General features: G+C 43.2%; 4 protein-coding genes across 15 annotated transcripts; 1 reads left to right on the forward strand and 3 right to left on the reverse strand.

Moving 5' to 3' along the window:
* Window positions 1-1,850: 1,850 nt before the first annotated feature.
* On the reverse strand, window positions 1,851-36,792 carry LOC119225347 (ATP-binding cassette sub-family C member 12-like). 7 transcript variants are annotated; one of them, XM_037483151.2, is made up of 33 exons: window positions 36,711-36,792; window positions 35,347-35,438; window positions 28,887-28,937; window positions 28,424-28,617; window positions 28,141-28,287; window positions 27,740-27,887; window positions 27,421-27,657; window positions 26,914-27,087; window positions 26,493-26,640; window positions 26,121-26,269; window positions 25,885-25,992; window positions 25,313-25,522; window positions 25,166-25,237; window positions 23,076-23,200; window positions 22,158-22,230; window positions 21,627-21,830; window positions 21,237-21,371; window positions 20,894-20,987; window positions 18,518-18,565; window positions 17,650-17,742; window positions 17,455-17,558; window positions 16,177-16,359; window positions 10,393-10,619; window positions 10,061-10,198; window positions 9,535-9,724; window positions 9,356-9,445; window positions 9,034-9,223; window positions 7,641-7,800; window positions 7,464-7,542; window positions 6,916-7,029; window positions 6,200-6,487; window positions 2,917-3,081; window positions 1,851-2,841 (listed from the first exon to the last, which is right to left on the reverse strand). In XM_037483151.2, exons 1-33 carry the CDS (start codon window positions 36,781-36,783, stop codon window positions 2,749-2,751), a joined length of 4,596 nt encoding a protein of 1,531 aa, XP_037339048.2. In that variant the 5' UTR covers window positions 36,784-36,792; the 3' UTR covers window positions 1,851-2,748. The 7 variants fall into 7 exon arrangements, with proteins under 7 accessions (XP_037339048.2, XP_037339064.2, XP_037339056.2 ...); XM_037483167.2 differs by having other exon boundaries at window positions 35,347-35,451; window positions 36,711-36,732; XM_037483159.2 differs by having other exon boundaries at window positions 1,853-2,841; window positions 35,347-35,434; window positions 36,711-36,772.
* A 2,396-nt stretch (window positions 36,793-39,188) lies between these two features.
* On the forward strand, window positions 39,189-72,729 carry zgc:165481 (uncharacterized protein LOC100073327 homolog). 3 transcript variants are annotated; one of them, XM_037483839.2, is made up of 3 exons: window positions 39,189-39,259; window positions 50,544-50,773; window positions 69,487-71,857. In XM_037483839.2, the coding sequence occupies exons 2-3, from the start codon at window positions 50,710-50,712 to the stop codon at window positions 70,224-70,226; spliced, it is 804 nt and encodes a 267-aa protein (XP_037339736.1). In that variant the 5' UTR covers window positions 39,189-39,259; window positions 50,544-50,709; the 3' UTR covers window positions 70,227-71,857. The 3 variants fall into 3 exon arrangements, with proteins under 3 accessions (XP_037339736.1, XP_062417677.1, XP_062417676.1); XM_062561693.1 differs by lacking the exon at window positions 39,189-39,259 and adding an exon at window positions 48,891-49,979 and having other exon boundaries at window positions 50,541-50,773; window positions 69,487-72,729; XM_062561692.1 differs by lacking the exon at window positions 39,189-39,259 and adding an exon at window positions 48,891-49,979 and having other exon boundaries at window positions 69,487-72,729.
* Window positions 39,248-88,574, reverse strand: cep89 (centrosomal protein 89). 3 transcript variants are annotated; one of them, XR_009956015.1, is made up of 19 exons: window positions 87,903-88,574; window positions 87,341-87,447; window positions 86,743-86,889; window positions 86,058-86,247; window positions 84,250-84,301; window positions 83,505-83,609; window positions 83,007-83,237; window positions 82,286-82,428; window positions 81,251-81,301; window positions 80,358-80,441; window positions 79,845-79,948; window positions 79,523-79,638; window positions 78,977-79,157; window positions 78,265-78,432; window positions 76,808-76,949; window positions 74,717-74,806; window positions 50,494-50,642; window positions 44,874-44,988; window positions 43,270-43,346 (listed from the first exon to the last, which is right to left on the reverse strand). XR_009956015.1 is itself a non-coding variant. In XM_037483428.2 (18 exons), exons 1-18 carry the CDS (start codon window positions 87,942-87,944, stop codon window positions 43,073-43,075), a joined length of 2,376 nt encoding a protein of 791 aa, XP_037339325.1. In that variant the 5' UTR covers window positions 87,945-88,574; the 3' UTR covers window positions 39,248-43,072. The 3 variants fall into 3 exon arrangements, 2 of the variants coding, with proteins under 2 accessions (XP_037339325.1, XP_062417675.1); XM_037483428.2 differs by lacking the exon at window positions 44,874-44,988 and having other exon boundaries at window positions 39,248-43,346; XM_062561691.1 differs by having other exon boundaries at window positions 43,235-44,988.
* Window positions 88,575-88,730: 156 nt separating this feature from the next.
* On the reverse strand, window positions 88,731-113,719 carry rhpn2 (rhophilin, Rho GTPase binding protein 2). 2 transcript variants are annotated; one of them, XM_037483603.2, is made up of 15 exons: window positions 113,432-113,719; window positions 107,856-107,971; window positions 104,199-104,327; window positions 100,287-100,362; window positions 99,371-99,448; window positions 99,140-99,264; window positions 98,306-98,472; window positions 96,623-96,810; window positions 96,316-96,472; window positions 95,268-95,387; window positions 94,928-95,122; window positions 94,507-94,553; window positions 93,369-93,515; window positions 91,365-91,520; window positions 88,731-90,988 (listed from the first exon to the last, which is right to left on the reverse strand). In XM_037483603.2, exons 1-15 carry the CDS (start codon window positions 113,495-113,497, stop codon window positions 90,728-90,730), a joined length of 2,028 nt encoding a protein of 675 aa, XP_037339500.2. In that variant the 5' UTR covers window positions 113,498-113,719; the 3' UTR covers window positions 88,731-90,727. The 2 variants fall into 2 exon arrangements, with proteins under 2 accessions (XP_037339500.2, XP_037339491.2); XM_037483594.2 differs by having other exon boundaries at window positions 94,477-94,553; window positions 113,432-113,705.
* Window positions 113,720-126,778: the final 13,059 nt, after the last annotated feature.

The raw sequence follows: 126,778 nt of genomic DNA on the forward strand, positions 1-126,778 counted from the left end.
TACTGGAGGTCCTGCTATGTTTCCACAGGTCTTCCTGTCTGCCTTTGGGCATCTCTCTTCCTTTGTGGCACCCGGTCCTCCGTTCCTGACGTCGGACCAGGCGTATAACAGAGCCGCAGCAAGTGAATGGTTATTGCCAGGAAGAAATCTGTTAAGAGAAGAAAAGACTGGAAACCTTCTCCCAGGATTGAGCATTACACCACGGATGTCATGTGTACAGCATAACCATTTACTTATAGGAAAATAAAAAATGTTTATCACAATACTGGAACTTAATCTAAGTACAATCACACAATATAGAAAGAATATGTGGAAAAACTTCTCTCACACCTTCATTTATCAGATGATCCAGAACGTCTCTCGGTTACGTATGTAACGCCATACCCCAAGTGAATGGTTATTGCCATTCACTTGGGGTATGGCGGCTGCAGAAGCCCTCCTGTCGGGGACCTTACCCTCGCCTTGAGCACAGGTGCTCTCGTCGAGTGTGCGTTTTTGAAAACTTCACAGCACGGTCACCCGCTCATATGGTGAGTGGGTATAAATGTTCCCACAGCGTCTTTACGCAGCTCGAGTTCCCTGATAGGGAACGTCTCTCGGTTACGTATGTAACCTTCGTTCCCTGAAGGGAACGAGACGCTGCGTAAAGCGTTCTGCCATACTCCCGGCCTGCCCGTGGCACTCGATTCGGCCTTTCAGAGATGAATGGTCCTGCCCTTTGGGTCCCTTTGTAGCGCCCTGGTCCGGCGTCCCCGCTATGAAGTACCAGCTCGCCATTGGTTGAATTTCACACGTGCTTCATGACGCGGTCACGCAGAGGCGTTCCCACAGCGTCTTTACGCAGCGTCTCGTTCCCTTCAGGGAACGAAGGTTACATACGGACAGACGTTCTGGATCATCTGATAAATGAAGGTGTGAGAGAAGTTTTTCCACATATTCTTTCTATATTGTGTGATTGTACTTAGATTAAGTTCCAGTATTGTGATAAACATTTTTTTATTTTCCTATAAGTAAATGGTTATGCTGTACACATGACATCCGTGGTGTAATGCTCAATCCTGGGAGAAGGTTTCCAGTCTTTTCTTCTCTTAACAGATTTCTTCCTATTTTCCCCCATTTTGTAGGGTTTTTGTAGGGAGTTTTTGTTCTGTGACAGGCCAAGTTTTGTGAGCGATGTCTGGATGTACATGTTTATGATATTTGATGTGGTAAAAATCAGATGGTAAATGTTTTAGAGTAGGCATCCTAAAGTGATGCATGGTGTGTGATTATTATGTAATCAAAAGACTGGAATGTAATGGCAAAAATATATGTAACTCTTCTAAAATGCTTCATTTGTATAACCAGTTCATTAATTGCAAGTGCTGAGATGGAAAGGCCATGGTATAAGAGCTGAAGTGTTCCACACTGATAAATGTCCTCAGCGTCCTAGCTGTAGAGACTAAACAAAGTAGGTAATATGTGTATAACCAGATTTGTTTTCAAGTGTTAGGAGGGCGAGTCCATGATCAAAGAATTGATGTGTCTTACATGGATTAGATGTCCCCAGTATCCTGGCTGTAGATACTCAACAAAGTAGTCAAGGTTTCTGTTGACGCCACCAATAACTGAACTTAGCTATAAGAACTGCCTCATTCTGTTAGGGGGCAAGGAGGTTCATGACAGTCTGCAGAGCACGTAGCTGTTGTGACCTTTCTTCCCTTGCAAGGAAATAAACAGAGAGAGACATATTTGACTCAGAGCCTTTTGTTTCTTACTCTACGATTGTCTGTGCAAAATCTTCCACCACAGAATGCAATGGATGTACAGTATGTACAATGCGTTTAATTCATCCGACAAATGATTCAGATACACATTATCGCTTACCCTAAGAGAATAGTGGGTGTCAGGTCAGTTTGCCTAGATAAAGAGATACCAGATAATGCAAAGCAAGCAGCCTTGTATAAGCAATGACACAAAAACACTTATTGGACAGAAAGAAAACATTTTAATTAACTATTAAGTGTTGTGCCGGTAGCCACCGTGTTCATACATTAGACCAAAAAAAACATAAACATAAAAAACACCTTTTATATTAGTAGAGCAGATTGAAAAATTCCCACTTTGACAGAAAAGTCAAAGAAAAAATAAATAACATATTATGCAATATATTTTAAGTATACATTCAAATCTGCTCCTGTAAAAAATATTTTTTTTAAATGTCAATGCATTTGTTTCAGCAGAGTAAAGATAGATATATGTTGTCACGATTTGGTGTCCTGCCTTTTCCTGTCTTCCCCTGTGATTGTCTGCTGTGTCTGATTGTTTCCACCTTTGTCCAATCAGCTGCGCCTCCCTTATGTATTTAAGCCCTGTGAGTCTCTTGTTGCTTCATTACATGTTACACGTTGCATGTTCCAGGTTGTCATAGTATATGTTGTTGTTTAATCAAGTCCCTGCCTCGTCTTTCTTTTTTTCCTCCCCCTTCTCGTCTTTCTTTTGTGGAGTGATTTTGAGTTTGCTTTGGATTCTGAGTTTAGTTTTTTTAATCTTGACTATTAAAGTCTTTTTTTGTGCTCAACTCCGCACCTGAGTCCTCCTTCCTTGCCCTCGCACCCCCACGGCGTGAAACATGTCATAAAATGTGCCTTCTCAGTCACACCGGATAGAATCAAACTAGTCCGGATTACACTGACAGGATTATTAAGATTTGGTTGTATAGTTAAACATCATTTAGTTTTTTGGAGTGGTGCCACAGGGTTTCTTGGTTCAGGTGTTCACAGTGTTAGCAGCAGCGAGGAGTGAGGTGAACCTAGAGTCTGGTCTTTGCCTCAAAACTTCTGGTTTGTCAAACTCTGCCACCTGTCAGAACAATAGCTTACGGTTAGTTTCGTTTCAGCAGAACATAAGCTTCATCTTTCTGTGTTCCTTGGTTACCTTGCCATTTTCCATGACCAGGATACGATCGGAATGGATCACTGTGTTGATACGATGAGCGATGGTGAGCATGGTGCAGTCCTGAAAGGCTTTATTGATGGTCTTCTGGATGCAGGCGTCAGTCTGTGCATCAATGGATGCTGTCGCCTCATCCAAAATAATGATCTGTTGGACCACAGTTTCAAAGTTGGAAGCAGAAGGACCCCAACACACGCACAAATGAGGACGGCTGAAACGATTACATTGATTACACAATTATATTACAGTCCATATACAGCATGAGGTCTAGCCGGTGACGACAGCAAGACTGGACTATTGCCACATCTGTCTTATTTGTCACTCCCTCAGACGGAGATCCTTGCTTCAACCGGAAGTATTTCTGGTCTACCACATCATCAGAAGAAAAAGATTAAATTAAAATATTGTTTTCCTTATTTACAATCTGGTTAAAGTATATGTTAGTATGACTGAACAGCAAAACCACCACTAACCATTCGTTTAATGGTCTGTTATTTCCCTCAATAACCTTTTAATAATATTATAGTTAAATTCAGAGAGTCAGTCTCTTGTTGCCTTTTCAAATCAGTCAGATAAGGCTGACGACTACAAAATGTCTAGTGTGATAGGAAAGACAAACTATACATTCAGAATGCAGTTTGTTAAAAAGGTTAAAGAGGTAACACGGCTGCTTTGGAAGACAAACTCCACCAGAAAGTTCTGCAGCTTTTAAAGCCTCCTGGCAGCTGATCTGGCTGTGATCAGCTGATCGGTATTTAAAAACATGACACATGGCAGTAGTAATCCTGGGGCTGTTCAGTGGCCGTAAAAAAGGAAAGTGTGTAACGTCTCTCGGTTACGTATGTAACCTTCGTTCCCTGAAGGGAGAGAGACGCTGCGTAAAGACGCTGTGAGAACGCCCCTGCGTGACCGCGTCATGAAGCACGTGTGAAATCTAACCAATGGCGAGCTGGTACGTCATAGGCGGGGACGCCGGACCAGGGCGCTATAAAGGGACCCGAAGGGCAGGACCATTCATCTCTGAAAGGCCGAATCGAGTGCCACGGGCAGGCCGGGAGTATGGCAAAACGTTTACGCAGCGTCTCGTTCCCTTCAGGGAACGAAAGTTACATACGTAACCGAGAGACGTTCCCTCTCAGGGAACTCGAGCTGCGTAAAGACGCTGTGGGAACCCTATACCCACTCATCATATGAGCAAGTGACCGTGGTGTGAAGTTTTAAGACGCACACTCAGACGAGAGCACCTGTGCTCCAGGTGTAGCGTTACGGTCAAGGTGGTAAAACCTCACGAACGTGTGGGGAGAGGACCAGCCTGCCACCATGCAAACGTCATGAAGCGACACTCTTCCCGACCTCAGGGCTTTAGAAGCCGCCATACACCTAGTAGAATGGGCCCGGACAGCCAAAAGTGCGGGCTGGCCGGCCGATTCATAAACAAGTGTGATGGCCTCAACCACCCACTTGCTCATCCTCTGCTTAGTCACTGGGCCACCAGTATTGGGGGGCCCGAAGCATACGAACAGCTGTTCGGAGAGCCTACACAGGGCGGTCCTGCGAACGTACAAGTCTAGGGCTCTGACTGGGCAGAGGAGGTTAAGCTTCGCCTGGTCCGACGTCAGAAACGGGGGAGGACAGTAAGCCTGCAGCACAATAGGCCCGACCGAAGCAGACGGGACCTTAGGAATGTAGCCGGGGGAAGGAAGTAGGAACGCCTTCACCATACCGGGTTGCAAATTCCAAGCACGATGGGTGCACCGAGAGGGCTTGCATATCTCCAACTCTTTTGAGGGAAGAAATAGCGAGCAGGATGAGGGTCTTAAGAGCCACATACTTCACTGCAACCTCCGCCATGGGCTCGTAGGGAGCACCGGAGAGACCCTCGAGTACGATGGCCAAGTCCCAGGACGGGACCCTGGTGCTGGCTGCTGGCCTCAGTCTCAGAGTGCCACGAAGGAAGCGGGATACTAACGGGTGTCTCCCCAGAGAGCGCCCGTCTAGAGGGGCATGGGATGCCGACAGGGCCGCCACATATACTTTGATGGTGCACCAGGCAGGTTAACTGGGTCTAGCTGTCGCTGCCCCCACTAAGTGGCAAAGAGCTTCCATCTACCGGCATACGCCTTCCTCGTGGCGGGGGCTCTAGAGTGAAGGATGGTCTCCACGACCTGGGTCGAGAGACGGGCTCCTAGGAGGCGGGTCCCCTCGAGGGCTACGCCGGCAGTCTCCATGGCTCGAGGCGAGGGTAAAAGATGGCCCTCAACGCCTGAGACCGCAGGTCCACCCTGATGGGGGTCTCCCACAGAGGACCTGCGAGGAGCGACGAAAGGTCTGTGAACCATAATAGAACCCCTGGGAGCAGCGCAACCAGGGAACAACACAGAGGACGAATTGGCGTCTCTCTGGAGGTAAACAGGTCCAACTCGGCCGTGCCGAGGTGTTTCCAAAGGAGTTCCACCACACCGGGATGGAGTCTCTAGTCCCTGGGCCTCGGCCCCTGATTCAACAGAGTGCCTGCCCCCTGGGCCAGGGCCCGCAGGCAACGCCGAGTGATCTTGATCAGACGGCGCTGGTTTCCCTTCGGGGAGAACCTCCTGGCCCCGAGCCACCACTGAACAGTGGGTGGCTGGCATAGCTTGACTGCAAGAAGGGTTGAAACTACTCGGGCGGGAGACGGATGTGCCCGCGTCATGGTCGAAATGCCCAAATAACGCCCAGGAAGGTGGTCCACTGCACTGGGGACAGCACGCTTTTCCTGGCGTTGCGTCTCATCCCCAGACGGGTAATGCACTGTTCGTATGGCGCTAAAATCGACCCGTCGCTTGTGAAGCTCAAAATGCGGATGCCCTAGAGACACTCTGGCGCCAGGGCAGCATTCGCGCATTAGGTAAACATCTGGGGTGAGAGGGCTAGGCCGAGTGGAAGAACCAAGTGGTGGTAAGCTTCGTCCCCAAAAGCGAACTCCCGGTAGTGTGGAACGATGAGGTAATGGCTGTGATAGCCTGACTCTCTGTCTGGGGGAAGGGCTCGTACTGAGGCTTCCAACCACAGCCGGGTCTCTTCTCGCTCCGACATACAAGCCTGCTGGAGGTCTACCCGGGTGGGTAGTCGCCTAGCCTCAGCTAGAGAAGAGTACAAAGCCGAACGTGGGTTGTACACTCGAGCTTCCCCCAGGACGCCGACACTTCAGTGTGGACGTCCGGGAAGAATGGCAAGCACCGGCGCGGAGGAACTATGCGGGAAGGCAAAAACTGTTCTTGCAGCTTACCTGTTGTAGTAGGCTGCTGCCTATCCGCCGGCCAGCTGATGTGAAGTCTGTCAGCGGCACAGGTAAGAACCTCCAGCAGTTCCTGGGCGGCAGCGGGGGAATGAAGCGCCTCGACGTCAGCCTCCGCTGCCTCCGCGTGGAGGCACCACGTCCACCTCCTCTTAGCTGGAAGACCGCGAGAGCGGCGTCTCGTCCGGGGTGGAGGAAGCCGGAAACGAGCGCCTGGGTCCCGCGGTGAAGAGCCGGGGATAAGGCCTCAGCCGTCCCGGAATCCTCCGCGAGATCCACCTGCGATCCCCACGAAGACATCCGGCGCTCAGCCTCCACTCGAGCCGGACCGGAGCCGCGGGGAGCGACGGGAGCGTCACGACAGGCTCTCGCAGTCTCCGCAGCTAGCCCCCACGAGGGCTAACTGAGCGTGCTCCACGCCCAAGCAGACGACGCATAGGGCGTGCGAGTCTCTGCCCGTGATGAAACGGGTGCAAGGGGGGGGCACACTGCACATACCGCTCAGCCATTTCTAAGTGGAAAAACTTTACACGCACTAGATGAAGGCACAGAGATGAATAGTCCTGCCCTTCGGGTCCCTTTATAGCGCCCTGGTCCGGCGTCCCCGCCTATGACGTAACAGCTCGCTGTGGGGCATTCCCACAGCATCTTTACGCAGCTCGAGTTCCCTGAGAGGGAAATAAGAATGCGCAGATTTATATACGAACCTTGGAGTTGCGAAGTAGCGCTCTAGCCATACATATGAGTTGTCTCTCTCCTACAGAGAAGTTCTCTCCATTCTCCGTTACTGCTGCTAAGAGATTTCCTTCCAGTCTGGAGATCTGAGGAAACCAACGAATACTCAAAAAACTTTTATAAAAGCCCAAATTTTAAAAGAAAATTAGACAGAACCAGCTCAAACTACTACTATTTAAACAATAATAATAAATACAATAAACAATATTAAACAATAAACAATAAATACGGTGTATTTCTCACTACTTTTACACACCAACATGAAGCGCCTAATACTTCTGATAATTTATGTCTGAATAACTGACCATACACTAAAACTGTTGATGTACTTTGGTTCACATTTTTCTTTTTCTTTTCTGACATTCAGTTTGGAGTTCAGGAGATTGTCTTGACCAGGACCAAACCCCTAAATGCATTGAAGCAACTGCCATGAGATTGATTAGATAATTGCATTAATGAACAGGTGTTCTTAATAATCCTTTAGGTAAGTACGTTGTTTCATATTTTTCAGTGAGCGTACCAAGTCCTTCATGTAGGTCTTCTCCAGCGCTATCCAGATGGCCTCATCATTGAAGTTATTAAAGGGGTCCAAGTTGTACCTGCAGGAAAGGACATGCAGGGATTGACCCCCTGCGGTGAGAGCAGTGTGTAGTCGAGTGTAAATCGACAGCTGGAGTTAAGAGTTAGCTTAGGATACCTTACTGTGCCTATGAATAGCATAGGGTCCTGGGGGATGATGGATAACTTGCTGCGCAGATCCTGCAGACCAATGGTTGTTATGTCAATGCCGTCAATCAGAATGGTTCCTGCTGCCGGCTCCACCAGCCTGAAAAGAGCAACGCCTAGAGAGGACTTCCCTACAGAGAGGAAGAAATCACAATAGTTAGGTTTATATGTTCCCCTCAGCCCTTTTACAGGAATGTCTTGACTGCATGATGTCAACACTCTAATCCAAGTAATTGAGTCACATACCAATCCAAAGAGGCTGTCAAATCACAGGAATATAACATTTGCATTGTAGTTATATACATTATGCAATTTTGGGTGTTCATGAAAGATTCAACGCAGACATGGTATGTAAGTGATTGTTTCCCTCAAAATTAAATTAATAGTTTTAATACGTCTGTAATCAGTGTTGTGCCTGAACGCGTTCATTGAACGATAGTTCATGAACTTGTTCATATTTTGGGCGAACGTGAACTGAACGTACTGTATTAATGCCCGATGAACGTTACTGTGAACTCTTTTATTCTGGTGTCTATGAACGGCACGTTCTTTCATGTTAAAGTTGTTCAATGGGGTGCGAGATTTCTATAGAAAACACACCGTAAACGCGCCTTAATAATTAGCGAAAAAAACACCCAATCTGGCAACACCAGCCACCAGTGTCGCACCGCGCATGCGTCATCAAAAAAAAAGAAATGCATGGAGGCGACAGCTGCGTGTAGCAAAGAGACGGCGTATAATAATTTAAATGAGTTTTATGAAGTTACTGACGAGGTCGGTGAGGATGGGAGGAATCTGACCTTTCTTTGCAAACATTTGCACCTTAATGATAACTGTCGTGTTTTTATTCCTTATTTAAAAAAGACCATTCAAGCAGCATGTGTTGAGAATTACTGTAGGGGTGAATGCTGCAGCTGCTGCTAGTGTGGAGTGAATGGACAGCAACATTAAAGCAACAAAGGGGAAATGCTGTCCCCTCAATGCTAATGTAAACCCTGGTTGGATAAGGATTCAAAATTGGATATGAAGATTAAATCTGATGCATAGCTTTAGTGTTAAATCTGATAAAATAATTGCTGTCTGTGGTTCTAAATGGGCTGTGGCAATAATTTTGAAAAATAATAACTTGCAGCAACATATGGAAAAAAAGAACTGAACTAGTTGGAACTGTGAACTTAGTTCAAATATTTTGAAGTTTGAACTAAACTAGTTGATTTTAAAATGTGTGAACTGAACTTTGAACCAGTTAATGTAGAAAGTGAACTTTCCCAACACTGTCTGTAATCTTGACCTTTTTCACCAAACTCAACCTGCATGGAAAAAAAGTTATGAGTAAAAGCTCCACGAATCAGTCAGGGTCTTACCAGAGCCAGTCCTTCCCACAATACCCAGCTTCTCCCCACCTCGGATGGCGAAATCGAGTCCTTTCAGGACAATAGGTGCATTTTCTCGGTACCTCATCTCATAGTCTCTGAAGGTGATGGTTCCGCTCGTCGGCCAATCCGCTGGGACTTTGGCCTCTTCTATATGCCTTGGGCCCTCAGACTTACAACCCTGTACACAATAAGCAACACCTACGTTTAGGAACGGGAAAGGAGACGTTTCAACTTCAAAAGAGAAGGTTTCACTTTTTGTGTAATGGACACTTTCAAGAAGACAAGGAGGGATGATTAGTTAATATCTGACCGTGATGTATTCCTGCAGCCGCTCTACACAGTTGAATCTCGCCTCCACCTCTGTTGCTTGCCTCACTGTATACTGAAGCAGGCCTGTCAGCTGGACCACACGTCAACGTCGTTAGCACATTTGGAGATAATTCCAATATATTTACAAAGGATACACCATCTTTTCTTTTCCAAAGTTACCTGGATGGTGTATGACAAGGCCAAGCCTTTCAAAGACGGGCTGATGCTCTCATTACTGCTGATCACTACAAACAGAGCCACCACCAAGGTCATGCATGCAGACATGGAGTCCAGGCAGAAGGAGAGCCAACGTGTTGCACAGTGAAACATTAAATAGTGGTTGGAGTTTATGTCACTCAGTGACATGAACCTGAAACGTGATAAACGGGTTTGTGAACAAACATGCTCACCCAATTGATCCAAAACCAGCATTTAAGACAAACTCGGTTTGGACACATTGAGTTGAAATATGAAACTGCTGCTATGAGCGAATCATGAGAACCTTTTGTCTTATGTACCTTACACTTGACGGGTGTAGTACTGGGTAATAAAGGGAATGCAAAGTCAAATGTGGTGCAATTTGTTCAGATGGAGACCCCATTACAACCAAATATGTGATCCAGGCCATACACTTTGGAAACAGAAATATAAGGAGGCACACAGTTGATTAAAAGTTAGGTCATGTTGAGGAACGTTGCTAACATACCGTTTTATTTCACTGTCTCTTATGTTGTAGGCGTGGATGGTGCTGAGGCCCTCCAGGGTGGCAGTGGAGAGAGAGACGCAGGGAGAACGACTGACGTTCTCCATCCTCTTCATCTTACGGATGCTCCTCTGGGAGAAGCTGTAGATAAATCACAACCGACACGTCTAATATACTTTACAAAACTGTACTGCATCTGCTTTGAAGATTTGTGACAACTTTAGCGAAAATCCAAATGACTGTAAAAAAAAAAAAAACGAAAAAACACTTGCGCACAAGTACAGCAAAATAGAATAGAATCAATAGTATCATGTCTAAAAAAGGTGTAGACTCACAAGAGAATGAGAGTGAACACAGCTCCAATGACAGCCACAGCTGCAATCATCGGGGGGAAGACTCCCGAGATGGTGGCAACAGTGAACAACACCATGAAAGAATACTGCAAGAAAGGATCCATGTAGAGGGGAAGCAAAGAGTCCACCTCATCTTGATCTTTGGAGAAGCGATTGATAATGCGGCCTGTTGGTGTTGTGTCGAAGAACCTCATGGGACTGGCAAAAATCTGAAAGAATAAAACATATTTACATAATTATAGTCAGTAGGTCATTTGAAGGGGACGATGGGAGATGGCATTTCCCGTTGTAAAAAACATGACAAAGATGCGTAGTTAACTTGTGATCCTTCCTCTCCGTCCCATAGCAGAGATAGGACAGGTCCACAGGGTTCAATGTGGCCATTAGTTGATCCAAAGGTTTTGTTGTTGTCAGAGCATGAACCCGTGGCTCCGGCCACAGCGACCAAAAATATTAGCATCTAAACTTGCAGTTGATAATCTTGTGTGCCATCTGTGCGTTGAAGAAGTAGATGGCCGTTAGACCAGTCCTGTGTTTGTCTGTCTGCACGTGAGCTCATAATTTGTTTCATTTATGTTTTCTTTTGTTTTCCGATCTGGCTGTGGTACCGTGTAAAGCTTCGGCAGCTTGTACTGGACTGAGAGCATAGTGCCTATTTATTGGTTTTTTACTAAATTCATAATTAGAGCCTAGCCTCCTCTGCAATCTGTAGCCTGGCCCTCTTCATCCTGCTGCAGCCTGGGCCAATTCAACCTGCGACAGCCTGGGCCTCTTCAACGGTGTAGGTGTCACACCTGTATGTCAAGTTGAGTTTTTGTCCTGTCTCCACGGTTGCTTTTTGACTTCCTGTTTCATTTTGTAAATTAACTCTCCTCTCGTTTGAGGTTCCTTGCCTTTCCTCACGTATCATTTCCGCAATTGGAACAGCAGCTGACTTGATGACGTCACCATGTCAGCTGTTCTTGCTAATACGTTATAATTTAGTTTTTGACTTAAGTATTTTACTATTAACAAGGTTTTTTTTAAAATTAGAAATGGTATATATAATATTGAGCACCAGATATATATAATAATAATAAGTCATACAATAATTAGCTTTATCAATGTAGGAGGAGGAGGTTGGATACAGTAACGAAAAATTAACAGTCAATATTTTAATGCGCACACACCTACCATTTGTCTTGTTACTCAAACATCAAGAGGCTGATAATCAGTGTAGTGGTCCTCGTACAGCAAGCTGCTGACCACACATCAAAGATCTTACAGAGAACTATACAATTATTCATATGTGGATTTTTTTATTTTTATAATTCAGAGCTTCAGAGTTTCTTTGAAGCTGAAGTTCTGCTGCCGGTTTAGAGTCTCGAGGACGGTCTCCTCAAGGCCTTTAATTGAAACATTGTTAATTTTAATGCACAATGATGAACAATAAACAAGCTGCACTCTGCAGGCTGACCACCCGATGCTGGAGTGTCTGAAGGGCCTGTTAACTACACCTCACATCTCCCACATTGTTACGAAGGCTGAATGTTGACAAACCGACCACAGAAAAGTTGCTTTAACAACTAACTTCAGTTATAAAATTGCATTACGTTACTTAAATATAGTAGTATTTATAAACTTCGACATAAAGTTGTGTTTTTTTCCCTCTATCTTTGTTGCCTGTTGCTGAGGTGAAATGCATTCTGGGATATTTGGCTCTCACAAGAACAGACGAGTCTGCTCCGATGCATCCCCGGTAAAATGGGCGGGGCGAGTCACATCTTGGTATTATGACCGTTCTCGGCCAGATGCGGACTTAAGAATTGGAACAGTACTCGGGCTGCGACTGATGACGTTTCACGAGTCCACGAGAACAAAAGTCCACACAAGAACACATATTGAGAAAGGGCCATTGTCTCCCCTGATTCCTGATTGTGTCCACCTGTTCCCACACTTCCCTCATGCATACTTATAGTCTGCGTCTCCCCTTGTCCTGTGCCAGTGTGTCATGTCAGTTCGTCCCGCCTCAAGAGTCAATCCCAGGCCACAGTGGAGTCTGTCCCGAACTCTCGCGGGCCTTCCGAATTACTACGGAGTCCTTTTGTTTGTGTTTTTTTTGTTTGATTTAGTATTCCCTTATTCCTTGCTAAGAGAGATTTTAATTTTTCCATTTTGATTTTTTTGAACAGTTCAGCTCTTTGTTTATTCAGAGCAATTTTGGTTACCCCATTATTGAGTATTGCCCAGCACTACTAATCAAGTCGGAGTGTTTTCCCGCCCATCCCTCTTTGGAGGAGTTTTTTGTTTGTAGGGTTTCTCCTGTGAATTTTTGTTAGAGAATAAAGAACTGTCTGCTGAACCTTCACTCTGCGAGTCTTCCTCCTCAGCTCCTCAAACATGGGAGACATGACAGTAGGTACCTTGGACTTTAGTTTATCAACTAGGGACATCTCATCCTTCTGGTTTACAAAGACGTTTGGTCTTCCTTCTTGGTGTGTCACAACGTTTATTACTTTGTACTCTTACATGCTATTGCAGCAGTTTAACGGCCAATGACCAAACGGTCAATGAAAGATATGCAACATTTATGCTCTGTCCTCAGATGTGTGTTAATCATTCTCATGTAGTTCATATCTGGAAACGTTCACCCAAACCCAGGGCCAGCTATCCCTGGTCCCACCATCTCTAAACTATTGTTCAATGATTTTTGTGATCGTAAATCACTGGGTTTTCTACATGTCAATATCTGTAGTTTGTTGCCAAAACATGACTATTTAAAATCTCGGCTGCACACTGCAAACCCTGATGTTCTGGCTGTCTCTTAAACATGGCTTAAGATGGGTGTTTTGGATCTTGAAATCCAAATACCGGGCTACAATGTCTTCCGTCACGATAGATCCATAAAAAGCTATATTTGTTAAAGATCACTTGCAATGTTCTCTTATGCTGTCCCCATATCAGTCCCCAAGCAATTTGAACTGTTAACACTGAAACTGTCAACAAATTTCACTCTGTCTGCTGCTGTTTGCTATAGACCACCCTCTGCTCCAGCATGCACATTAAGAGCTTTCGGTGAACTGTTGGCCCCTCACATTTCTTCTTAGTTTGTCCTTCTGGGTGACCTAAACTGGAATATGATCAACCCCCCCTGATTTAGTTACTCAGCAATTTGATGCTTTAAACTTCTTTCAAATTGTATGTTTTTGTTTTTTTTCTGTTTTATTTTGTAGTTTTATGTCTCTTGTGTTCCTGGGGTAGCTTCACTTACTGTCTTCCCTGGTGATTGTCTGCGTGTCCATGATTGTTTCCACCTGTGTCCAATCACCTGCACCTCCCTTGTGTATTAAAGCGCTGTGTCTTGTGTCCCTTGTTGCGTCATTGTTTGCCTGTGTGCATGTTATGCGTCGATGGTGAATGTCCCCGACGGTGTTTTGTTGCCGTCTTTTTTAAGTTATTAAAGGATGCCTTACAGTGTCTCGAACTCTGCGTCTGAGTCCTGCCTGCACCAAGCGTATGACATTATCCCTTCAGTTGAAGATGCCTGGTCTTATTTGAAAAACACCTTTGCTAAAATCAATCATTTCAAAGAAGAAATCTCAGCCAGTGGCTCTGACGCCAAGAAATCTTGTAAAACATCATCTATGGAAAACAAAGTTGCTTCTCCGCATCTACCCACCTCTTTGATTTTTGATGACATTGTTGTTACTGATAAGCCACACATTTCAACCAACTTTTCGTGAAATCATCCAATTTCTTTGGTGCAGCTGCCCTTGAATAAGATTTATCTAACAATCCTACTTCTTCACCCAGCGTTAACCACTTCTTCCTTCAGCCTGTTAAGGTTTCAGAAGTCCTGGATACACTCATTCATTTAGATTCAAACAGGTCAGCTGTATCTGATGGCCTGTGTTTTTAAAATCAGGCACTGATATTATTGCTTCCCCTATTATAACCCCGTTTAACCTGTGATTTAATTTGTCTGTTTCCTCCCTTGCCTGGAAATCGGCTACGATTCTCCCCCTCTTTAAAGGAGGCTCTGGCTCTGACCCGTACAGCTACAGGCGGATTTTCGTCTTGCCCGGTCGGGCCAAATTCATAGTGAAACTGGTACATAAACAACTACCTCACTTCATCGACTCAAATCCTATCTTGTCTGACCTGAAATCGGGGTTTAGGAAAGGCCACGGATGTACCACTGCTACACTGAAGGTCCTTGATGACGTCATCACTGCCATGGACAATAGACTTGTGTAGCTGCCTTTATAGACCTAGCCAAGGCTTTTGACTGAGTCAACCATAACATTCTCCTGCAAAGACTTACCAGCATCGGCTTGTCCATTGGATGCACCTGGTTTTCTAGCTACCTGGCTGGTCGTGTCCAGCGGGTTAAGACGGAAAACATGTCTGAATCTCTTAACATCTCAAAAGGTGTGCCTCAAGGCTCCATTTTAGGCCCTATTCTGTTCTCTATTTATATTAATGATGTAGCCAAAGCTGCTGGACATTCCTCTATTCATCTGTATGCTGATGACAACATCATATATTCAGCTGGCCCCTCACTCCACTCTGCTGTGTCCATTCTTCAACAGAGCTTTACTTCCATCCAACTGTCTTTCCACAACCTCCACCTGGTCCTCAACTAAACAAAAAACAAATGTATGCTGTTTGACCAGAAAAACCTCATCATCCCCAGCCCTCCCAAGATCTACAGTGCTGATGGATCAGAGCTGAAGTTCGTCCGCTCCTACAAACACCTTGGCTTCTGGTTGGACTCATCTCTCTCATTTAATATACACATCAAAATCCTTCTGGCTAAAGCCAAAGCCAGATTGGGTTTTCTGTATCAAAACAAGGCCTCCTTCACGTACTCTGGCAAAATTACCCTTGTGAAAATGACCATCCTTCCTCTATTCGACTATAGCGAAATAATTGGCTGCTTGTGGTCTACAAATTAATTTTGGTAATGTCCGGCCGCTACCTCTGAAATATTCTGCATATTATATTTGCGATATTGCTGATTTAAGATCCAGTGACTTCATTGGCTCATCATTCCAAAAGTCTGTACTGTGTTTGGTCATAACTCCTTTCATTTTGCCACTGCAAATGATTGGAACTCAGTACAAAACACACTCAAACTAACACCCCTCACCTCTCTCAACAAATTCAAACATAAGCTGCAACGAACCATAGTTGACTGCTGTACTTGATGACCAGCCCTCACTTCTCGCTTCCATTTTTTACAAAGTACTTCCAGTAATCTGCCTTTTTTGTACATGGTTTTTATCAATTTAACTATGTTGTTTTTAACCATATGTTTGTCATACTGTATTATGTCTGTGCTGTCTGTGTCACTTGAGTGGAATGTGCCTGCCTCTTGGCCAGGCCATCCTTGTAAATGAGAATTGGATCTCAATGGAACTTACCTGGTTAAAAAAAGGTAAAAAAGTAGATGGATTTGTAATAGTTACTTTTTCTCTTGGCCCCATCTTTGCATTACCTGGTACGAGTGTTTTCCTTTATTTTGACCGGTCATTATTTGATGCTGTATTTTGTGTTTCTCACCTAAGTGACCCTTTTCTGAAAGGTAAAAAAAGTGTTTCCGAATCTTGTCCTGCTCGCTGGATCCTGCCTTTGAGTTGGATCTTTCCCGGATGTTCATTCGTAACAGTAAACTATATGGAAAAATCTTAACATATTTCTTTTCAGCCATTGTGTATTCCATCAGGTAAAATGCTTATTTTTGGTGGTATAGATGGCTGGGGCAGTTCACCCAGTCAACAGTACCTTTTTGAACATGGTGTCATGGAGTTTGCAGGACGCATTCAGGGTCACCCAAGTGTAGGAGAAACCTTTGATGATGGCAAGTCCCACAATGACAGCCAACATCACGCCATAAATAATTTGGTAGAATGACAGGTCTGGGTTTTCTGAGATGTCGCCTTGGTTTGATGAGGTCTTATTGGGTGACTAAAAGAGAAAATATACAATGTTAGTGTAGATATTTTCTCACTTGGGAACAGATTCAAACACAGAAAGAAGGTGAATGGTAATTTTAATAACGCAAAAAAATAATAATCCAGAAACACAGCAGGACCATAGCAAGAATCATAGCACAGGGTCCACCCTACATTTTGACCAATGGATTTCCATTACTTTTCCAAAAAAAATTAGCATGAACAAAAATTGTGAATTCTCTGTGTATAGATGAAAGTGTGAAAATGTAGTATTTAAACTAATAAAAATTCCAAAGCATTTTGTTTCCCTACCATTAAATTAAGCCCCAAGAAAGTCTGTTTTTCTAATGTTTACAATTATCCACTAGAGATGAGTATCGTTTGGGTTTTTCCAGATACTAGTGCTAATATGACACTTTTAAAAACATACCGCACAGTACCTAAACAGTGCCTGAACAATACTTTTTTTTAAACTTAAAATTATGGAAAATATATAAACTCTTAACAGTTTACAGTATACACAGTCACTGTAAGAGCCGGAAGTGTATTTATTACTTCATTGGAATTTTGGGGAAATTAATTTATGCTCTTTGTGCAGGAACTAAAGATATGTAACATATACTGAAAGCATTTGTGTTGGATTGACGCTCCTTGTCTCAATGTATTTAAGTCAAGAAAATTAAGTGAGGTGTCTGCAGCTCAATGACACCGCTACACCCTCCATTTACAACTTGGAACCACCGCCCGACCAGCAGACGGGCAGCCTGCATTGGAAAATGGTGTGTCTCCCATGCTTGAAATATCTCATGTTTAGCCTCCACATTACTTACATTCTGCTCGTCCTGGGTCTTTATTTGTTGTAACTCATGACATGCACTTTACCATATGTAGCCAACCACGGTTAAATCAACACTTTACTGGCAATGTGGATGATTCCATAAGCTAACGCTACTGTTTTTATGTCTACCGAACTTTTCAGTTCAAGGTGCGTTCCAACAACTGTGGTGCAAATTATTTGCGCTGCGAGTATGAGAGCGTTCTGCTCCTATTGTAAGCAGATATGTGTGGAGGGCGGGCAAACTTAGAAGGAAGGAGATTTAGTTCTTACCCCGTCACCCTGCCCCAGCCAGAAGCTCAGCCACCAATTGGTCAAAGCCGTGGATCCAATCATCAGGACGATGCTCAGGAGAGTGAGGAAGCTTACTACATAGCCTGTAGCAGCACGGTCATGTAAGACATCATGTGTGAATTGGTATTATTGCATACAAGTCAATGCATGTGTTTGTGTTGCACACTTTCACACCTCCAGCTGCCTTGCAGTATTGCAGGTAGATTCTCCAGGAGACGGCGCCTTCTGTGGTAACCTCCTTACTGACCAGCTGATCACCAACCGGAGCTTAAGAGAAGAGATCATTGTTGAAATAACGGAGAATGTGGACATATTCTGCGCCTATTTGTTGGCTCACGAATGGGGAGGAAAACGTGAAAATGTAGGACAGATCTTGAGAGAAAAGACGTTCAACATTCTAGCCAGTACTTCTGGTCACTAAATGGACCCTGTGCCTCCTGTGCTGCCAGATTGGATGGAATCAAATACATCTGACATACTTTCAGAAATTAGATATGTATGAGGGGCCGTTTAGGACTTAATTACTGAGACACTCTCACACACACTACTGAGACACTCAACACTCTCACACACATGATGATGGCGCATTGCGCTGTTCACAATCTGCGCTCTTTGCTTCCGCCTTCCGGTGTAACTGAGATGCCTTCCGGTGTAACTGAGATTCTCTCACATTGTATAGTGAGATGCTCTCACATTGTATAGTGAGATTCTCTCACGTTGTATAATGAGATGCTCTCACGCACACTAGTGAGATGGCATGAGTGTCTCAATAGTGTGTGTGAGAGTGTTTCAGTAGTGTGCGTGAGAGTGTCTCAATATAGTGTGTGAGAGTGTCTCAGTAGTGTGTGTGAGAGTGTCTCAATAGTGTGTGTGAGAGTGTCTCAATAGTGTGTGAGAGTGTCTCAGTAGTGTGTGTGAGAGTGTCTCAGTAGTGTGTGTGAGAGTGTCTCAGTAGTTAAGTCCTAAACGGCCCCTCATAGATATGCTACATCCGAACATACAACGACATAAGAGTCATGATTAAAAGGTTTTGCAAACTCACCTCTTGGTCCAGTTGTCAGTATATCATTTTCGCCCACAGTATCAAATGCTGGAAGAGATCAAAGATGTAGGGAGATCAATAAAAAATTAAAAGTCATCTCTATGGTAAAGTAAGTAAATCTGTGTCATCGGGTTTTGAAAGAAAAAGGATTTCTATCACTGAATATTTACGCATTGAAATTATGTATCTGAATGTTTTTCAACGTTAAAATTAGAGCTGCAACTAACGATTATTTTAATAATCGATTCATCTGTCGATTATTTGTTCGATTAATCGATGAATCGGATAAAAAAATAAAAAATGTAAAAACATTAATTTCCAACCCTTTATTGAAAAATAGAACTGACTGTGCACTTCCTAAATATCTTTTGCACTAACAGATTGCTCCTTGAACATCCCTAAGTAAGCAAATAAAATGGACTAACACAAAAAACATACACACATCGCATGATGTATACTTTACAGCAGCCAAATTAAATATATTAGGCACAAAATCATGAATCATTGCCGTGGTGCTCCCGTGCCAGGCCATGTTGCTTTTGCATATCTTACAATGAGACATGTCAACCCTCCCGAATTTCAAAGCCCCTCCCGAAAATATCCCGGACCGACCTTTCTCCTGATTTCCACCCGGACATCAATATTGCTGCACCACCCGTCACTGGGCGCGCTGTTTCAGACCGAACAATAATAAAGGTTACACCTTGAAGTCGAGCGCAGCGATTAGAACGTAAAACTACTGGCGCTGCAAAGAGAACCGCAGCAGCACCCCCCCCCCCCCCCCGTTGCCCGCTAGGACCCGCACCCCCCATTTCAGTGTGAAATATTTAGGTCGCATTGGCTTCTCTTCCTCCGCATGTTTCAGAACAGTAGTACGGGTCTCTCCGATGTTCTGCTGCTCGAGCGCTCAACTTTTTTTCCCCAGCTCTGCACGGCGCGCGCAACTTTCTTTTAAAACTCAAATAGTCGCGCGACACAACGAATCGATAATCAAATTCGTTGCCAACGCTTTTAATAATCGATTCTAATCGATTTCATCGATTCGTTGTTGCAGCCCTAGTTAAAATACTGCAAAAAATTAAACCGCAAATAATTAAAGCGCAAATAATTCAACTGCCAAAAATTCAACCGCAAATAATTCAACCACAACATCCGGGACCTCAAGGAAGAGCAATCGATTCTAGATTCAAGATCAGGAGCGTGCGTCAAGCAAAAGGAGCGAGCACCCAATACAACTTCGGCTTGTTGGCAGCATGGTGACCGGATTGTAACCATGTCAAATAATAACGGGGCTTTAACTCTTCTTTATGCCATCAGTGTGGTTTGTGTCTGTAAGATTCCGTTATAGACAGCTGACATTTGTACATTAACAGACTGTATTGGACATGAACTAAGCGGATGTTAAACAAGAGCTGGAACTGGTTTTTGAACTACTGGTTTGGCTACACGTGCGTGTTTGTTTTCCCCCGACAGCGGCAGATGTGGTCTGTCTCCGTCACTTGTTTCGTCACACATTTGCAAACATATTGCTGAAAATGTTCAAAATGCATCCCATATCCATTGCAGCGATTACGATTGTATAATTGTCACTACGTCACTGCCACGTATAAAGAAATACATAAAAGAACATTTATTAAAAGCACGCCACAACCTGTTCGAACCATGTCGAGCAAAATAACATTATGTCATAGGGCGGCTGCGCTACGCTGTCAGCCAACCGAGCTTGTAGGATGGTCTGCTGATTTGTATACTTGTAATAAAGTTGTATATCGTCAGTGGCAAGAAAATGTTTTGGTTCAGGGTGAACATTATATGTATTTCTCCATACGTGGCAACACCGATGGCATAAAGGAGAGTTAAAGCACCATTATTATTGGACATGGCTACAATCCGGTCACCATGCTGCCGACAAGCCGAAGTTATATTGGGTGCTCGCTCCTTTTGCTTGACGCACGCTCCTGATCTTGAATCTAGAATCGATTGCTCTTCCTTGAGGTCCCGGATGTTATTATTTGCGGTTGAACTATTTGTGGTTGAATTTTTGGCGATTCAATTATTTATTTTTTGCAGTATTTTAACGTTGAAAAACATTCAGATACATAATTTCAATGCGTAAATATTCAGTGATAGAAATTCAATCACCTTTTTCTTTCAAAACCCGATGACACAGATTTACTTCCATACATCTCTATGCTTTAGACAAGACACAGCCAAAAAACACAATGACCGTATGTTAGGACAGTTGAGATTGTGGATTTGTTTGCCACGTCTTCTTCTGGTTTTTAATAAAAATAAACTATGAGGTGATGTCTAGAACGATCCGATAAGATCCATTTAAAATTGTTAAACAAATACATGTTTTCCTGGTTGCCATACCGTAGTTCACTAACCCACTGTTGGCCTGGTCAGTTGGTTCTATGTCCATCACCCGGGCAGCGCCTTGGGGAGACCCTTCCACCTCACTGGGAGTCTGAATAAAAAATAGATAAAGCTGAAAATACTGCTATCTTGACAAGTAGAAAACTGACTTTCAAACTAAAGCGGAGGATGAATTGTAAACTTTGAACAGTAGGTTTCTGCTTCTTATAAACCTTTAACACATTTATAGCTTACGTGTGATCAGTGAGCTGTAAAAAAACAAGGGAGAGGTTTTGCAGCCAATAAAACTTATATCGAAGACATCCCACTACATCAGAGGTCTGAATATTTTGTTTTTTACCTCAGTCTCTCCCATTTGGTAGCTGCTCAGGAGCTTAGCATAGGCTTTATTGGCTCTCATTAGGGTGTGGTGGTTCCCAGCCTCAAGCACTGCGCCATCATCCAAAAGCATAATGTTGTCACAGTATTCCAGGTACTGAGAGACACACAAGGCAGGACAACCATGTCAATGCTCTCAGCACAGGGAGCATAGTTCTCTCCAACACAGTCTAAACAACACATCCCTAACCCTAACCCAAGATATTTGACCTTCTTATGCTGCTGTTTACAATAACATCTACAATTTAGGGGTAAAAAAAGCAAATATCAATTAGAACTGTAACTCTAAAACTGAGCTATTTAGGACTCACTATCTACTAGACTCTATTAACTAGAGAATGAAACCGTCTACCTGGAGCTGGTGTGTAACCAGTATGATGGATTTTCCCTGGAGCTCCTGCTTAATGCATTTCTCAAAGATGTGTTTCCCCACATGGGCATCGACCGCAGAGAGTGGATCATCAAGGAGGAAGATGTCATTATTGGAATAGACCGCTCTGGCCAGACTGATCCTCTGCTTCTGCCCCCCTGACAAATTCAGTCCCCGCTCTCCAATCTGCCAACAAAGCAGCAGAAAGCTGATAAGACCACTGACAACATGGGATATGAAATCTTTCTCTTTTCCCTCTCAGTAAGTTACAATACTACACTTCGAGCTACAAAAACAGCTTGACACGTTTCTCAATTTTGGAAAGGTCAAATTGAAACAGACGTGGGTTTTCAATTCACTTTTAATCGTTTAGTTTTGAACACACCGTTTGTTTACATACTTGGAAAGTACTTTGCACAGTAGATAACAACTTTTTCGTATTATTTAATTGTATCACTGGACATCCAATTTTATTTTCAGTTTCATGAATTGCCTACAGCAGAAAGCCCTTACCTCAGTTTGATCACCATGAGGGAGGATAGTCAGATCAGCTTTGAGGCCGCAGACATCCACAACTCTGTTGTATCTGTAGTCAGAAACCGAGTAAGAGTTAAGAGATGTCAAGAGATTGTATGTGGAAATGCACTTATTGTAAGTCGCTTTGGATAAAAGCGTCAGCTAAATGACATGTCATGTAATGTAATGTAAAGAGACAGTCAGACATAGTGTATTCAAAAAGGCATGTTGAAGATTTAAATATTTCATTCCTCTTATTTGTGAAATAAACAGCTTTTGGGAAAAACAAAAGAGCAGCACAATCAAGGGGAGTGTACAATACATGCCTCAACATTTTTAACTTTTATATCAGTGTGCCTGCACACTTGATCTGCATAAGGAAAGCAAGGTTTCAAAATATTCTTAATGTATTAGTCTGCATATGAACATAAGCAACACTGAAGAAACTTCACAAACTTGATCCCAATCAGCTATTTTTAGTAATAATAATAAAAGTAATTCAATAATATAAAAGTAATTAAACTAAAGAGAAATGCAAAATTCAAAAGTGTTTGTTGCGTCAGTGAAGTCTGCTCGGCTGAAGGCCGGCACGCAGCTTAATACTTTGCACAGCTCAGCAGACTCACTGCTTGTCACTGAGTGGTTTCCTAAACATGACGTCCAGCGTCATGTCCTACATCGCCAGATAAGTGCTGACAGAGATAAGAGTAACTTTCTTCATTCTTTTATGGCCAACATTAGATAGCCGCCCAAGGAAAAACCCTTGAAGCATTGTTAAGATCTGTGTAACTGCAACAACGAGGAACACTGGTAAAACATTAACATCACAAACGCGATCCGTTTAAAGAGACCTTTTCTTTCAATATTCAAAAAGTCTGTTTACTTATAATGTTTGTGGTGTAAGTGATTATATACTTTGATTCGTCAAGAGGTTTTCCCATTGTGACGTTCTCTAGAACAGTCCCATGAAATATCCAGGCCTGCTGGGAAACGTAGGCAAAAGTCCCATCCGCTGTGACTGAGCCATGCAGACGGTGCATCTAAAACATAAAAATGAGAAAACAACTATGTAAAAAGCTGCATGTTACATGGCATCTGTAAGATCTTAGGGCTATTGCACGATTGCAAGATATGGGATTAAGCCGGGATATTCAAGTTATCCTGGATGAATTTAGCTTTGACCTGGTTGCACGAAAGCAGGTTGCATTAAACCCAGCCAAGTAACCACTGCGATTTATTCTTTAAGATACCCTGCTCCAGGGCATACCCATTTTTGAACCACAGTTTGGATGAATAGTCACTGATTTTGAGATGCGCTACAGACGTGAGAGGGTGTTTTGGGACAGATCAGAAGAGATACTCATCAGCCATGCTGCACCCTCCCACACGGTCTGTATGGCACTGCGCTTTTTTTGTTACAAATTTCAACAAGATTGCAGGTAACATGAATTATAGATTACAAAAAAGTTTAGAAAAAATATTTGAGCAGGTCTTGTAAGTAATTTCTACATACCATTTACAAATTTACCAGCCCGCAAAATATTCATATTCATATTTTATCTTGACGCCAAGATCTTTTCTGTCCAGTCATGTTTGTTCTGATAATTAGAATTAGACACAGCTTAGAGATTTGTACATATGGTTGTAAAACATTCTTAGGTTGTAATAAAGGTTAGAAATTAGGCCAAGTCTTTAGGGTAAAGAACATAAATTCCCTCTGCTCACTTTTAAGGCAAAGTAGGCTAAATAAAACATTTTATTTATATAGTAATTTACATGGTAGGCTACTCACTTTACAGAAAAAACAGCACATAAACAGCGCTCAAAACACAAAACCATCATATTAAAAGCAATTAAAACATCAACAACAACTTTCCTAGTAAGTAGATCTTTGCAATTGGTCCGGGATTGTCTGCCTGGCTTTTTCTCTGTTCATGGTTCATACACATTTTGACCGATGAATATCCATGACTTTTCCATGACATTTTGTAAAATCTTGTTGTATATAGGAAAAAGTGAACAAATGTAGTATTTAAATTCACAATGAGAATTCCACACTGTATAAATAAATAAATAAATAAATGTTATATATATATATATCTGTATATATACACAATACCCTAAAAGGTGTTTCATCGTAACACTACAGGAAAAATGTGTTTTTCTGTAAAATTGTTGAAAATTCCTGTAAATTTATGGTTCTCGCACTTTTTTTGAATTAAGTTGTTGCTGCCAGACAGTTGACAGTTATTTTACATGTTTTGAATGTCATTTCAAAAAACAGTAAAATACTCTAGAATAATTAAAGTATTTCTTCCGTAAAAAAAAGGGGAAAAAAATGAATTTGTCATTATTAGCATAATACTTAAATTTGCAGTTGGACTGTTAATTTACAGATAATATCTTCATTTTTACTGAGTTTTGCACATAGTAGTAAGTAGTAGTAAAAAAACAGAAAATTACTGTAAAAATTGGGATTAGGGTTAGGGTTAGTTAGTAATTATCCATAAAAATCCTAATCTTTTAAATATTACATTTACATATTAAATCTATATATAAAATTCCATGACTTTTCCAGGTTTCCACGACCGTACGAAACCTGTTTGTTTAACAACGTTTTTCCTTTTTTTGCATGTTAGATGCTTCACCTCCTGTTTTCATAGCTGCTGCTGTGAGTGAAAACTATGCCGCTCCATTTCTTCATCAGTAAATATGTGATCAATATTGTAGTCTATTTAAGAAAGCTGTGAACGCGCACTTATCCCAGCTATGTTCACTTGGATTGACTTAGCTCCACCTTCTTATCCCGGCAAACGTGTAACCCGACTAAGCCCTGATAGCGACTCACACAAAGTCAAGCTGCGCTTTTTCAGTTGTCCTGGATTTCTTTACTCTTTTGTGTAATAGCCCCCTGGTTTAACCAAAGGGATATAGGGAGTATTAATCTTATGCAACGGTTGTCAAAAATAATTGTAAAAAAGACTAAAGATAAAAGGAGGACCGACCTGTTCCAAAATGCCGGAAATCAGTGATGTCTTTCCACTCCCAACGTTACCACAGATGCCAAGCAGCTTGCCCTTCAGGAAATAAGAACGTTGGGGTTTAACTCTTTCTATAATGCTTCATTGATCCCCACCAGAGGTAAAACACACCTTGGGTAGTGTGAAGGAAATGTTTCTCAAGGTTGGCAGAGTATCTGTCCTCCCATCCTGGGACGTCTCCCCATCATCTGTGATGGTTGGGGAGTCTGGCAGGTTGACGGGTTTATTCCAGGAAAGTGTAGCATTTTCCATCACAACGGCTGAGTCAGTGCCACTGCGCCGGATCAGGTAGGGCTCTGGATTCTGGATCAGCATTATTTTCTGAAATGCATTGCATTGATAAGCAATACGCTCTTTTGTTTTATAAAATAATTTAAGGGGTAATCGTTTCCAAAAAGCTAAAAACTGGCAATCAAGTTGTAGTGATTTCCAAAAATGGAAAAACAAGTGGGAAGTATTAAATATTAGTTTACACAGCAGGTTGTCATTTATTTTAAAACTTTGTAAAAGATATCATGTTAGGCTGCAGATCATGAACTTTGGTGGGGAGGCCATATTTACAGATCATAATGTATCACCATTACAAGGCACCAGTTGGAAGTTCTAAAGGTTGAAAGACATGTTGGATCTTAGTGACGTCACTGCCAAAACAGTGGTGCCGGACAAAAACAGTAAATGTTTACCCTCAGTCGGCTTATTGCAACATTAGCATCGGCCACATGCCTCACAGACAACGGCATCAGAGCCAGGGAGAACCTCATGGAGTTGAAGATGGCGACGGTGGTGAAGGCCTGTTCATATAGAAGAATGACAGTCACACTATAGAACCCTGGTGTTGTTTTTCAGTACATCTCAATCAAGCATGTAGATTATGCATTGGGCATGATGACAAGGTGTGCTGCACTGCTGCAGTACTCACATCAGCCATGTTGAGCTTGAAGCCCAACGAAGTGTGTACAATGAAGGTGACAACGGTGGCGATGATGGGGATGATGCTCGTGAGACTGGAATTGGCGTTTTGGATAAAAAGGAGAGTCTGCAGTTTTTTCTTCTCATTTTTCCGGAAGCCTATAAGCCAGACAGCATCACATGTTTGTGAATTAGCTAACTCTGAAGGAGCACGCTCTAATGGAGGTAAGGGCACTAGATTCCTGTTTTGACTCTGCTGTTAAATTGCTGTGAAAAAAGGTGCACACACACAGTTTCCCTTGAAATTTGCTACACAACTTTATATATACAAAAAAGGACTGTATAACTGATGAACTGATAATTAAGTTTTCTAACTCTGTACCTGCGATCTTCTCTTCAAAGGAATCTTCCCAGGCGTACATCTTGATGAGTTTTATGCTTTTAAGAATTTCATTCATTGTCTGAACACGGCTGCTTTCAATCAATACCTTTTCGTCCCTGAATTTGTTTGTGAGCCTGCCAATAAACATCTGAAAGCAGAATAAAATTATAAGTTTTGTGTCAATTAGAAACGAGCTGCAAAACAGCAACTACAGATACCTCAGTGGTGTCCATGTCAATAGCTGAATTACTTTTAAATAACCCAAGTTGCCTTGGCCTAAACAAAAGATGTGTGTGTCTGTGTGTGTGTGTGTGTATCTTATCTCACATCTATATGGCTCAAGTAAATCTAAAACCATTTATCTCCCAGTGCTCGTGAAAATGTGTGTAATTGATATCTGTGCAGTTTTCAATATACAGACCTGCACCAGGATGAAGATGATGTAGATGCAGACTCCAGCCAGTGCGGTGTAGCTCAGGACGTAGCAAGAATAGACGGCACACACAACAAAGAGCACTGGGTTGGACAGGATGAAGCTCCCTAACACTATGGCCTCAAATAACTTGTGGCCGTTGTTGGTCAAAACATCAATCATCTGAATGAGAGAAAAGGAGGACTGTTATCTACATTAGTCTGCTTTACTGGTGCGATTTGCTCCAACTAATAGTGATAGTAACACAATTACAAAAGCTGTTTTACAACCAAAAGGGTTGTTCATTGTAAATCGGGATGAAAGACAAACTCATGCAAGAAAGAACAAAAAGTCGCAGTTGAGTCAAGTCAGCTGGTTTAATCTTGTTGGAAGACAAAGTGATCAGCTGCTTGTTTCCTCATTACCTTTTCCCAACTGTTTATAATGGTGTATTTGTTTGATATTTTGAGTTTTATCTGGCCGAGAAATTGTCCGGCACCCTATGTCGCACCCTACCTCTCCCGTTGAAATGCTGCTGTGACCCCGCAGGGAGATGACTTTTTGAAAGGCCAACAGAGAGTAGGCTCCCTTCAGCCGGACTGCAGTGCGCAGGTTCACCGCCCACAACAAGGAGATCAGGAAGCCTTTGGAGAACTCTGAGGCGAACAGAGCGAAGGACAGACCCACACCGTATAATACTGTGGACTTCTCTGAGTCCTCGGTATATTTCAGGATCTCATGAACCACAACAGCCTGAAAGGACAGAGCAGTAGGTATCACATTTTAGTGTTAAAAAATAACAATAAATAAAAGATACATCTTTAAATGTAATTACCGGGCCCAGAAACATTGCTGCCATGACAAGGATGCCAATAAAGACTGACAGAATCAGCCTGGTTCTTTGAAATCGAAAGATAACCCGCACCACAGAGGCCATCTTCAGGCCCACCCTTGCCACCTCTTCCCCCCAGAGTCTGTTGAGTCTGTGCACAACACACATCAGCCATATTAAATTATTACTCAGGTAAACCAGGAACTAAACACTCACAGGTTCACTCTCATGAATCATTTCCTACCATTTTCATGAATACATTTTAAGGTAAGAATTTCAGCATAGCCTTAGGTTGAGTCTATAAATATAAGCAATTATCTATGAATATACTGTCCTCTATTTATTGCATCAAATGACAGTACAGAAATGTTGGGTGTGGCCATGAGTCAGCGAGTGTGTTACACCTTTCTCTGCTGCGGTCAGAATCATCAAAAGTAGACAGTTTGAGAGAGCTTGGGTCCAGCCTATTCTTGAACAAGCCCCACATCGTGGGGGTCATCCAGGAAAAGGTTGCAAAGGACAGGAAACCTGCTCGGTCCAGAGGGTGGGACCTAGACATGGAAACATCACCCAATAGGTATGGTTGGTGTGTAAAGTATCTGTTAACACATGTCACCTAACAGTTATTCATTGAGTGAAATACAACACAATCAAAGAGAACAAACAATGTCATCAAACTACACTGACTGAGAAGAAGACCAGCGGATGGGTCTGAGGGTCCGAAGGCTCTGGCTGTATCTTTCAAACAGTGTCGGCCGGGATGTTTCTCTGTGGTTCAAATCGATTTGTTCTGAACCGGTGGCCACTGCTTCTGAACCGGAGGCCACTGCTCCTGAAACGGTGGCCACTGCTCCTGAACCTCTTTGGAAAACATCTTCGGACTGTAGAGTGATAACAGACGGAGTGAAAGTATCAGACATGAAGACAAAGTGGGACAGAGTTGTGACAGATTGTGCGGAGGAGGCGGCGACAGGAAGAGATCCTTTTGTTAATTCTCCAGCAAAAGAGGGCCTCAAAAATTGGATTAAACAAAATTGCATCAATGAAACAGGATGCATTAGTCACAATAGAAGAGGAAAAGATCCTAGGCCGTAAAAGCCACATGAAAGGCCTCAATGGTTCTGGTAGAAACGGTTTGTTCTTAACTTACAAAGGAGACTTCTTGACTGTTGTTCCACGCCATATCTCGACTCATTTTCTCCTGTACCAAGAGAAGCAAACATGCAGCGTCACAATATTACTCGCCGACAAGACCTTTGAGGAAAGAATACTGCTTAAGGCCGTTTTGGCAGCTATTTTTGATTTAGTCTTAGTCTTTAGTTTTTAGATGAAAATGCATGATTTTGTCACATTTAGGAATTTTAATCCTTCTTAGCTTTAATTTAGTTTTCGTCAATTGAAAACACAGAACATTTTAGTCTATCTTTAGTCACATTAAATAGCCATATTAAACTAATTTCTTCCCTTCTCAGGCCCAGGGACCCTCTGTGTTGTGTCTACAACTGCATATGAGTCTAGCTTGCAGTACTTAGGTTGTGCATTAGATATCCCTCCTAGGATAGGTCTATAGCAGAGGTGGGCAAAGGTTTTGACTCGCGGTGTAGTGGCTAAAGTTCCCTTTTTTACGTTAGTCAGATGTTTCTTTGAGTTTATCCATTTTCACCGCGACGGTAGCCGCGGTGAGCTCAAGGCGTGGTACTGTAACTGGTTTAAGCGGCGTCACTCTGGATTTTCCGAGAATAAATGAGCAATGGACTCGACCATGGCTGTTCTGGATGCGGAGGTAAGTGACGACGCCGTAGCCCTTCTCGCTAGCGTCGGAAAAATGGTGCAGTTGGTGCTGACGTTACTGGCCCGAATCCCTCGGGCTTGAGGCACCTCCTGACAGAAAAGCTGGCGAACTGGCTCAAGTCACACAGCCAAGCGAACCACCTGTTCGCCACATCTTCTGGAATCTCTTCGTCCCAGGTAAGCTTCATTTGACAGAGACTCTGGACGAGTGTCTTCGCGAGAAGAATGAACGGCGACAGGAATCCAAGGGGGTCATATATCGAGCTTACGACCGAGAGGATACCCCGTCTTGTTATGGGCATGTTCTTCACGTGGATCCGGAACTTGAAGGAATCTGATTCTATGCACCAGTCCACTCCAAGGGCCCTTTCCATGGGTAGTTCATCTCTGTCCAGGTCTAGATTCTTGATCTCCTTCGCTCGCTCTTGTTCGGGAAGTGATGACAGCACTTCGCGACTGTTGCTTGACCACTTAGTTAAGCGAAATCCTCCACTTTCACAAAGTACAATGAGGTCTTTGGTCAAGGTCGTAGCCTCCTTCTCGCCGGACGTTGAAACCAGGCATCCAGTCATCGACGTAGAAGTGCTCTAGGACTGTAGTTACTGCTTCAGGTGATGAGCTGCCTTTCCCATCCTCTGCCGTCCGTCTTAAAGCGTAGTTGGCACAGCTTGGGCTTGACTTGGCCCCGAACAGGTGAACCACCATCTTGTACTCGTGCAGAGGCTGGCTCAGATCCCCCTGTGGCCACCAAAGGAATCGTAGAAGATCGGAGTCCTCGTCGGGGACTTACTTGATGGTACATCGCTTCGATGTCGGAGATGAGTGCGATGTGTTTGTGTCGAAACCTCGTCAGGACTCCAACCAGACTATTAGTTAGGTCCGGACCCTGCAACAGTTCATCATTCAGTGACTTCCCTTGAAACGAAGCGGCACAATCGAAAACAACCCGCAGCTTTCCCTTTTGTGGATGGACCACGCCCTGATGGGGAATGTACCATACTCTGCCGTCATTGCGGTTGCGCTCGTCTTCAGGAACTTCCACTGCATAGCCTTTGCTCAGCAGGTCCAACATGAAGGTCTTGTAGTCGTCATGGAAGCTGGAGTTTTTGGCGAGTTTCCTTTTCAGGTTTGATGCTCGTTGCTCAGCAACACACTTGTTGCTCGGCATCACCACATTTTTGTTTCTGAGAGGCATCCTGATGCTGTAGTGCCCATTGACTTTCTTGATTGTCTCAGTCACAGACTTCATGAACTGAACGTCTTCTCGCGACATTTCTGACTTCTCTTCACAGGCTTGTTCCGGAAAGTCGTGATTGTATTGCTGCAGTAGCATACTGTCTACACCGCTGACTGAGATGCTGTTGACTGAAGCCCGTTGACTGTAGTGGCCTGACTTGTGGTAATCGTCACCTCTCTTGAGAGGACCATTAACTACCCAACCGAGGGTCGTCTTCACTGCATAAGGCCCATTGTCTTTGCTGTGGATTATCTTCCACGGCTCAATCGCAGAGTGAGCGTTCATTCCGATTAGCATCTCAACACCCGCGTGGATCTGTGGTAGCTGCACTTCTTTCTGCAGGTACGGCCATCTTTCCAAGTCTTTTTCAACAGGAACATTGTCCTTCGTTACGGGTATGTCTGTGTGGGTATAAACATCTGGCAGGCTTATGTACTTGTTCTCTGTCAGACCGCACACTTCTAAATCTGAGAGCACGTAGCAGGAGACAGGCTTCTCCTGGCCCATAGTATGGAGTAGCACTTGAGTCTTCTTACCATGGACGCCAAGCTGTCTGATCAATCTTTCGGAGCAAAATGTAGCAGAACTTCCTGAGTCCATGAATGCGTACGTTTCTATTGTCGTGTTGCTCCTCTTGGATTTGATGCGCACAGGCACGATGGACAGGATACAGTTGCTGCCTCCGGCCCCGGTGACTGCCGTGACTTCACTCTTGGCTAACGCATCTTCTCGTGGGGTTGAGTGTCCACTGGTAGAGCTTTGACCTCTCCCAGGCCTGGTTTTCTCTTGGTCGGTGCTCTCGTCCCTTTTACTATGAAGCAGGCTTGTGTGTTTCTTGCTGCAGAATTCACACTTATCACTTGTAGCAAAGCCAGTGGTTCTTTTAGGTCCGCCCCTCTTGGCAGGTCTAAAGCTTGACTTGCCCTTTTCGTTTACTTCGAAGGACTCTTTCACATCACCGAACAGTGGGTCTGAAGCTATCTTTGCTTGTCTGTTGATGAATTTCACGAGATCTAAGAACCTTGCCCTTCTTCCTTCCCTTTCCTGTATGTCAAACGCTATGACTCTCCACCTTTCGCGAAGTCTGAAGGGAAATTTTGAGATGACAATCCGAAGATTACTTGAGCTGTTCATCTCCTCAAGGTATTCCATGCTCTTCATGACATTGTTGCAACCAGTGAGAAAGATGGAGAAGCTGTGAAGTGACTTTGCATCTTCTGCTTTGATCTGAGGCCAGTTGATAGCCTTGTCCGCGTAGGCCGCAGCTATTTTGTGTTCATTGCCAAAGTGATGGCTCAAGAGCTTTCTTGCTTCCATGTAGCCTTGTTGTGCGCTCATATGTTGGCAGCTTCTCACGAGTTCTTTTGGTTCGCCGCTGGTGAATTGTTCAAGATAGTATAAGCGGTCTTCATCATTGTCTGTGCGACTGTGAATGATGTGCTCAAATGCCCTCATGAACGGCAGGAACTCGAAAGGATCGCCACTGAATACAGGGACTTCTCGTTGAGGTAGGTTGGCTAGTCTCTGTTGTGTGACTAACATCTCGGTGATATCCTTCTGGTTCAATATCACTTTTTCTGGTTCAACTTCCCTTCCATAGCAACTTGCACTTGTGTTATTGTCGCGTTCCTTACTCTTTTGCACATACAACGTGTGTCTAGTTGGACTGTGAGATGCATCGTTGTCCTGGATAACTCGAAAACTGCTGGTCGACTTTGGTTTGACATCTGGAGCATGATGTTTGACGATTGCTGCTGTAGGCACGTTCTTGCTAAGGTAAGAATTCATACCATCGTCGTCCGAGTTTTCGTTATCGAAAGCTTCCAGAGCTTGTAGCTTTGCTGTGGACTCTGCGATAGCCGTTTCGATGTCTAGCTCCTCCATTCGAGCCTCCAGCTGAATCTTCTTGGCTTTCATCTGTGCTTCTTCCAACTGCAGTGCCCGTTTCTTTGTAAACGCGGCTGCGCGTGCGAGTAGGGCTGCACGATTAGCTTCCTCTATCCTACGCAGAGACGAAGCATGAGAGGACGCTTTGGATGACATTGAGTGTCTACTGCATACACTACGTGCTGTGACTGAACTATATTTTTCGTGTACGGCAGAAGCACTGTCATCTGGATCCACATCTTCGACGACAGACTCGGCTTGCTGTGTCGTCGCGTCATTTCTTGCAGCTTGTTTGTTAGTGGCGTTGGCGTGCCGTTTTGCGTTAATTATCCACTGCTCCAATTTAACCAGAAAGTTCTCATGCTTTGAGCGGTTTGGGTCACTCCAATACTGCTGGTCGGCCTTTCTTTCATCATCAGTTTGCTAACTACATTATTTACTTCAATAAACTCATTCAGGAATTTTGAGTAATCACTAAGATGATCCTTTTCCACCAGAAGTGCATTGGACTAGATTTTCACGAGATTTTCTATTTGTTCTGCTTTGGAGACAAGGCGTGCTAACACACGTTTCCTAAGTTTCATCTGTGTATCAAGTTTCTCTTCTAAGGCCTTTGTGGTCAACTTGATCCTTCTTTTCGTGTTTAGCTCGACGTTACCCTCCATCTTAGTTTCTTCATCAGACATTTCAGCGGGATACTAGCGCTACGACAGTCTCTTATAGCAAGCTCTTGCAAACTTCTGAAATCAAGATTAACAGTCCTTTAACCTCAAAGCACGTTGATGGCTTCCAAAGATGAGATTTCAGAGCCGTATTTATTTCCAGAATTTACGGAGAGCTTCTTACGGGCTAATATGACTGGCGAGCAATAGCACTTGTAGCAAAATGTCCTGTGTGGCTAGTGGCAATGGCTCGGCCACGTTGACTACGTTGGCAAAACTATCCGTATTTCGCCGTAACTAGCAAGGTCTGCTGGCTATAGCTTATCCGTTCATTCAGTTTCGTTCAGTTTACTCAACCATCATCGTTGAAGTTGTCTGGAAATCCGGTAGGGTGCACGGCGTTGTCGCTCCAGCTGGCTCACTCGTCAACTCATGTCCCGCGCGGCGTGTATTCCCTCGGCTTCAGATGATCTTGTCTCGCTCTCGGCGATCGTTTTCTACTTAATGTAGTGGCTAAAGTTCCCTTTTTCACGTTAGTCAGATGTTTCTTTTCGTTTAACCACTCCACAACGGAAAGAACGAGTCTACGCGTGTTTATGGGTTGAACAACGGTAGAAAACGGTGTGTTCGCTCCGTTTGCTTTACTGAAAGGCTTTGACCAGCATAACATTACACAGGGTTTCTTACGTCATAAAAGGTGCGCGCACTCGCGCAGCTCCAATGTATCAAAACAAAGCATGCACACCACACATGCATCAACCAACATGCATATTTACATATCCATTTTTTGTAATCATACTTATAATGTAATAAATCATCATAGAACATAAATCAAAATGATCATAATTTAAACCTAAATTATAACGTGGAAAATGGCACTAACACGCGGGCTTCAATGGGTTCTAAATTTTGACAGAGGGGCCAGGAACAAATGGATGTGAAAATCCTTACATGAAAGGATTTGGCTTTTAACAAGTAGCAAAGCATTTATTTGAAAGGAAGTATAACAAATATGCAAGCGTGTAAAGCTCCGCCAACTTCATGAGAACCGGGGAAACTAAACTTAACACTTGTTGTCTTTGTCTGTTTACTCGTTACACTTTTGACATAGCCAACAGAAACTTCATGGTCTTTTATTGTTTTCACTGGGAAATTGGTTGTCCCAACAAAAGAGACCCCTTAACGTACGGTTGCCTGCTAACAGTTAGGAAGTGCACACTCAAACTCGCCGAAGCGTAAAATACTGTCTGTTAGATGCATCCAAATTCAGGGGAAAAAAGGTATTGAGACTTCGCCAACTACCAACATTTTTGTCTCGTCTCGTGAATGAAGGTTAGAATAGATTTACTCATAGTTTTTATTTTTTAAGATCCGTTTTCGTCTCGTGGGAAAAAGGTCCGTCAGCGAAATAAACACTGGTGACCTGAGAACTCACTTCTCACAATTACCGCCGCCAGAGTGCTTTTCACAGCTGGCTTGCTGACAAGCGCAAATGAAAACATTTCCATCCCAAAATGTGAATAGTTGACGCCGAAGGAATACTATTTAGTTATGGATGAAAAGGCTAAAATATGTTCTTAGAAACCAGTGAGCATTTTGTGCTATAGGCCGTTTTGGTGGTGAAGGAGTACAATTTACGTTGGTATGTTGACACTAAAGATGGAGCTTAATAAGCTAAATCAATCCTTCAATAAAAACAGAAAAATGTCCCAAGAATTAAAAAGACAGACTGCATCCGTGAGTGAGGCAGCAATGAAAACTAACTTAACGTCAGCTGTATTGTGGCTAAATGACAAAATGTCCCTTAGTCACGGTACAGAAGTAAGTTAATTTAAAACAGAAGTAAGTTAATTTAAGGTAACCTAAGCAGAAGCATCCTTTAAACAAATCATTCTTTTCATGCAAAGGAAACTGGCTGCCTGCACATTGTGCTTTCGCTGTGCCACGTGCTAAACAGAACAGGTTGGTAGGGATGCAAACTAGTTACCGCGCTAAAGTCCGACAAGATCACAGCATTCAAGTGCAAACCTCACCTGTGTGAGTCCAATCTGGTTCAGGACAACTATCGCGTTCGTCACAGCAACTCGGCCTCCGTCTGCGGTGCTTCTCCTCACGCTCGGCCTGCCTACCAAAGTGAGCTGTTTAATTAATGAGTTTGAACAGTTTAATAAGTTATCTAAACGAGATCAAGCACACACAACGCATCACCAATGAGCACCTCCGCCGAGGCGGATTTCTACAGCACAAAACACTAAAGCCAGACCTACACCGACCAGAGGAAATAAATACCGTAGGTAAGCATTTAACACAGGTAGGATACCATTTAATACATTTTAAATATAGATAAATGAGTGGAATACGGTATCTCAGGGAAGAAGTATTCACCACATTACCTTATCAACTTCACCCAAAACCTCAGTGAGCTGAGAAAACCATTGCTGTTATTTAGGGTCAATAGCATATCCTAATATGTATGTGTAGCAATATTATTTTGTTATTGTTGAAGAAAATACACAATGTGTCAAGCTGTGGCAAGTTCCTACAGCTGAATTAAACAAGGAATTGGCGAAATTAGTCCATTTGACCATTAGAGCACAGTTAAATACAAAAAGACACACCTAGGGATATTATTTGTAATCGGTTGTAACATCAGTATGTGCTACCATTCATTATTATTATTATTGTTCTGTTACTATGACGAAAATTATATGTTCTTTTATGTATTTCTTCATACGTTGCCACACTGATGGCATAAAGAAGAGTTAAAGCCCCGTTATTATTGGACATGGCTACAATCCGAAGCCGAAGGTGTTTTGGGTGCTCGCTCCTTTTGCTTGACGCATGCTCCTGATCTTGAATCTAGAATCAATTGCTCTACCTTAGTGTCCCGGATGTTGGTGTGCCACGGCTGAATTTTTTGGGTTGAATATTGTAACCTTCATTTCTTTTGCGGCTGAATATTTTAACATTTTTTTTTTTTAGGTTGAATTTTTTTCAGTGTTTTAATATTGAAAAACATTCAAGTACATAATTTCAATGCATAAATATTCAGTGCTAGAAATTCAATCACCTTTTTATTTCAACCCCCGATGGCACAGATTTACTTCCATACTAATCCAACCCTCCAAGAGAACAAATATTTATTTATGAAGAGCAGTTTTTAAAACCTAAACCATGAAAGCCTATTCAAGCAGTAAAAGTCTTATGACTCAAACCAATCAGGCTTTTGTGGTGCACAGTGCTTGTAAATAAGCCAAAATTTAAATCAAAAACATCATGTGCTATTGAATCAAGTTGACCAAAATCGAAACAAAATAAGCAATCTAAAATTTAAAAATAACAAACTTAACAACTAAAATATTTTGATCTAGGTTGAAGAAGCTAAATGAAACTCTACCTCTGTGTGGAGGACAAGGATAACCCGTTGCAGATTGTTGATACTGACTCAGAAGCTCACGCTGGAGCAGCATTTTACTCTGCATTACATAAGACCCTGTGACGGGGATCAAAGGTCAGCATGGTCACAGGTGAATATCCTCCCCCCACCTCTCAGATAAAAATTGTCCAACTACGCTCAGTTAAAGTCAATTAGATGAGACTTTTGCGTCACTTTCTAACTTTAATTCTTAGCTATGAAGCGGAAATGCTAACAGCCGGGTTGTATATATACCTAATGGGTTCAAATTAAAAACCGCCCTCAGCTGAAGAGTCATTAACTGACCGAGAATGTATGACATGAATGGATCTGGAGATAAAGCCTCATAAAGTGGAAATTTCTCTCTCTGTCTGGAGAACTGGAGACTCCAACCAAAATAGTTAGTCTTTCTCATAACTATTTCACATTTTAATTTGCAAATTAAATAATTTATGTGCCCCTAAATGAGCTTTTATTTTATTTTACAGTTATCTTTCAGATGAAGAATCTGTGAGCAATGTGCCCCAGTTACCAGCGTACTAAAAGAACACCTCCGGTTACGAATGTAACCGTAGTTCCCTGAAGGAAACGAGACGCTGCGTAAAAACGCTGTGGGAACGCCTCTGCGTGACCGCGTTGTAGGGGAAGAATTCGGTGAGCAGCGTGTGAGTCCCTCAGGACTGTGGGGTGACCTTTCTTGGGAAACCTGTGACCTGTCCGAGTTTAGGATAGCCTCCAGTCTAAACAGAGGGGCCAACAGATGCCTTGACTGATCCATATCCTGTTTTGTTATCTGTCTTGGATTAGTGATTGATTGGCCGCCATTAAGGGAGGGTCAGTTTACGACCTTTGGGGATTTTCCTGTTGCTCTGTCCTGAGGGTTTGGGGGGGGAAGCAACAGGTGTTCGGCCTTTCAGAGATGAATGGTCCTGCCTTTCGGGTCCCTTTATAGCATCCTGGTCCTGGTGTCGCCCGCCTATGACGTACCAGCTCGCCATTGGTTAGAATTCACACGTGCTTCATGACGCGTGTGGTGGAAATTTGTGGATTGAAGCCTTGTGAGAAATCAAAAGTATCTTGAACTCGCTTTGTGATTAAGTATTTATCACTAACTAGAATATAGAAAAATGAACAATACAGAAAACACAAGCCGTAAGTACAGACATGTCAGGAGAGGTGCTGGCGCAGGCTGAAGGCAGGACTCAAATGCAGGATCTTCCAAGTTTCAAAAGGTGCTCTTTATTCACCAATACAAATCAAAAAGGACGTGCACCAACGACGACTAGACTTAGACAATGACGCGACAAGGGACAACAGGCACACAGGGCTTAAATACACTAGGGAGGTGCACATGTGGAAACAATCAGGCAATCACAGGACAAGGCAGGAAGTGAAGTTACCCAGGGAATCAAGAGACATGAAACTGCAAAATAAAACAGGAAGGAGAACCAAACCATGACACAGACAGAAGTCAAATAACTAGAATTTAGCTGAAAAGGGAAAGATTGTTCCTTCTCCCTCAGAGGAGCAGGAAGATCTGACAAAGAGGAGAGGGGGAACATGAGTTTTATACACTTCGAAGAGGGACCTGTGTTGTTTCAGCACAAACTCCCAGGACAGAGGAACAGGAAAAGCCCCAGATGTCGTAAAACGACACCCCTGACCCTTCCTTAATGGCGCTCACTCATCCAAAGAGAGATAACAGAACAGGATATGGATCAGACAAGGCATCTGTGGGTCCCTCTGCTTAGACAGGATGTCATCGTGAACTCGTCAGGTCATAGGTTTCTTAAGAAAGGTCACACACCAAAGTCCTGAGAGACTCACACTTTGCAGCTTGACAAATTCTCCCCAACATGCATTAATATTCATATTTTTTGAGTTACATTTTTCATTTTATTTGGGCAATTTAATCGTTGCAACTTTGATGACTAGCTCATCTTAAGACTTTTACAAAAGATCTATTCATCTCATGAATAGTGATAATTATACGTTGGCTTATTCATTGATCGTGTCCCAATACATATTTAGCATTCTTTTATTCTCTTTTGATTTCTTATATCTCCTGTCTTTTGGGCGGAGAGCGTAAATTTGAGGTTCAATCTCGCATATTTCTGCTGAGCAGGTATTTGATTGTTTAAACTGTCATATCTGGGGGAGGTTTAATGATGATTTTGATCGCACTGCACCACAGCAATGTGTATGAAGGCGTTTTAATGTTGTATTAGAAGGTTTTATTCATTAAATTGTGTCGTTCATGTCCCTGTCCCAGAAAATATGAAGCTGTGACATCAGCTCTCACCGGACGGATAAAAACCAACGAGCAAAGATAGAGCAAAGTTAAGAATAAAGTCCAACATGTTAAATAGAGTAAACAGGTGCAGGTCAATACCAGGCAAACAAAGCTGACCGGCAAAAAAACGTAATCCAGGAAATGTTGGTTTTAAGTAGGCAGGGTCAGACATGACACTGGACTAGTGGAAGCAGAGCGGTGTACGGACCACAGAAATCACCAGCAGTATGGAGAGCAGGTGAGTGACTCGGTGGAGTTCTCTTGTGGCGAAACTGGTGGGAAAGGGGTAGGAAGGATGGTGAGATGGGCTAGGTCAGAAAAGGTCAAATGAAGAATATCAGGGAAAAGCAGGCAGTACACATAAAAGGTGACATGAAGGACCAGGAGGGATTTACGACAGGTTGTATGTTGTCTTTACTTCCTCGGATAAAATAATGCAGAGTTTGCATTGTGTTTTACACTCTGGCAGATTTTTGTTCCCACTCTCCACTAGTTTTATATCTCAGTCACCCGCTATAGGAGGAGAGAAGCGTTAAATAAGGTGGGGATCTAGTGTCCCACTGTAATGTTAAGGAATAAGTCAATTATAGCTGTGGATAATTACTAGGATCAGGATCTATGTGACAAATAAAGACTCAAGAGGCAACTGTATCATTCTTAGATTGGGTGTAAGTATACAAATAAAATTCAACTTCGAAAAATTAATTTCAGGTGGAAAAAACATGCAGAAAAAAAATCAAACTTTGAATTGCAAAACCCTCCTTTCTTTTCTGCCCGTAGTGCCACACTAACGCAAGTCAGGTAGTCTAGACGCTCCTTTCCCAAGCAATATTATCAGGCTCCTTCTGGGGGATCCTGAGGCATTTTCAACTCAGATGATATATCACCTTCAGTATTTTCATTAATGTAAATAAACACACCAATTATTAACAATAAAAAACCAAACACACACACACACACACATAGGACTCCAACTAACAATTATTTTGGATAATCAATTAATCAGTTGATTATTTTTTCAATTAATCGATGAATTGGATAAAAAACAGAATTGAAAAGCTTTAATTTACGAATCAGAAAACAGGATTTGTTTTAACGTCATAACTATACTATATTATACTACACTCACAGAAGCACACACTCAGACACACTCCGAAACACCTCCCCTTGTTCACTTGAAGCTTATTCATTTAATTATTACCAACATTGTTATGCAAGTTAATTAAATGTATACACATCTAAATTCAGTTAAAAATAATCAAGTGCTATGAGATAAATTTAAAACGGCATTTATAAATAAATGCATTAGAGGCTTCTTAGTTAGCCGCGCTGGTTTAATGGATCACCACGTGTCTTTCTTTACGGTCATAACATCAACTACCGTATAACCCACAAGTGCACTAGTATGGAAGTAAATCTGTGTCATCGGGCTTTAAAAGAAAAAGGTGATTTAATTTCTAGCTCTGAATATTTATGCATTGAAATGATGTGTCTGAATGTTTTTCAATGTTAAAATACTTCAAAAAATTCAACCACAACATCGAGGACCTCAAGGAAGAGCAATCGTTTCTAGATTCAAGATCAGGAGCGTGTGTCAAGGAAAAGGAACGAGCACCCAATACACCCTGGGCTTGTCGGCAGCTTGATGACAGTATTGTAGCCATGTCCAATAATAACGGGGCTTTAACTCTTCTTTTTGCCATCAGTGTGGTTTGTGTCTGTAAGATTTCATAATAGACAGCTGACATTTGTACATTAACAGACTGTATTGGACATGAACAATGCGGAAGTTAAACGAGAGCATACAGCCAGTCAGAATACGCCTCTTCTTCTAGTTTTTAATTCATTTAATGATAATGAGATCCTTCGACAAGATTTTAGGAGTGATTGGCAGTTTTGAAACCAGGAACGGGCTTGAAGAGGCACATGTGCCGCTGTAGCGTAGTTGGGGGGAGGGCAGCGGCTTTAGCAGAGCGTGCAGACGCATACACCCGACAGGACATACTGGTGGAGATGCGAACACGTTTACTCTGCAATCTCCTTAAACTGTCTCTGCTCTGCTCACTGAAGCAAAACAATACGTGGACAATAAATATCAGAGCCGAGAGCAGCGAGTGTAGTCAACTACTGCTGCTAACACATCCCGTCGGACCAGGATTATTATTAGGATATATTTATATTCGTTAATGAACTTTTCTCCTCATGTTACCCTGGTAACCGCTGTCATTGCAGACGGTTGCATCCATTCTTAATATGAAAATCGACATACTTCCGGTTTAGCGGCTACGCTTCGTATTTTCGTTTTATGGGAAAAAATGCAAAAGGGATTAACGCAGTAAAAAGTTATCAGTCTGTCTCGTTTTTTGGTTCTAAACGAAGAATGAGAAAACGACCGCCCACTTCCGTTTTCTAGTTATTGATTAAAAACAAAAAAGGAGAAATCGGCCGCCCACTTCCGTTTTCTCGTTATTGATTAAAAACGAAAATGGATTAAACGGCCGCCCACTTCCGTGGGATTTGTAGTATTATGGTGATGCATGCGATATACCGGCGGGCCAGCTCTAATAGTGAATTGATTTCATCATGCGGGCCAAAGATAAATAATTCACGGGTCGGATGTGGCCCGCGGCCCTTGAGTTTGACACATGTGCTCTATTTGCTTATAAGTACTGTGCGATGCCTTGCAAAGCTTCAGGAACAGCAAGGTAAAGCAATATGAGTTCAGATTGAATATAGAAGATCAAAAATGGACAAGGAATAATTGTTGGCGCTTTTGTTGCTATGGTTGATAGCAACAAACCTACTTCTGATGCATCTACGTCAGAAGTCACTGTGATGTTACTCTTGTATAACATCATAGTGTTCATTTAAGCACATCAATGATGTGTGTTGCTGATGACATTTAGACTGAGAGGAACAATGCCGGTTGGATTTGTTGGCGGCCTTCTACCGTCACACCAGGTACTGGCGTACTCGCGTCCCTCATTACTCTGCAGCTAGCGTACGAGTCTGAGCCACGGCGCCGTCGTCATGCTGGCCTGAGTCGGTCAGCAGGGATTAGTGGTACATCTCAACTCAGACAGCACTTTCCTTATGGTGTCTGATGCAGCAGGGCTGCAGCAGTGGCAAAGAGGTGACGTTATTGTGTCTGGGTCACATCATGAAAGTTTGTTTTATCTGTATTGATGGGCATTACTCTCAACAATGAGAGGTTTACTACTGTTTTGTGATGGAAAAACTATTATTCTGAAACAAACTATCCTTAGAAATATCACTTTGAGTTCACTTCCACTGTGTCTGAATCAGATTTAATAACAAGTCAGAATTTACAAATACAGCGACGCCAGCCTTGCCACAAAATATTATCTGAGCGTTTTAAAAAGGTAGTAATAATTATAATGATGAGCATTTGAAACTACATTTCTACTACTAAACACATGTTTTATATTGACACCATTTGAGGTTTGGCCTTAAAATACCAGAAAACAGTATCTTCTCCAGAAAAAAGGCTCAATTTAGATCATGTTCAACATTCTTCTTTCCACAAAGCTCTCCCATTTCTGCCTGTTCTGTACCATGTAACATGACACCGTGACCACTGTAATGCCATTATCGCATATGCCCAGCAGGTGGCAGCATTGGCTAAACACATTTAGACTCAATAGCCTTAAATAAGATAAATAAAGCAACAGCCTCCAATGTTGGTTGTGCTTGTCAATCTATTATACAAGTTGGCATGGTCTATAAAACCCTGAGAACAATTTTAAAAACTGAGCCGCTTTATTATGCTTTTTTCTCCAACGTGTTTCACTGCAATTATTTTGTCCAAAAAGTTTCTTTGCAGGAAAAATAAGAATGAATTGGCCTTACCTCGACTGCTATGCTCAAACTAGTTAAATATACTCATGAGTTTGGTACGGAAGACGTTGCAAGTTGTACAGTTTCATAAGCAAAACAAAGTTGATCTGGTAAATGCTGGTACGCTGACACGCTTACGTATGAAACTAATTCAGACAACCAAATGACCTATCTTGACATCATGAGCAAACACCTAGCAATAAAAATCCAGCCCATGCTTGTGTCTCTCGTCCAAGGAATTATTCTGGTGGTCTGAGTCAGATTTAGAGATGGACCTCCTCAGGGGCCCAGGGCTTTGATGAGAGGTGAAGACGAGGGGCCCGGCGCTGATTGTCGGAGCCTCTGGAGCCTGAGGGGGGCGGCCCGGAGAGGAGCTGCCGTGCAGGTCAGCAGTGAGAGTGTCTCTCATCTGTTGGTTCTCCCTGGTTGCTGCCTGCCACAACACTTCCAACTCTTCCTCCACCTCCCTGGAGGAGCAGAGAGAGGAGGGGGAAACAACGAGGTCAGTTAGTGAAGTGCTGGTTGATAGGGGGGCATTTCAAGTTACAAATGAAAAGGAAAACAATGCTAATGTGTAATTGAACCCAAATGAAGAGTGCTCTGAGGTTTAATAACAGGAGAACTGCATCACTGATCAATTACTGCGCCTGCAGGACTGCCTGGTCCTCTCTGCTCATCCAAGACTACTTTGCTCCTGGGAACGCTGTCCCTCTCCCAATTATTTCTTAAGTAGTGCCTGAAGCTTTGTGTTTTCTAAGTGAGAGAGAGAAAGGCAACAGGCATCAAAAGAGCATCTAGAGCTGAGTAGCAGCTGTCGAGCTGTTCAAGAGTTGGAAGGTGATGCTCTTTGTTTATCACTATCCGTTGCTGTCAGGGATTTAAAATCCACAAATCGTGACCAGATTACAATGAAATGTGCTGAATAAATTCTGGCTGAACTCACAAGGTCACTTGATTCAGCTGATAATCTTTAGTGTCCATGACATGCTTGATCATTCTGGAAGTATTGAAACCTAAAAAACATTTAGTATTGTATTAAACCTCATGAATTTCCCACTATATAAAAACCAATATACCACATAGTTAGAATACATAGATCAAAACATCAAGCCCTTGTTTTAAATCGTTGCATGGTTTTACATTTGAATGTAAAACGACACCCCCCTCATCTTGTTCAGGACCTTCAAGCTGATTCAGATGAACTGGCACGATGCAGGGAAGTGTTTCTATATACAGAAACAACCATTGGGGGTCTGCGAGGGCATTGCACTGCGTTCACATCATTCGAGAATAAGTGTCTGAGTGGTGCAATTGTTAGAGGCTGTGACTTGGAAGCGGCATACATTCAAGTCAACTGATGCCATAAAACATCAGCTTCCTTATACTAAGTAGGGTGAGGTTTTACCGCATAATCAGCACCGCGAGAGCCGTGATGACATTTAAGTCTGTCTAACCGTAGTTATAAAGTGAGCAAAATGTCTCAAAATGTGGTCTGCCTGTGGTGAGGGAAAAAAAGCTGGGACCCTTTTTTAATAATATTACACAACTTGATCCAAAGTTTATATAAAGTTACTGTACCCAATAGAAAGTGCAGTTCCTCTTTTTAAGTGTTGATAATGTCCTTACAAAAAGGAACACTTTACCTGACTCCATTAATTCACACTAAATTATCTTTTGTCTTTTAACTGTCAGACAGTTGTTGTTGTTGTTTTACTTCTTTTGTCCATTACCCTTTCAGTTTTTAGTAAATACTGTGCTTCACTGAACAATGCCTTCACCTTCACTACACCGGGCAGGACACATTCAGAGTTTAGGCTTTTGTAACATTGTTGATAAGACCCTGCTGATGCATTTCCTGTGCCTGTGTTTTCTGTGATCATTTAAAGAAAAAATAAGTTGACAGCGGGACAGCGTATCCAATTCACGTAGACAAAAAGAGGAAAGAGGGATGACAGAGAAGAAAAGCAGCTCCAGTGAGACAGCCCGGTAATCACCTGCGTGAGCTCTTCCCGCTCTAATGGCAGACGGATTAACGCTCTTTCATCACATGACGATGGCACGTGTGGACTCAGTCATCCGCGTGTCACAGCGGAGGCGACCTAAGCAAAACTTAAACATTGCACATGACTATTAGACCTCAGAGCGTCATCTTAAAAGAAACCTGCGGATTAAACCGTGTGCAGACCGCCGGTTTGAACAGCATGACTCGCTGCACCTCTAAATGTGATTCATTCCACGCTGCTCTGAGTAATCCCGTTGACCGGCTCGTCTGCTCACAGTACAGGATCTCCCTCACACGACACCGCTCACAGCTAACGGCAGCATTGCAGGGCATTGGCTGGAGACTTTCCTTCCATTGTAATCATTGTGGGGAACTCTTAACTTTTTATACTGCCGCCATCATCAAACTGACCAATATTTGTCTGTGAGCAAGACCGAAATAGTATTTCACAGCAATCAGTAGGACATGTTTTGGCGGGCTACATCCGATCCAAGCTTGAAATAAGTTCAATTTTCAAGACAAAAGGGCTTTGTAACGGCTGCTCGTAAGTAGGCGGGACAATTCCTAAATGCACAGGGCTCCTGTTCACAGCCTCAGCTGCAACGTGCGTTTGGTGCTAATTGGAAACCGTCCAACAGACGCTAAACTAAGATTGTAAACATGCTAAAATAATATCAAATTTATTTTTTCATGATAAATAAAATAGTACTGCACGAGGGGATGAGACACACTGTATAAACACTAGAAACCCTTTTCATACAGTAACTTCACCTCCTGAACTTGAAAATGACCTTTGTTGTTCTCCAACCCATTGAAGTAAACTGCATTTGCCATACATCACAAGAAGCTCATATGAATAGTTTATATTGCTCAAAAGGATCCTTTTGGGACAAGTGAAAATGAAAACTAAAATCGATTTAGTAGGGCCGGGACATTAGCGCGTTAATTAAGATTAATTAATTACAATGTGAATTAAGATTAATTAATTAAACAAAAAATTAAACATTTTTTACGCATTTTTACACTTATTTTTTGCACCGTGGGACGTTTCTCACTGGATGAGTTTCGGCGGACCGATTATACTGGAGCACCAAGTGTTCATGACTTCAGACAACAACAAACCACAGTGAACATGAACGAAGAAGCTGACGAGACCGTGTCGGTTGGCCCCGTGAATGGGACATTTTATTATAAAAAACAAACGGATACGGTCGATAAGAGCATGGTTGTGTGCAAGCTATGCAACAAGGAATTCGCATATCACCGCAGCATATCGAGCCTCAAGTATCACCTCAACGCAAAACAATTACCAGCTGGTTTAAGGACTAAGTCCACGTCTGAAAAAATAACCAATGTTCTGAATGTACTTGAAAGTATTGGTCTACTTAAAAAAACATAGTTTACAGAAGGTCTACTTACCTATAGGCTACCTGAATTTCTGAAAGTACTATATTTCTAAATATGCTATTGCTACACTTGTCTGCTGGAAAAATCCATGTGAAAAAAATTACTTCTCACTGTTCTCAGGTCAAATATTTATGCAATTAAAATGCGATTAATTTCGATTAATTAATTACAAAGCCTCTAATTAATTAGATTAATATTTCTAATCGAGTCCCGGCTCTACTATTTAGTTATTTAGGCATCTGGACCGTTCTCCTTAAAAACACACAATGCTGGTTGCAGATTCGGTTTAAATTATTGACTTATCTATCTGGCAAAAAAGGGAGAAAAAAACCTTTTCACGCTCATCTAAGTGAAGATTACTTAATGATGTTTCCAGTGGCAGCTGATACAGTTTTCAAGGACCATCCGATCAATTTTAGCAAAAATCCCAGAATGATTTAATGCACAACAATTAAGGTTTCAAAAAAGCATTATTATTATTATGATATTACAATTGACATTTATTCCAACTTTTCTTTGTCACCCTCATAGGTAATTCAGTATAATATACGTTATATCTCACAATATCCAGTATGAGATATATATATAAATACCGCACTCTATACTTCCTCCAGAATGTGGAGGTTCACTTTGCCTAGAATAGCTAGCTTAAGGCGTTATCCTATTTTATCAGACAGCTGGTTCATATCCCTCACCCCTGGATCTGTCCCAGCTGGATCTGTCCACGTAGTTTTGAAAAGCCTGCATGAAAACCCGAAAGTGTTTTTAGCATGTGCGGGTCCAGCTAGTGTAACAGTCTCTAGAAGCTTCTCTCCTATTGTTGATCTTCAGCTCTTACACCTGGAGGTTATCCGTGGAAGTTCTCCTCTTAAATGGATCTTGAAGGAGACGTTTCACTGAGTTAGCGTTAGCGAATAGGCTAAATTTAAATCTTTAATCAACAATTAGCCAAATTGCTTTATAGACCCGCCTCTAGCGCTGCTGAGACATGCCGACAGGCAAAGAGGATGTGCAGCAAAAGCATATATTTTGATATAGAATTTTACAAACATTACATGGCACGTTCCTTACTCAAAAATCACAAATATATATGTATATATTTATGTTATTTTTATTATCATTGTTTCTTTTTTTATCGCTCCAAGACAAGTGCTAAAAGGGGGTCAGGCCCCATGGCCTTCTATAAAACCCCCACAGACTCCATCTTCTGCTAATTACATCCAGCCCAAACAGCCGTGAACATATGTGTTACCCATGGCAACCACACGCTGCATTGCTTCCTATGCAGCTGCTCAGACAAAATACAAAGAATAACCTTGCCGCTTATAGCAGGTGGAAAATAAAATAAGAGCGTGTGTGTGTGTGTTTTGGTGGGAAAGTTGTGGTCCCACAGCTGCATTCTCACCCACGGGCTCAGCAGCAGCAGCTCTACTCTGATACGTCTCCATTACGATTATTGCTTCAGTTAAGCTGCAGCCATCTTAGGATTCGGTCTATTGCTCTTCAACAGATCTCCCCCCCCCCTAAGACCCTCGGCCCAGCAGCATTATTCAATGTTATCAGAGCAGTGGGGTTCATAAGTCTGGATGGGAGGCAACAAAAGCAGGGAATCACACAGGCACAGCATGAGACAATCCGTCCTTAATTAACATTTCAATGAAGTCTTTGTCCGTCCCTTCCCAAATACATTTATAACTTAATAGCCCGACAAAGTTGCATGTTCCAATGGCTAAGCAAAAGTCAATGGCTTTACTAAATATAATATTCTCAGATCCATAACTCCGTCCAGCATGTTTTGGCCGATACTCTATACTCATTGACTTTTTATGTTGTTTTTATGCATTCAATGTGTTTTGCATTCATTGGATCTCCTGATACTATATTAAAATACAGCTTCTGTTGAAGGAAAAAAGTTAAATAATTTCACGATATATGATATTGTAACAATATAAGCAACTTGAGGGTTATTTCAGTCAAATTGAGAAATAGTTCCTCTGGTCCTTCCAGAATCCCTCTTGCACCTGATAAGAAACCAAAGGATAATGGAACACTACTTATACTTATTGTGTTTATCTGCATCCATGGGCTCTTGCATTAATGATGCATGAGGCTCAAAGCTTAAGTGCCATTGACATAAAAAGTCTGTGATTTACACTGCTAGTTTTCCACTGTGTGAAAACAGGATGATAAAGACTGCAGCAGCCATAAGCATCATCACACTTGTAAGGATGAAGACTGAGTGTATCACTAAGCTGAAACAACAATATCTAATATCTAAAGTAACAACAAGTTGACCCTACATTTAATACTCCAGGCCTGCCCCCTGGAAACGAATGTACACATATTTGACACAAAAAACATTATAGACATATATTTAACTCTCTCTATAAATCCATTCTCTCTCTCTGGAGACAGGCAGTATGATCCCAACTTAGCAGAAACTCTGCTGCTACAGCACAGCACATACAAAACAGTGCTCCACAGAGGAGAGAGGCAGCGTTAGCTTCTGTGTGGAGGTGAGAAGTGTGACATCGACTGAGTGGATGAGCCCCTGACGTCCTAGACCAGGGGACACCTGCTTTCTCTCACAACACAAGTAGGACAAGAACTCACCGCCAAGTACATGGATAGTTCTGCCTGATGGCTGGGGCTGGTAGACTAGCCCGCTCTGTTATTAGGGGGTCAGTCGGACATCACACACACACACACTTCCAATGACTCACAGCATCCAGCAGGCTAGAGCGCATGTTTCGTGAAAAGGTGGTCAATGCAGTTACTTAAGGTCAGCAGGACATAGGTCTGTGGTGACATAAAGCCATTGCAAGTGCTGTGAGTGATGTACTTGGTAGCGTCAGTTTGTGTGTGTGTGTGTGTGTGTGTGATTTGTCATTACGATGTCCTCAGGGCCGTGCAGGACAGGATCTTCTCACAATCTGATTAGCTAGCTTTCATTTGATAGCAGCGGGCAGCAGGCCCAGGGACAGAGCTAAAAACAGACCCACCAACGAGGGAGTGAAAGGGAGTGGGAGATTGTTTCAGGAGCAACAGACGACCAGTGAAGTTTGTTATGGCTGTCACACTGTAGCAGCAGAAATATTGTTGAACAATGTCAGCTCAGCAGATTACTGGCTACATGACATTTGTAATTTCTTTCATATATCCCTTCGACTTTGCCTGTTATTTTGTTCATTACAGTGGAACACGGTGTAATCAAATGATTGACGTATTATCACCATGTGCAGTTGATGCGACAATTGCATTATATTCATGTTTTTGTTAAGTATATTGTTAGCAGCAGATTATAATTTGCTGATTTATGTTAGCATGGTGCACCTTTAATTTGATACTATTGCTTATGATCTAAAGAAGCAAGCAAACAAGACGTAAGTAAGAATTTAAGCTATTTCTGTGTAGTTAATCTTAAGCTTGTCTTTGTATCTGATTCTATAACAAAATAAGCTGAATGATTTATGCAGTTTTGCTCCGGCTAGGAGCAGGACTCCCTGGGAGTCAACACTGACATCTCACTGCAGGAGGCCGTGCTGCTAGGTTCACCGTGGGGGGGGGGGGAGTCACTGGAGAACCAGAACCAGGACTGAGAGGAACAGACTGTCACACTGCTGCAGTAAAACGAGAGGTTTTCCAAAAGCGACGCTGGTGCTCCTAAAGACAATGTTTTTTTTGTCAACAGGTACGTAATAATGAACAAAATTCAACAAAAATGACGTGTGACCAAAGTATGCAGATTAATGCAGTCGGTGATCTCTGTTGGCAGATCTACATTTTTCTCAAAATCTGGCATACTGTACTGCCACTGTGATTGTTAAATCACTTTTGGAGTGAAGCAATGTCAGGACGGATGATTAATAAAAAGTCTGACACCAATCTGTTAGTCTAGACATCTCCATCTGCTTGTTGCCTGCAGTAATTGTCTTGTTTATAAGACTGGTTCTGCCTCCGTGCACCTTACGGCTGCCTCTCCATGTCTCTGTGCTCCCTCCCTCCCGCACGCACACACACACCTCTCCCCTCTCTCTTCCTCCTCCTTCTCCTCCCTTCATTCACACATTCTCCCCCTACCCTCCTCCCCTTTTCCGCCCGCCCTCCTCCTGTTTTCTCCTCCACTCTCTCCTTCCCCTCACTCTCTCTCTCTCCCCCCTACACACCCTCTCTCTCTCTCTTGTTCCTCCTCACTCCCCTCCTACCGTTTGGACTGCAGCAGTCTCTCCTCAGCCTCCTGTCTTTCTGTCAGCAGCCTCTGCAGATGAAGGATCTCCCTCTGGTAAGAAGCTGTCCTCCCCTCCGCTGCCTCCTCCAACCTTGCCAGTCTGGTGGTCGCCTGGCTCCGGTACACCTGCTCACACACGTACACACACAGAGGAATGAGATGTGGAGTGTTGCTATGAAGGAGGCGGATCTACATGAAGGACAGCACATCAGAGTCAACTGTGGTGGAGGAGGGGGAGTCACACACATCGGGACAAGGTGAGGAACCACAGAGAGAGGAGAGGAGAGGCTTGGTGTGATGTGTACTTATACTGCATTTGGACTTCATTGTTTGAATGTGTGTTTCAGAAAAAAAATGTAAGTTGTTGTAACCGCAGATCAACTGCTGTTAAGCTATGGACAATTGGGAAGTACTGCAGGTGGTGCAGCGCACACACACACACACACACACAGACAGACACACACACACATGCACACACACTCGGACACAGTCTTACAAGTGGCATGCATGTTTATCGCTGTTTGGACTAGAGCAACAGTCATGGCAAAAAGGCAGCAGGTGAAGTAAAGAACAAATCAGTGGAAGGGAGCTAGAGAGCATTGTGCAAATGCACAAAAAGAAAACAGAGGAGGGATTCAGTGGGTCGCTGCTTTGTGCCCTGCAGATGGTTATTTAGTGAGAAGCAAAACAAGGTTTGTATTAATACACACAACACAGCGTGTGTTTGGCCTCTATTCACATGTTTGCATTGGAGTTTAATCAATCTATCTGCTAAAGGGCAAATCGAACTATTTGTTTTGTTACCGTTTCCCTCTTAATAATTATGGATTATAATGTTGCTGGATTGTCTGGATTGTTGTACAGGAGTCTACAGGAGTGGAAAATGTGTTTCTATACTGAATCAGTGATATCATTTGATCTTTGATCTTATCCTGGCTTTCAATTTAGTACCTATGGTACGAGATCAGGTGACTGGTGGGTTGTGATCATCTGAACCCAATGTGTTCGCACAAAGCATATTTTACCCCAAACTGCTGTGGCCTTTTGTACGCAGAGATGAAGCCTTTTTCAGAAAAGTGCCGACAGATTTCAAATGCTTTTCCTGGGACAATCGCAACAGAGGAGACTATCCAGTTTCTCCCAACAGAGACACAGCTTGAGTACATGTGGGGAAATCGTTGATAGTAATGAACACAGGATCACATACAAACAGTCCTCACGGTGCTTATTAAAACAAGGAGTGAGATTGTTTGTCTCCCCTTAACAACTGTACTCCTGTGCTGTGTGTAAACTACTTGTTAAATGCTCTTTGGAATTGCTTGAAGATTTCCCATTATTCGCCTCAAGGACTTTGGAGCATTAATGTTTCACAATTCGTATGAATCAGTCTAGAGTTGAGGTTTAGAATAAATAGATCATTGTATGTGGCAGACAGTTTGGTCAATTCCACACATTGGTATGAATGTTTTGCATTGTTTTAGAAAGAGTGTTTTCTCTCAAAGACATGATGCAAAGCATGAAAGAAAAATACATAATTTCCCGGGACGGATTTGAGAGCTAAGAGCAGGTGAGTTTTTTTCTGGGTAAAAGGAACTTGGGACTTCTCTCTATCCCCATAGTTGAATGACTGTTTGTTTCTTCCACATGGCTAGAAAGTGTTGCAGAAATGGGATGGCACCTCTTTAGTTAAAAAAAAGATCACTTTAAATCAAACAAAAAGGAAATATAATCCATACAGAAGAAAATCAGATCATCCTCCGCAGATTCATGAAGAATAATTAACACTTTACATCAGAGTCCACACAATGGTGGAATTAACCACGAAAATACATACAATGTAGCTTTCCACCTTATCCCGTCAACACATACAGACGGCAGAACATAAACACACCGTGGCAGAGTGACATGGTTAGTGTGGAAGGATGGACATAGAGGAAACAAAAATTCGAAAATGCTTACTGTTAAAGGAATGTATGAAAGATTTTTGTACTCTGATAGTACTATCATCTGCACCGTAGATTATTGGTGTTATTTTGTGACCAAGGGACACAGTAAATCTACTACGGATGTGTCTTGACATTGATTGGGCACATGTGAATAACACATACGGGCGTTGACCTTTCCCCAGAGCATATGATTTATAACACTATCATTTCAGACGGTACCTGTCTCACCCGTTAAATCATCTGTGACAGGCTCAGATATAGAACCTCACTATCTCTTGGAGATGAAAGATGCCATATTTCCCCAAAAGCTCTTCAGCCATTAGGCAGGATGTTTTTTATCACAGACACATAATAACTGCTTTCTTTGTATTCCTCTTTTTAAAACAAGCTCCCTATGACACTGACTACTACCAGTAGCAATACTGGTTTCTGTATTGTTCGCCGAAAGCTTTCAGTGCTTTTCTTTTAGCAATGAAGAATTAGTAGCTTCAAGCAATATATTCAGAGCATCATCAGACCAGCAGTTGAAAACCTTTTGCTCAACCGTCTTGGGTACGCCTGCACAAGTGGTTAAGTTTGAGTAAAGATACAGATTCTTTGGTTCAAATAAGAACGATTGTTAAGTGGAACAAAGATATTGGATGCATCATTTTTTGTTAAGGGTCAATGTTTACATTGGATAGTGACAGAGGTCTGCTGGGTGAATGTCCTGTGTATGTTTGACCCATCCATCGACCCTGACCCCTCCCTTTGTGGACTTATAGACTTATAATAAAAAGAGACAGTAGAAATATTTTCTTTTCTTTTTTGCCCAGTACAAACAGTTAAAAATCCCTTAATTTAATCATTAAGTGATTACGCTTACAGGTTGTAAAATTCCTTAATAAACAAATCGTCTCTCGGTTACGTATGTAACCTTCGTTCCCTGAAGGGAACGAGACGCTGCGTAAAGACGCTGTGGGAACGCCCCTGCGTGACCGCGTCATGAAGCACGTGTAAAATCTAACCAATGGCGAGCTGGTACGTCATAGGCGAGGACGCCGGACCAGGGCGCTATAAAGGGACCCGAAGGGCAGGACGATTCATCTCTGAAAGGCCGAATCGAGTGCCACGGAGTATGGCAGAACGTTTACGCAGCGTCTCATTCCCTTCAGGGAACGAAGGTTACATATGTAACAGAGAGACGTTCCCTCTCAGGGAACTCGAGCTGCGTAAAGACGCTGTGGGAACCCTATACCCACTCACCATATGAGCAAGTGACCGTGGTGTGAAGTTTTAAAAACGCACACTCAGACGAGCACCTGTGCTCCAGTTGTAGTTAAGTTAAGGCCAAGGTGGTAAAACCTCACAGGCAGAAAACACAGGTGTGTCGTCTAAGTCACTGCCCGTAATAAAACGGGTGCAAGGGGGGACACATTGGACAATACCGCTCAGCCATTACTAGGTGGAAAAACTTCACACGCACTAGATGTGCTTCATGACGCGGTCACGCAGGGGCGTTCCCATAGCGTCTTTACGCAGCTCGAGTTCCCTGAGAGGGAACCAGAGTTATTTCTTAATGCATAATGGAAGGGAACGAGACGCTGCGTAAAGACGCTGTGGGAACGCCCCTGCGTGACCGCGTCATGAAGCACGTGTAAAATCTAACCAATGGCGAGCTGGTACGTCATAGGCGAGGACGCCGGACCAGGGCGCTATAAAGGGACCCGAAGGGCAGGACGATTCATCTCTGAAAGGCCGAATCGAGTGCCACGGAGTATGGCAGAACGTTTACGCAGCGTCTCATTCCCTTCAGGGAACGAAGGTTACATATGTAACAGAGAGACGTTCCCTCTCAGGGAACTCGAGCTGCGTAAAGACGCTGTGGGAACCCTATACCCACTCACCATATGAGCAAGTGACCGTGGTGTGAAGTTTTAAAAACGCACACTCAGACGAGCACCTGTGCTCCAGTTGTAGTTAAGTTAAGGCCAAGGTGGTAAAACCTCACGAACGTGTGGGGAGAGGACCAGCCTGCCGCCATGCAAACGTCGTGTAGCGATATTCTTCCCGACAACAGGGCTTTAGAAGCCGCCATACCCCTAGTAGAATGGGCCCGGACAGCCAAGGTGTGGGCGCAAACGCTCCTGCAGGAACTCTGAACCGACTGGGCAGTTAACTGGTTCCAGCTGTCGTTGCCCATACCAAGTGGCAGAGCAACTTCCATCTACCGGCGTACGCCTTCCTCACGGCGGGGGCTCTGCAGTGGCGGATGGTCTCCACGACTTCGGTCGCTTCGAGGGCCACGCCGACTGTTTCCATAGCTTGAGGCGAGGGTAAAAAATGGACCCCGACGCCTGAGACAGCAGGTCCACCCCGATGGGGGTCTCCAACGGTGGGCCTGCGAGGGGCGACAAAAGGTCCGCGAACCATCTAGGGCCGGCCAGAGCGGGGCTACAAGCAGTAGGCCACCGTCCTGACGGACCTTCACCAGAATCGCCCGCGAGCAGAGCAACCGGGGAAAGGGCGTACAGACATGACCTCGGCCATACCTGCACTGCATCTCCATCACACATCCTGCCCCGGGGCAGGATGCGCGAGGGAGAAACACAGAGGACAGTGAGTGGTCTCTCTGAAGGCAAACAGGTCTACCTCGGTAAGACCGTCTTTCCACAGGAAGAGCCAGAGCCCGCAGGCAACGGCAAGTGACCTTGATCAGACGGCGCCGGTTTCCCCTCGGGGAGAACCCCTTGGCCCTGGGCCCGGTCTCAAGTGTAACGGGCCGCAAAGGATCACGTAGGATGCTGCTGCCAGGAGACCTAACAGTCTCCAAAACTTTTTCACAGTGAGTGGCTGGCCTAGCTTGTCCTTCTTGACTGCGGAGGGGATCGAAACTACTCAAGCGGGAGACGGATGTGCCCGCATTGTGGTCGAATCCCAAACAACGCCCAGGAAGGTGGTCCTATGCACGCTTTTCCTGGCATTGAGTCTCAGCCCCCAGACGGTTGATGTGGGCAAGCACAACACCTCTATGTTGCGCTAGAATCAACCGTCGTCTATGTAGTTCAAAATGCGGATGCCCTGGAGACGCAATGGTGCGTCCACACATTTGGTACGGGGTGAGAGGGCTAGGCCGAACGGAAGAGCCCAATATTGGTAAGCTTTCTCGACAAAAGCGAACCTCAGGAACTCTCTGTCTGGAGGGAGAACTCGTTCCGAGGCTCCCATCCGCAGCAGGGTCTGTACTTCTCGCTCCGAAGTCCGCGCCTGCTGAGGGTCTACCAAAGTGGGTAGTACCCCGCGAAATCGAGGGGGCCGCCACCTGAACTGGGTGGCGTAGCCTCCGTTGGTTGTGCGCAGGGCTAGCTGAGCGTGCTCCACGCCTAGGCAGAAAACACAGGTGTGTCGTCTAAGTCACTGCCCGTAATAAAACGGGTGCAAGGGGGGACACATTGGACAATACCGCTCAGCCATTACTAGGTGGAAAAACTTCACACGCACTAGATGTGCTTCATGACGCGGTCACGCAGGGGCGTTCCCATAGCGTCTTTACGCAGCTCGAGTTCCCTGAGAGGGAACCAGAGTTATTTCTTAATGCATAATGGTGAGCAGCGTGCAGTGTTTAAGGTTTGCTCAATGGCCCCATCGATACGGAAGAAGTCATTTAAAACCCAGCAGTGAAACATTTTGGCCATTCATGAGCCACTTTCACAGGAATGAATGGGACCTCACCCTCAAAAGCTGTATCCAGTCCTCTTCATACATACTCTTTGTGCAATGTCACCTGACTTCCTTAAAGGCAGCTCTGCTGCAGAGAATGAGCACAGTCTGAAAATGGTGTCGCGAGTAATGTCTCTGATTGATTAGGCATCTGAACCACCTCTTATTGAATGATATATTGCCACTGTGGAGCGCAGGCTGGTGTGTGTATGTGATTCCATGACTTGTGGGGTTATAAATTATGATCAGCAGAAAACACAGCAAGGCGGGAGTTATTGTTTGGTTCACATTTGAATAAAAAATAAATCCAAAACGCACCAACACCACAAACATTTTGGAGAGGTTCGCAAACCCAACTCAAAGCTTTGATATAATACAAATGGGTAAATGATACCAAAACACCGCCCCGCACTGCATATGTCATAAGCCACCACCATGCTACAGTCTGACGTACCTTGTGGGCAGCAGCTGTGACAGGCTATTTTCCATTTTCTCATATGATGAATCAAACATAACCCCAAGTGTTGACCAATGGGGTGTAGCTAGAATTTAAATTGTTGGTGCAATAAATTGTCTAAATGTTTAACGCTCAATGGTTCAATGGCTAATTAAATTGTTCTATGTCTGTACGTTGCAACAAGATCTAACGCTAACATGCGTTCTAAATGTTTCTTTCAAACCCATCTGGTTGTATTCCCACCATATGACGGACACCACACCCAGCCGGTTCAGAGCTTCGGCCTTGAATGGCTCTGTCCCCAACCAGAATGCGAATTCACCGTTGTACACTGTAATGAATGGAATTTGTATTTTCTGTTGGAGAACTTCAACCTGGAAAGCCCCTAAAGCTTTCCCTGAATCTCCAATAAGGGTGGAGGGTTGGGGGGGGGGGCAGCGCGGCAACAGCATGGGCCCAGCTGAAGCAGTGACATTTAGCCCTCATAACAAGTTGAGCTGAGCAAAGCCAAACCAATACACTCCCCTCCCCTCCCCCCCCCCCGCCCGCTGCAGCCCACAGGCTGGCTGACCTTCTCCACACGGTAAAATATTTATGGCATGAAAAGTATTTTTGATACTACAATTTACAGGGCGATTGTAGTTGTATAGAAATATGTTTTTCATTTTGTTTTATACTTTTCTTTGTAACAGTTGTTTATCCTCTGGAGCTTACCTAGGCACAAATCAGTACACACACACACACACACAGACCTGAGAACTGCTCAGTAGTGTTTTTTCAGTAGGGACTGAGATTTGATATCAGTCTGGAAGAAGCTATTGTTCCTGTTTTTTTTTTCTTGTAGGTGCATTAGCTTTCCATGTGCAGGTTTTTTTGCTCCCCTGTGCATCCGAGCCCCGACTTTCAAACTCATTGAAAGAACATTTCAGTCAGTCGACTCGCGTTTCATGGATTTTTATGTGAGAATAGATTATCATGTATATGGCATCCAGACTCCAACCTGACAATAGTAACTTCCCAGAGCCCGCCGATGGATGCTGATGGAGTGTTTGATGCATTGCACGTTGCAGTGACTTGTACCACGCCGTTTTCTGCTTCAACCTTCTCCCAGGCTGCACTCTATTTACTAAAATGACCAGTCCTCCAGTTTCTTTAGGAAATGCAATCTCCAGTTGATCCTTTGGGTCCAACCACCTGTTTGAAACCCACAATGCATCAGCGCCGCCATATGTCCTGCCTCACGCTGAAAAACAATCTCTGCTGCAGCTAAAAACTGCTGCTACAGTAATAGTCTGAATGCAAAGTAAATCTAGTGCCTATAATAAAGCATACTGTATATGCAGTCTCCCTTTATCTGTCAACATGCCATCATTCCAATTAACACCACACAACCTAACAACCACAATGTACCCTATAATAAAATTCATCAACACCCAAATCAAAATATTCAATCTCCCTACGGCAATGCCTCCATTCTCTCCGCTACAAAGCATCATGGCAGGAGTAAACAAACTGACCTTTTCTGCTGAAATTGGCTGCCTTGTGTCATTAGGTGATGAAGCAGTTCAATAGGCCAGAAAGAGATCTACATGAGACTGTAGTCTACACCCGATCTTACTGGGTCTAATAAACGTGGGAAAATGGATGGGTGCATAGTGAGAGAAAAAATAAATGTCAATCTCATTTCCTCTGCATGGTTCTGCAGGGCTCTGCTCAACTTGACTGGTTCGCTGGTGTGGGAGTTTCACTTGGGCAAAGCTTGTGGATAGTCACTGGGGATTTTGGGTTCCATCTCAGTCAACATTCCAAACAATCTGATCCTGAACTAGTTGGAGTAAAAACAATGCAGTGTAATTGGTCACCGGTTGGTGGGAGAATCATCACGAGCAACATGAGACATTGTGCCCTGTTTTAAGATAGATTTATACTTTATTCATCACTTTATTGTGTGTATCAGCAGCAGGTTAGATAGTAAATGTATGTAACGAATTGAGAATGCACAATATATACACAATACAATGAAATAACAGAGCAGAACATATTAAATTACATTTAAGTATATTAAAGCCAATTTAGCGTCACTATACATTTTATAGTTAAAAACAGGGCACCATGCAAACTCAGCTGAGAGTCCTGCGTACAATGAGGTGGTGCCATTAACAATGCGACTCTAAACGGAACAAAGGGACAAAGGCAACTCGTACCAAACGTGATTTTGGCCCAGCCGAACCATGCAGTGGAAAAGAGGCGATAGTCTCAGCTGGCTGTTTACTGGACAGATTCCAGTGGTAGAGAATGCAAGTCCAACAGAAAAGTACTGTGGTTGGTTGGCTCCCATTGGCTAACCAGTGACTAATACTACAATTATAGTGTGCATCCTGAGACCAACAGGAAAAAGCTGTGTGTTTCTGTGCAGCTCCAACATGTGAATATGTAAATCTGTGAAGCAGGTAGCTCAGTAATCTTCTCAGTAAAGGGTAGAAGAAACAACGTTTCTCCTGCCGAAACTACTGCTGTATGGCATTAAATGCCTTAACGTCATGGAAGATCCGATTTGCCACCTCCCACAACACTCTGCTGTCATGCCCTTTTGGTTAAAAATCGCTGACCTTTGCTGAGAAGTGAAGCTCTCGTAGCAAGGGACAGTCCACCGGAGTGAAGACGTTGGCTCGCAATGGAAAAAGATAACTATAGCGTGGGGGCGGTGTCATGACGGAAGATAAGTGAGCATCACTGTTTCCCGGGATTTTCAAGTTTCAGAGCATGAGGACGTTGTAGCAGCATTTCTGCACACACACACGCGCACACACACACACACACAAATGCACCTCACTTAGTGACTGGGAGAAACCACAGGTGTGAGACACAAAAGTACCAATGTTACAGTCATTGTCTCAATGAGCAGGATTAGCAAAGCAAAATGCAAAACATGTGTGCAGTTCAGGGGCGAGACTTTGATACTTTGATTCTAAATATGTTGTTGAGGTGTAGCTCAATATAAGCTTAAAGTAATCATCAAGAAGTTAAGGTAGAAGCATAATTTTGTCTTCGTCTGTGTATTTTTGCAGATTAAAAAGTCGTTTTGTTCCACTTTCTATGTGTAAGGGTTCCAATACAAGCATTTTCATGTTTGCAGGTAAAAGGAATTACTGCAAAACCATACCAAAGCGCAAATACAAGCTAAATATATGCATGGCAAAAGAAATACAATTCTCACACAATTCTCACAATGATGAGATCCTGAACGCAGTGCAGCACTGCTCGGTGGATCGCAAGTCGGCCAATTCAATCAATCTCATCTTCAAAGAATGGCTTTGAAAACCCCAACTGATTTACTTTTAAGAATTTTGTTATCTTTTTTTGGATCAATTCACTTCAGTGTTTTTACTCATATCCTGTTATTAATATCTCACTGGAAGGTGAGAACAACCGTATTGTTGATGCAGCAGACTCTGTTCCATTAGTGATCCCTTGTCTCCCTTTCACACTCTTGTGTGCCTTAGTTTTGTGGCAAGTAGCTGAGAGCTGAGCCACAACCCTAGACGAACAGTAATTGCTGCTTGTGACAAAATACACTTCAACAGAACATTGTGAGCGTCAGATGCATCAATTTAGGTCCACATCACTTGTCCTTGTAACAGCTGAGGACCGGTGACAAAGGTGTGATTATCTGTCTAAATGAAAGCGGCTCCAAAGTGTGCAGAATGCAAAGTAGAGAGGTTACAATTGAACCTCATTTTTCACCGTTAAGACGATGACACTTCAATGTATAAATCAGGTGTCTCTGCACTAGTATCATTGCAGCTGAAGTGAATCAAACTTACAAATCTACTTTTGGGAATTTCAAGAAAAAAAAGACATTTTTATTTATTTATTTATTTTAAATGAAGGAGCTCTGCCAAATAGCTGCGTTCACACCTATTTGTTGTGACCAAAGACGAAAGATCCGCCAACGCCAGCATAAACATACTCCTCTGGATCAATCGTGTGATTGAGAGGAGCCTTTGAACCAAGCAGATATTCCAACAGCAAAGGTCAAAGCTCTCATCAACAACCCACGCTGAAAGGTGTAAACATATGGGTTGAGGAGGATATCTGTCCAAATTACCAGCCACACACACACAAACACACGCGCGCACAAATGTGCAGCCACCTAGAAGCTTAGACATGCTGAGTGCAATAGGGCCTTCTTGGTGTTCTCTGTGTTGTTTTGTAACTCTGCAGATTTCTGCTGACATTTGCCATAAATGCAGTGTACACAGTGTTTCTTCCCTTGATATTTCCCTTGCCAAGACCCACGCTGAATATTGACTGTTGTGTAATTGTGGCTGTAAAAAGGTGCCGATGAGACGGAGCGCCATGTTGTACTACACTTCTGCACCCAGCTCTGGCTTAGCTTTCATCTTGGTGATCAAACACTTTGCCGTTATGCGGGAAAATATGTTGATCAAAGCACTTTTTCCCTCTACAAATATCGACTTGTTGTTGATCGTGGTACGTGGCATAAGTCAAGGTGGTACATATTGATTTCCTCATGGCTAAAGTCTCCTCTGGTTCAGCTTCCTAAGAGAGTTGGCTTCAAAACAGCACGAATGGAGCTGGTAGGGATTCAAAAGGCAGAGGTTCATAATGTTCCAACCAACAAGCCCTATGACAAAATGCAATGTTCATTATTTTGCCCCAATTTCCAGGAAAGCATTATTTGGCAGTGCTCATTGAAACAGTGAACAAATCGCTTTTACCATGTGACAATGCTACGATTAAGCTTTAGGGGAAGATTGGATTCGGGTGGGAAAAAAAACCCGGTATTCATGTTCCAGGAAATATGGTGGTTTGGTTTTTGAGGCTGCTGGACCTCTGCCATCCACATTGGTGAGGCGAGGTGACCAGAAAACAGTAGACAGTGTATAACATGTGATAGCGTGGTGATTTGTCGTTTTGGGGCACTTGCCGAAACAACTGATGCTGCAGTTCTTCTCTAAATGCACGTCTTGTTGTTCTTACTGCATGTGTGTAATCAGCGTTTCATTTCATGTGGAAACAAATAATTAGTACTAGCTGCCGTGCCACCACAGAGAGGGAGACGGACATAACAACTGGTCCAGCAGATGCTCAATTGGGATTTAGAGGGTAGTTGCAACGAGGATGCCCAATTGGTGGCTAAGAACTATTTTCTGACTGCACAACGGACAGTGTTGTGCCTGAACGCGTTCATTGATAATTTCAATGAGTTTTATGAAGTTACTGACAAGGTCGTTGAGGGTGGGAGGAATCTGACCTTTCTTTGCAAACATTTGCACCTTAATGATAACTGTCGTGTTTTTATTCCTTATTTAAAAAAGACCATTCAAGCAGCATGTGTTTGAGAATGTACTGTAGGGGTGAACGCTGCAGCTGCTGCTAGTGTGGAGTGAATGGACAGCAACATTAAAGCAACAAAGGGGAAATGCTGTCCACTCAATGCTAATGTAAACCCTGGTTGGATAAGGATTCAAAATTGGATATGAAGATTAAATCTGATGCATAGCTTCAGTGTTAAAACTGATAAAATAATTGCTGTCTGTGGTTTTGGGGTGTGGCAATAATTTTGAAAAATAGTAGCTTGCAGCAACATATGGAAAAAAAAGAACTGAACTAGTTGAAACTGTGAACTTAGTTCAAATATTTAAGTTTGAACTATGAACTGAATGAGTTCATTTCTAAATTTGTGAACTGAACTTTGAACTAGTTCATGTAGAAAGTGAACTTTCCCAACACTGACAACGGATATATTATCATTCACAATGGTATAATCAGCTGAGGTAGGAACACACTGTGTTTATTCACTGTGTCCCAGGTTAGGCAGAGACAAATGAGATGTAGCTTCAATCTATTTTCCGCAGCTGCTTTCAGTCTGTGTGAAATTTTGAACGCTAGGGTGCTGAATTCCGCCTCCACTCCCAGGCCCATACGATATGTAAACATTTCTTTCCTCCTTCAAGACCACAGACAAGTTCCTATGGATCGCTACCTGCGGATTAAGGTGAAGGGGTCTAACCCTGAAAATAGTTTCATCTTCAGCCTAGGCTCACTTCTCCAGAGTAAGAGGAGCTATAATTACTCCGGAAATCGATAAGACAATTTCTAGTTTTGAAGCGACAGGACTCCATCAATGGTTCAATGTCAAATATCAGCTTCAGGTGACCTCCTCCTTTGCTGTTCCTTCTCCAGTCTACACTGAAGCGCCATAACCACCTTCAAAACAATGCTTCACCTTTTGAACAAAGCGTATTTACAGTGGAGACCAACTATATCATAATAATAATAATAATAATTGATTTTATTTGTAATGCACTTTACATTTGAAACAAATCCCAAAGTGCTACAGTTACGGTCATAAAAGAAAGGAAAAGAAATAAATTCATAAAAACACTATCACTTAGTCAATCGATCAATTAACCCGTCCGCCACACAGCAACGGATCATCAGTCACAGCACTTGTACTCAGACCTACACAACGAAAGAGGAAGCTGGTTGGCCTGTATTTCTTCCCTCTCAATGTGGAGTTGGTAACACAACAAGTGGAGGGTTTGTATGTCAACCAAAAACACAACTGACACTCCAGTGGTCGCCAGCTGCTGCTCCCGATTGCCAGTGAGCAGTAATCCTAAAGAATCCCTTCAGAGAACTGTGAACAGCCTCACAGATGCAATGTGTGTGTGTGTGTGTGTGTGTGTGTGTGTGTGTGTGTGTGTGTGTGTGTGTTTCCAGCAGGAAACACAGCTGTAATTTAGTTTTTTCTTCTCCATGGGGCTTTGGGATTGATTCCTCATGGGTATGATACAGAATGTATTCACCGTCCAAGGCAGAGCTAAAAACAATTTCAAGGTTGACAAGCAGACGATCCTACAATATAAAAAGAATATAAAATCCTGGTAGTTTTCTGACCCAGTGGAAATCTATGTAGAGTACGCTACGATGCAAATATTCAACTCAAAGCACAGCCCCTGCGGACAAAAGCAAAAGACCATAAAATATAAAGCTAAAAACTATAAAGCCAAATGGTTGCAGCGATAAAACCAAAATCTTTATCTGTTATATTTCTGGGAACGGTGCAGTGGTAATGCATATTCAGTGAAGTGCCATTTAAATATAGCAAAGCACCAATAAATTAAGCACAAAAGTAAAACAATAAGCTGAATCAGTCAATGTTTGAAAATGTTCCAAATGTATAAAAGAAGATTCTTTCTGGATAAGGAAATGTAAATGTATGTTCGTATTGCAAATGATGATATCACCTTTATGGTTAAGTTCATGTGTGAAGATGCGTGACAAACAAATCTGTCATCAGCCTTTTTAACCCAACAGACTGCTGACTGAAATATTAAACAGTCAGCAAGTCACAGAGAGGCATGCTGGGAAACTACAAGTGCAACACCCACCTATTCAATCTATATTTAATGGTCATGAATGAATGGATTCCTGGCTTTTCTTTATATAGCATGTGCTCAATGGGAGGGGGACTTTCTAATGACGAAGTAAAGTAAGGTATGAGGTAACTGAAGTTGTAGCTCACGAAAGCACTCTCGTCTTTTTGTTTGTAGTCAAGACTGTGCCAATGCCCTTCCCCTTCCTCTTATCACAGATGATCAATTAGTAAACAAATACTTGCCAAACAAAGGAATTATTCAAAGCAGGAATCAAACATCCATTATTCAAATCACACATGTATCAGAAATTAAAACAAAAATGATTGCTCTAACAATGTGTAAACAACAATATAAGGTTTCAAAATTGTATAATATTGTTCTTACGTAAAAAAAAAAAAAAAGATAAGTGATGTTCTAACTGGGTAGAAAGGAGGATTGGTATCGTTTTTAAAAATCATAAATTGAATAGACTGTGTAGAACACTGAGGCTTTGGGATTGATTCCTAGTGGTGGAGCGGAGAGTGCCTCTCATTCTTATCCACATTTTCCAAGTTGACCAGGGGATTTTTATTATGGATTTGAAAATCACGGATTTGCCACTTAAGCATCCCGTCCCTTTTGTGTGATCCCAACTATTCCACAGCCTTCAGGGAATGATAAGAAATCCACAGGGTGGTTTACAGAACAACAGATGAGCACATGGCTCGGATGTATTTAGAAATATAAGCAATATATAGCATATATATATATATAAATATAAGCAATATAATATATATAAAGTGTAGGTGGAAATTAATCTACTCTGAATGTCAACGGAATGTTTGATTGGAGTACGTACGGCTTCTGGGAGACGGTTCAGGTTTTAAGCTTGAGAATCATAACTCTGCTGGCTAACTGTGTTGTTTTAGACTAATGACAGATGAGTTGCTTTTGTGCTCTGGTCACGTCACATGGCTCTCCCATCAGGCCGTGTAAGGGTACATGTAGGATACCGTAAGACGGAATGGGTCTTTGGTTTGTAAGATTCATGTCAGGGTTCATCTTAAATCTACGTATCATGGTGGGGCATTTCAAGCCAAAATAAACAATTGTGTTAAATGTGCCTATTTCGGTGTTTATGTACCAGGGTTATCATCATCAAAGTAATGGGAAGTAAGTTATTAACATAGTATCATCTTACCACCGTATCCTGGAGGTACCACGATAATTACTACTCATAAGATTACCACCATGGCCACAGTGAACCCCATCAACACATTACTTTCATTCCAGTCACAGCAACAGGCCTCACGTTATGTCACCAGCAAACATTTAGCAGCACATCAGCAGGTGAACGCTGCACAAAAACATGAAGTTCAATTATTGAAACTACTTGTTGCCCGAAGGTTACGTTTACTAATTAAAATCCTGACAACACGTGGTCCCATCTCTTCAGTTTCACACTCAAAGGCTTCAAAAGATGTGAAAATTAATCCAGCTAATTAAAAATAAAGAACAAATCATTCATTCGTAAGCATTGTAGGTGTTGTACTTTCATTGTGTGAAGACGTTGAAATCTTAAAAATGTTTTCATGTACTTGAAGATGACAGCGATCTCATTAATGCCACAGTAAAGGTCTGTGGAGGAGGAGTGCAGAGGGTGGGGTCTCCTTAACCCCATTCCTATTCATGCTAGGTGTCTATGGATCTATGCTTGCAGCTATTTAACCTTTTAATTATGACTGACAAAGTGCTCCGTTTCTCCATGGAGGAAGCTGGATTTCCCTCTCAGGGAACTCAAGCTGCGTAAAGACGCTGTGGGAACGCCCCTGCGTGAGCTGCTCGTCATAGGCGGGGACGCCGGACCAGGGCGCTATAAAGGGACCCGAAGGGAAAATGTGTCCCCCCTTGCACCCGTTTTATTACGGGCCGTGACTCAGACGACACGCCTGTGTTGTCTGCCTAGGCGTGGAGCACGCTCAGCTGGCCTTTGGGGGGCTAACTGTGCAGATTGTGTGTGGCAATCCCGTCTTCCCGTCGAGCTCTCTTCACTGAGGAGCGTTTACAACCCGCGTGCGCCTTTGTATTCGTCAGTGGCGGAGGCTAAGCGACATGGCTATGCTAGCATGCCGGCCGGGGATGCGGCCCTGGCTCGGCGGCAGTGCAGGCGGCTTCCTGCCTGCATACGATGGTGCTACCTCGTAAGAGCCCGTCGACGCCAGGTCCGCGGGGCTAGTGGCGGCTAGGGTGTCACTGCATTTTTTCAGTGCTCCCTTCTCCCCGGTACTCTCCGGGAGTCGGTCCGTTGTCCCCGCCGCCGCTTCGGGGCACGACCGGGTCCAGCGAGCGCGAGCCTGAGGGCCGTTCGCCCCCTCCGGGGAGGGTTCCGGCGCTACGACACTAGCGCTTCCCTGCCAGTACGCTGTTACTGGGCACTGTGTCTGAAGACCCGAGACGTCCAGAGACCCCGAGGGGCCGGTGCCCCAGAGAGACTTATTGGGAGAGTGGCGAGCCCGCCCCAATGTATCTCAATGGGTCCTGCGCACAATCGACGGAGGCTACGCCACCCAGTTCAGGTGGCGGCCCCCTCGATTTCGCGGGGTACTACCCACAGCAGGCAGGCGCAGACATCGGAGGGATGGGAGCCTCGGAACGAGTTCTCCCTCCAGACCGAGAGTTGGGCTACTACAGCCGCTACTTCACCGTTCCAAAGGAGGATGGGGGTTGGCGTCCGAAAGGGAGAAGAGATACTAGATCTCCACCGTTGAACCGCGCTGTTGCGGAGTTGAGCTTCAAGATGCTCACTCTCAAACAGATCGCGGCACAGATCAGGTCCGAGGACTGGTTTGTCACGGTAGTTCTCCAGGACGCTTATTTTCCATCCTCCAATGACAGGAAGTTCCTGAGGTTCGCTTTTGGGGAGAAAGCTTACCAATATTGGGCTCTTCGGCCTAGCCCTCTCACCCCGTACCAACATAGAGGTGTTGTGCTTGCCCACATCAACCGTCTGGTGGCTGAGACTCAATGTCAGGAAAAGCGTGCTGTCTCCGGTGCATAAGACCACCTTCATGAGCGTTGTTTGGGATTCGACCACGATGCGGGCACATCCGTCTCCCGCTCGAGTAGTTTCGATCCTCTCCGCAGTCAAGCAGGACAATCTAGGCCAGCCACTCACTGTGAAACAGTTTTGGAGCCGGTCTCTTGACCGAAGTCGTGGAGACCATCCGCCACTCCAGAGCCCCCGCCACAAGGAAGGCGTACACCGGTAGATGAAAGCTGCTCTGCCACTTGGTATGGGCAACGACAGCTGGACTCAGTTAACTGCCCAGTCGGTTAGGTACTGGAGTTCCTGCAGGAGAGTTTGCCACAGGTTTATTCCCGTCCACCATCAAAGTATAGGTGACGGCCCTGTCGGCAGCCCATACCCCACTAGATGGGCGTTCTCTGGGGAGACACCCGCTGGCATCCCGCTTCCTTCGTGGCACCCTGAGGCTAAGGCCAGCGGCCAGCACTAGAGTCCCGTGGGACTTGGCCATCGTACTAGAGGGTCTCTCCGGTGGCCCCATCGTGCTTGGAATTTGCACCCGGTATGGTGAAGGCGTTCTTCTCCCTTCCCCTGGCTACATTCCTACGGTCCCATCCGCTACGGTCGGGCCTATTGTGCTGCAGGCTTTCTGTCCTCTCCCGTCCTGAGAAAAGAAAAACGTCGGACCAGACAAAGCTTAACCTCCTCTGCCCATTCAGAGCCCTAGACCTGTACGTCCGCAGGACCTCCCTGTGTAGGCTCTCCGAACAGCTGTTCGTGTGTTTCGGGCCTCCCAAACACTGGCGGCCCGGTAACTAAGCAGAGGATGAGCAAGTGGGTGGTTTAGGCCATCACACTTGCTTATCGCTCGTCTGAGTGTGCGTTTTTAAAACTTCACACCACGGTCACTTGCTCATATGGTGAGTGGGTATAGGGTTCCCACAGCGTCTTTACGCAGCTCGAGTTCCCTGAGAGGGAACGTCTCTCGGTTATGTATGTAACCTTCGTTCCCCGAACGCTGCGTAAACGTTCTGCCATACTCCCGGCCTGCCCGTGGCACTCGATTCGGCCTTTCAGAGATGAATGGTCCTGCCCTTCGGGTCCCTTTATAGCGCCCTGGTCCGGCGTCCCCGCCTATGACGTACCAGCTCGCCATTGGTTAGATTTTACACGTGCTTCATGCCGCGGGGGCAGGGGCGTTCCCACAGCGTCTTTACGCAGCGTCTCGTTCCCTTCAGGGAACGAAGGTTACATACGTAACCGTGAGACGTTCTTTTGTGTCAGCCATTAATTATGCAACTCAGGAGTGCCATGCTTGAATCTGTAGTATTTGATCAATAATAATGCCTCGATGGGGTGACATCAGTGCACTAACCTCAGGAAAATAAATGGGCCAAAGAGTTGTATTCTTTTTTTTTAACTCAACAATTTCCACAGATAGTCTGGGTTGTTTTCTTGCAATAGTTCTGTAATAATGGATGTATTTACAAACAATGAGCAATAGGTTTTTAATAAAGACATTTAATTGCGTATCCTAGACGATCAAATAAACAACAGATAAGAGGCTTGAGATCTGCAACAGCTTTGTATTTAACACAAAATCAGGAGACAGGAAATTTTGCTATTCCTCCCAACTCTCCCCAAAGATCAATAGCAGTCCATGTCACAAAGAGCTGTGGGTTCACACCCTGATCCAACTCCCAAACCATAAATCATTCATCACCAGCACGTACACAGAACACCAGCAGCCAGAGAATCGGGTCAACACTGACCTTTCCCTCAAACATCTACTAGTTCCAATGCAAGTTAAAGTTAAACTTAAAGTCACATTAAATCAGAATCACAACCAGAATCAAAATGGGCTTTAATGGCCACGTATGCTTATGCATGCATCCATTTTACTCTGGTTTGCACTTTGTTCTCCGCAAACATTCAAATAAACAAGAAAAATAAAAACATGTCCAGAATGAGGCTTCTCTCATCTTCAGTCTGTGGAAGAGCCGGCTCACGTCCTCTTTGCAGCTCTTCAGTGCTGGTGGGGGGCGATTGGGAGAGATGAGAAGGAGGCAGAAGGAGGCAGAAAGAGGCAGGGGGCCTGGGTGATTGTTTGATGATGGCGGGACAGTGGGGGGGGGGGGAGCGGGCTAATCAAACCTGCGCAGTAGAAAACATTCAGGTCGTCAGCCAGTTGGGGGTTCTCCACACTGTGTATGTGTGTGTGTGTGCTTTAGGGCTCCTGTTCTTTGTGAAACTCTTCCTCCCTGACGAGGGGACAAGGAGTTCTGCAGTGAGCCCGTGCTTGTTTTTAGTCTGCGCTCACAAAACCTCCTGTATTAGGTCATAGTCTGATCCAGGTGTGTAGCAGCAGCCTCAGAGTGCAAATACTGCACTGCATTCAACACTCTCTTTCTTCTCACTGTATCTCTGTCTTGACACTTCTCTTGCCTTCCCGTAGAACATGACTCGAAGATGAGCGGCGCTCAGGCTGAAGAGAAGGACTCTCCTCCACCCGAGGAGCTGGAGTGTAAAATCTGCTATCAACGCTACAATGCCCACAACCGCAGGCCTAAGGTCCTGGACTGCCTGCACCGGGTCTGCGTCCGCTGCCTCATCAAGATCCTGGACATCGCCGACGGGACGGACTTCATCTCCTGCCCCTTCTGCAGACACCAGACTGAGGTCTCAGAGTACGAGGTGTCAGCCCTCCCCGACGACGCCATCATAATGTCCCGTCTGGCGATGCGGGACAAATCCTGGAGCTCCGACAAGAACAGGGAGGTGCTCCTGACTCCAACGAGTTTCTCCTCCTCGAGCCCATCCCGCGACTCCTCCAACTGCCTGGTCATCACCATAATGGAAGTGCAGGGGGAGGCGCAGCGCTCCCCGAGCAGAAACGGAAGCTCCGACGTCTTCGCCGAGCAGAGCCTGGACTCTGTGTCGATGGGCTCCAACGGGCTGGCGGAACAGGACGCCCTGTCCAAGTTCTGCAATCACGTGCCACGCATTCTGGTCTGGCTGCTGGGCTTCTTATACTTTGGCTCGCTGCCTCTAGGAATCTACCTGCTGGTGATCCAGAGAGTGACACTGGGCATTGCTTGCGTTAGCTTGGTGCCGTCGAGTCTGACAGTTTGCCTGGTGTACGGGTTCTGCCAGTGCCTGTGCCAGGGCATGTGTGACTGTTACTCACGGGGATGACTGGACGGGACAAAGGCAGCTGCACTGAACAGGAATTTTGATGTGCTTTTACCCGTCGGTACCTATGATGCCAACAGTTGACTAACTCATAATGGGCCAGTGCAGGGACCTTGAGTATTGGCCCACTGCAACTCAGAGCCCACAGGATGCGTTGGTTTGAGCAGGGGGGGGGGCTATGCCTATATTTCTGGAAGATATTTCTACCCCTAACATTTGTTGTGTGCCGTGTGTATGACTTACTGTGTCAAATGGTTTGAGAGCAGACCTTTCATGACGACAGCACAGAGTCCTTGGCCCTCATTTTTTTAAGACTGACTATTCAAGTCCGCCACAGAAACCAGTAACGTAAGATGAGTATTAACTTTGTACTCCTAGGATGCTCTTCAGTTGATTAACAAACGCATTTAAGCATTCCTGGATGATTGGGAGTATCCGGATGACAAAAGAGGAGGGAGATCTAAGTTGTATCCGACTTTGGACACCACTTGAAAAAAGCTGATTACTTCTTTTTACAGTGAGTGTTCCTCAGGTCCCTAAGCCAGCACTGATAACACATGTTACCAAAATATCTCTCCTCCGTGCAAGTTGAACAAAAGATGGGTTTTATGGGTTGAATCCTTGTTGAAACTCGATTCATCCAAACGTCCCACAGTTCATGAAACTGCGTAAGTAGAGCTTCTCCGATTTCAGCGTTTTGTTAAACAATCACAGGAAATGGCTTGTATGTTTGAAATGTTTCTATGTGATGCGTCAAGGACTGAATACTAATAGCAACCATAGCGATTGTGAATAGCATAATATTTGACCTAATCAACCCTCACGGCGAGCTTTGGCGGCTATGGTCTACATGCGGTGAGGTTGTGAGCTTTGCTTTTCTTAATGTGCCCTGCTCCTCTTTCTCCCCCTGCATTATTACATTGACTGGATTTAGCACATCTGAGGCAGAGACCAGACTCATATCTCAGGTTTTTTGATAAGCAACAACCCTCCTGTTCAGTTCCTTGTCGTCTTGATTTAGTCTGCTGAAGCTTTGCGGGGAATGAAAAGTAGTTGAGACCAAAACGTACATTTCAGTGTGATAGAATCTTTGGAGACATCTTGAGTTGCTGCAGTCGTACCCAAAAACAGGTGGAATTTAAGGAGAAATGAAGAAAAAAGGTTATGGCTCTAAATGAAATGTTTCATTATGTTTCATTATGTGGGACATGGTTTTCATGGGCATGGCGGTTTAGAACTTGATGGCATTCTCACTACCTGGAGCAATTATGCACAAGTGATTTTAACTTGTAGGAGTCAACCATTTCTGTGTAATGTTGATAACTGAGGACCCAGGGCTTAAGATTGAAATAACAAACTTCAGATAATTATGTTTCTCATGAAAAAAGGAAATGTAGGATTTTGGAGAAAAAAAAGTGTTTTTTGTGCTAAACCATTGCTCTAAAACGTGTGGTTAGTCCTGTTCATTCTCTCATGTGGGGCTCTACATTCACTCCGTGCTTTCTGTCACTGTCTCTGGAACCACTCCCTCTGTGTTTGCCTGTGTTTCTCCTTTGATTGACAGCAGCAACTCTCAGACTAGTGCTACACTTCTGGTTTCAGAAGCTACTAGACAATAAAATAAATGGAGAATTATTTTCTATATGTTGCTTGTGTGCTTTTGTCTGCCGGCTGACTCACTTCACAAGAGTCAACACTGCTGTCGTCAAAGGTCAATCTTGCAAAGTGTGTCTCATCCCCTCAACGAGGCAGGATGCGGTTTGTCGATGCCGATTTTTGTTACACTTCAAACAAACAAAATCCCACAGGTGGTGGCTTATTTGGGAAAAAACAGGGCATTTTAATCTCTAATCCACTGGATGTGTAATGTCTCTTGGTCCTTTTGTTTATTTTCTCTTAATATTCTTTAAACCTTCACAATAGTGGTGAGATCTGGCTCTACAAGATTACTTTTATAGTGCACCAAAAGAATAAAAACAAAACAATTTATTTCACATATAATGATGGTAACCGAGCATGATAGTATTTCTAACTCAAAAGAGATCAATCAGCCTCTTATCTATCATTTAGGTTGAGTTGAGAGATAATAAAGCAACAAAGTGCTAAATCTGGTCAGAGACAAGGACAATAGGGAGTAAAAGGAAAAAAGGAAACAAAATCGAAAGAGAGATGAGAGACAGTGACGGCTGTTAGAACAAGATTTCCTTTTCTGCTGGAGTTGGCAGAGCAGTAAGACGGAGTCCTCGTCAGTGGAGCGTTTGGCCTGCTGGTAACATCTGACATCAACAGGACTCTGCCTTCATCTTTCTGAGCTGAGTGGCAGGTTACACTTCAAGGAAAGACCTCACCTAACTCTTCTGTTTGCATATAGACCCTTTCTTTCTTCAAATTACACGATGTGTGCAGTTGAAGCAAATGAGTATTTAAAAAAAAATCTGGTTTTCAGGCTGTAAAAATAATAACCTTTTCTAACAAACTCTAGCCAACACAATTAAATAAAGTGTGTGTGAGGGGGGGGGGGGGACTGTAAGAATCCTTCATTTTCCAGGGCCAAAGGTCACAACCCCTTGACAAAAGACATACAAATATCGATGCAATCCTGTGATTAAACGTGGTTGATGTTATGTGTAGAGAGTTTTGATTGGGAAGAAAAGTCCCATTGCCAGAATCAATGAATGTTTAAACTATTTCAGGTGTTTCTTTCAGCTTTTTTTTCTTTTTAGCACATACTAAACACAAGATTCTTATTTTTTTAACTCATAAGGTGACAGCATGTACCTAAACCACCATCGATGGCCCCTAAAAAGAATGCTGCTGGCATTTGGAAGCATTTCAGGGTTTGGTATAAAAAGTGAGAACCAGAACCTTTGAAATTAACATTTGTGAAAATGTGCCACCATCAGGTGGACTATTATTGTAATTTATTTATGTGAGGTCATCAAATATGATGGAAGATGCTGCACCAACGCAAAATCATTTGTTTTAAACAATATACATAAAATTGACTGTTTCATTTTATTACAGTGCCCGAGTAGCCACAATGCACTTAGCTTTATTTCAAGCCTTCTATGGCACCCGTGTTTGCAGGACAACAAAGATTCCTTAAGGTTAAAAAAAAATGTTTGTTTTTTTCCAAATATCTAGGGGAGAATGAACCGGTCTGAAGTCCAACCCCAACAGTCTCACAAAATCATGTAGGAAACACTGAAGGAAATATTAAAGGAATTTCTTCTACACATCTAACATGTACAGCTCTTCTCTTTCAATGGTCTAATTACAGCCAATAGACATCACATTCAAACCCACAAACACATCTCTTTCTCTTTAGATTGTTGCTATAGAGACACAAATAAAACTGTCAGACCCACTGAGATGTTTATCCCTCATGTGGCAAGAATGAAAACAGATGCTGACAGCTGGAGCACAAAGCACTGACCCTAGAGCAAGGCACTAATGCTGCCGGAGTAATGCCATGGTCTCATTCGCAATGACAAACAAAACAATAATGACAGGCTGTACCAATTGGGATTGCAGCACAACTGTCATCACAGCAGTAAGAGTGAAACTCAGATGGTAGTTAAGCAGATGTAGAAAAGGTTGCTATGGTGATTTGATGGAATAGTCATAATGTTTTTTTTATCCTTCTGGAAAGGAATGGAACCCATGCAATTTTGGTCCTAGAATGTATAAGGAAAAAAATAATTTTCTTTCTTCCTGTTCACGATTGGTCATGACGACCATAGAAATTACAGCCTCCTGTACCAAAAAGACAATGGTACAATAGCAAACATTGGAAATTAATCCTTTTTGAAATCATAAATTATAGGGTGATATTTAACGGACAAAAAACATTTTTGCATTATAGCTACGGCAGATCTGAACAAAGGGGCTATGGGGAAAAAGTAGAACATTTAAATTAAAAATCAGGTAATCCAATAATTAATTAATGGATCGCAATTCCAGCATCCAATCCGGAGCCTCTCTGTCTGAGACTAACACAAGACGGAGTAAAACCAGTTCCAAGACGAGACTGGGACCTTGAGAGCGTTCTCAAGTACTTGGTATCAGCTGCAGACATTAGAAAGTAATGAGGAGCAGCGGTAACTTAAGCGAGCAAGCAGCACAGCTGCCAGCAGAAGCAGTGAAACAGAGATATTGTCATTGGTCCTTTTACATTTCACATACTGGCTGTGCGCCGCTAATGCTACACTATTAAAGATGAATAAATATTAAAGTTAAATAAATGAAGAGCTAGAAAGTCAATGAGCTCGGCTTGAGCGGGCGCTCCTCAATTTATGCATTTTGAGAGGATTATCAGGTGTACTCGAGCCAGCTGATCAATAAGAAATAGATTGGAGTGTTATCTCAGACAAAATGGACTTAAGATAAAACAAGTTACGTCAGACTATCCCGCCTGACAATGCAGCAGGGTACTTTTTGGCCATAGGTTAGTGGCAACAACTCAGTGGTGTTTGAATGGAAAAGAGACTTACTTTGACTTCTTCCTGTAGTTTTCCAAATCGTATCGTGCCATTCAGGATTCTATTGACGAATCCCTGCTTATCTTGCTGAAGAACCGATGTCTGGGGAGGAGGAGAAGAAAGACAGGGGTTACTGATCTAAGGGGGGGGAGGTGGAACACACCAAAGAAAGTAAGGATTACGAGAGAGATGATACAGGAAATGAAGGAGAGATGGATGGAACTGTTGCCTAATAACAGTAGTCCCATGTTAGTAAAAACACTGAGACAAAATATCTATTTTTAGTTTAATATAATTATCAAAGGTTGTACAGTAGGCGTGCAAAAAATAAAAAGGATATGAATGAAAATTACTCAAATCTGTCAGCCTACAAAATGCAATTGTAGCCAAACGGTCCCAATGTAACCTTTCTCTGCCTCTAAAGATCAGTACGTTTTATTTTATAGTAATTAAGAAGAAAGTGTTGTACTGCTCAAAATGTATCATTTTCATTTTGGTGGATTTTAGTAGATCTACTCACTTATCGAAGTTTTATCGAACATCTATGGAGTAATCTTGAGGGTCACATGAAGACTAAATGAAACTAAAAGATGATCCAGTCTTTTTAAAATCTGTTCCTAGAAACACCTCTGACATGTTCTTGCCCCCATGCAGCAAATAACCGAAAACATTTCAATGTGCGCATACAAACGTGTTCTCGTCCAGACGCATTTCTAAAATGTGTTTAGTCTGACCTCCCACGCATGATGATCTCTGACTCTTTCTCTAAAAGGCCAGTCCCTGGACTTTTTAACGTTTACCAGAAAACTTTCAGAAGTCTTTCACACACTTAGCCAACAGAGTTATTTTTGTTGGATTAGCATTATTTGTTTTGGTTTGACGTTACTTGACATTGTGACCTTTTTGTAATCAAGGTCAAGGATAAGTGGTTAAGAAAAGACACAGGGTGTCATTTCTTCTGGCTGTTCCACTGAAGCTCTGGACGCTGCACCAAGCTCCACTAAATGGTCATCAATTACACCCGAGATGAAAGACTCCTTGCACCAAAACCAAAGGTTCTCGATATCTGCCCTTTGGCTTTTCTGCCTCTGCTGAAAACATACTGCACAGCTGCTCCAAAACTTCTCACTGGCCTATATGGAGCAACACAGCTTAGTTGTTATTTTACTATATGTGAATATAGAATACTGCAACACATACTGAAAGTCTTCTATACCTATAATAACATAATTTGGTATAAAATAGTAGAGCAGAATATAGAATGGGATATAACGCATTAAGAGAAATCCCACAGTTATCATTATGTTCTATATCCCACACTACATAGTGCTAACCTTTTTCATTACATTATGTAAGGTATTATATTCATAATTAATACAGACAAACCCTAAGTATCATTACTTATTCATTTTACATACTATTCTGGAGCACACAGTTAATGATATCATATCACTCTTGCATAATATATTTTGCTGACTTAGCATCCTCATACCACTATGTAATTTCCCCTGAGACAGTACTGCCCTGCTGCACATATGTTTAAGTACAACACTAGGTACTGTATGTGCATGACTTGCCTTGCAATTTTGAGTTAAATGCTCTTGATTAGCTTAGTTTTTTTAAATCAATGTTGTTTTCTTTTGTCATCTGTACTGAATATCTTTTTGTTGATTTTCTTTAAAGCAATAATAGGGCAGTTATAATAGTTGTACTAAACAGTTTTGGTAGGAAAGATAAGATTGGCGTGTCGGTGCGTCTGTAGATGGGTTATGAGGCTGCATACCTGCATGTAAGCAAAACATGAATATGGTCTAACAGTATTAGCATTAGTATTGACCAAGCGAACACCAGATACCAAAATCCTGATGCATTTCAAGCCTCCATTACAACTGTATGCTCATGAGTGTCTGAATTATCATGTGTAACACCCAAGTCCAATGTGTAGCCCATTGTTTCGGGCATAAAGGTGTCTGGGATATCACTTGCACCTCTATGGTACATACATATTCCCACCAGAGTGTCAGTAGTGCTGCTACTCCATGTGATTCATGTGTACCACGTGACATACAAATGCTGTCATCTCTACAATAGCATTGGAACTACCATTTGCAATAGTTGGTCCCTCTGCAGGGAAATATGGCCGGCCACAGAAAGGACAGCTCCCATGTAATGCCGGGTCTTTTCCTCTTTCAACATGCACTCTTCCTTCTGTCTCTTCAAGGCACTCATCCTCCTTTCAGCTTTCCTGCATGATGAAGAGACAAAAGAGAAGAGCATAATGTTTAATAGATAAAGATAGACAAGAGCATAAAGGAAATAGATTGGAGAGAGAAAAGCAATGAGACAGAAAGGAAAATGAGTATGGTAAAAATAGGAGGACTAATAAGGTGGAGAAGGGAAGAGATTTCAAACAGAATGTACGAGAGTGGCTCGGAGGTTAAGGGAGGGATAGAACAGTTGGAGAAGGAAAAGAGAGAGCTAACTGGATGCTGTCTTGAGATCCTGCTGACATGATGCGAGCAGGCTGAGGATCCTGTTGGCTAATCAAACACCTCCTGACAATCTTCACACTTCCGAATGAGAAAGTCCACCGTAATCTCAGATCACGTCCCCGGGGAGTACAGGAAGACGGCAGACCAGAACACATACATTAAAACAGCTCTAATCCCCAGAAAATCCTAAAATACATTATATACTGAAAATAGCCTGGTCTAGATTATGGTAGGATGTGAAATACTGTTGAAAAGTTACTCTGGTAACTTCATTTTGTGTCTGAGTGTTAAATAACTATCTTGCACTCAGATATTGTATTGATTATTCTTTTTGGATGGAAATAACATTTTTTTAGAACATGGCAAAAAATGGGCTCTGATCATTCTTCTATTTATCACAGTGCTGACCTTTCCAACAACCAGACATCAAGCTACCAGCACAATACCACTTTGGTATTAACTGAGTGAGCTAATTGATGGTTTGATTAAGAGGTTGGTGATTAGATTGAAGGACTTTGTGTTTTTTGTTTTTGTCTTTTTTATGTTTAATTAAACTTCTGGTTCAGACTTTGACTTTTATTATTGTTCAAAAAATGAATATAATCATTATAGGGCATATTTAATTTTATTTGTGCTGAGTGCACAAATAAGCTATGCTCACGTGAGGTCACTAAGCTACAAGCACAAATAAGCATAATTGAGACGTAAGCTTTGCTCTCCTAATAGATGCAACCACGTACATGCCCGCACACTCCTGAAGCACTAATCTAGCAAAATGAAAAAAATCACCTGTGTGGGTGGATAATGGCTGTGAAGGGGCTTTAAATAATCACATGTTTACCATACACTAAAAAATGAACGACTTATGAACAGTTTATCGGTATTATAAGACTTTCCCAGTCAATTTCATTCACTTTTAAACATGTATTGCAATGCTAGGGATATTAGCTACACTAGTATTGGGTGCAAATGTTAGTCAGCAGCAGTATTAGTAGCCGTAGCAGTATACTGTAAAAAGAAAGTGTCAAACATTTGTGTGAGTATAAGTATATTTAGTACATTTAGTACCTGTTGGCTTGTTTGGTGAGATCCTGCTCAGCCTCCATTCTCATTTTGTCAGCACTCAGGTTGGCCTTATCCAGAGCCAGACTCCTATTCTCCTCTTGAAGGCTGGACAATCTGAGAAGTAAATTGTCCATCTCACTCCTATTCCTAATCTCCTGCTGCTCCAACTGCCTGAGAGCCAAGAGCAGATTGTACAGCACATTAAACCAAAATATACAGCTTCTTGGTGACCACCCTAAAATAGTTTCACTTTAAAATGTACAAACCTGTTTCAGTCTCACATGTTTTGATTGACTTGTGAACATCAGTTTTCAGAGTTTTCAGGCTTGGTATCAATATAACTGAAGTAATTACAGAAAGGATTCTGTAGAACGTTTGTCACATGCCAGTGTCCCAGTGCCCATGTCTGTAGCAATTATCCATGCAATGCTTTGGATGCTACTCGTCTGTCTGTCTTGTCTATTCTACACAACTATTTTCAACTAAATAGATAATTAAACCTTTTGTAAAGAAGACAACAAGAAGCTCTGGCATTTGGCTATTTGGCCACAATGAAGGGCAGTGTACATTCTTCATTAACACATGTTGGAATGTGCATCACTAATAAAAAAAACTAATCAAAATGAAAAGAACTATTAAGAAGCAGCGCTGATTGCCGACTGATTCGTCTTTTAGAGTAAGAAGTGTTTGATAAAATGAGACATTGCAGCCGTACCGTCTAAGTTTGCTGTCCATGCTACAGTGCTCTTCCCAGGTGACGGCATCCTTGAGTCGGGTCTTCAGCACTTGTTCTTCCCTCACATGTTTCTGCAACTTTCTCCTACTCTCTTCCAGGTCCTCCTGCAAACGCTGCCTTTCCGCCTCCAACAACATCAGCTGCTTAGACACCTTGGTAACTACAGTCAGGGGGACGAGAAGCAGGACTCTGCTTGTTTATGCGCCACGCTGATCACATGATTCATATGCTGGATGGCTTCCTTTTCACCTTTAAAATAGCTATGTGAGCAGTTCAAGTGTGATTTGAAGCCAACTCTGCTGTGTCACTTTCTAAGACATAAAATAAACATTAAAAGAAGGAAAAACTGAAGAATTATTTCTGAAACCAAATCAGAACTTCTTCACCAAACCAGTTCTTGTAATAACTGTTTAAACGCACACAACATCTGCTGTGGGATACAGGTTTGTGGCACCTTGTGGCGTGTGTGCTCGGAGACACCCACGCAGTCGGCAAGGAAGAACGGCTTTGAGGTGGGTGTTATACCTTCAGAATGGTGTCTGCTGTGGCTGGCCTTGGCTTTAACGTGCTCAGCCTCGAGCTGATCAATCAGAACTTGGTTCTCTTGCAATACCAGAAGGGCCTGTTGTTGTAGCTGATGACTGAAGGGAAGAGAGATAGAGAGAGAAATAGTATGTTCATAGCATGTACCTGTCATTATATGTAATATCGTCTTAAAACAAGTGCTAGGAGATTAATGCGGTATTATCAGAAGTATGCATTAATTCATTGACGCTGACAATTATTTCGCGCTACTGCAGTTTTTTAAAATCACACACACATACACAGAGATGGTATTTCCTCTTACCAGTTCTTCTGGCTGACCCCTTCGATCGCTGCAATTTCAACATGGAGTTTTTCATTTTCCTTAATTACGTCCTCTACGTGAACCCGCAACCCCTTCACCTCCTCCTGTGGCAAGCAGACAGTTATGATTCTGAGCCATGAACACACAAAAGGAACATACAACAAGGAAATCCTCTACATTGCCACCAATCTTCTGCTAAGGATCAAGAGTCCATAAAAGGCCTTTGAGCGACAAAAGACACTCAAAAAAACACATTTGTAAGGGTTCGTTAATGGATTGGTTCTGCTGACCAATCAGCTGACTGGGAAGTAATCTTTCTTCAAGCTTATACCCTCTGATGTCTTTTACTATGCAAACATGCCACACAGCTATCAAGACACTTCCCTAGTTAGGTAAATATGTGTGTTGCATGTTTTCATTCTATGGATTACATACAATATCCAATGCAGCACATTAACAATCATATAACAATAATAAGAAACATACATTCAGTTTCTCTCACGTACACTTTACCTTTGTGGTTTGCAGAAGTGCATCCTTCTCATTCATCCTGTCTTCATAGGCGAGCACAAGAGGAGATAAGTACTTCATGTCAAGCTAAAAAAAGAAAAAATATGGACAGCTCCATCAGTTTACATATGGGTATTATTGAAAGAAGGGAAATCCTTTCCCAGCCCAGCAATCCCAGTGTTTGGTAAATCTGAACCACACACGGTGCAAGCAGCTTAATTTTCTTGAAGCTATGCAGCAGGACTCAAGAAGCTGTGGACACATAGTGAAGAGGGTGGCTTTCTGCTTTGGTCATTTGAGAGCAAACTCTATTAAAGCAAACTCTCTTCCTTCTGCAACTTTTTTTAGTGATGCTGAGCTACCGACCTATGAGACCCGTTATGTGTCACCAGACTGAGCATGTGTGATTACTTGTGTTGAATCCAAGTCAAATCATTCAGATTTATGAATGAAATAGCCAGCCATCCAAAAGAGATTATGATTGTCTCAGTTCAGTTCCCAAACTTTTTCTGTCATATGCACCAAAATTCTAAAAGGAGGCCGATAGAAAGAACAAAAAACAGGGTTGTTCCTTCTCATAGTTTATATATTATAATGCATTGAATTAAAAACTATTAAAAAACTGAGATTTTATTTATAAGATAAGTACATATGACATTAACATTTCCACCAGTTTTATTTTTGCAAACATATTTTCAGGTAAATTTACTTCAAATATTAAAATTGAAGTTGAGAACAGTGCAGTGTGGTTTGAACACAACGCATGTCAGTTTTGTAATTGCTTTTTTATATGTTAGGGTTGGTGATGAAGCCGCAACCCCTCTATCAGCCCACCACAACCATTTTGACTACTAACCAGCCCATATATAAGTGATGCACTGTGTAAAGATACTCACCAGCCAGGGAGGGGGAGACCCCGTCTTTGGTAAGCCGCTGATTCTTGAGCTCTGGATGAAACACAGTAAGAAAGTTACTCCTCTGGTGGAGGTGGCAGCTGATAAATGTTGTGCTTCACACAAAGTACTGAGTTTTTTAAAATAGTGATAGAGAATTCAAGTCTGCTGCTACATACATAGACAGGTGATTGGGGAATTTCCCATGGGAGCAAAACCAATATTTTCTATAAATTAAAGTTTAAAAAAATGGGATAATCATATGGAAATTATAATGTTAATGGGATCTATAGAAGCGTTCAATTCTAGTTTGGTGAATTTAACAAATGCAGATTCATCCTATCTCTATTGTTTTACATGTATCTCTTCCTTTCACCAGCTCATCAGTAATGAGGCTTAGCAGAGAAGCAAACGGGTGGTGCTGAGAGCAGAGAACTCTTGTTGTGAAGAGCCACAGCATGAGGGAGCCATGATTAAAGCCACAAGCCTGCTTTCTTCTGCAGTGTAAAACACACAATCATTTCAGGATGGATGGGAACAAGTCACTTGTTTAGTGCAACACATCGGATAGGAGGACAGACAAAAATAAGATATATTTAGCTCAGTGGGATTTAGATCAAGGGCAGATTTCTATCTTGAAGGCTTGCTGGGAAAATATAAGGCGGTACCGGTCATGGATTTGGTATAAACGCTGATTAAATTGGACTGAGGGGAGAGGATTGTGTTACAGAACTAAACAGACTACATGGCGGTGAGGAGAGCAGAAGAGTACACTAGAACAGATACCCCTGCTTTAATTTAATTCTGGCAATAGAATCTGGAGAGATGGAAGCTGATGGAAGGGTCCTCGCTATGATTAGGAACCGTTCTACATGTAAGCTTTTTAATGGCCGCCTGCATTAACCTTCTACCATGAGTCGCTGGTGCAAGACATGAGCCCAGAACTGTTTCATAAGGCCAACATTAAGGTTACAGGATCTGTTATTCACAAACAAATGTGAAACTGATACGAGGTTCTACTCAAAAAGCAGAAGATACCTCGTGTTTGGACAATGGTCTGAAGAGGGTTTGGTAGCGGCTCAGCTCCACATTCAGACGGTGAACAGTCATTTTGAGGGCGTCATTTTCATCCACCAGCTCCTGAGTGTGTCGCCTCAGATTCAGTAGCTCTGCCTGGCCGCCTGTAAGACCACAGCAGATCATTTTTTATACAAATATAGTTTCAGGAAAAAGGGAGAAAGAGGGCAGGCGTAATCGAGGAACTAAAGACAATTATAGGGGGATTTGCAAGCTTTGGTCTTTATTCAACATGGATTTGACTCTCCTGACAGAACCTGAACCCCACCCTCAGGGAATGATAGAGAGAATATAATGAATGCTTCGCTCGCAGAGGAAGAATAGTACTTTTCTATGTTTTATCTTTCTGTACACAGGGAGGTCAGAATCTCTAACCACCTCTCCATTTAAACTGCCAACTTTCCAACCTTTTCTGAACTATTTGGTTTTTTTTGTGTTTCTTTACTCCCTTGCCCTCTTCTTCTCATCATGCTGAGGAGATGCCGTGGAGCTCAAGTGATCAGAGCCATATCTACTTCCAGTCTCCCTCCTCCCGGTTGCAATTCACTGCTGGACTCCCTCTCCCTTCCTCCCTTTACCCTCCCTCGTTACTCTCCATTCCACTCTGTTGGTTCTCTTCCTCCTGCACCATGTCCTCCTCTGTCCGTCCCTCTGTACGTCTTCACCAGCTTGTCCACTCTACCTGCAGATGACCTCTGGTTAGAGGAGGCTCGGCCTTGACTGATCTCCTGTTCCAGCCGTTGCAGTATCTCTTCCAGCAGCTTATGGTCATCTAGCATCCTTGTGTGCCTCACTGGTAAGCCCCACGCTACCTCACTCTGCACCTCGTCGCACGCCTTGCTGAGCTTTGGAGACGGGTGTTTTGGGCTTTTGGCAAGGCCCGGTTTGTCGGTTGTTACGATGGGCAGCTCGGCTGTAATACAAAGGGTCAATACACAAACATATTCTCAATGGAATAATATGAAAATCTACTGTATTCCTAAAATAAAGCAGCTATGTCTCAAATGTTGGTATGAAGCAGAATATTTCTTAAACTCTTTTATATTTAATCAATCTTAAATTACTTAATCTTAAATATTAGTAATAACTGAACCAACAGAGGTCATGCTGTAACAAGACATGCTAAAAAAAGCAAAGGTGTTTTTCATTGTTTTCTGGGTTCTCTGGGACTTCCACCCACATGGCACATCTCCACGCCTTCCAGGGCTCTTCCTGACAGAGGCTTTCTTCTCGGCAGAATCGCAGCTTTCTACGGGACGTTGGGCACCGGTTTCCTCGGGAAGTTCTGAGAAATCAGAAACCACTGTATGAGCGCTGGATCAAGGGAATATTTTGAAGTGACTCACTGTTAGATAACGCCACTGTTACATGCATGCGATGCCAGAAGAAGTGAACCCAGAACCTTGTGTGCTTTACTATATAACCCAATAAAGTGCGTATTGCTCTATAAAAGTGGCTTTCTACATTACTTCAAAGTGTTACTTTAGAACACCGCCCGCCTGTGTGTAGCATACACAATTTAGCTGTTAAAAGTAGGAGCATGGTTGAAAATTCTAAAATCCAATTTCACGTCTGTTTATAAATCAGACATTACATTAAGTGTTTGTATGATGTTCATGCTTCATTTGCTACATTATTACAATTTGTCCAGTCTATCATTCAAAGCATTCCAACTTATCTGTTTACTGACCAATAAATATGCCAAGAGTAATTTGTCATATGCAGAAAAAGAAAATTGTAATAAGAATAATTTGTCATTTATTCCAAACCAACTCGAAATCTACAGTATGTAGACACTGACATCTGACATTGTTTCATTGTCATGTAGGGTTAAAACAAGGGAGAATGTACATTGGATTGCCTAATTAAACTATACACATCATTACTTCTTATTATAGCTCTACTGACAAATTATGAGTAATTACCTGGAGAAGGCGCTCTTCTGCTCGACATCTGAATGAGCTGGGGTGCACAGGCCTGAAAGACAGATGAGTCAAACTAACAGACCGGCAGAGAGAGACAGATAATAACTATGTCTTCTCAAAGAGATTTCCAAAGCCATATTGCCCAGATCCCTTTTGTGCAGAAACCATTATGCCCATTATGGCCATTGTCATATGAGAAAAATAGAATCTTGTTAGTGTGTTTACAGTTTTGTTGCAAATTCCCAGCGACACAGTAAGGTTGCATGAATGAGTCATAGCGGTGAGCCTTGTGTGGAGAAGAGTAACAGTTGAAACAGAAGAGCCAGAAGAATGCAAAGAAAGTATAAAATACAATTGTGGGAGACGGAACAATGTCATATGCTGATTCGCTCAAGGCATAAATGATTAAAAAATAAGCTGCAAACATATAGACTTTGTTGGCTGTTTTATGAAGCACATCTGTTGTGATTCATTAAAACAGTCTTGCAACATTAAAGCTATGTTTATAAAAATGATTCAACTGTATGGTCACATTGCAGGCTGCGGTCTGTGGTACTGCAGGGATGCGTTAACGTTACCCTCTTTGATACCAATGGGATGCACCAAATAATAGAAACCCCAGTTAGTCTGAATCCTCATCTGAGATTACAGTACAGGGGACAGAAACATCAAGTCCGCTGTAAAATGAGGGTTAATAAATAACAAAGCTGGACACCAACTATGGGAAATAGAGCCCAGTGGGACCATTATAGGTTAGCAAACCAATATAACGTGGATGGAATAGAAATCAAGACTGTGTGAGCAGACTCTTGGGATATAACCATGAGAAGATGGGAAAGAAATCTCCCAGGAAAAAGTTAGAGAGTTATGAGCAGGTAAAGAGATAAATATTAGTCTTGTAAGTTACCATAAATAACAATTATTAGTCAGTTATTAGTGCATGTCGCAGGGTAAGCGTTAGGGTCAGGGAATAAATAAAAACCGGCCAAAGGTAGAAGACCTGCAATGGCACAACAAAAATAACTTTACAGAGGGAAAATAGCTATAAGCAGTGCATACGGTACACTGAAAGGATATAGAGAATCTGTGCTAAAGATGACTAGTGAGTTGAGTCAGAAACCTGTGGAAATAAACTTTCCAAATCCTCCCATCAGTATATAAGACTCAATAGATTATGTTCCCTTTATTATGTGTGAAACTGTGCCTCCCAGTGGATAAGACGTGAAACACCAAAGAGTTTCAGAGTAATCATAAACTGAACCTGAAGTGGATCATTATCTTCTCTCAATGCAAATTTTAAAACACAGAGATTGGCACTTGTCATAGCAGGAAAGGTGTATGTTATGAAGTAATAGGTCTCAATTAAATGTATACAACAGTATGCACTTCATAAAGTCAGCTGCAGTGTGTAGTAAAAGTACAAAGAAAAAGAAAAGAATTTGCAAAGCAGCTTGACATAAAAATAGTCTACAGGCTCCTTTCAAGGTAGCCATTTAGAAATGGCATTGCAAGCTAAGCATACAGGTGTTATCCATACAAATAATGATGATCCCATTTTATTTGGTGAGGCAAGGCCATTCCAGTGAACCTACACGCACACATAATTCATGCTATTTGTTACACCTGTGTCTATGTGAGATGGAAAGTCCAAATGGCCGATGTGGAGTCTAGCCCTCTGCAGGCCACTTATCAATTCCAGCGGGAGGACAACCCATTTCGCAAACCATAGTAAACAGCAATTATTTAAGGTGAGAAGAAGGTTGTCCTCAGTTGGTTTGAGATTGTGAAATTGTACTGTAGAGTCTCACCTTTGGTTTTAGAGGCACAGAATAGATGGGGTCTATTAAACAATTCTCCTCTCTGGTAACAGTTTGGTAAAGATGTTCTTCCCTTTCTTTTTCACTCTCCAGGTCTTCTTCGTTGTCTTCCAACTCCTCCTCCGAGTAGTAAGGGGAGGACAGGCGCGGTCGGCTGCTCAGATCTTCTGACCATCGGTCTCTGAGGAAGGATTAAAAGCAAGATCATTATCTCTGGAGACAAAGCTACTCAATGGAATTGAGCTATCAATAATTACAGTATTTATAGATAAGCTTATCACACTGTGATGTTTATAAATGTTTTCTTTTGAAAACCCCCAAAAAGAGAGAATTATAATAGAATTTTAAGTCACTAGTTATAGATGGCTTCTTGAGATAGACATTAACTAGCCATATTCTACTCATACTCTTTCATTCTTAAGCTCAAATTTTACAGACATCTTTACAGATTCTATTTATCTAAAATCCCATATTCGTGGAAGCTCAAGCAATACATTTATACTGCAATTTTTAAAAGTAGGACAAATCATATTCCACATTGTGCTATTTTCTTCTGTAACACACTTAAATGAAAACAGCCCCAGATAAGGTTTAAACTCAGAGAGTCACCTCTTGTAATTACACTAATGGGTCACCAAGCTAGCAATTATTGATGTATTTTCCAGAGGGAGTTTACCTGATGAAAAGTTCTGGACTGATATTTGGTTCAGATATGGAGGACTCTGATCGGCCACTCTGAGAGAAGGACCTGGGCTGTAAGGGGGGGAGGGCCCATGTCTGTCCAGTGAGCGATGAAGACAAGATGGCTGCTGCTAAGGCCGATCTGTGGATGGAAATACATAGTTCATAGGAGGAGAAACGGATACTTTGGGTAATATTGGCGTGTTAAAAAAAAGCTGCTTAATGTCAAGTCATACTTTATTACGTATAATGGATACATTGTTGTGTAAATGTAGGTGAAGAAGCTTAGTGGTGAATAGATTGATATGGGTAACAGTTCTGAGTTGACGATATCAGTGGAAGTGCTACTCTTTTAACACATTTCAATAATAATTCCATGTTTAAGGACAGAACAAAATTGTGCACAGGCTGCTGATGCATATAAGCACATTTTTGCTACTATCTACACAGATGCCTCACAGAGTTAAGTTCAAACAAAATACAATTTTATTTCAGTTTCATCTCAAAGTAGGGAAAAGGATCCGTGATGAATCACATAGTTTGCATTTCAGCGAAATGGAAGGATGGCGGAGGGGGTGGAGGTTGTTGGGTACCTGGGTCTCTCGGGTGAGGGGTGGGGGCTGCGTGGGGGCGGGGTGCGAGGCACGGCAGCCTTGGGGGCAACGGAGGCAGCAGGGACCAAACCATGGGCAATGTGCTTCTACACACCACGCACAAAGAAGGGTAAGGGAGAGGGTTGGACACACGCATTGTGGTTGCTATGACGATGCTTGAGGAGGGTTTGGGTTTGTAACGTAGCATTAAATCACGTCCACAGTGACGCAAAACAAAGAGGCATACGTTACACGGGTGGAAAGTAAGTTAGAATCACAGAATGGTCCCAAACACTAGTATTCAAACAGTGTAAATAGCTCCCTTTCCAAATAAATCCTTCATTTTAATAGCTGTTTTAATGTTGCTCAACAATATGAATACAATTAGCGTTGCATCACTTTAACTATTAAGGATACTGTGAGCTGAATAACCTAAAATGGTTAATATTAGCTAAAGCAGTGTTAATTTAGACAAACAACCATGAGAAAAACGCATTTAGACTAGACGTTTTGCTAGCTAGCAAGAAACGGTAATTAGTGTCATAAAAGACGCGAAACTTACAAAATCGTTGTCTTTCTCCCTCCTGAAATTGAATTTGAACATAGTGCAAATACTTGGTGGACCCTTTCTTCATTAACGTTAGCTAAAGTTAGGTTTCAGTTTTAGAGAACTGCCAGTTTACAACATTCAGGTCAATTAGCATAATAAAGGGTTTTATGTCATTGTGTTAGTAATTCTCTATCCTCTTTTCCTCAAAAACGACAAAGAAAAACGAGCAAGCTAGCAGCGTTCAACAGGCTGGACGTTTGCAGAAGATTTCTCCAGACGCTTCGCTTCGAGACGGCACCGTCCTACAAAATAAGTGCTGATTGGCTGAAAGGAAGAGCGGAGCCAATCAGTGATTATGATGATTCACCTAGCAACGAGGTCCAACGAGCAGCCAGGCCGACAGGGGGCGATTTCGTTCCATATAATAATCAACTGTCGCCTCCTGTCTTTACAGAGAGACTTTACATGTGCTTTAGCTGACTCTTTTATCCAAAGCGACTTACATTGCATTATAACCCATGCGTTACATTTTGTCTGGGAAGCAATTGGGGGTTGGGTGTCTTGCTCAGGGACACTTCGACATGGCACATGGCTGGGATTCGAACGGCTAACTTTGCGGCTACCAGCGCATCACACTACTCCATGCGCCACCATCGCTCCCAGTGGGCTTGTGGTGTCAGTAGAATTATGGATTATTCATTCATACACTTACATATGAATGGTATGGGTGAACAAAGACCTGATTAACTTTTACCAATCACATTGTTTTTCTTAGTGCCTGGTAGCTTTAACTCAAATAAAAAGAACCACACATTTATGGGTACATTTAATTAAAAAAAGATTTTTTTAAATCCAGGAAAATTTGTTCTGTCACCTTCTTTTATTGAGATTTGAGTTTATATATATATGTATGACAAAGATTTACAAACATATCATTCACACCACAGTAGCTATGCAGTACAAACTTCAGGGAGAGAAGCAAAGGCAACCTGGAAGAAGAACAGGTAACATAACCCTGTGCATAGACCATGGCATTTAGGATCCCTATGTACGTGAAATTCGCTGTAAGCACTTATAATCAATGAAATTACGGCACTTTATTGTGACATTTTCCTTCATGAGTAAGCGTAATGGCACTTTAACACCACATTAGCTAGACAAAGACAGTGTTTCTGTTAAAAAATATTTACATTTTAAAATATCTTACCATAGACAAAACGTACCAGTATATATAGTTCACCCAAGGATTATGCGAGGCTAGTAAGATACATTCCTCCAAGACACCAACCAAGAAATCAAAACGTACAAAAATTCACAACTTGACCAAAATACTACAGACAACGTACAATTATATATATATATATAAAATATTTTTTGTGTGCATTTATTACATAAATAATTTGATTATCAAATGTGTTTAAGAATCTACTTTGTAGATAAAAGAGATAATCCAACACTACAAAGTGTCAGTCAAATGTGGGATATGACTGTTAAGAGAATAGAGGCGATTAGCAGAAACCTGAATATGGGCTTTGATCGAAGCTACTGTTGGGTGACCGGCTATCAAGGCACGATGCAGGAATGTCATCAGTCTGCCCACACTCCTCCCTTCTGGAGATGAAATAACTTTAACTACATCAAGATTCACATTAACACAGAGACACGCAGCTCCTCTTACGAAAGGACAAACTGTACTTATCGACGAGAGTCAGAACCAGGTACAAGGAGTAAGGATGGCAAGGGGCACACCCTGGCACGTTACAGATGAGGCATTTTGGTCTGTGGTATAACTGGTACATTAAGCAAACCTAAAAACACCAATGATTCCAGTTATATTGCGTTCCATGGGCATTGCACTTAGCAGAGACTCTAGTCCTCAAATGTTGTCTTGCAAATCCAAATGTGACAATATTACAAGGTATAAATGCGATTTTTTTCTATTTTTAGCAGCGGATAGAACTTTGCATTCATCATTCTCCCGAGACAAAAAAAAACAACAACAACAACTGCACAGCACAATTGTTTCTTCCCCTCAAGGGACCAATGTTCCCCACCACAGTTCAAATGTCTATATATCTATTTGGGCAATGTATTCATTGCAAGCCCCAACACCGATCAGATTTTCGAAAATATCATGGCAGTGACCTAATCCTTCACATATACCTTACGAAACAACCTTTTATGGAGGCTGCACAGAGAATATAACTGCACAGTGCAGAGCTACGTCAGAATACAATGGAACCAACAACGCGCCGCTTTAGCCACAAAAAAATGACCTCTTCAAACCGACGCCAGGTGTGTTTGTACAACTTTGTTTTTGCCTACCTTAATTCATCTGGAGCTTTTCTTTCAAGAAAAACCCCACAGAGATGACAGTTTACCTTAGTCACGGTGCTGTGTGTGTATATGTGTATTTATATACATGTTTACATAGACTGGAATGATAACTGGCACGCTGTTCCCCACAGGGCAGTTGTACTGTGATGTACGCAAACTGGCGTGGTACTGAAGGATTTCCCATTATGTTTAGTGTGTAGCCCAGTGTACTTCAGCTACTGAACTGAGGTCTAGGAAGGTTGCCATGTACCAGCAAAGGCACCTATGTACAGTATTCGGCAGGGCCACTTTCCAGGGCAGCTGGCAGAAATGTAATTTACCCCGGTGACGTACAAGTTTCATAGACTACTGCTCAGTATTCCAGTGGAAACACTAAAGGGAACTGCTACTGTATCGTAACAGGTACAGTATGGGTACAACACAGCACTGTACAAAAATGCCATACTTGGCCTAGTACGCATACTACACAATGCTTGCAGACAGTAGAGTCCGCATCCAGTTCAGTAAAGGGCACTGTCGTTGTTGTAGGAGCTGGAGCTGGGGAACGAGGGACACGGTTTATTCCAGGGGAGGGTACCGGAGTGGTCTGCTGTGGGGAGGCTGAGGGTGCTGGTGCTCTTAAGCCGGTTCTTCAGACCAAAGCTGAGGAAGGATGACTTCTTGGTTACTTTGCGGGACTTCTTGTCGTCATCGTTATAGGCCAGACAAATCATGGAGTAGGTCTTAGGCACGTTTCCGCAGAAGGTGGCACTCTTGGTTGGCTGGAGAGAGACCAAAGGGTTAGTCTTAGTTGCTCCGACTCCTGTACAGCCCCAAAATAGGGGATCAAAACGTAGTCAATTAATAGGGATATGGGATTTTGATAGACGTGGCTTTTTCATTTCACCATAGGCATATGTCCACTTGAAAATGAAATTTAGCTCCTTCTTCTGATAATTAGGGCACTGGTTCATTAAATATTTCCTACACAATCCATGCATTACATATTTTCCAAAGACTCATGTGAAATTGTACACTGCCTTAAAAGGGGCATGTGACATTCTACCTGTGCCGTTTAGTTAGCTGACACCAAATTTGCTGTCAATCACGAGAACAAAAGAGAATAAGCCAATAGGAAGGAAAAGGGGAGTGGCTTACCATTTGAGGGTTGCTGTCCATAATGCTGACGACCTGGATGTCAATCACCTCCTCGTTCACATCCTTCAGCAGCCGCATCACACCGCTCACGCTCATCCATTTGCAATCTATGTCGCCCACAGCAACGATGAAGTCACCCTCTTTCAAACCGCCAGTCTGGAAAAGACAAGGAAGCACAGGAGTGAGAGAGGAAATGTCAACAGGGTTTGCTCGGTCAACTTTACCTACTTTCCATCAACACCCGGGAACAGTAGAGAAAACAGAGGTTTACTGGCTTACAAGTGCTTTTTACAGCAGCGCCAACACTTGGTTGAGTGTATGTGTGTGTATGTCTGTCACATAATATAAGTGAGCAGTGTGATTGAGTTTAGTTATTTTGTATAGTTATTTATTGTTTGCTGTGGTTTCCATATATTGTTTGCTGTGATTTTCTTATATTTGTTGCTGTGGTTTTGCTTTATTGTATGTAGCTGTGGACTGTATTTTTTCCCTCACGAACTAAAACACAAATTGACACACCTGCAGAACCCCGTTAATCAGCTCTGATTTGCCAGCTGAGTAGATCTCTCCCAATAAAAGGAGGCTAGATCTCTTTCCAGGGGGGCTGGACGGATAGACGTGCTGCATGGAGAAGCAGCGGATTTGGACGACTGAGCTTGTGTCCCCCGGAGTCACTGCTGGCTGCATCTCCTGTGTCCTGCTGGAGCCGATTCCCAGACTCTGCAAGGTCAACGCTCTCATACCCCTAACGGAAGGTGCCCGATCCAACAGCTGACGGCAGAGTTGCAGAGCGTTGAGAAGTATTGAAGGAGCAGAGTGGCACCCCGGAAACCCTGGCCCCAGATTTCTTCATGTGGAACGGACTTATTGAAGCACCGTGAGAGTAAGCCATCCTGTCCCGGTGGCAGAGGAAAACCCGGAGCCAATTTCAGTCTGGACTGAACATTAATGGGTTTTTACGCTGGATCAACTCATCCCTCGGGTTTTATTGTCTCCTGGCTTTTTCACTTGATGTCGTTTTAATATCTTAAACTTAACTTAAATAGAAATAAATTATTATTTTTGATACATATATATTTTGTCTGGTCGTTTCTCGCTGTGTTGGTGTGGCCCGGGAATCTAGTTCTATTTAAAAGTAGCAAGCTTCCGGACAAAGAAGAAGAATAGGGGGGCTACATGTATACCACAGCACTTAATTTCATAGCTGTGGGAAATCCATCTAATCTACATGAGCTCAATTATTTCTGATAACTTGATCTGCGACCTCCAGAGGTAGATCCAGAAGTCTGTTCCAAAATAGATCTGTGTAAATACACTAATTAAAGTTATAAAAAGTTTGGCCTAGAGAGACTTATGTAATAGTACTAATCTCATTTTCTGCATAGCCTGCAGAGTCTCATAACAGTCTGCTCTTTGTCAACACCACTCAATGAGCTGTCGCACTAGAAAGGATTGCTGGGACTAATCACTCTCTGAATCTTAATTAAATTGGAAGCCACAGTGACTGTTTGGTTCTCAGAGCAAATCAGACGTTTTAATTTTAACTAGTATATTCAGGGCGCCAGCAGGCCAACATTTAGTTCCCCCACCTCAAACAAAGTCACTCAGCGCTAGTTAATCCGGTTGCAGGGAGTTAGTATTGATCCACCGTTTGTTTAAAATTCTACTTCACAGCATTTCAGATCAGTACTGAAGATGGACATATCTTTTAAAAAAGCTTTTAATTAAATATTGGTTAGAAGGCCTATTCTAATTCTCTTTACTTTCATCTTGCAAATTTGATCATTGTAGTGGATGTGGATGTAGCACTTTGAGATAAAAAAAGTAAAGTGCAATATAAATTAAATGTATTATTTTTATTATGGTCCCTGAATATATATTTTTCAATTCATCCATTTAAAAAAAGTTTCAGTAGATCTATTTTTACACCATAGTGACATTGAAAATAAACGCTGGCTGCAAAATAGGACAGCGACCTTCGTCAAGGAATTAAGGCAAACTTACAGCAGCGGGGCAGAGGGGGTCCAAAGAAACCACCTGGACTGGGGATTCTCCTTTCAGGTTGAAGCCCAGGTCTTGGTCTCCTGGGAGAAGTTGTATTGTCCGGGGAGCTGTCCACCGCTGCCTGGCTGAGAAAACTGAAAGCGGGCCCTGAATGGAGACAGCGTGGGCATGCTGGAGTCAATAGGGTGGATATCAATAACACATTATGATAACTAGTTTACCCTATAGTTGTACTGATTCTTATTTTTATTTTTTTTTAAATTCAGCTTTTTAATTTAGCTCGGCTCCTATAAAGTAAGCAGTCACTTAAACAAGACACTCAGACCCAAAAAAGGTCAAGAACTTCCCTATAGAATCCCATTAAAACCATAATTTCCAGTGTATGATACAATGCATCCAAACCAGTGTTACTGCTTATCACTGACATATCATAGACACATAAAAATAACCCCCAACATTTCATTTTTTTTATTTCATATGAAGAATGCGGACAAACTAAAATCCAGCCTAGGTGTTTACCAGGTTGGGTTTTACAACAGTACCCGGAGAGATCCTTTTTAATATACTTCATACATCTGTTTTCTGGAAGCATCACACCTTACCAGTGACATTCTTATTCCTCATTTGATCCACGGTTGTTTCCCATCTTCAAATTAAAGCCTGTTTTTTTTTTGCAGTACTAGTAATCGTTACTGCGCTAAATGAAAGAAAAGACTCGCAATTGAAAAATGCCTTTTCAGAGGACACAAACAGAAGATTGCAGTCATAGTGACCTCTCGCAGCCACCACCATGACAATAAAGCGAAGGCCAGAGCCTCTCGGTCCATGGTTAGTGTTAGTTTTGCATTTGTTGCTACGGATGAATGTCCAGGAGGCTTTGGAAACAAGATCACACTTTGGACTTGCTCCTTCTTAAATGTGCCAAAGCTTCCAGGAGATTCGCCTGTGGTTGGTTGTGTTCAGAAATGACACCAAAAAATAAAAAACCTCTGGGTGTTATAAGAAAAACATCTAAAACACAAATCCAGAGCCATTTCATGTCACTTAAGAACTAAACCGACGTGAAAAAAATTTAATGTCAGTGGAAGATTATTAGTAACCCACATACCAGCCTCTGGAAGAAGTCTGTGACTTTCACCTTTATGGTTGCGGGAACCTCCATCTCCGCTTTGTGTTCTGTTTTAGCTGCGGAACAAAGGGAGAAAAAACACAGCTGTCATTCTATACTGTTTACTGTCGCAACCACATTGCAACTGGCGCCATGTACGAGGCGGAGAGGGAGTTAGCAGTGTAAACATTACATCACCTGTGAAAGAAATTACTCTTATCTTTGCTGATTGCAGCAGGTGTGGTACAAAACACTGCAGCCTTTTTTTGTTTTTCGTTTCCCGAGAGACGGACCTCTCAAATGAACACATTGGGCCTGCTTGACATTGGCGTTTGTTTATTGTGGTGACACTGAGGTGACTAGTTAGTTTCTATGTCAACCACGGCAAGATAGTGGTCACCTCGGAGACTGAAATAAACTCCACAATTCTCCTCAAACATCCAAGACTCACAGATGATGTCTGGAGCCTCTGTGTAGTCAGTGAACTCCTCCTCCTCCTCGTTCTCGCTGCACTTGTTGAGCGAGCGCTGGTGACTGGCTGTCAAAATGTCCTGCAGGATCTCCAGCTTGTTCAAGTGATGGCACAAACTGTAGATCCTTAGAGCCTCCTCGTGACCCAGTATGGCACGACGAATGTGTGCTTTACCTGGAGGGTATGAGGAGAAGTGGATAAGGAAGAGGAAATGAGAACAAGAAAAAGAAAAAGGTCAGAGACTAAGAGGAATGTCGGTCCTGGTGTCATTGTAGGTCTACTCATGTCTTTACTAGCCTTCATCTGTGCTCGCTCTTACCAATGCGTTCGCGTTCATCTTTCTTTTTGAGGATTTCAAGAGGAGAGCGTCCCTCAGGAAGGCGATCATAGACCTGCGACAGCGTCTTCTCCTGCTGGTCCTCATCGTCACTAAGGCCCACTGAATGCAGAGACAGAATCAATGTCAACACAAATAGAAATCTCAATCAAGCGGATGGTAGAAGTTCTCTACCACCGTGATGGCTTGAAAAACAAGTGGCCGACACTCTTGAATGGCACAATGTAATGCCAGTTGCGTTGCAGTTAATCTGTTCACGACAGAAATCTTCAATCTATCCTGCTTGTGGACAGAGTCCCGTCTCCAACGGTTAATAGTTACATTCTCCTCATTCGCGCAGGAATCTGTTAATGAGCTGCAAACCTCAAAAGCCGCTCCGCTCCGTTGTTCCTCTATTCATTGCTGCTCCATTCATAGCACTGGCTAAAACTATGACCGTCCACTGTAACCATGTTATAATCTTTCGTTTCATTTAGCTTTCAGTGGAATCGCAGAAAAGTACATTTGGTGAGGTGTAGTAAGAAAGTAAAATGATAAAAAAATAATGGCATGCCTTCAAGAAGTAAGGCTGTATGACACTAAATTAGCAACAGCAATGGGAGGGTTCTTATTCCCTTACAAAAACATCCTTCACCTCGTCCCTCACTGAGTGGCTGGTCCTCTCTCCACTTAATTACACATAGCCTTACGAGACATAGCTGTAACCCTCCAGCGAGTACAGCCACTCCAGTTTAACTCAGCAAAACCATCTCTCTTTTTCCCCTCATTCACCCTCTCTGCCCATCCTGCCACCAAGTTCCTGGAAACTTTTACTGTGGAGAGTGTGTGTGCGTGTGTGCGTGCGTGCGTGCGTGCGTCTCGAAATAGCTCTTATGTAATAGCATTGTGGCGGGCTGTGGTCCACTGCACTTTACGAGAAGGATCAGGTTTTCCAGGGTGTTTAAAATAAAAGCTTGCATGCTCGTGAAACGCAGAGTTACTAGCAAACAATGCATGCATGGTGACATAAACATATCTTGGGTTTTCTTACACTGGTGGTCCATGAGCGCTGAGGCCACAAAGTAGTGAGCCATGGAGCGGTAGTGGTTGGTTTTGACTTGCGACATGGTGGACCAGAAGAACGGGACATTGTCTTTGATTGGTGTCTGGATCATGGACTGGTGCACTTGGTCATAGATTTCTGAGACCTGGCAGGAAAAGGTAGGTAGAGTTACTGAGAGGATTTTAAAAGCACTGATGAGAAGTTAGGAATCAGACTGCGGTGACATTATTACTTTAATTTACTTTAATTTGCAAAGCTCTGCCTATATGTTGTGAGTGCTGTCTGTGTCTTTCACCTTAGCAGCCTCCTGGGCCATTTTCATAAGGGAATGGAACTGGTTCCTGATACCAGGCAGTGCAGTCTTCTCAAACAGGCACTCCTGAGCCTGAGCGAGCATCATCCGGATCAACATACTGAGCATGGCTGGGCTCATGTCGTAGCTGGGAGTGTGGGTGAATGTCTCCTTCAGGTGGTTCAGGATTCCTGGGGGAGGCCGAGAGGTCAGCACAGCTCAAAATCAAATTCATTTTTTTCAGCTTGTGTAGCAAAAAATAATAAGTAACACCAAAATAATTTGCTTAACTGTGCTGAGCTGGCAAATAATGCGATCTGTGTCAGTAAATAACAAAAGGCCACTTCATGTAATCCCAGTACAATATTTCAACCAACAATTTAACTTTCCTTTCAGATTGCTTTCATGCATTCCGTCTGCCTCTTTATTATGAAATGCAGCCCCTCAACAGGCTACTCCAAAAGTGGTATTTGGTACTACAACTAGTAGCATTATACTGAGTTAGGGGGTTTGGGTGATAGTGAATATTCATTTGAGAGTTTGACATATGTCAATTAAGCACTCGCGGGCCTCGAGTTTGACATATGGGACTTAAAAGGTTCCACATAAACAATGAGGTAATCCAGGTCGTCAGAGGATGTACTTCTTCCTTTCCTCGGGCATGCTGTCGTCACTATAGCATCTAGTGCTAGCAGTGGGCCCTACTTCTTGTGGAGTTGAGCCAAGACACAAACTTTCTAAAATGAGTTTTTCATGTTCTATGCAAGCATCAAGACCGATGTGCATTCCAACTGAGAACATCTCCCCTCTGATTTTCGCAGCACAGAGATGTAGACAGCTTAATGACAGAGCACTGCCTCGCTCTTCCCATTTAGGTTTCTGCCATTGTTGGCTGGCTCCTCGCGTCCTCTGAGCCTCCTCTGTCCCCCCGGCTAAAGGGCACAGCGGCAGACCTTCCACAGGCAGCACTGCTGCCTATCATCTTCCAGCACAGTTTATTGCTGGAAATGCACACTGGTGACAATGTTCCTCTAACAACATAATTGTTTTACTTAGTAAAAGCTTAAATTATAGCCATTAAAGCAACATCCGAAAAGCCGCGGCCTCTTCAGAGCTGTAATTATACTGCAACACTACTCATACTGCCATAATTCTATCAAGACTCATCCATAGCTTCCTGAAACCTCAGAGGGTTGGGAAACCAGTTCATATGACAGTGCTCCTCTGGAGCCCAGCCACATGACAACAGGCCAGAGAGACATCAATGGCATTCATTCTTCGTCATGGTGCTAAGGTCAGAGGGTGGAGGCTGGCACATGTTATGAAAATATGGTGCTCTTTTTCTAAACGATGTGTGCCTTTTTAATGGCAAGGTCAGTAGGACATACCTTTAGGTCATAAAGGGAGAGGATCATTCCCACTGACTGTATTTGGGCCATAGTAAAGGGATGATTTACTATTAAGGCTTCATTATTTATTAAGATTTCCCCTGTCTCTTTCTTCTTCTACAACCAATTATTCATTCATTGTAACTGGGCCATTTCAGGGGCTTAGTTTCTACGATTACCTCCCTCGTTTGAACTATAGAAACCAGATCACAGATATGCCTGGTTTTAAGAAAATGTAGAACAATAATGTATCTGTAGGATCTGTTTAAACCAGTTCATGAATCTCATTTTCTCTTACCTGCACTTTTCTGGAAGGAATAGATGGCCTGCTCCAGGCCTTCTATTGTCTGTCGGTTACTACGGGTACCGATCTGAGAGTAGAGCGCGGCCATGTTGAAGAGGACGCTGGCCTTCTCCAGGGACAGGTTCTGTTGGCACACCGGCACTCCTGTGAAGGAGTCGTACCTGACGGGTGGAGGAAAAAAGTCTTCACTATATTATTAAGTAAAGCAGGAATCGGAACAGTCTCGCTTTAAAGATTTTCTGTAGGAATTTAACAGGAATCATAGCGTAAATGCCATAATGTATAGTAAAACACAATATTCTTCCTGCTGTATGAATCAAGTGCATTTAGCATTAAGCGAGTTTGGAACTACATACTAAAATAATTCAAACAATTTGGATTTCTGTTGACAATGTCTCCCTTTCTTGAATCTGCTTTTAACAGGTTCAGAATGCTGCAGGAAGGCACAATCAAAATAAAAGTTTAAACTAATCCATCCCGTTATATTTATTGGTCTTATGAGACAAAGCCCAGCCTGGTATCTGCAGAGATATGCCAGCTGATCCATGGATTTAAGGATGTAAAATGATTGAGCATTTGGTGTTAAAGCTCAAAGGCTTTAGAAAACCCTGGTGTGGGGGCTTTAGGCAGCTAGATTACAGGGCAGAACAGATTTCTTTGCTTAATCCAGTTTTATCACTTCTCACATAACTTCATCTGTGGCCTTTCCAGTTAGGAGGTTACGGTACTTTTAATATTTGTTTACTAAACAAGTATCCTATAAAGGGCTTCATGTAAAACACATACTTTTCTGATAAAAATGTGGTGCTAATTATCATTTGTGTGTACCAGGTAAAGAAGATTCCAGTCTGACGGGTTGGGGGGAAGAATCGGCTTTCTATCAGAGGGAGATGGCTTGAGTATTTTGCCAGGAGTTCCACCCCGGCCTCGTCTCGACTCGGCGTCCTGCAAGCCTAGGAACATCGAAATAAAGAGATCTGATATAGTCTGCAATGATTGTTGATCCGTATCCGAAAGGACCAACATGACATTTAAAGACAGACTTTGAGAGTACACTACCTTTCGCAGGTCCATCAGATCGGCGATGGCCTCTTCAAAATTGTTCCCGTCTTCACTGTAGTGCTCCAAGATGAAGTCCTGTCAGAAACAGAAAACTCAACATCTCAATACAACATGTCTCTTAGCTGGGGACAGCTCTCCGGGGCTTCCCACTCGCACAGCTAATCCACTCCGTCACATCATTCTTAGCTGCACGCGGGAGTGCAACATGAGCGGTGCCAATTGGGGCTGCCATGCTGTCAGAGAGCGGGCCAGTCATTACGACTACAGTCAGTGAGTAGAGCGGCATCAACATGACACAGACAAGAACAGGAAGACGTTTTATGGTCGGATGATTTAATGTTCCCGGAACCAATAAATAGTTTTATTGCTGGGGTGCAGACAATGTGACACAAATACTTTATCAAATGAAACGTGGTTTTTCAAGGATCCATGTTTCTATTTAAAAACTGGTGTGAGATTTGCAAATCAGTATTTGTAACCATTTAGTTATTAGTTTGTTTCAATTGACGATTGCTATTCCTCCTTTGCCATTACCGGTATATCTGGGTATATTCGGTCAGGATCTTTGAGAATGTTTTCCCTGACGTATAAAAAATGTGGCAGTTTTGGTTGTTGGATGATGAAAACATGCCGCTGAGAACCAGTCCTTTAAACTCTGTGGAGCTCGGTGAGTTCTTGCTTACATCACTAGACTCTCTTAGCATATTAAAAACAATCACAGCTGGCTAATAAAGCTGAATAAACATTATTCTGCATCCCTTTGCGCCAAAATTTCACTAAATCTTAATTTGAAAATATGCAAAAAGTCAAAAAGCGTGCATCACATCAAATGGAAAATTCAGAATGTCTAATAATCAAATACTTGTTAAGATAAAAGCTTGGCATGTTGAATCTGTAATTGTTGCTCCTGTACCTTGAATAGACTGGCGAAATCAACATCTTTTGTCTCCTTCAGCCCCAAAGCAATGAGTGGGATGTTTGCAGTTTCCCTGTGAGCAAAACAGACGGACAGAACAAAACATATGTCACTCAGTGATCATGTGCTCAATGTAGTACACATTAAACTGAAATATTCATGATGTTTGAAACCAGGACAAGAAGATAGTAAAGGCCGACAACACACAACACATACAAAAGCACAATGCCGTGCTTATCTTAAGGTGTGCATGTGCACACAGCTGAAGACCGATGCATCAATAGGTTGCTGAACAAAAGCTGCTCTAAAGATGTGGTGCAAGATATCAAGCAACAAGGAACTCCCTTCAGACCCAAAATTGGTGGGGATATCATGGCAATAACACGGTCAGATCATAACACGCATACATGATAATATGTATAGCATTAGCATCACACCAGGGACGGCTTTGGTACATGAGAAAGTCAAATCTTTAGAGTCACTTCATCGGGGGGGGGGGGAGGATAAGACAGATGGTGCTGTAAGCACACACACTGTAGGAGTTAGGATTTAAGAGGTGAATGGGGCCCTTGTGTCTCTTGTTGTAAAACCTCACATCTCGTGAACCTGGAGGTCCTTGCTGCTGACTGATTGAAGGCATGTTCAGCACCTTATCGGAGCTGAGGAAGTACAGCCTGACAGATACCTGCTGACAAACAGTGTTCATAGAGAAAAAAGGAAGAAAAAAAAATCCCCCTTCTGTAAGCAGGAGAGTGGGGTTTGCTAAATAAACAAGCTCAGGTGGCTTCTGGAAATGCCGTGCATTTTATTCTTCAAACTTCCAATGAGGGCAAGCCCCAAACTTTAGTTCCAACATGAACAGGTCTCCATGGTGTTGTTAAAATCAGGACTCTTTCCATCTGAGGGATCAGAGATTTTGGCCTGCGGGCAGGACGTCCAAACCAAAGGGTTTGGAGAAACACCTTCTGTTCTCATTCATCACTTGACGATAAGGCAGCATTCCTCTGGCATCCTGGCTCCGTGAATCACAGAAAACCTCATTCATCAGTAACGGGCTGCACTGTAATGCATTAGCAGTCTTTTCTCTGGTTTAGCAGAGGGGAGTGGTAGGATATCTGTTCTGCAGGGAATCTGAAATGTTAAAAGCCTCACTCCCCAAGTGTGGTGTGTGCTGGCTTTAGCTGCAGACCTTAAACGCTTTACTAAACATCAAAACTTGTTGTTTTGTTACACAGTTGACTGATTTTTCTGGCATCTAGGCCCCTTTGACTCTGAAGAGTTGAGGGGGTGGGGGGGGCCTTGTGCGAGTTAGCGACCGTCAGAGTCTACTGTTGTTGTTCCTCTGGCATCCTGGCTCCGTGAATCACAGAAAACCTCATTCATCAGTAACGGGCTGCACTGTAATGCATTAGCAGTCTTTTCTCTGGTTTAGCAGAGGGGAGTGGTAGGATATCTGTTCTGCAGGGAATCTGAAATGTTAAAAGCCTCACTCCCCAAGTGTGGTGTGTGCTGGCTTTAGCTGCAGACCTTAAACGCTTTACTAAACATCAAAACTTGTTGTTTTGTTACACAGTTGACTGATTTTTCTGGCATCTAGGCCCCTTTGACTCTGAAGAGTTGAGGGGGTGGGGGGGGCCTTGTGCGAGTTAGCAACCGTCAGAGTCTACTGTTGTTGTTCCTCTGGCATCCTGGCTCCGTGAATCACAGAAAACCTCATTCATCAGTAACGGGCTGCACTGTAATGCATTAGCAGTCTTTTCTCTGGTTTAGCAGAGGGGAGTGGTAGGATATCTGTTCTGCAGGGAATCTGAAATGTTAAAAGCCTCACTCCCCAAGTGTGGTGTGTGCTGGCTTTAGCTGCAGACCTTAAACGCTTTACTAAACATCAAAACTTGTTGTTTTGTTACACAGTTGACTGATTTTTCTGGCATCTAGGCCCCTTTGACTCTGAAGAGTTGAGGGGGTGGGGGGGGCCTTGTGCGAGTTAGCGACCGTCAGAGTCTACTTCAAAGGAAAAGCTGGACGCGTATTTACTTCTTTTCCTGTAGTAACACGAAAACATATTCTCTGCTAATTAAACACAAAAGAAGAGCAAGGAAGAAAACCGGTGGTGAATGTGGAAAATGCTCAAAAATGATGAGCATACGTTGCAAAAGCTAATTTCTCTAACATAACCAATGACACTAAATTATTTTTAGTCCATCTCAGCAAAGTCATTGAAGCGTTGTGTAGTGATGACAGGTCCGTCTTTTCATTCGTCAGCAGGTTGGCTGTGCTGATTCAGAAAGTGAGTTCAGCTTGTTGTCCACTACACGGAGGAACAGAACAAACATTTTGTTGCAGAGGAAGCAAACGGTCAAATATTCCCGTGCGCATGCTAACACTTCGGCCCGTGCACGTGTTTCGTCTTCTTTTGAAAAGGAAAAAAACAAACAGACAATGGTTTCTCGCTGATGGTACTTTCTCAGGATGCCTTTTTTCTTTGGATGCAGCAGGTGCTTCTCTAAAAGCTTGACAAAGAGGCTGGTGAGGGGCTGAATGATCCCACACTCAAGTCCGTCTGATCCCATGAGACAGAGGACTCTTCGCTGTTGAGTTTACTCCACATCCATGTAATTAGTGAACTAAATGGCCAGTCTGTAATGTTTTGTTTAGAACTAAAAAGAGGTGGTTGTCTTGTGTTTCCTTGAGCATGACAGGAAAACACTACCCAGCTCATTATTTGTTTCAACAACATCAGATAAATATCTGAGTGGAACACTAAATACTTTCAAAAGGCTGTGCGGATTTCTGAGAGGTGAAACCCATCTTCTACTAAAGTAAAAGAGTTAGCATTAAGGCTTTGCCAGCCAAAAACATCTGATCTGGGTGTGCCGGTGATTATTTAGGATTTAAGGTCATCTGCGGACTCAATGTAGCTCATTAAAACAAAAAACAGCACCATAGTAGCAGCTAGGTGCATTGGGGAAAAAAAATCAGTCTGTGGTGATTTGTTGTCATGGGCAACTCCCTACAGAAGTGTAGATATAATAAATATATAAGTATATGTAAACATAATACACATGTTACACCCTTCTGTGCATGAGTGTAAAATATCTCATATTGATATATACATTCCCACACAGACGACAATATTGCACGTATCTTCGTGAGATACTGTACCTACAGGAGGTTTTATCCACAGCCCATGAATTTGATTAATTAAACACCAGTCACTGTCACACACACTCTCTGTGAGTGATGCTCTTCTCAATTTGCATACAAGCTCAGCTCATGGCTTCCGTGTTGCTTGGTATCCCGATAACCAGCCGGTCCAGTTCAACAACAAACTCATGCACTTTGTCTTCATGTTTTTCCAACATGCCTCACTCTTCCGCCGCACACCAATTTTCTTCGCTCCTCTGTCATCGAGTGTCTTACACCGGAGATTCAGAGCTAGATTATTTGCATGGGGTGGGTTTAGTTTGTCAAGTCCTCTCCTCTTTGGCAATCACAAGTTTAAAGTTTAGAATGGTTTGGTCAATGGCAATGTGAAGAGAGCTTGTGTCCAGGTCACATGTTTCAACACTGAAGAGCTGCGGCTGCAGTGCAAGGCTTCTAAACGTACAATCTATTTAATAGCCTCATCACAGGCAGAGAATTAATCTTTACTATGCAAGTGACTATATTATATTGCTTGCAGATGTATTGCTACTGCAGAAACATTAGCGCATGTCATTTTTAATGGATGATCTCTATCACCCATAAAAAAAATGGCAAAAATAGCTGTTTTACTGACAAACAGACCCACAAAGAAAGATGTTATAATCTGGTATTATTTCATCTTAATTTCACTAATGTCCTGATCAATACCGTATGGCAGATGTAGACATCTTTGTTCTGTTTTTCACGCATTGTATTCGGACTTACTGGGTGTTCTGGTAGACTTCCACTGAGCTGTTGAGTCCCTCCAGCTCGCCCATCAGCAGCTGCAGGTTGGAGTTAACGTAGCTCAACTCCAACAGAACCATCTCTTTCACCTTGTTGTTGGATGTAGCCCTGCACACAGGAGAGATTGGAGAGGATTTTAAAAAAAATGAAAAAACAGGAAAAGGTCCCAAAAGAGTCATGAAATGTTTTTTTGGGGGGTTTTTTAGAGAAAAAAAATTAAAAAGGGTCAAAAAGAAAAATAAGCCTTGTTATTATCCAGTGTAACGAAAGCCAAATGTTCCTGCAGCGAATCATTAAAACAAACGTGCCTTCCCCACAGCTGGGGACCACGGACCTGCGTCACTGCGCTCAATTTACCCTCAAGCACACGCAGCTTCATCAAGATCTAAGGATCATCATTGTGATCCATGCGTGATGCAACTACAATGTCTTCACAAAAGGTCCAGAGGTCCATCACATTGCAAAATTGTATATATAATATATATTTGTTAAATATTTATGGTCTGTACGTTGTTTGTGTTGAGGTTGGTAAAGATTAGTGTTCGACTGACAGTGTGCGTGTGTGTCTGTGCGTGTGCACACAAGGATTTAGGGCTCACTGCACAGCGGAGATACGGTTGTAACAATGTGTGTGTGTGTGTGTGTGTGTGTGTTACCCCTCATTTGCTACATGTTAATTGCAGTTTCACAAATTCCACATTACAAAGGATCTGACCACTTTGTCTTCACACACACACACACACACACACACACACACACACACACACACTACTTATCTGTATCCTTCAGTAGATCTTAACACAAGTCGTAAATAACGGCAAACATCCACATGTACACTCCCCAACCTCTAACTTGTTCCAGAGAGGTTTCACCTGGTTGTGTGTGTGTGTGTGTGTGTGTGTGTGTGTGTGTGTGTGTGTGTGTGTGTGTGTGTGTGTGTGTGTGTCGCTCTCTCGGTGCCTCAGACGGTTTATACAGAGAACGGTGAGCTGTGAAGGAGCACTGGCAAGAATGAGTTTTAACATAATTAGTTAATCTAAAAGGTTAAAGAGACAAACTAGATTTCTACTAGCGTTACACTTTTAATGGATGATCTTATTCTTTTTCTCTAAAGGTCATCTGTGTTTTGGCATTTTTGCCCTCAACGCTTTCAGACTAAATGGCAGCTTGACCAGCTGTAACCTGCAACGGCTACAAAGACGCTCTTATGGGGGATATTTTTTAGCCAGAAACAAGTTTGTGACATATGGATAATGTGGGTAAGCACTAACAAACCATCAGTATCGTGATGGTCTTGGGGATAAGTTGATGACGTGAGCATGTTTCAAAAATGTTCTTGGGAACAGAGTGCAGTCTTCCTCCACAAAACACGTCAGAACATAACAGGGAGGACAAGCGCTGCTTAGCATCACTTCCTTTTGGCCTGCTGAAGGGATTCTAGAAAGGTCTGGCCTGGGGAAGCCATCAGGACGGCGGTGCTGTGGTTTTGTAAAGCAGAATTGATGCCAGTTTGCCATCCCGCAGGCGGTTCAGTTTAGTCATCATGAGGAGGTAGGTATAGTCTAGCTAAAAGAACTCTCATACCCAAGGCAAGAAACTCTTCCTTCCTTCCTTATCAGGGTTAAGAGGAGAGAACTGGTTTGACTAGAATGACTTCACCTGTTGATCAAGAGAGGAATGCAGAACAAAAAGAAAAAAGTTGAAACGGGTAAGATTGACAGTACCAAATGAGAAAAAAGGACACACACACACACACACTTAAAGAACGATAAGAATTTACATTCTTCATAGGTCATAAGCACTGTTTATGCAGTTTTGTTGTAATATTTATTCTTTAAAAAAAATAATTTAAAAAATACGTCTATTCTGTCCTGGAATGTTCTTCTTTTACCTATGCAATTGCTTTGGACTTGACAAACCGGGTAGTTGGTCTAAAGAAGGAGGAGCGCAGTGGCAACCCCGTTATCCACACACACACACCAATGTAAGATCACAGGTACAGTCAGACGGCATAGGACCATAAAACAATTAATCACAGTGCATTCCTCAAAACTCAAAAATGCATCCAGACTGTTCCATGTGCTGCAGCTGGGCTAGTCAATACACACACACTGCGAGAGAGTCCATTTGCCCCTGCTGGGGCAGACAGTATGAAGCACTACAGGAATGTGCAGGCCTCTGAGGCTGACGGGAGGCTTAGACAGACGTAACACGCACACACAAATACCCTCCCTCGCTAGACTTATCTAAACACAAACGGAATGAGAGTTGATTTGAGAATCCCAGTGGGGGAGATGAGGCCCGGTCAGAGAAAATGTGCAGCGCTGTACCTTCTTGAGTGTCCGGACTCGGAAGAAACCTCAGGACCCTTTCATTAATAATGGGCCATTACAGTTCACTGACCCTTGCTGTGAGGCACATTATCCTTCTCCCAAAGGCCACACAGAACAGAAGGTAGACACAGTAAAAAAAAAAGGAACTGAAATCAATATGAAAAGAGACCCGACCAGCCTCTCGTCTGTCAGAAGCAGCCACGCATGCGTGGGGACCTTTTTGTAATTCTCACAATACCAAAGTCATCCGGCGGCAGGCCACCCCGAAGGGCCAAATATTGATCAGCCAATATTGATGACTTAACATTTAAGAACAAAAAAATGAAAATTCCAATGATGAAGCAAAATGACGACAGAGTAACTAAAAGACAAGAAAAGAAAAAAAAGGATTTCTCAAGTCAATGTTCTTTGGCCCGTCGAAGCATTTGCATGAAGGTCGCAGAAGAGAATAACAAACATAAAAGAGGACGGGTTAAACTCTTGTACACACAGGACAGCTGGTCAAGTGCAATGGAAGGCCCTTAAACATACAGCACAAACTGTGTACACTCCTCGACGGGCTGAGCGGAGCTTCGGCCTGGCCCGGAGCTTCCTTTACAGGAAATGTCATAATAGGCCTAGATTTATGTCTACATGTGAAACCATGATGCATTCCTGAAATGAACCGAGCATTCTGGAAACAAGCATCTTTTAAGGAGAAGCCAGACTGCACAAACAGCCCGAGGTTGCATGGTATTACAGAGGTCAGTGAACTGAAGTTTAATTTCTCTCTGCTGCACTGTACCTGCCGAGGACTCTGATCTCAAATAAGGCCCCTCTGACAAGAACAACATGCTAGAATAACTAGTATTTCAGTAGAAAAAAAAAGACATTTTTTCATTCATTTTTAAAATAGACACATTTATTCTGCGTGCTGTTGATTAGGTCACATCTTCCTCTACACTCTGTTCACCCTTTAATTTTACAGGTGCATGGAGCACAACAACATACAGCATTGCCGTTTGTCCTCTGCAAGACAGTTACCTTTTATTTTCTTAAGTCTTAACAAGAATTCACCACAACGGACGATGGAACAATGAAAGAGACGAAGCCGGTCTGCCTCAACGTCAACACACTGGAGTTTACCAGAAGTCAAATGAAGCACATAACTGACCATATAAATACAGATGAATGACACATGGGCCAATGGCTGGTGATAAACTTAACAGTTGGCTCTCCCTCATTCCACACACCTTCCACTCAAATATTCCACATAGTGGGGAATCAACTCATTAAGCGCACACCAAATGTACAGCATGCTTACTTCAGCAGGTTCTCGGCTCCAGCCCTCATCCTCATCTGTTTGATGATCTGCTGGTTCAGAGTGGCTCGCTGATTCTGCAGTTTGCTTCGTCCGGTCTGCGCAAACGGGTTGCAACCCTGAGAAAAGGGATATGGAGGAAACAAACACGTCAGCTGATGAGGAAATCTTGTGTTATAGGTGGGAAAATAAACTGCATTTGCAGCAACAAGAATGCGTGCACCTCAAATAAGGATTTTCCAATATTACACTAAATCAGTGTTGTGCCTGAACGCGTTCATTGAACGATAGTTCATGAACTCGTTCATATTTTGGGCGAACGTGAACTGAACGTACTGTATTAATGCCCGATGAACGTTACTGTGAACTCGTTCATTCTGGTGTCTGAACGGCACGTTCTTTCAGGTTAACATTGTTTAATGGTGATTTTAATGGTGCCAGATTTCTATAGAAAACACACTGTAAACGCGCCTTAATAAGTAGCGGAAAAAACACCCAATCTAGCAACAACAGCCTCCAGTGTCGCACCGCGCATGCGTCATCAAAAAAAAAGAAATGCATGGAGGCGACAGCTGCGTGTAGCAAAGACGCGGCGTATAATAATTTAAATGAGTTTTATGGGGTTACTGTTTATGAAGTTAAGTCGGTGAGGATGGGCGGAATCTGACCTTTCTTTGCAAACATTTGCACCTTAACGTGTTTTTATTCCTTATTTAAAAACTTTTTATTAAAAAAAGCGCACTAAGTGTTCCGCTCCCTGTCCGGCTGCTTGCACGCATTGACTGGGTAGGCGGGGCTACCAGCTCTCACATGCAACAGGCAGCCGTCACTCACAGAATCATCTCAGGGAGACATGTCCTCATGTGCAGGAACTGCTGCTGACCGTCCTAGGCTTGTTGATGAAAATTATGCCAGAAGTGACTAAATACTTCAGGTACGAAGTATTTATTATTTTACGCATTTTTTTGGTCTCAAATGCTGTCCCCTCAATGCTAATGTTAACCCTGGTTGGATAAGGATTCAAAATTGGATATGAAGATTAAATCTCATGCATAGCTTCAGTGTTATAACTGATAAAATAATGCTTCGGCAATAATTTAGAAAAATAATAGCATGCAGCAATATATGGAAAAAAAGAACGGAACTAGTTGGAACTGTGAACTTAGTTCAAATATTTTGAAGTTTGAACTATAAACTGAACTAGTTCATTTTAAAATGTGTGAACTTAACTTTGAACTAGTTCATGTAGAAAGTGAACTTTCCCAACACTGCACTAAATGCTTAATTTCAGTCATTTTAATTATGTTTTATTTGAACCTATATCTATTCATATCAAGTCAGTTTGCTAAATCATTAAGTGTCCTGAAATCAGTTAGAGAAACAGCTGTTTAGTCATTTATGCTTTCCCTATCAAATGTCAACAGTTTTGCTGTTGGCTTTTACTTTATTACCTGAGGTAATGTTAAAAATCAACCTAAAGTGGTTGTGGAAGGGCGCACCCACACTCTGCCGCTCTGTGTTTACCACACAGCGTGTGCGCTGAACTGTGTGTCCTTGTCCCTATCACAACCACAAGTGTCCCAGCCTCACTAAGTCAACAGGCTGCCACTCACCCCGGCGCAGATCTACAGCCTGTGGACATTCACACCAACTGACTCACAGCAGAGGTGTGGTCCATCTACTTTACTTCAAATGGCAACAGAAAAAAATGAGCACTATGATGCTCAGAAACCAGTCGACGCAGTCAAACCAGTTAGCTCACAGTCCTCAACCTCTACAGGGAATTTGCAAAGCAAAATGAGCTACAGTTGTTACAGTAGGAAAAAAGTCAAGATGTCTCAGCAAGAAAATATACAGTCAATATTCACACAGAGGTAAAAGAAAACTGTCATTTTTAAAGTTCAAGTTCACCTCATACATCAGCCGCAGGGAAGGTGCATCAGTATTTAATTAAGGAGTAAAAAAAAAGTAGGTTTTTACATGCAGTTAGTTTATACTGACTTTATTTATTGATCATGCTTTAGATTCATACACGAGACATGAAATAGTTTATATCAAGAGTCTCACCAAATTGCCCAGACCTTCTTGTCACATGACGAGTTTGCAATGGCTATTAAAAGGCTTATAGACGCAGACACAGACAGCAAATGTGGAAAACAAATCCTGACCATACTTCACTATATTTTAATTGACTGAAGAATACCTCCAAAACCGAGTATATAACTGCAACGTCGTACGTTCAAGTGCAGCTGAGGAACAACTCGATTCATCCCGCTGTCTCTCCTCTCATTTCCGTTCTACATCAAAACACGTCTGTCTAATGAAGATGAAAATACCCCAAAATGACCATTGAAAAGACTGTTGATGTGATGCTGCTGGGAGGGATTGTTGTTATTTTGTCTAGTCAGTCGGTGCGGTTGTGCTTCCCGGCCTTCTATCGCCTGTCACATCACTACATTTAGATCTGAATAGTGTTGCTGATGCTGTCATTTAAGGGACGTCCTGCAGGATTGAGTAGGCTGTGACTGTGTGCATCCCAAATACTAATGTCATCATGTCAGATGGGTCACCTTTGACATCAGTTTCTCTACACCCGCTCCACTTACGTCACCTGGGTGTTGCTGAACAAAGACTTTGGTGACCTGAACACGTAATGATTAACTATTTACCCAAATGATTGCCTCCTTAAATTACACAATGGAGCCCCGTCGAGGCTGCCAGGGGGGGCGTAACCCGGCTGCACGTACTGGCGGCTATTCTTAGAATGACAAAAGGGCGAGGCCGTAGACCTACCGCTGTAGAGGGAGGCGACGTAGGCCAGTACATTGTCACGTCAGTTTTTGCACCAAAACTACAGCGTATGTCCGTGTTACAGAACAAGGGAGTGGCTAATTGCCCGTGGTAACCACAGCATTATGTTTGGTTTCTATTTTGAAGATATAGGATTGACTTCAACCTATGCTGGCATTCCAAAGCGATGTGCCTGACATAGAAACCCAGATCTGTTCAGCTGATCAGACCATTACGTCGTGTCTCATCATTGAGATGTGGAGTCAGTCCACATTAAATTAAGGAGGCACATGGAAGAGAGCTCTTAGCTGTGGCTCTGCTACTGACCTACCTAACCCACCTCAGGGAATTGATCCCATCCTGCCAAATGGCAAACTCAAAACAGTTGGCTGTAACAAAATACTTTGTTACAGCCAAACACAAAGACGGTCCTGTCCGTTATCGTACCCATCAAACAGCCAATCACTGGGCTGTTGTATAACTGAGGCTTCATGAAGAGAAAGTAGAGCATCATGGTTCACGGGATGGTGAGCCAGATGGACTTATAATTAGAGAATGTGCTCAGTATCTCAATATTCACGCCTCATTCCCATCAAGCGGAATTCTCTAATTGACATTGAATTTACTCCAATTACTGAGGGGATGCTTTGACAGGTCGCTCAAAAGGCGGTGGGCTTCATTCAATCCGGAGAAAGACATTTATATTTAGTAAAGTTCAGTGAAAGACAATATTCGATGATAGATTCGTCGTTTACCAATACAAACCCTGCTAAGGGAATTATAAATGTGTTTCCAAGCTGAGGGAACTTGTCTGGTTTCTGAACCAGGACACATGTTGTCAATTTGTGTCTGTGGTCTGGCTGAAGGACGGCCTCTGGGCCAGATGCTACGTCAATGCTCTCGAGAATCATGCCGATTCGGCTTTTTTCGGTCTGCCATCTTTCCATCCAGCATCCGTATCCGTCCAGTCGGACCTCAGCCAGCCGGTGAGGTAAAACAGTGAACGGCTCGGACGGCAGCCCTGAACCGCAACAACTCCCCGGAGTGTGAGCTGGACCCAGTGAGGCCTTGTAAATCATTAAACTAATTTTCACCCACGAGAAGCAGGGAACACTTAAAAGGGGAAGCAAAGATCGCACTGGCACCGCTTGGATACATTTTGACCAAAAAGCTTTCCAAAAAGTGAATCCCTTCAACATGACAGAATGAGAACGGAGAACTGTGGTTTGAACTAATGTGCAAGGCTTTCTTCTTTTTTTAAACTGAGAAATGGTTTCTGCAATGAGTGCAAAGAAGAGTTTGGAGACCACAGAGGACACATGAGATGTTACAGTGATAAAGGAACCAGTTTTGCTTGAGGTATCAGCTCTACGCGCTCTCATCATTTCTAATGGCAGAGCCAGACCCCGGCTCCTGCTTACTTTTTTAATGTTTTATATGGACACAGGAAGTGGAGCACAGAGCCCAAATCCAGACAGCGTTCAGAGGGGGATTCTGGGTGACAGAAAATACAAAGGCCCTGTTGAGATGCCTATCCGAACCAGCTCTTCTATAAAAACACTTTGCCGCATGGAAGACCGGGAACTCTGTAAAAACACATTAGATAATCACTCAACTACTGCCAAGAGCTTTTCTCATAGCCTCAAACTAGACCCAAGCCCATGAAAATGTTACAGTCACAGTGCCATGAAACCAAGAGCAGGTTGGTGAGGTTTCCGTGCCGGTCTCGGAGCCCCAATTACTACATAATGACAGCTCACCAACAAATTTCTTTACATGATTAAAAGGCGTCAACTTTAACACGTACGCTGGAAGGGAAAACTGCGTTATTATCTTATCTACCAATTTAGATAACCTGCCACTGACACGCACACTTAGCTTAAAAAAAAGAAAAAGGTCAAAGATCAGAGCTTTAATGGACGTACAATGTTCCCTGAAACATTGTGATGACGTGTAAGAGAAGCAGGCTAATTTGACCTCGGTTCACCAGGAATTTCATTTTCATCAAAGCTTTGGAGCCCCCCCCTATCACACACACACACACAGTCAGTCAGTCACCATCACACCTCTGACCACCAGCAGGGAATTGATGCTGCTGATAACTAAGGGAAGTTTGGTTACTGACCTCCCAGTCAGCCACTATCAGTGACTGCAGGAGATACACCTATTCTTGGAGTAAAACACACATCCTTATATCCATCCACACACACACACACACACACACACACACACACACACACACACACACACACACACACACACACACACACACACACACACACACACACACACACACACACACAGCTGAAGATGACAGTGCTGTGGGTGACACATCGAGAGCTGTGTGCTGAATTCGGGACCAAACCGACTGGAAACGTTAAAAGTTAAGGTGTTCTACATAGGACTTTGATTAAATTTGTGATTTATTTCATGGAATAAATGAAAGAAAACGTAAGCTACGTTGTCCCTTGAAGAAGTGAACACGGAGACGGCTAACCAACAGCCCCTGGGTCACCATAGCATGACGACAGGTCACGTTAGTTAACGGTTAAAAACACGCTACAATGAGGCTGCTTCCGGGGAAGACTTCGTAAAATGCCTTCAGCAGCTAGAGACGCACAAAGACGGTCACCGAAATATACAGCTCACTTAGAAGCTGTAAACACGGCGCCAAGCAGTGCGCTAGCAGCGGGCTAATCGACGCGGTTTGCTTAGCGTTACGTGACGTAACGGATGTCGCGGGCTTGAGAGCGTTACCCCAGAGACGCGGATCGGGAAAAATAACTCACCTTTCGGAAATAAACGCCCTCTCCTCCACCTTCTTTGATGCCGTTTGATAAAAGAGCGTCCATCATCCCGAGGGCTAGGACTATGAGACTCTGAGGATAAAATATAAAAACAAGTAAATTAAAAAGTGTGTTAAAAGCGTCCCGCTGCCGTTCAACAGGTGGGTCTCTCTCGTCCGAACAACGCGTCTGCTCTTCACCCCTCTGCGACCGTGACTTCTCACGCACAGCGACGAGGCTCCACCCACAGGAGCGCTCGAGACGGGGAGGTGCGTTTAACCTGTCTCCACTCGGGTTGCGGGGCGCACCGCCGAAGCCCGCACCTTGTTCTTCACCGAGACGACTGGTCTACGACCAGAATCCGGATCCCTGACGCAGACGTCAGCATACATTTGACTATGGGCTTTGCTTTGTTCTCCACATACTGAACATACAGTTCGTTATACAAATACAGTTTTTTTCAAATAAACAAGGGAACACAAATAGTAAAAGAAGGAAAGTTATCAACGTTTAGAAACTATACAACATAGATATAAATATATATATATATATATATATATATATATATATATATATATATATATATATACATATATGAACATAACTTAGAACACACACAAACACAACAGCAACAGTGAAATTGTTAGTTGTTCCTAAGGGATATGGCCTGCGGGAGAAATCTCTATGATGTTAAAAAAAAAAGTGTGTATTCTTTTTTTTTCAAACATTTTTTTTTTTAACAATTGTGTTAATTCCTGTTTTAGTAGTTTCAGATTATCTAAATGTCACCAGTCTGCCTAACAGAATCTGCATCAATATAATGTAGGGGACACCAGATAAACTTCCATTATTCTCTGACTAAATGAACACCAAGTTATTATTAGTGTCTCTAAATCCACAAAGGAGATCATTTCTCCAGAAATGTTACATAACAACGTTTGAGTGAAATACATTTCAGTCTGATTTTGAATGTCATATTGCAACTTGAGAAAAGGCGACCTCCAGGTATTAAAAGTAGTAAACTGCTCTTAACCATTCCTAGCTTGTTAGTGGCTTCTGTAAAGACAGTCCATTAAGTCATAGTGTGTTTAGTCCATCGGCATGTTTGTGTCTGAGGTGAGACAAGAGGAGCCGTCGGCTCGCGTTGGACTGGTTTGGCCAGTTAGAAAGCATGTTAAGAGGTGGTAATTACTGCCAGGAAAGGACTATTGAAAGAAACTACAAAGAGTGGAAGCCAGAGGAAGCAGCGTATTGCTAATTAAAGCCAGACGTAAGCTTGTAAATCTGAACTGAACAGTTAAATCAAAACAGTTTGCCAATAGGCCAGTCAGTAAGTCAGTAAAGAACCATGTCAACACAAGGTGAATTGCTGTTGTTTAGAAGACAGTCGAGACAGTCGATAATTGTTCAATTCCCAGTTCCCGTGCAGATTCAGATGTTTCACGGAGGAAGATAACACTGTAAATGGAACGCAGAACTCGTAATGTAATGGACCATTCACTTTGTGTTGAGCTTCCCAGCATTGTGCAAACTGGTCAAGCTGGTTATGTTGGTGAACAAGTAAGTATCAGTCAGGCAGAGGCTTTTTTTGGCTTCGATCAGGAAATGCTTTTCAGTCAATCAACAGTCAGGTTAAAATAACTGTCAAAACAAGATTTTTTTGCTTTTTAACTTGAATTAAAAGTCTCCCTCAAATGATGGTCTGAAAAAACTGGACATGAAGTGGCAAAGCAATCCCTGGTATCACTACGGATGTCTGGAAAATTAAGTTGAAACAGTACAAAGGGCACCTCGATCTATAATTATGAAGATATTCAGCCACTTCAAGAGAGTAGCAATTGTGGTTGTGATACAATTGGATGAAGGGAAAATTAACTTGTGAAATGTGAGGATGTGTTACATCACCACTGGTGTATTAAACAACAAGAACCACTGGGTGGGGGTAGAGGTAAACATCTAAGCAATGATGTGTCCTTTTAGTGCACCTTTTTTATTACTGAACGATCTGCTTTCTTCCTTTAGCTTATTCTCTCAAATGACTTTTGTTGAACTGTTGCCTCTTCAAACAAAAGTTAGATCACATTTCTACTTTGATATGCCTATAAGGGACATTTTTTTTGATCAGTCTCATTTGTAGGGAATATATGAGAAAATACTGCATACTACTTCATACTTTCCCACATCGCCTGTAAAGTAAGATGCGCACACAATACATCTTAATACTGATGGAAGCTGCTTCATTAGAAATTAAATGGTGGCAGCCTGAAGGTGCTAGTTTTGTTGTAGCAAGATTTCACATCTTCATCCTTGTCGTGAGTGATTGTGTAACAAAACACACCAGCTGTATTGTTAAATTAGATTCAGAACAGATATTTAATCACTCAGGTTTTCTTCCTAAACACATAAAAAACTAATTGTGTTTAACGCTTTTCTCTACTGAATCCCTAAACACACATGATTAAAAAAGAAGTGTTTTAATATCTCAATCTCAATTATGTCAAGATAATATGATGAAAATGGGCTCTTGAGAAAAGAAAGTGCTTTTTTATTACCTTTAATGTTTGGGTCAAATCAGTATTTTTTACTGTATAATTTAAGAGAATTTCCATAGTAAGTCACACTTTGGTTATTTGCAGGGTACCCCATTCAAATTATGTTCAGATAGAATTTGTCAGCAGTATAATTAAAAAAACATTTTGTTCCCAATTGAATAGCAGACATATTGCGTTCTTACACAATATTCTGCTTATGTTTGCTTACTGTCTGCCGTCGAACCATCACCTGCCAAAAGTGTACTTTGATATACTTGTCATGTTCAATGGGAGTCTACATTGTCTAAAGTTGTATGAGCCTTTGCACCCACACGACAACAGAGGCGAGTTCCCCCTGATGTCAAGTTTGCCCATACATCAGCTTATCTGACTGTTACGCCCGGCCTAGGGGAGCCGGAGCGCCACATCCCAAATTGAGACCAATGCTGCAGCGTTCTCGTTCACAATGGTTATTTATTACAAGGATGAGGTCATGAACTCTCTTCAGGGTGAGGGTGGCCCAAAACAACAAACAAAACAATCTGTACAGGTTGCATACCTTCCCTAGAACACACAAAGAAACAAAACAAAGTACAAGTGTCTTACGCATCTCCCTACGCGAAAACAGGAGAAACATGAACCAACAAAAAGGGCTTCTCACTCCTACCGACCTCCATGCTAACCCCACCACCAAAACATCCACAAGGTGCAGCAGGGACTAGTTTGAAGCTGGAGAGATCATAAGATCCCTCTTATACACCAACGACCAATCAACTGCAAAGAAAAAAAAAGGCACAGAGCAAGGCAAAATATAACAGCAACCCCCTGAGGCAGGGAGGTGAACTGCAACTTTAATATGACACTGGGTCATAACAGATATATTCTGCTTACGTTTGCTTCCTGTCTGCCGTCGAACCATCACCTTCCAAAAGTGTACTTTGATATACTGTATATAATCAGTCAAAAATAATTAGCTTAATCATTTTAGGAGGAGGAGGTTGGATACAGTAACAAAAAATAAACTATTATACTAAAATATTTGAATGCACACACACCTACCATTTGTCTTGTTCTCAAACATCAAGAGGCTAAATGTAGTGTAGTGGTCCTCGTACAGCAAGATGCTGACCACATATCAAAGATCTTACAGAGAACTATACAATAATTCATAGGTGGAATTATTTTATTAATTATTATTAATAATTAGTTTTAGTTAAATATTAGTTTTTAATGTCCTCGTTAGTTTTATGCACAATGATGGACAATAAACAAGCTTCACTCTGCGGTTGCAGACAATACGTTAAGGTTACATTTAAACATGAAGTTATGAATCTAAACTCTGTCCTCAAACAGACGTAACCGGTGAACAACATCAGTCTCTGACACCACATTAAAACGTATGAAGACTCGTTATAGTACAGGTAAATCTCAGGGAATAACCGCTACGGAGACGTGAAAATCGGCGGAGCATTTCACAGAAGACTCGCCAAAAAAAGGCTGCTTTCTGTGGGCTGAGATGAGCTGACCGCCCAGTGCTGGAGGGTCTGACGGTCCGTTAACTACACCTCACATCTCCATCCACGGAGCAGATTGTAACAACAAAAGTTGCTTAAACAACTAACTTCAGTCATAAAATTACATTACGTTACTTAGATAATGTAGTATTTATAAACTTCGACATAAAGTTGTTTATTTTTCTCTGTCGTTGTTGCCTGTTGCTGAGGTGAAATGCATTCTGGGATATTTGGCTCTCACAAGAACAGACGAGCCTGCTCCGATGCATGCCCGATAAAATGGGCAGGGCGAGTCACATCCGGGTATTATGACCGTTCTCGGCCAGATGCGGACTTTAGAATTGGAACAGTACTCGGGCTGCGACTGATGACGTTTCACGAGTCCACGAGAACAAAAGTCCACACAAGAACGCATATTGAGAAAGGGCCAATGATCAATTGTGTCCCCATATAAGTTCCAGGGAGGCGGCGAGCGAGAGAGACGAGTGAGCGGGACGCCTCTCAAGTGGAGCACGAGCTTGTCACAAATAAAACGTATATTCAAAACTGTATGTTCCGCTGCCTTCTTCCGGAGCGCTGACACCCACACCTTACAGTGGCGCCCAACTCGGCGGGTGACGGACGATGGCAGACAACGAGCACCAGAAAGAAATATCGGCCCAGCCAATCATGGCGCTGGGCCAGATGATTGGCGAGTTGGTGGCCATCCAGTGCGACCAGGCGGAGCCAAATAGGCAGTTCCTGGGGGCGCTCCAGGCCCAGGTGGGGAGACAGGCCCAGGCGCTGGAGCAAGGCACCCAGCACCCAGGCCCACACCACTAGCCGGCTTGACGCTCCACCGCATGACGGCGGAGGACGATGTCCAGGCGTTCCTGGAGGCCTTCGAGGTGATGTCGGGGGCATGCGGCTGGGAGGCGGAGGAGTGGCCGATCAGGCTCCTACCTCTCCTGACAGGAGAGGCGCAGGCGGCGGCCATGGGGTTGCCTCCGGCGGCCCGACGGGACTACGCGGCCGTACGCAAGGCCGTAGTGGACAGACTGGGGCTGCTGCCCGAGGACCACCGACGGAGATTTCGGGGGGGAAGGTTGGGCTGGAGGATAGGCCGTTCGCCTACGGGCACCGGCTTAAGGACGCCGCGGCCAGATGGCTGCTGCCGAACAGTGCCGGAGGGGGGCAGGCCGTGATGGAGAAGGTGGTACTGGAGCAGTTCGTGGCGGGGCTTCCGGCCCGGACAGAAGCGTGGGTCCAGTACCACCGCCCGCCGACGCTGGAAGCGGCCATCACCCTGGCAGAGGACCACCTGGCGGTGCACCCCAGCGGACAAAGGGACCGGGGGGACGAGCCGCCCTGCACCCGACCAGCAGCAGCAACACGGAGGCAGAGCCAGCAGCAGCAGCAGCCAGCAGAGCAGCCCATACCGGCCCCACGGCGGGCACTTTTCCCCCCAGCCCGCTACCCACCAACTGCAGTGAGCACCGGCACCCTTCCCGACCCACAGGGGGGTTCTCAAGCGCCAGGGCAGGAATGTTGGAGGTGCGGGCGGCCCGGACACCTCCGGAGGGAGTGCCCGCTGATGGAAGTGGGGCAGGTGATCCGGCTGGCCGGCGCTCCATCACCCTCCCCCTGCCCGGGAGCGACGTACCGCGTTCCAGTAAGAATCCAGGGGGGTACACGCCAGGCGATGGTTGATTCGGGCTGTACGCAGTCCATGATACACCATAGCCTGGTTCGGCCCTGGGCATTGGTGGAGGCATCGCGGCTGAGGATAAGGTGTGTGCATGGGGATATTCACGAGTATCCCATAGTGTCCGTGGAACTTAAGTATATGGGGAAAAAGCATAGCGTGAAGGTTGCGGTTATCTCCCGCCTGACGCACCCCGTAATTTTGGGTACAGATTGGCCGGGGTTTGACAAGCTAATGGGGCGGACTGCCGGGGTGCGTTCACGGCCGACAGGGACATGCGGAATGTGTGCTGTGCTCAGCGGTGACCCGAGGTCACCCGACGCTGCAGACGGGGAGGGGGCACTGGCGAAGCCTCCCGCGGAGACTCCTTCGGACCCCGAACTTCACTCCATGGAAGATTTTCCACTCGAGCAGTCTCGGGACGACACTCTACGCTCAGCCTACGACCAAGTGAATTGATGGTCAATGGGTGCGCCCTGACGCAGCGCGGTCATATCCGCACTTTTCATTGTTTAGGGATAGACTATATCGAGTGAGTCGTGACACTCGGACGGGACAGGAAAACACCCAGTTGCTGGTGCCGAAAAGCCGCCGGGAAACTATTTTCCAGGCGGCTCATTATAACCCGATGGCGGGTCACATGGGGTACGAGAAAACACTAGACCGGATAATAATTCGTACTAGTGTGTACCACCCGCAGACAGACGGGCTGGTAGAACGTATGAATAAGACACTGAAGTCCATGTTCCGTAAATTTATTAGCGAAGATGAACGTAATTGTGACAAATGGCTCGATCCTCTGTTGTTTGCAGTCCGGGAGGTCTCCCAGGCCTCCACGGGATTTTCTCCCTTTGAACTTTTGTTTGGCAGGACACCGAGGGGGGTGCTGGACCTTATTAAGGAAAGCTCCACACGCTGGGTAGGACGTCACGTGAGAATTTGCTCCGGGCCCAGGAACGGAAACAACAGCTGTACAACAGAGGAGCCAAGCTGAGACAATTCACACCGGGAGAAAAGGTACTTGTATTACTTCCTTCTTCCAGCTCTAAACTCCTGGCTATGCGGCCGCCTACCTGGATGACGTCATCATCCACAGCACCACCTGGGCGGAGCACGTGCGGCAGGTGGGCGCAGTGCTGGAGTCGCTGAGGCGGGCCGGGCTCACCGCCAACCCGGGGAAGTGTACAGTTGGACGGAGGGAGGTACGGTATCTGGGGTACCACTTAGGGGGCGGGCAGGTGCGCCCTCAGGTGGACAAGACAGCAGCTATTGCAGCCTGCCCGCGTCCCAAGACGAAAAAAGAGGTGAGGCGGTTTTTGGGGCTGGCGGGGTATTACAGCCGGTTCATCCCCGGCTTCGCGGACCTCAACAGCCCCTTGACCGACCTGACCCGGAAAGGTGCGTCAGATCCAGTCCAGTGGTCGGAGCAGTGCCAGCGGGCGTTTGAGAAGGTAAAACAGACTCTCTGTGGGGAACCGCTCCTCCACACACCTAACTTCTCTCTCCCCTTTACTCTGCAGACCGACGCGTCGGACAGGGGGCTGGGGGCCGTTTTGTCCCAGGAGGTGGAGGGGGTCGACCGCCCCGTGGTTTACATCAGCCGGAAACTGTCGGAAAGGGAGGCCAGGTACAGCAGGGTGGAGAAGGAGTGCCTGGCCATCCGGTGGGCGGTGGGCTCCCTGCGCTACTACCTCCTGGGACGCTCGTTCACCCTCTGTTCGGACCACGCCCCGCTCCAATGGCTCCACCGCATGAAGGATACTAACACCCGGATCACTCGGTGGTATCTGGCTCTACAGCCTTTTAACTTCAAGGTGGTCCATAGGACGGGGGCGCAGATGGTCGTGGCAGACTTCCTCTCCCGCCCTCTCGAGGGAGGAGGGGGGGAGTAGGCTAGGCCGGACGGCTCCCCGGCCTAAGTCGGGCAGTGGGGGTATGTGGTGGCGGGCGTGGTTTCGGCTCGGCTGCAGGGGGGAAGAGAGGGGGAGTGGTTCCGGGAACGGCGCCAGGTGGAGGCAATGAGCCTCAGCTGGGGGGAAATAATGATCAATTGTGTCCCCATATAAGTTCCAGGGAGGCGGCGAGCGAGACGAGTGAGCGGGACGCCTCTCAAGTGGAGCACGAGCTTGTCACAAATAAAACGTATATTCAAAACTGTATGTTCCGCTGCCTTCTTCCGGAGCCCTGACACCCACACCTTACAACAACGTATTTCACATAAAAGATGGTCACACTTCTTCTACACAATCAGGACCTTTTCTGGAAAACAAAAATGAAAGGATATTGATTTTGATGGAAGGAGAAATATGTTCAAAACGTTGGTAATGGAAACAGACTTAATTAAAAAGGTACCGAATGCTGACGGAACTGCTCAGCTTTTATTGTTCCAAAAATGGCGCCGTAGGCCCTGGGGGACCCACATTAGTAAAGCCGCATGGAGGCCCCCGCCTGTTAAAGGGTGCGCTGAACTGAGGGGGCTTTGCCTTTCCGCTCATTTCTCTTCTCCTCACAACGAAGCACAAAAACGATTGCAAGCGAACTGCTTCCCGGCTGCCTTTCTAAAGGCAGAGGGGGCACTGCGGGTGAACAACGGGCACCGGCGTTCGACCCCTAGACCCAACAGGAAGTGCTGTTGGGTTGCTATGCAGCTCCGCTCACCGGCAGCAAGAACTCTGGGCTCCTTGTTAACAAATGATGTGCAATGCGGGCAGTAAAGCAAACCATTTGAGCAGGCACTCCAGAAGCTCTACAGTAAGAAAAGATCAAGGGCGGATGAGACTGAGTCATACTTTATGCTTGGCTGCAAAATGGTGTTGGGTTCAAGGCCTCTTCTCCTTCTCCTTCTTTGTGCGATGCCTCATTCCATTCATTATTTGCTTCCCCTCACCTCTCCGTCTCTGTCTTTCCTTTCTCCATGTCTTCCTCCCTTGGCGGCTCGCACTATGTTTCCTTTCTGTACTTCCTGCCAATTAAGATTATGTTTTCTATCCTGAAATGATTCAACTCGTGTACAGACATTATTAGGGCTAAGTTATTGTAGAGGGGGGGAGGTATCCACTGCATAAAGTAGGACAAGAAAGGGTTATTGTACAGTATTACAATGCTTTCTTTCATTTTATTAGCAAACAATGGAATCTATGGATAAAACCTCTTTCGAAGTTGGCAAGAACGTTTCCAGTGTTGGACAAAAATGAAGCTACGTGTGTTACATTCAATGAGCTACTCATGTGTTTACAGCCTTTATTACAGCTTCTCCTCTCCTCACCGAACTCAGCAGCCTGCAGTTCAGTTGACGTTTCACAGATTTTTTGACACATGACTGCTGGTTTCATGCAAATCATTCACGGCTTGCTGGATGCGCTGAGAAGTTCAGAGTATGATGTGTTTTACAGGATCCAGCTCCTTTAAAAGGTTCAAATGGGACAACATTTGAATTGAGACATGTACAACACAACATTTTCATTACATGAATTTTACATGAATTATTCATGTCGGAAAGATGCAAACCTGACTAATACTTTTTACAGCTGCTGGCTGCGCTGGCTGTTATAAACAGTGTTGCTTTTTAAAGAGGGGGTTCAGAGAATTTATTTTGTTTTAGTGCTATGAACTAAAAGCTGATGTTGGCATGGCAAAAAGAGAGCTTTCCATATTGCATACAAATGTATTCATCAACCGATGGAACATTGCAAGGAAATTTCAAAATCCAGCCCACTTGGAATGATGAAGTTGTAATTCTGAGACAATCCTGCCAATATCCTTTTAAGAAATCCTATTTGCTGATGAGCAGGTATTCAAGTGGCTGGCTAATAGCTAATGTGTGGCATGGATTTGGTTTACCAATGAACAAACAAGTGTGGTATGTCTTTCAACATGTTTTTCAACAGGGCCAAAATAAATCTCCCAATCCATATTTTTCCCAACATCCTGGTACCCAAAGTCATCATGAGAGACAAAATCATCATCTTAAAAGCACAAAGAGTTGATAAATCTCCACCACAACCACCTTGGTAGGTTAATCCTAAAGGTACATGCTATGAAGTTGTAAAGAAATATCCAGTCAATATCTGATTAAAGATATGAATCATCGTTTCTACACAAATCTTCTTTAGGATCTCCCTCCCCCAGCTGCTCTCGGATATAATTGTGTTTAGGTGTTTTGAACCCACTAAAGCTCAATAATACCTGAAATGACCACAAATAACTGATGGGTGCACATAATGCACCCAACGCTTCCTTCAAGAGTATAAAATGGATTATATCTTTACTCAAATGGTAAGAGCAGCTTGGCCTGTTAGGTAGACTTTGTAGGATGCGGCCTCTTACGATGTGTGGGTTTTCATTTGTTTTCATCACGAATCTCTTTTTTTGCGAGGCCGGAGGAAGCTTCCCTTCCCGACACAAATCCTTAAGCTCCTATACCACTGCACACTGCAGCTCCCACCTCTTCTTCTTCCTCTTTCTCCCATTATGTTCCCCTTATTTCTTCTATTCCTCTTCCGTCTGTCCTCCCTTTCCTCTAAGCGACCCCTCATCCATTCTCTTTAGCCCGTATACTCCTCTTCCTCCTCCTGCCACTGCACTGGGATGCTGTGATGTATTTGTTTACAGCGCAACTCCTCCCCTGATGCCATCACATTATTTGGGTTTTTCCCCCTCCATGTCCTCCTTATTCCTCTTCACCTCCTGTAATCACACTGAAGCCAGTGTTTTCGGCTTGCCTTCCTGTCGCCAACAAGGCATCTCCCCTCTTTGTTGGGGCCTCTTTTTGGAGAGGGAGGCTGTGCTCCAAATTAATTATGCATTCGTTAGCATTCGCCTGCCGCAACTTAACTCCTTAAACTATACATGAAGTGGTGTGTGTGTGTTTTATGTTCTTCCTTTTTTTTGGTTAAGGCTGCAGATATGGCTAAATGCAAAAGAAACACTTGCAACAATATTAATTAGAAATGAACATTTTCTGTTGAGGGAACAACCAAGGGCATCACACTACACCACACACCACCATCGTCCACCAGCTTTGAGCTGTGCCTACTGTGTTTAGTCAAGGAAGCAAGCCTGCAGTCAATTACATGGGAAACAGGTAAGAATGTTTAGCATGTTAGCCTGCTAATATCTGCTATTTACAAGTAAGACTGACAGGCATCGTCATTATTTGATGATGATATCAGGACTGCAGAGAGCCTCTACATCTTCCGTCGAAAACTCAAGACACACCTCTTTAGACTCTACCTTGACTAAAACACTAGCAAACAGTAGCACTAACAAATCGTAGCACTTAAATTGTACATATAATGGCACTTTTCTATAACATGTTATGAAACTGCTTATTTGATGAAAATGGTACTTTCTTGTTACTTGTTCTTCTGAGTTTGTATCTCTATGTGGAAATGCACTTATTGTAAGTCGCTTTGGATAAAAGCGTCAGCTAAATGACATTTAATGTAATATTTTCCAGGTATTTGGTCACGCATGAAAGTGTCAGAAAAGTTCAAATGTGGATATGAGGAAAGTCGACTGTTTTTACACGACACCATCATCAAAACAGAGTATTTAATGTTTGCAAACAGGAGAAAGATTTGGCACATGATTCTTAACAAATCCATGAACCTAATGGAGTCACTGGAGATGTCATTTTAAACTTCATATTTTCATCATATTTTATTGATATTTTAAAGTTGAGCTTTTTAGGAGTTAGTAACTTTGCTGTTGCAAACATTACTTTTATTCATTGAAAACAAAACAGTCTAAAACCTAAATAAAGAAAGATTTTTTTTTTTTTTTTTAAATTATACAAATCAATCAACTCTTTATTTCAGACTTAAGGTCCAAAAACCAAAAACAGTAAATATATATATATATCTAAATATATATATACAGTATATATATTATGGCTGTCAAAAATAGCGCGTTAATGACGTTAATTAGTTGTTTGTTGTTAATTACGTCAATTTTTTTTAACACATTTCACGCAAGCGCAGTGTGACAAATTATTCAGGTCAGGAAAGTACCTCTTCCTCTAGGGAATACACTTCATCCTATACAACACATTACTGCCACCTGCAGGCATATGTCAGGCCGTCAGGTTCAGCAAGTCGTTTGCGCCAGTCCACGCTGAATGTTCGCAGCCCATTCAAAAGGACCGGGGGGGTGCGGGTGCTAGCGGTTTTCTTTGCAGCGCCAGTATCATCTTTTTTCGTTCTAATTGCCGCGCTCGACTTCAAGGTGTAACCTTTATTATTGTTCGGTCTGAAACGGCGCGCCCAGTGACGGGTGGTGCAGCAGTATTGTTGTTCGGGTGGAAATCTGGAGAAAGGCCGGTCCGGGAGATTTTCGGGAGGGGCTTTGAAATTCGGTAGTCTCACGAAAATATCGGGAGGGTTGACATGTCTGGTCATCGCAGCCCTGGACCATCAGCAGCACAAACTCGTTTTGCCGACCGCAGCAGAGTGGGATAAACTGCAGAGGCTGGAGACCCTTCTAGAGCCATGCAGGGAAATCAGTCTGTAACTTATCAAATAACATTGATTTGATTATTTTCTGGAATGAATTAAACCAAGTCAAATAACAATAACATGCATTTATGTAAAAAATAATAATGATGATAATAATAATGATAATTATGTATCTGTGTCCTGTTATTTATCTTTAGTATGCATTTCAGAAAGAAAAAATGGTTAGGATTAAGGTGTAATTGCAAATAGTGATTAATCATGATTAATCCACTGAAAATTCTGATTAATTTGATTAAAATTTTTAATCGTTTGACAGCCCTAATATATAAATATATAAAAAATAAAATAAATTACATGTCTCCACAGCTGGGACTGGTAGCGTGAAGTGCTAAACTTTATATTTACATTTTCACAAGTGTTCCACAAGTGTGCAGTATAGAGTGGTGTACAATAAGCTTTAAACAGAGACATCTTCACTCCATCTGTACACATACCAAATTTGCGCAAAAGAATGTTGAATCTTATGCATACATCTTACAACATTGCCTATAGATATCATTGGCCATCTGTTCTTTAATAGAATGTCCAATTTACCTTATCACAGGCAATGAGGTAATTATCAGACAATTTAAAATTAGGGAATTTTAGAATTCTGTCCTCTTTTGTTCTACAAATTAAAATAGCACTCTTACTGGCATTGTATTTTATATCATGTTCCACACCATAGACAGTACATATATTCAGGAGCTGCTGTAGACAAGCACTACTTGGGCTACAAGATCATCTGCATACTAGGGCCGGGACTCAATTAGAAATATTAATCTAATTAATTAGAGGCTTTGTAATTAATTAATCGGAATTAATCACATTTTAATTGCATAAATATTTTACCTGAGAACAGTGAGACGTTTTTTTTTTCACATGGATTTTTTTGGAAGTGTAGCAATAGCATATTTAGAAATATAGTACTTTCAGAAATTCAGGTAGCCTATAGGTAAGTAGACCTTCTGTAAACTATGTTTTTTTAAGTAGACCAATACTTTCAAGTACATTCAGAACAGTGGTTATTTTTTCAGACGTGGACTTAGTTACCCTGGTCCTTAAACCAGTCATCTGGTGGAGTGTGGGTTGGGTGTGGGTCCTTGTACTCGGAGTCGGGCTAACGT

This window comes from Pungitius pungitius, chromosome 4 (assembly GCF_949316345.1).
Source record: "Pungitius pungitius chromosome 4, fPunPun2.1, whole genome shotgun sequence".
Lineage (NCBI taxonomy): Eukaryota > Metazoa > Chordata > Actinopteri > Perciformes > Gasterosteidae > Pungitius > Pungitius pungitius.

Bases quoted from the DNA above. Each gene is read 5' to 3' on its own strand.
- LOC119225347 (XM_037483151.2), bottom strand. From the start codon at position 36,783: ATGCTGCTCCAGCGTGAGCTTCTGAGTCAGTATCAACAATCTGCAACG. The intron at 35,439-36,710 runs GTAGAGTTTCAT...TCACTTTGGTAG, and splicing joins TCCTTGTCCTCCACACAGAG to GCAGGCCGAGCGTGAGGAGA. The intron at 9,446-9,534 runs GTAACTTTGGAA...CGTGTGGTCCAG, and splicing joins CCTTGTCATACACCATCCAG to CTGACAGGCCTGCTTCAGTA.
- zgc:165481 (XM_037483839.2), top strand. From the start codon at position 50,710: ATGAAGGACAGCACATCAGAGTCAACTGTGGTGGAGGAGGGGGAGTCA. The intron at 50,774-69,486 runs GTGAGGAACCAC...GCCTTCCCGTAG, and splicing joins GTCACACACATCGGGACAAG to AACATGACTCGAAGATGAGC.
- cep89 (XM_037483428.2), bottom strand. From the start codon at position 87,944: ATGTTCAAATTCAATTTCAGGAGGGAGAAAGACAACGATTTT. The intron at 79,639-79,844 runs GTAAGAGGAAAT...TCTTCCCTTCAG, and splicing joins GGGGTCAGCCAGAAGAACTG to TCATCAGCTACAACAACAGG. The intron at 50,643-74,716 runs GTAAGTCTCTTT...GTGTGTGAGCAG, and splicing joins AACTACAGGAAGAAGTCAAA to GTGTACCGGAGCCAGGCGAC.
- rhpn2 (XM_037483594.2), bottom strand. From the start codon at position 113,497: ATGATGGACGCTCTTTTATCAAACGGCATCAAAGAAGGTGGAGGAGAG. The intron at 98,473-99,139 runs GTACACACAAAT...TCCACCCGTCAG, and splicing joins ACTGGAATCTTCTTTACCTG to GTACGACTCCTTCACAGGAG. The intron at 90,989-91,364 runs GTAAGCCACTCC...GTCTCTCTCCAG, and splicing joins TGGACAGCAACCCTCAAATG to CCAACCAAGAGTGCCACCTT.